The following is a 144,179-nucleotide window of genomic DNA, read 5'->3' as shown; positions in this document are numbered from 1 at the left end:
ATCACAGATGTGCCCAAGATGCCCAAAAGCGCTGGAAACGGTGAGATAAGCCTATTTTTGCAACTTTGGTTAAAATCTTCATTTTTTCATCACAGATATGCCCAAGGTGCACAAAAGTGCTGGAAACGGTGAGATAAGCCTAATTTTGCAACAATGTTTAAGGTTTGGAGGTTTCATAGACTAAAGTTGAAAATCAGTGGTTTGACTGCCATAATGAAATAGGGTCACTAATCAACGTGTTTTCTCAAAAGGCCTTCAGTCAAATTCCTTGATACTTAAAATGCATACAGTGGATTATAATAATGAAAAAGGATAATTTGAAATCTTGGTTTCAACTCTAAAGGAACTCTTTAAAAAAAAGATTTTAAGTTTTGGAAACCCCAATGAAAAAGTAGCAACTGCACGGTTTCTACTGTCAGATTGGCTCTAAGTGCCAAAAAGTGCTGGAAACGGGGAGATAAGCCTATTTTTGCAACAATGGTTAAAATCTTCAATTTTTCATCACAGATGTGTCCAAGATGCACAAAAGCGCTGGAAACGGTGAGATAAGCCTATTTTTGCAACTTTGGTTAAAATCTTCAATTTTTCATCACAGATGTGCCCAAGATGCCCAAAAGCGCTGGAAACGGTGAGATAAGCCTATTTTTGCAACTTTTGTTAAAATCTTAAATTTTTCATCACAGATGTGCCCAAGATGCCCAAAAGCGCTGGAAACGGTGAGATAAGCCTATTTTTGCAACTTTGGTTAAAATCTTCATTTTTTCATCACAGATATGCCCAAGGTGCACAAAAGTGCTGGAAACGGTGAGATAAGCCTAATTTTGCAACAATGTTTAAGGTTTGGAGGTTTCATAGACTAAAGTTGAAAATCAGTGATTTGACTGCCATAATGAAATAGGGTCACTAATCAACGTGTTTTCTCAAAAGGCCTTCAGTCAAATTCCTTGATACTTAAAATGCATACAGTGGATTATAATAATGAAAAAGGATAATTTGAAATCTTGGTTTCAACTCTAAAGGAACTCTTTAAAAAAAAGATTTTAAGTTTTGGAAACCCCAATGAAAAAGTAGCAACTGCACGGTTTCTACTGTCAGATTGGCTCTAAGTGCCAAAAAGTGCTGGAAACGGTGAGATAAGCCTATTTTTTGCAACTTTGGTTAAAATCTTCAATTTTTCATCACAGATGTGCCCAAGATGCGCAAAAGCGCTGGAAACGGTGAGATAAGCCTATTTTTGCAACTTTGGTTAAAATCTTCAATTTTTCATCACAGATGTGCCCAAGATGCCCAAAAGCGCAGGGAAACGGTGAGATAAGCCTATTTTTGCAACCTTGGTTAAAATCTTCATTTTTTCATCACAGATATGCCCAAGGTGCACAAAAGTGCTGGAAACGGTGAGATAAGCCTAATTTTGCAACAATGTTTAAGGTTTGGAGGTTTCATAGACTAAAGTTGAAAATCAGTGGTTTGACTGCCATAATGAAATAGGGTCACTAATCAACGTGTTTTCTCAAAAGGCCTTCAGTCAAATTCCTTGATACTTAAAATGCATACAGTGGATTATAATAATGAAAAAGGATAATTTGAAATCTTGGTCTCAACTCTAAAGGAAGTCTTTAAAAAAAAGATTTTAAGTTTTGGAAACCCCAATGAAAAAGTAGCAACTGCACGGTTTCTACTGTCAGATTGGCTCTAAGTGCCAAAAAGTGCTGGAAACGGGGAGATAAGCCTATTTTTGCAACAATGGTTAAAATCTTCAATTTTTCATCACAGATGTGTCCAAGATGCACAAAAGCGCTGGAAACGGTGAGATAAGCTTATTTTTGCAACTTTGGTTAAAATCTTCAATTTTTCATCACAGATGTGCCCAAGATGCCCAAAAGCGCTGGAAACGGTGAGATAAGCCTATTTTTGCAACTTTTGTTAAAATCTTCAATTTTTCATCACAGATGTGCCCAAGATGCCCAAAAGCGCTGGAAACGGTGAGATAAGCCTATTTTTGCAACTTTGGTTAAAATCTTCAATTTTTCATCACAGATGTGCCCAAGATGCCCAAAAGCTCTGGAAACGGTGAGATAAGCCTATTTTTGCAACTTTGGTTAAAATCTTCATTTTTTCATCACAGATATGCCCAAGGTGCACAAAAGTGCTGGAAACGGTGAGATAAGCCTAATTTTGCAACAATGTTTAAGGTTTGGAGGTTTCATAGACTAAAGTTGAAAATCAGTGGTTTGACTGCCATAATGAAATAGGGTCACTAATCAACGTGTTTTCTCAAAAGGCCTTCAGTCAAATTCCTTGATACTTAAAATGCATACAGTGGATTATAATAATGAAAAAGGATAATTTGAAATCTTGGTTTCAACTCTAAAGGAACTCTTTAAAAAACAGATTTTAAGTTTTCGAAACCCCAATGAAAAAGTAGCAACTGCACGGTTTCTACTGTCAGATTGGCTCTAAGTGCCAAAAAGTGCTGGAAACGGGGAGATAAGCCTATTTTTGCAACAATGGTTAAAATCTTCAATTTTTCATCACAGATGTGTCCAAGATGCACAAAAGCGCTGGAAATGGTGAGATAAGCCTATTTTTGCAACTTTGGTTAAAATCTTCAATTTTTCATCACAGATGTGCCCAAGATGCACAAAAGCGCTGGAAACGGTGAGATAAGCCTATTTTTGCAACTTTGGTTAAAATCTTCAATTTTTCATCACAGATGTGCCCAAGATGCCCAAAAGCGCTGGAAACGGTGAGATAAGCCTATTTTTGCAACTTTTGTTAAAATCTTAAATTTTTCATCACAGATGTGCCCAAGATGCCCAAAAGCGCTGGAAACGGTGAGATAAGCCTATTTTTGCAACTTTGGTTAAAATCTTCATTTTTTCATCACAGATATGCCCAAGGTGCACAAAAGTGCTGGAAACGGTGAGATAAGCCTAATTTTGCAACAATGTTTAAGGTTTGGAGGTTTCATAGACTAAAGTTGAAAATCAGTGGTTTGACTGCCATAATGAAATAGGGTCACTAATCAACGTGTTTTCTCAAAAGGCCTTCAGTCAAATTCCTTGATACTTAAAATGCATACAGTGGATTATAATAATGAAAAAGGATAATTTGAAATCTTGGTTTCAACTCTAAAGGAACTCTTTAAAAAACAGATTTTAAGTTTTGGAAACCCCAATGAAAAAGTAGCAACTGCACGGTTTCTACTGTCAGATTGGCTCTAAGTGCCAAAAAGTGCTGGAAACGGGGAGATAAGCCTATTTTTGCAACTTTTGTTAAAATCTTCAATTTTTCATCACAGATGTGCCCAAGATGCCCAAAAGCGCTGGAAACGGTGAGATAAGCCTATTTTTGCAACTTTTGTTAAAATCTTCAATTTTTCATCACAGATGTGCCCAAGATGCCCAAAAGCGCTGGAAACGGTGAGATAAGCCTATTTTTGCAACTTTGGTTAAAATCTTCATTTTTTCATCACAGATATGCCCAAGGTGCACAAAAGTGCTGGAAACGGTGAGATAAGCCTAATTTTGCAACAATGTTTAAGGTTTGGAGGTTTCATAGACTAAAGTTGAAAATCAGTGGTTTGACTGCCATAATGAAATAGGGTCACTAATCAACGTGTTTTCTCAAAAGGCCTTCAGTCAAATTCCTTGATACTTAAAATGCATACAGTGGATTATAATAATGAAAAAGGATAATTTGAAATCTTGGTTTCAACTCTAAAGGAACTCTTTAAAAAACAGATTTTAAGTTTTGTTAACCCCAATGAAAAAGTAGCAACTGCACGGTTTCTACTGTCAGATTGGCTCTAAGTGCCAAAAAGTGCTGGAAACGGGGAGATAAGCCTATTTTTGCAACAATGGTTAAAATCTTCAATTTTTCATCACAGATGTGTCCAAGATGCACAAAAGCGCTGGAAACGGTGAGATAAGCCTATTTTTGCAACTTTTGTTAAAATCTTAAATTTTTCATCACAGATGTGCCCAAGATGCCCAAAAGCTCTGGAAACGGTGAGATAAGCCTATTTTTGCAACTTTGGTTAAAATCTTCATTTTTTCATCACAGATATGCCCAAGGTGCACAAAAGTGCTGGAAACGGTGAGATAAGCCTAATTTTGCAACAATGTTTAAGGTTTGGAGGTTTCATAGACTAAAGTTGAAAATCAGTGGTTTGACTGCCATAATGAAATAGGGTCACTAATCAACGTGTTTTCTCAAAAGGCCTTCAGTCAAATTCCTTGATACTTAAAATGCATACAGTGGATTATAATAATGAAAAAGGATAATTTGAAATCTTGGTTTCAACTCTAAAGGAACTCTTTAAAAAACAGATTTTAAGTTTTGGAAACCCCAATGAAAAAGTAGCAACTGCACGGTTTCTACTGTCAGATTGGCTCTAAGTGCCAAAAAGTGCTGGAAACGGGGAGATAAGCCTATTTTTGCAACAATGGTTAAAATCTTCAATTTTTCATCACAGATGTGTCCAAGATGCACAAAAGCGCTGGAAATGGTGAGATAAGCCTATTTTTGCAACTTTGGTTAAAATCTTCAATTTTTCATCACAGATGTGCCCAAGATGCCCAAAAGCGCTGGAAACGGTGAGATAAGCCTATTTTTGCAACTTTGGTTAAAATCTTCAATTTTTCATCACAGATGTGCCCAAGATGCCCAAAAGCGCTGGAAACGGTGAGATAAGCCTATTTTTGCAACTTTGGTTAAGGTTTGGAGGTTTCATAGACTAAAGTTGAAAATCAGTGGTTTGACTGCCATAATGAAATAGGGTCACTAATCAACGTGTTTTCTCAAAAGGCCTTCAGTCAAATTCCTTGATACTTAAAATGCATACAGTGGATTATAATAATGAAAAAGGATAATTTGAAATCTTGGTTTCAACTCTAAAGGAACTCTTTAAAAAACAGATTTTAAGTTTTGGAAACCCCAATGAAAAAGTAGCAACTGCACGGTTTCTACTGTCAGATTGGCTCTAAGTGCCAAAAAGTGCTGGAAACGGGGAGATAAGCCTATTTTTGCAACAATGGTTAAAATCTTCAATTTTTCATCACAGATGTGCCCAAGATGCACAAAAGCGCTGGAAACGGTGAGATAAGCCTATTTTTGCAAGTTTGGTTAAAATCTTCAATTTTTCATCACAGATGTGCCCAAGATGCCCAAAAGCGCTGGAAACGGTGAGATAAGCCTATTTTTGCAACTTTTGTTAAAATCTTAAATTTTTCATCACAGATGTGCCCAAGATGCCCAAAAGCGCTGGAAACGGTGAGATAAGCCTATTTTTGCAACTTTGGTTAAAATCTTCATTTTTTCATCACAGATATGCCCAAGGTGCACAAAAGTGCTGGAAACGGTGAGATAAGCCTAATTTTGCAACAATGTTTAAGGTTTGGAGGTTTCATAGACTAAAGTTGAAAATCAGTGGTTTGACTGCCATAATGAAATAGGGTCACTAATCAACGTGTTTTCTCAAAAGGCCTTCAGTCAAATTCCTTGATACTTAAAATGCATACAGTGGATTATAATAATGAAAAAGGATAATTTGAAATCTTGGTTTCAACTCTAAAGGAAGTCTTTAAAAAAAAGATTTTAAGTTTTGGAAACCCCAATGAAAAAGTAGCAACTGCACGGTTTCTACTGTCAGATTGGCTCTAAGTGCCAAAAAGTGCTGGAAACGGGGAGATAAGCCTATTTTTGCAACAATGGTTAAAATCTTCAATTTTTCATTACAGATGTGCCCAAGATGCACAAAAGCGCTGGAAACGGTGAGATAAGCCTATTTTTGCAACTTTGGTTAAAATCTTCAATTTTTCATCACAGATGTGCCCAAGATGCCCAAAAGCGCTGGAAACGGTGAGATAAGCCTTTTTTTGCAACTTTGGTTAAAATCTTCAATTTTTCATCACAGATGTGCCCAAGGTGCACAAAAGTGCTGGAAACGGTGAGATAAGCCTAATTTTGCAACTTTGGTTAAAATCTTCAATTTTTCATCACAGATGTGCCCAAGATGCGCAAAAGCGCTGGAAACGGTGAGATAAGCCTATTTTTGCAACTTTGGTTAAAATCTTAAATTTTTCATCACAGATGTGCCCAAGGTGCGCAAAAGTGCTGGAAACGGTGAGATAAGCCTAATTTTGCAACAATGTTTAAGGTTTGGAGGTTTCATAGACTAAAGTTGAAAATCAGTGGTTTGACTGCCATAATGAAATAGGGTCACTAATCAACGTGTTTTCTCAAAAGGCCTTCACTCAATTTCCTTGATACTTAAAATGCATACAGTGGATTATAATAATGAAAAAGGATAATTTGAAATCTTGGTTTCAAATCTAAAGGAACTCTTTAAAAAAAAGATTTTAAGTTTTGGAAACCCCAATGAAAAAGTAGCAACTGCACGGATTCTACTGTCAGATTCGCTCTAAGTGCCAAAAAGTGCTGGAAACGGGGAGATAAGCCTATTTTTGCAACAATGGTTAAAATCTTCAATTTTTCATCACAGATGTGCCCAAGATGCACAAAAGCGCTGGAAACGGTGAGATAAGCCTATTTTTGCAACTTTGGTTAAAATCTTCAATTTTTCATCACAGATGTGCCCAAGATGCCCAAAAGCGCTGGAAACGGTGAGATAAGCCTATTTTTGCAACAATGGTTAAACTCTTCAATTTTTCATCACAGATGTGCCCAAGATGCACAAAAGCGCTGGAAACGGTGAGATAAGCCTATTTTTGCAACTTTGGTTAAAATCTTCAATTTTTCATCACAGATGTGCCCAAGATGCCCAAAAGCGCTGGAAACGGTGAGATAAGCCTATTTTTGCAACTTTGGTTAAAATCTTAAATTTTTCATCACAGATGTGCCCAAGATGCCCAAAAGCGCTGGAAACGGTGAGATAAGCCTATTTTTGCAACTTTGGTTAAAATCTTCATTTTTTCATCACAGATATGCCCAAGGTGCACAAAAGTGCTGGAAACGGTGAGATAAGCCTAATTTTGCAACAATGTTTAAGGTTTGGAGGTTTCATAGACTAAAGTTGAAAATCAGTGGTTTGACTGCCATAATGAAATAGGGTCACTAATCAACGTGTTTTCTCAAAAGGCCTTCAGTCAAATTCCTTGATACTTAAAATGCATACAGTGGATTATAATAATGAAAAAGGATAATTTGAAATCTTGGTTTCAACTCTAAAGGAACTCTTTAAAAAAAAGATTTTAAGTTTTGGAAACCCCAATGAAAAAGTAGCAACTGCACGGTTTCTACTGTCAGATTGGCTCTAAGTGCCAAAAAGTGCTGGAAACGGGGAGATAAGCCTATTTTTGCAACAATGGTTAAAATCTTCAATTTTTCATCACAGATGTGTCCAAGATGCACAAAAGCGCTGGAAACGGTGAGATAAGCCTATTTTTGCAACTTTGGTTAAAATCTTCAATTTTTCATCACAGATGTGCCCAAGATGCACAAAAGCGCTGGAAACGGTGAGATAAGCCTATTTTTGCAACTTTGGTTAAAATCTTCAATTTTTCATCACAGATGTGCCCAAGATGCGCAAAAGCTCTGGAAACGGTGAGATAAGCCTATTTTTGCAACTTTGGTTAAAATCTTAAATTTTTCATCACAGATGTGCCCAAGATGCACAAAAGCGCTGGAAACGGTGAGATAAGCCTATTTTTGCAACTTTGGTTAAAATCTTCAATTTTTCATCACAGATGTGCCCAAGATGCGCAAAAGCGCTGGAAACGGTGAGATAAGCCTATTTTTGCAACTTTGGTTAAAATCTTAAATTTTTCATCACAGATGTGCCCAAGGTGCGCAAAAGTGCTGGAAACGGTGAGATAAGCCTAATTTTGCAACAATGTTTAAGGTTTGGAGGTTTCATAGACTAAAGTTGAAAATCAGTGGTTTGACTGCCATAATGAAATAGGGTCACTAATCAACGTGTTTTCTCAAAAGGCCTTCACTCAATTTCCTTGATACTTAAAATGCATACAGTGGATTATAATAATGAAAAAGGATAATTTGAAATCTTGGTTTCAACTCTAAAGGAACTCTTTAAAAAAAGATTTTAAGTTTTGGAAACCCCAATGAAAAAGTAGCAACTGCACGGTTTCTACTGTCAGATTCGCTCTAAGTGCCAAAAAGTGCTGGAAACGGGGAGATAAGCCTATTTTTGCAACAATGGTTAAAATCTTCAATTTTTCATCACAGATGTGTCCAAGATGCACAAAAGCGCTGGAAACAGTGAGATAAGCCTATTTTTGCAACTTTGGTTAAAATCTTCAATTTTTCATCACAGATATGCCCAAGGTGCACAAAAGTGCTGGAAACGGTGAGATAAGCCTAATTTTGCAACAATGTTTAAGGTTTGGAGGTTTCATAGACCAAAGTTGAAAATCAGTGGTTTGACTGCCATAATGAAATAGGGTCACTAATCAACGTGTTTTCTCAAAAGGCCTTCAGTCAAATTCCTTGATACTTAAAATGCATACAGTGGATTATAATAATGAAAAAGGATAATTTGAAATCTTGGTTTCAACTCTAAAGGAACTCTTTAAAAAAAAGATTTTAAGTTTTGGAAACCCCAATGAAAAAGTAGCAACTGCACGGTTTCTACTATCAGATTGGCTCTAAGTGCCAAAAAGTGCTGGAAACGGGGAGATAAGCCTATTTTTGCAACAATGGTTAAAATCTTCAATTTTTCATCACAGATGTGTCCAAGATGCACAAAAGCGCTGGAAACGGTGAGATAAGCCTATTTTTGCAACTTTGGTTAAAATCTTCAATTTTTCATCACAGATGTGCCCAAGATGCGCAAAAGCGCTGGAAACGGTGAGATAAGCCTATTTTTGCAACTTTGGTTAAAATCTTAAATTTTTCATCACAGATGTGCCCAAGGTGCGCAAAAGTGCTGGAAACGGTGAGATAAGCCTAATTTTGCAACAATGTTTAAGGTTTGGAGGTTTCATAGACTAAAGTTGTAAATCAGTGGTTTGACTGCCATAATGAAATAGGGTCACTAATCAACGTGTTTTCTCAAAAGGCCTTCACTCAATTTCCTTGATACTTAAAATGCATACAGTGGATTATAATAATGAAAAAGGATAATTTGAAATCTTGGTTTCAAATCTAAAGGAACTCTTTAAAAAAAAGATTTTAAGTTTTGGAAACCCCAATGAAAAAGTAGCAACTGCACGGATTCTACTGTCAGATTCGCTCTAAGTGCCAAAAAGTGCTGGAAACGGGGAGATAAGCCTATTTTTGCAACAATGGTTAAAATCTTCAATTTTTCATCACAGATGTGCCCAAGATGCACAAAAGCGCTGGAAACGGTGAGATAAGCCTATTTTTGCAACTTTGGTTAAAATCTTCAATTTTTCATCACAGATGTGCCCAAGATGCCCAAAAGCGCTGGAAACGGTGAGATAAGCCTATTTTTGCAACAATGGTTAAAATCTTCAATTTTTCATCACAGATGTGCCCAAGATGCACAAAAGCGCTGGAAACGGTGAGATAAGCCTATTTTTGCAACTTTGGTTAAAATCTTAAATTTTTCATCACAGATGTGCCCAAGATGCCCAAAAGCGCTGGAAACGGTGAGATAAGCCTATTTTTGCAACTTTGGTTAAAATCTTAAATTTTTCATCACAGATGTGCCCAAGATGCCCAAAAGCGCTGGAAACGGTGAGATAAGCCTATTTTTGCAACTTTGGTTAAAATCTTCATTTTTTCATCACAGATATGCCCAAGGTGCACAAAAGTGCTGGAAACGGTGAGATAAGCCTAATTTTGCAACAATGTTTAAGGTTTGGAGGTTTCATAGACTAAAGTTGAAAATCAGTGGTTTGACTGCCATAATGAAATAGGGTCACTAATCAACGTGTTTTCTCAAAAGGCCTTCAGTCAAATTCCTTGATACTTAAAATGCATACAGTGGATTATAATAATGAAAAAGGATAATTTGAAATCTTGGTTTCAACTCTAAAGGAACTCTTTAAAAAAAAGATTTTAAGTTTTGGAAACCCCAATGAAAAAGTAGCAACTGCACGGTTTCTACTGTCAGATTGGCTCTAAGTGCCAAAAAGTGCTGGAAACGGGGAGATAAGCCTATTTTTGCAACAATGGTTAAAATCTTCAATTTTTCATCACAGATGTGTCCAAGATGCACAAAAGCGCTGGAAACGGTGAGATAAGCCTATTTTTGCAACTTTGGTTAAAATCTTCAATTTTTCATCACAGATGTGCCCAAGATGCACAAAAGCGCTGGAAACGGTGAGATAAGCCTATTTTTGCAACTTTGGTTAAAATCTTCAATTTTTCATCACAGATGTGCCCAAGATGCGCAAAAGCTCTGGAAACGGTGAGATAAGCCTATTTTTGCAACTTTGGTTAAAATCTTAAATTTTTCATCACAGATGTGCCCAAGATGCACAAAAGCGCTGGAAACGGTGAGATAAGCCTATTTTTGCAACTTTGGTTAAAATCTTCAATTTTTCATCACAGATGTGCCCAAGATGCGCAAAAGCGCTGGAAACGGTGAGATAAGCCTATTTTTGCAACTTTGGTTAAAATCTTAAATTTTTCATCACAGATGTGCCCAAGGTGCGCAAAAGTGCTGGAAACGGTGAGATAAGCCTAATTTTGCAACAATGTTTAAGGTTTGGAGGTTTCATAGACTAAAGTTGAAAATCAGTGGTTTGACTGCCATAATGAAATAGGGTCACTAATCAACGTGTTTTCTCAAAAGGCCTTCACTCAATTTCCTTGATACTTAAAATGCATACAGTGGATTATAATAATGAAAAAGGATAATTTGAAATCTTGGTTTCAACTCTAAAGGAACTCTTTAAAAAAAGATTTTAAGTTTTGGAAACCCCAATGAAAAAGTAGCAACTGCACGGTTTCTACTGTCAGATTCGCTCTAAGTGCCAAAAAGTGCTGGAAACGGGGAGATAAGCCTATTTTTGCAACAATGGTTAAAATCTTCAATTTTTCATCACAGATGTGTCCAAGATGCACAAAAGCGCTGGAAACAGTGAGATAAGCCTATTTTTGCAACTTTGGTTAAAATCTTCAATTTTTCATCACAGATATGCCCAAGGTGCACAAAAGTGCTGGAAACGGTGAGATAAGCCTAATTTTGCAACAATGTTTAAGGTTTGGAGGTTTCATAGACCAAAGTTGAAAATCAGTGGTTTGACTGCCATAATGAAATAGGGTCACTAATCAACGTGTTTTCTCAAAAGGCCTTCAGTCAAATTCCTTGATACTTAAAATGCATACAGTGGATTATAATAATGAAAAAGGATAATTTGAAATCTTGGTTTCAACTCTAAAGGAACTCTTTAAAAAAAAGATTTTAAGTTTTGGAAACCCCAATGAAAAAGTAGCAACTGCACGGTTTCTACTATCAGATTGGCTCTAAGTGCCAAAAAGTGCTGGAAACGGGGAGATAAGCCTATTTTTGCAACAATGGTTAAAATCTTCAATTTTTCATCACAGATGTGTCCAAGATGCACAAAAGCGCTGGAAACGGTGAGATAAGCCTATTTTTGCAACTTTGGTTAAAATCTTCAATTTTTCATCACAGATGTGCCCAAGATGCACAAAAGCGCTGGAAACGGTGAGATAAGCCTATTTTTGCAACTTTGGGTAAAATCTTAAATTTTTCATCACAGATGTGCCCAAGATGCACAAAAGCGCTGGAAACGGTGAGATAAGCCTATTTTTGCAACTTTGGTTAAAATCTTAAATTTTTCATCACAGATGTGCCCAAGATGCCCAAAAGCGCTGGAAACGGTGAGATAAGCCTATTTTTGCAACTTTGGTTAAAATCTTCATTTTTTCATCACAGATATGCCCAAGGTGCACAAAAGTGCTGGAAACGGTGAGATAAGCCTAATTTTGCAACAATGTTTAAGGTTTGGAGGTTTCATAGACTAAAGTTGAAAATAGGTGGTTTGACTGCCATAATGAAATAGGGTCACTAATCAACGTGTTTTCTCAAAAGGCCTTCAGTCAAATTCCTTGATACTTAAAATACATACAGTGGATTATTATAATGAAAAAGGATAATTTGAAATCTTGGTTTCAACTCTAAAGGAACTCTTTAAAAAAAAGATTTTAAGTTTTGGAAACCCCAATGAAAAAGTAGCAACTGCACGGTTTCTACTGTCAGATTGGCTCTAAGTGCCAAAAAGTGCTGGAAACGGGGAGATAAGCCTATTTTTGCAACAATGGTTCAAATCTTCAATTTTTCATCACAGATGTGTCCAAGATGCACAAAAGCGCTGGAAACGGTGAGATAAGCCTATTTTTGCAACTTTGGTTAAAATCTTCAATTTTTCATCACAGATGTGCCCAAGATGCACAAAAGCGCTGGAAACGGTGAGATAAGCCTATTTTTGCAACTTTGGTTAAAATCTTCAATTTTTCATCACAGATGTGCCCAAGATGCACAAAAGCGCTGGAAACGGTGAGATAAGCCTATTTTTGCAACTTTGGTTAAAATCTTCAATTTTTCATCACAGATGTGCCCAAGATGCGCAAAAGCGCTGGAAACGGTGAGATAAGCCTATTTTTGCAACTTTGGTTAAAATCTTAAATTTTTCATCACAGATGTGCCCAAGATGCACAAAAGCGCTGGAAATGGTGAGATAAGCCTATTTTTGCAACTTTGGTTAAAATCTTAAATTTTTCATCACAGATGTGCCCAAGATGCACAAAAGCGCTGGAAACGTTGAGATAAGCCTATTTTTGCAACTTTGGTTAAAATCTTCAATTTTTCATCACAGATGTGTCCAAGATGCGCAAAAGCGCTGGAAACGGTGAGATAAGCCTATTTTTGCAACTTTGGTTAAAATCTTCAATTTTTCATCACAGATGTGCCCAAGATGCGCAAAAGCGCTGGAAACGGTGAGATAAGCCTATTTTTGCAACTTTGGTTAAAATTTTAAATTTTTCATCACAGATGTGCCCAAGGTGCGCAAAAGTGCTGGAAACGGTGAGATAAGCCTAATTTTGCAACAATGTTTAAGGTTTGGAGGTTTCATAGACTAAAGTTGAAAATCAGTGGTTTGACTGCCATAATGAAATAGGGTCACTAATCAACGTGTTTTCTCAAAAGGCCTTCAGTCAAATTCCTTGATACTTAAAATGCATACAGTGGATTATAATAATGAAAAAGGATAATTTGAAATCTTGGTTTCAACTCTAAAGGAACTCTTTAAAAAAAAGATTTTAAGTTTTGGAAACCCCAATGAAAAAGTAGCAACTGCACGGTTTCTACTGTCAGATTGGCTCTAAGTGCCAAAAAGTGCTGGAAACGGGGAGATAAGCCTATTTTTGCAACAATGGTTAAAATCTTCAATTTTTCATCACAGATGTGTCCAAGATGCACAAAAGCGCTGGAAACGGTGAGATAAGCCTATTTTTGCAACTTTGGTTAAAATCTTCAATTTTTCATCACAGATGTGCCCAAGATGCACAAAAGCGCTGGAAACGTTGAGATAAGCCTATTTTTGCAACTTTGGTTAAAATCTTCAATTTTTCATCACAGATGTGTCCAAGATGCGCAAAAGCGCTGGAAACGGTGAGATAAGCCTATTTTTGCAACTTTGGTTAAAATCTTCAATTTTTCATCACAGATGTGCCCAAGATGCGCAAAAGCGCTGGAAACGGTGAGATAAGCCTATTTTTGCAACTTTGGTTAAAATTTTAAATTTTTCATCACAGATGTGCCCAAGGTGCGCAAAAGTGCTGGAAACGGTGAGATAAGCCTAATTTTGCAACAATGTTTAAGGTTTGGAGGTTTCATAGACTAAAGTTGAAAATCAGTGGTTTGACTGCCATAATGAAATAGGGTCACTAATCAACGTGTTTTCTCAAAAGGCCTTCAGTCAAAATCCTTGATACTTAAAATGCATACAGTGGATTATAATAATGAAAAAGGATAATTTGAAATCTTGGTTTCAACTCTAAAGGAACTCTTTAAAAAAAAGATTTTAAGTTTTGGAAACCCCAATGAAAAAGTAGCAACTGCACGGTTTCTACTGTCAGATTGGCTCTAAGTGCCAAAAAGTGCTGGAAACGGGGAGATAAGCCTATTTTTGCAACAATGGTTAAAATCTTCAATTTTTCATCACAGATGTGTCCAAGATGCACAAAAGCGCTGGAAACGGTGAGATAAGCCTATTTTTGCAACTTTGGTTAAAATCTTCAATTTTTCATCACAGATGTGCCCAAGATGCACAAAAGCGCTGGAAACGGTGAGATAAGCCTATTTTTGCAACTTTGGTTAAAATCTTCAATTTTTCATCACAGATGTGCCCAAGATGCACAAAAGCGCTGGAAACGGTGAGATAAGCCTATTTTTGCAACTTTGGTTAAAATCTTCAATTTTTCATCACAGATGTGCCCAAGATGCACAAAAGCGCTGGAAACGGTGAGATAAGCCTATTTTTGCAACTTTGGTTAAAATCTTCAATTTTTCATCACAGATGTGCCCAAGATGCGCAAAAGCGCTGGAAACGGTGAGATAAGCCTATTTTTGCAACTTTGGTTAAAATCTTAAATTTTTCATCACAGATGTGCCCAAGATGCACAAAAGCGCTGGAAACGGTGAGATAAGCCTATTTTTGCAACTTTGGTTAAAATCTTAAATTTTTCATCACAGATGTGCCCAAGGTGCGCAAAAGTGCTGGAAACGGTGAGATAAGCCTAATTTTGCAACAATGTTTAAGGTTTGGAGGTTTCATAGACTAAAGTTGAAAATCAGTGGTTTGACTGCCATAATGAAATAGGGTCACTAATCAACGTGTTTTCTCAAAAGGCCTTCAGTCAAATTCCTTGATACTTAAAATACATACAGTGGATTATTATAATGAAAAAGGATAATTTGAAATCTTGGTTTCAACTCTAAAGGAACTCTTTAAAAAAAAGATTTTAAGTTTTGGAAACCCCAATGAAAAAGTAGCAACTGCACGGTTTCTACTGTCAGATTGGCTCTAAGTGCCAAAAAGTGCTGGAAACGGGGAGATAAGCCTATTTTTGCAACAATGGTTCAAATCTTCAATTTTTCATCACAGATGTGTCCAAGATGCACAAAAGCGCTGGAAACGGTGAGATAAGCCTATTTTTGCAACTTTGGATAAAATCTTAAATTTTTCATCACAGATGTGCCCAAGATGCCCAAAAGCGCTGGAAACGTTGAGATAAGCCTATTTTTGCAACTTTGGTTAAAATCTTAAATTTTTCATCACAGATGTGCCCAAGGTGCGCAAAAGTGCTGGAAACGGTGAGATAAGCCTAATTTTGCAACAATGTTTAAGGTTTGGAGGTTTCATAGACTAAAGTTGAAAATCAGTGGTTTGACTGCCATAATGAAATAGGGTCACTAATCAACGTGTTTTCTCAAAAGGCCTTCACTCAATTTCCTTGATACTTAAAATGCATACAGTGGATTATAATAATGAAAAAGGATAATTTGAAATCTTGGTTTCAACTCTAAAGGAACTCTTTAAAAAAAGATTTTAAGTTTTGGAAACCCCAATGAAAAAGTAGCAACTGCACGGTTTCTACTGTCAGATTCGCTCTAAGTGCCAAAAAGTGCTGGAAACGGGGAGATAAGCCTATTTTTGCAACAATGGTTAAAATCTTCAATTTTTCATCACAGATGTGTCCAAGATGCACAAAAGCGCTGGAAACAGTGAGATAAGCCTATTTTTGCAACTTTGGTTAAAATCTTCAATTTTTCATCACAGATATGCCCAAGGTGCACAAAAGTGCTGGAAACGGTGAGATAAGCCTAATTTTGCAACAATGTTTAAGGTTTGGAGGTTTCATAGACCAAAGTTGAAAATCAGTGGTTTGACTGCCATAATGAAATAGGGTCACTAATCAACGTGTTTTCTCAAAAGGCCTTCAGTCAAATTCCTTGATACTTAAAATGCATACAGTGGATTATAATAATGAAAAAGGATAATTTGAAATCTTGGTTTCAACTCTAAAGGAACTCTTTAAAAAAAAGATTTTAAGTTTTGGAAACCCCAATGAAAAAGTAGCAACTGCACGGTTTCTACTATCAGATTGGCTCTAAGTGCCAAAAAGTGCTGGAAACGGGGAGATAAGCCTATTTTTGCAACAATGGTTAAAATCTTCAATTTTTCATCACAGATGTGTCCAAGATGCACAAAAGCGCTGGAAACGGTGAGATAAGCCTATTTTTGCAACTTTGGTTAAAATCTTCAATTTTTCATCACAGATGTGCCCAAGATGCACAAAAGCGCTGGAAACGGTGAGATAAGCCTATTTTTGCAACTTTGGGTAAAATCTTAAATTTTTCATCACAGATGTGCCCAAGATGCACAAAAGCGCTGGAAACGGTGAGATAAGCCTATTTTTGCAACTTTGGTTAAAATCTTAAATTTTTCATCACAGATGTGCCCAAGGTGCGCAAAAGTGCTGGAAACGGTGAGATAAGCCTAATTTTGCAACAATGTTTAAGGTTTGGAGGTTTCATAGACTAAAGTTGAAAATCAGTGGTTTGACTGCCATAATGAAATAGGGTCACTAATCAACGTGTTTTCTCAAAAGGCCTTCAGTCAAATTCCTTGATACTTAAAATGCATACAGTGGATTATAATAATGAAAAAGGATAATTTGAAATCTTGGTTTCAACTCTAAAGGAACTCTTTAAAAAAAAGATTTTAAGTTTTGGAAACCCCAATGAAAAAGTAGCAACTGCACGGTTTCTACTGTCAGATTGGCTCTAAGTGCCAAAAAGTGCTGGAAACGGGGAGATAAGCCTATTTTTGCAACAATGGTTAAAATCTTCAATTTTTCATCACAGATGTGTCCAAGATGCACAAAAGCGCTGGAAACGGTGAGATAAGCCTATTTTTGCAACTTTGGTTAAAATCTTCAATTTTTCATCACAGATGTGCCCAAGATGCACAAAAGCGCTGGAAACGGTGAGATAAGCCTATTTTTGCAACTTTGGTTAAAATCTTCAATTTTTCATCACAGATGTGCCCAAGATGCACAAAAGCGCTGGAAACGGTGAGATAAGCCTATTTTTGCAACTTTGGTTAAAATCTTCAATTTTTCATCACAGATGTGCCCAAGATGCGCAAAAGCGCTGGAAACGGTGAGATAAGCCTATTTTTGCAACTTTGGTTAAAATCTTAAATTTTTCATCACAGATGTGCCCAAGATGCACAAAAGCGCTGGAAACGGTGAGATAAGCCTATTTTTGCAACTTTGGTTAAAATCTTAAATTTTTCATCACAGATGTGCCCAAGGTGCGCAAAAGTGCTGGAAACGGTGAGATAAGCCTAATTTTGCAACAATGTTTAAGGTTTGGAGGTTTCATAGACTAAAGTTGAAAATCAGTGGTTTGACTGCCATAATGAAATAGGGTCACTAATCAACGTGTTTTCTCAAAAGGCCTTCAGTCAAATTCCTTGATACTTAAAATACATACAGTGGATTATTATAATGAAAAAGGATAATTTGAAATCTTGGTTTCAACTCTAAAGGAACTCTTTAAAAAAAAGATTTTAAGTTTTGGAAACCCCAATGAAAAAGTAGCAACTGCACGGTTTCTACTGTCAGATTGGCTCTAAGTGCCAAAAAGTGCTGGAAACGGGGAGATAAGCCTATTTTTGCAACAATGGTTCAAATCTTCAATTTTTCATCACAGATGTGTCCAAGATGCACAAAAGCGCTGGAAACGGTGAGATAAGCCTATTTTTGCAACTTTGGTTAAAATCTTCAATTTTTCATCACAGATGTGCCCAAGATGCACAAAAGCGCTGGAAACGGTGAGATAAGCCTATTTTTGCAACTTTGGTTAAAATCTTCAATTTTTCATCACAGATGTGCCCAAGATGCACAAAAGCGCTGGAAACGGTGAGATAAGCCTATTTTTGCAACTTTGGTTAAAATCTTCAATTTTTCATCACAGATGTGCCCAAGATGCGCAAAAGCGCTGGAAACGGTGAGATAAGCCTATTTTTGCAACTTTGGTTAAAATCTTAAATTTTTCATCACAGATGTGCCCAAGATGCACAAAAGCGCTGGAAATGGTGAGATAAGCCTATTTTTGCAACTTTGGTTAAAATCTTAAATTTTTCATCACAGATGTGCCCAAGATGCACAAAAGCGCTGGAAACGTTGAGATAAGCCTATTTTTGCAACTTTGGTTAAAATCTTCAATTTTTCATCACAGATGTGTCCAAGATGCGCAAAAGCGCTGGAAACGGTGAGATAAGCCTATTTTTGCAACTTTGGTTAAAATCTTCAATTTTTCATCACAGATGTGCCCAAGATGCGCAAAAGCGCTGGAAACGGTGAGATAAGCCTATTTTTGCAACTTTGGTTAAAATTTTAAATTTTTCATCACAGATGTGCCCAAGGTGCGCAAAAGTGCTGGAAACGGTGAGATAAGCCTAATTTTGCAACAATGTTTAAGGTTTGGAGGTTTCATAGACTAAAGTTGAAAATCAGTGGTTTGACTGCCATAATGAAATAGGGTCACTAATCAACGTGTTTTCTCAAAAGGCCTTCAGTCAAATTCCTTGATACTTAAAATGCATACAGTGGATTATAATAATGAAAAAGGATAATTTGAAATCTTGGTTTCAACTCTAAAGGAACTCTTTAAAAAAAAGATTTTAAGTTTTGGAAACCCCAATGAAAAAGTAGCAACTGCACGGTTTCTACTGTCAGATTGGCTCTAAGTGCCAAAAAGTGCTGGAAACGGGGAGATAAGCCTATTTTTGCAACAATGGTTCAAATCTTCAATTTTTCATCACAGATGTGTCCAAGATGCACAAAAGCGCTGGAAACGGTGAGATAAGCCTATTTTTGCAACTTTGGATAAAATCTTAAATTTTTCATCACAGATGTGCCCAAGATGCCCAAAAGCGCTGGAAACGTTGAGATAAGCCTATTTTTGCAACTTTGGTTAAAATCTTAAATTTTTCATCACAGATGTGCCCAAGGTGCGCAAAAGTGCTGGAAACGGTGAGATAAGCCTAATTTTGCAACAATGTTTAAGGTTTGGAGGTTTCATAGACTAAAGTTGAAAATCAGTGGTTTGACTGCCATAATGAAATAGGGTCACTAATCAACGTGTTTTCTCAAAAGGCCTTCACTCAATTTCCTTGATACTTAAAATGCATACAGTGGATTATAATAATGAAAAAGGATAATTTGAAATCTTGGTTTCAACTCTAAAGGAACTCTTTAAAAAAAGATTTTAAGTTTTGGAAACCCCAATGAAAAAGTAGCAACTGCACGGTTTCTACTGTCAGATTCGCTCTAAGTGCCAAAAAGTGCTGGAAACGGGGAGATAAGCCTATTTTTGCAACAATGGTTAAAATCTTCAATTTTTCATCACAGATGTGTCCAAGATGCACAAAAGCGCTGGAAACAGTGAGATAAGCCTATTTTTGCAACTTTGGTTAAAATCTTCAATTTTTCATCACAGATATGCCCAAGGTGCACAAAAGTGCTGGAAACGGTGAGATAAGCCTAATTTTGCAACAATGTTTAAGGTTTGGAGGTTTCATAGACCAAAGTTGAAAATCAGTGGTTTGACTGCCATAATGAAATAGGGTCACTAATCAACGTGTTTTCTCAAAAGGCCTTCAGTCAAATTCCTTGATACTTAAAATGCATACAGTGGATTATAATAATGAAAAAGGATAATTTGAAATCTTGGTTTCAACTCTAAAGGAACTCTTTAAAAAAAAGATTTTAAGTTTTGGAAACCCCAATGAAAAAGTAGCAACTGCACGGTTTCTACTATCAGATTGGCTCTAAGTGCCAAAAAGTGCTGGAAACGGGGAGATAAGCCTATTTTTGCAACAATGGTTAAAATCTTCAATTTTTCATCACAGATGTGTCCAAGATGCACAAAAGCGCTGGAAACGGTGAGATAAGCCTATTTTTGCAACTTTGGTTAAAATCTTCAATTTTTCATCACAGATGTGCCCAAGATGCACAAAAGCGCTGGAAACGGTGAGATAAGCCTATTTTTGCAACTTTGGGTAAAATCTTAAATTTTTCATCACAGATGTGCCCAAGATGCACAAAAGCGCTGGAAACGGTGAGATAAGCCTATTTTTGCAACTTTGGTTAAAATCTTAAATTTTTCATCACAGATGTGCCCAAGATGCCCAAAAGCGCTGGAAACGGTGAGATAAGCCTATTTTTGCAACTTTGGTTAAAATCTTCATTTTTTCATCACAGATATGCCCAAGGTGCACAAAAGTGCTGGAAACGGTGAGATAAGCCTAATTTTGCAACAATGTTTAAGGTTTGGAGGTTTTATAGACTAAAGTTGAAAATCAGTGGTTTGACTGCCATAATGAAATAGGGTCACTAATCAACGTGTTTTCTCAAAAGGCCTTCAGTCAAATTCCTTGATACTTAAAATGCATACAGTGGATTATAATAATGAAAAAGGATAATTTGAAATCTTGGTTTCAACTCTAAAGGAACTCTTTAAAAAAAAGATTTTAAGTTTTGGAAACCCCAATGAAAAAGTAGCAACTGCACGGTTTCTACTGTCAGATTGGCTCTAAGTGCCAAAAAGTGCTGGAAACGGGGAGATAAGCCTATTTTTGCAACAATGGTTAAAATCTTCAATTTTTCATCACAGATGTGTCCAAGATGCACAAAAGCGCTGGAAACGGTGAGATAAGCCTATTTTTGCAACTTTGGTTAAAATCTTCAATTTTTCATCACAGATGTGCCCAAGATGCACAAAAGCGCTGGAAACGTTGAGATAAGCCTATTTTTGCAACTTTGGTTAAAATCTTCAATTTTTCATCACAGATGTGTCCAAGATGCGCAAAAGCGCTGGAAACGGTGAGATAAGCCTATTTTTGCAACTTTGGTTAAAATCTTCAATTTTTCATCACAGATGTGCCCAAGATGCGCAAAAGCGCTGGAAACGGTGAGATAAGCCTATTTTTGCAACTTTGGTTAAAATTTTAAATTTTTCATCACAGATGTGCCCAAGGTGCGCAAAAGTGCTGGAAACGGTGAGATAAGCCTAATTTTGCAACAATGTTTAAGGTTTGGAGGTTTCATAGACAAAAGTTGAAAATCAGTGGTTTGACTGCCATAATGAAATAGGGTCACTAATCAACGTGTTTTCTCAAAAGGCCTTCAGTCAAATTCCTTGATACTTAAAATGCATACAGTGGATTATAATAATGAAAAAGGATAATTTGAAATCTTGGTTTCAACTCTAAAGGAACTCTTTAAAAAAAAGATTTTAAGTTTTGGAAACCCCAATGAAAAAGTAGCAACTGCACGGTTTCTACTGTCAGATTGGCTCTAAGTGCCAAAAAGTGCTGGAAACGGGGAGATAAGCCTATTTTTGCAACAATGGTTAAAATCTTCAATTTTTCATCACAGATGTGTCCAAGATGCACAAAAGCGCTGGAAACGGTGAGATAAGCCTATTTTTGCAACTTTGGTTAAAATCTTCAATTTTTCATCACAGATGTGCCCAAGATGCACAAAAGCGCTGGAAACGGTGAGATAAGCCTATTTTTGCAACTTTGGTTAAAATCTTCAATTTTTCATCACAGATGTGCCCAAGATGCGCAAAAGCGCTGGAAACGGTGAGATAAGCCTATTTTTGCAACTTTGGTTAAAATCTTAAATTTTTCATCACAGATGTGCCCAAGATGCACAAAAGCGCTGGAAACGGTGAGATAAGCCTATTTTTGCAACTTTGGTTAAAATCTTAAATTTTTCATCACAGATGTGCCCAAGGTGCGCAAAAGTGCTGGAAACGGTGAGATAAGCCTAATTTTGCAACAATGTTTAAGGTTTGGAGGTTTCATAGACTAAAGTTGAAAATCAGTGGTTTGACTGCCATAATGAAATAGGGTCACTAATCAACGTGTTTTCTCAAAAGGCCTTCAGTCAAATTCCTTGATACTTAAAATACATACAGTGGATTATTATAATGAAAAAGGATAATTTGAAATCTTGGTTTCAACTCTAAAGGAACTCTTTAAAAAAAAGATTTTAAGTTTTGGAAACCCCAATGAAAAAGTAGCAACTGCACGGTTTCTACTGTCAGATTGGCTCTAAGTGCCAAAAAGTGCTGGAAACGGGGAGATAAGCCTATTTTTGCAACAATGGTTCAAATCTTCAATTTTTCATCACAGATGTGTCCAAGATGCACAAAAGCGCTGGAAACGGTGAGATAAGCCTATTTTTGCAACTTTGGATAAAATCTTAAATTTTTCATCACAGATGTGCCCAAGATGCCCAAAAGCGCTGGAAACGGTGAGATAAGCCTATTTTTGCAACTTTGGTTAAAATCTTAAATTTTTCATCACAGATGTGCCCAAGGTGCGCAAAAGTGCTGGAAACGGTGAGATAAGCCTAATTTTGCAACAATGTTTAAGGTTTGGAGGTTTCATAGACTAAAGTTGAAAATCAGTGGTTTGACTGCCATAATGAAATAGGGTCACTAATCAACGTGTTTTCTCAAAAGGCCTTCACTCAATTTCCTTGATACTTAAAATGCATACAGTGGATTATAATAATGAAAAAGGATAATTTGAAATCTTGGTTTCAACTCTAAAGGAACTCTTTAAAAAAAAGATTTTAAGTTTTGGAAACCCCAATGAAAAAGTAGCAACTGCACGGATTCTACTGTCAGATTCGCTCTAAGTGCCAACAAGTGCTGGAAACGGGGAGATAAGCCTATTTTTGCAACAATGGTTAAAATCTTCAATTTTTCATCACAGATGTGCCCAAGATGCACAAAAGCGCTGGAAACGGTGAGATAAGCCTATTTTTGCAACTTTGGTTAAAATCTTCAATTTTTCATCACAGATGTGCCCAAGATGCCCAAAAGCGCTGGAAACGGTGAGATAAGCCTATTTTTGCAACTTTGGTTAAAATCTTAAATTTTTCATCACAGATGTGCCCAAGGTGCGCAAAAGTGCTGGAAACGGTGAGATAAGCCTAATTTTGCAACAATGTTTAAGGTTTGGAGGTTTCATAGACTAAAGTTGAAAATCAGTGGTTTGACTGCCATAATGAAATAGGGTCACTAATCAACGTGTTTTCTCAAAAGGCCTTCACTCAATTTCCTTGATACTTAAAATGCATACAGTGGATTATAATAATGAAAAAGGATAATTTGAAATCTTGGTTTCAAATCTAAAGGAACTCTTTAAAAAAAAGATTTTAAGTTTTGGAAACCCCAATGAAAAAGTAGCAACTGCACGGATTCTACTGTCAGATTCGCTCTAAGTGCCAAAAAGTGCTGGAAACGGGGAGATAAGCCTATTTTTGCAACAATGGTTAAAATCTTCAATTTTTCATCACAGATGTGCCCAAGATGCACAAAAGCGCTGGAAACGGTGAGATAAGCCTATTTTTGCAACTTTGGTTAAAATCTTCAATTTTTCATCACAGATGTGCCCAAGATGCCCAAAAGCGCTGGAAACGGTGAGATAAGCCTATTTTTGCAACTTTGGTTAAAATCTTAAATTTTTCATCACAGATGTGCCCAAGGTGCGCAAAAGTGCTGGAAACGGTGAGATAAGCCTAATTTTGCAACAATGTTTAAGGTTTGGAGGTTTCATAGACTAAAGTTGAAAATCAGTGGTTTGACTGCCATAATGAAATAGGGTCACTAATCAACGTGTTTTCTCAAAAGGCCTTCACTCAATTTCCTTGATACTTAAAATGCATACAGTGGATTATAATAATGAAAAAGGATAATTTGAAATCTTGGTTTCAAATCTAAAGGAACTCTTTAAAAAAAAGATTTTAAGTTTTGGAAACCCCAATGAAAAAGTAGCAACTGCACGGATTCTACTGTCAGATTCGCTCTAAGTGCCAAAAAGTGCTGGAAACGGGGAGATAAGCCTATTTTTGCAACAATGGTTAAAATCTTCAATTTTTCATCACAGATGTGCCCAAGATGCACAAAAGCGCTGGAAACGGTGAGATAAGCCTATTTTTGCAACTTTGGTTAAAATCTTCAATTTTTCATCACAGATGTGCCCAAGATGCCCAAAAGCGCTGGAAACGGTGAGATAAGCCTATTTTTGCAACAATGGTTAAAATCTTCAATTTTTCATCACAGATGTGCCCAAGATGCACAAAAGCGCTGGAAACGGTGAGATAAGCCTATTTTTGCAACTTTGGTTAAAATCTTCAATTTTTCATCACAGATGTGCCCAAGATGCCCAAAAGCGCTGGAAACGGTGAGATAAGCCTATTTTTGCAACTTTGGTTAAAATCTTAAATTTTTCATCACAGATGTGCCCAAGATGCCCAAAAGCGCTGGAAACGGTGAGATAAGCCTATTTTTGCAACTTTGGTTAAAATCTTCATTTTTTCATCACAGATATGCCCAAGGTGCACAAAAGTGCTGGAAACGGTGAGATAAGCCTAATTTTGCAACAATGTTTAAGGTTTGGAGGTTTCATAGACTAAAGTTGAAAATCAGTGGTTTGACTGCCATAATGAAATAGGGTCACTAATCAACGTGTTTTCTCAAAAGGCCTTCAGTCAAATTCCTTGATACTTAAAATGCATACAGTGGATTATAATAATGAAAAAGGATAATTTGAAATCTTGGTTTCAACTCTAAAGGAACTCTTTAAAAAAAAGATTTTAAGTTTTGGAAACCCCAATGAAAAAGTAGCAACTGCACGGTTTCTACTGTCAGATTGGCTCTAAGTGCCAAAAAGTGCTGGAAACGGGGAGATAAGCCTATTTTTGCAACAATGGTTAAAATCTTCAATTTTTCATCACAGATGTGTCCAAGATGCACAAAAGCGCTGGAAACGGTGAGATAAGCCTATTTTTGCAACTTTGGTTAAAATCTTCAATTTTTCATCACAGATGTGCCCAAGATGCACAAAAGCGCTGGAAACGGTGAGATAAGCCTATTTTTGCAACTTTGGTTAAAATCTTCAATTTTTCATCACAGATGTGCCCAAGATGCGCAAAAGCTCTGGAAACGGTGAGATAAGCCTATTTTTGCAACTTTGGTTAAAATCTTAAATTTTTCATCACAGATGTGCCCAAGATGCACAAAAGCGCTGGAAACGGTGAGATAAGCCTATTTTTGCAACTTTGGTTAAAATCTTCAATTTTTCATCACAGATGTGCCCAAGATGCGCAAAAGCGCTGGAAACGGTGAGATAAGCCTATTTTTGCAACTTTGGTTAAAATCTTCAATTTTTCATCACAGATATGCCCAAGGTGCACAAAAGTGCTGGAAACGGTGAGATAAGCCTAATTTTGCAACAATGTTTAAGGTTTGGAGGTTTCATAGACCAAAGTTGAAAATCAGTGGTTTGACTGCCATAATGAAATAGGGTCACTAATCAACGTGTTTTCTCAAAAGGCCTTCAGTCAAATTCCTTGATACTTAAAATGCATACAGTGGATTATAATAATGAAAAAGGATAATTTGAAATCTTGGTTTCAACTCTAAAGGAACTCTTTAAAAAAAAGATTTTAAGTTTTGGAAACCCCAATGAAAAAGTAGCAACTGCACGGTTTCTACTATCAGATTGGCTCTAAGTGCCAAAAAGTGCTGGAAACGGGGAGATAAGCCTATTTTTGCAACAATGGTTAAAATCTTCAATTTTTCATCACAGATGTGTCCAAGATGCACAAAAGCGCTGGAAACGGTGAGATAAGCCTATTTTTGCAACTTTGGTTAAAATCTTCAATTTTTCATCACAGATGTGCCCAAGATGCACAAAAGCGCTGGAAACGGTGAGATAAGCCTATTTTTGCAACTTTGGGTAAAATCTTAAATTTTTCATCACAGATGTGCCCAAGATGCACAAAAGCGCTGGAAACGGTGAGATAAGCCTATTTTTGCAACTTTGGTTAAAATCTTAAATTTTTCATCACAGATGTGCCCAAGATGCCCAAAAGCGCTGGAAACGGTGAGATAAGCCTATTTTTGCAACTTTGGTTAAAATCTTCATTTTTTCATCACAGATATGCCCAAGGTGCACAAAAGTGCTGGAAACGGTGAGATAAGCCTAATTTTGCAACAATGTTTAAGGTTTGGAGGTTTTATAGACTAAAGTTGAAAATCAGTGGTTTGACTGCCATAATGAAATAGGGTCACTAATCAACGTGTTTTCTCAAAAGGCCTTCAGTCAAATTCCTTGATACTTAAAATGCATACAGTGGATTATAATAATGAAAAAGGATAATTTGAAATCTTGGTTTCAACTCTAAAGGAACTCTTTAAAAAAAAGATTTTAAGTTTTGGAAACCCCAATGAAAAAGTAGCAACTGCACGGTTTCTACTGTCAGATTGGCTCTAAGTGCCAAAAAGTGCTGGAAACGGGGAGATAAGCCTATTTTTGCAACAATGGTTAAAATCTTCAATTTTTCATCACAGATGTGTCCAAGATGCACAAAAGCGCTGGAAACGGTGAGATAAGCCTATTTTTGCAACTTTGGTTAAAATCTTCAATTTTTCATCACAGATGTGCCCAAGATGCACAAAAGCGCTGGAAACGTTGAGATAAGCCTATTTTTGCAACTTTGGTTAAAATCTTAAATTTTTCATCACAGATGTGTCCAAGATGCGCAAAAGCGCTGGAAACGGTGAGATAAGCCTATTTTTGCAACTTTGGTTAAAATCTTCAATTTTTCATCACAGATGTGCCCAAGATGCGCAAAAGCGCTGGAAACGGTGAGATAAGCCTATTTTTGCAACTTTGGTTAAAATTTTAAATTTTTCATCACAGATGTGCCCAAGGTGCGCAAAAGTGCTGGAAACGGTGAGATAAGCCTAATTTTGCAACAATGTTTAAGGTTTGGAGGTTTCATAGACTAAAGTTGAAAATCAGTGGTTTGACTGCCATAATGAAATAGGGTCACTAATCAACGTGTTTTCTCAAAAGGCCTTCACTCAATTTCCTTGATACTTAAAATGCATACAGTGGATTATAATAATGAAAAAGGATAATTTGAAATCTTGGTTTCAACTCTAAAGGAACTCTTTAAAAAAAAGATTTTAAGTTTTGGAAACCCCAATGAAAAAGTAGCAACTGCACGGATTCTACTGTCAGATTCGCTCTAAGTGCCAACAAGTGCTGGAAACGGGGAGATAAGCCTATTTTTGCAACAATGGTTAAAATCTTCAATTTTTCATCACAGATGTGCCCAAGATGCACAAAAGCGCTGGAAACGGTGAGATAAGCCTATTTTTGCAACTTTGGTTAAAATCTTCAATTTTTCATCACAGATGTGCCCAAGATGCCCAAAAGCGCTGGAAACGGTGAGATAAGCCTATTTTTGCAACTTTGGTTAAAATCTTAAATTTTTCATCACAGATGTGCCCAAGGTGCGCAAAAGTGCTGGAAACGGTGAGATAAGCCTAATTTTGCAACAATGTTTAAGGTTTGGAGGTTTCATAGACTAAAGTTGAAAATCAGTGGTTTGACTGCCATAATGAAATAGGGTCACTAATCAACGTGTTTTCTCAAAAGGCCTTCAGTCAAATTCCTTGATACTTAAAATACATACAGTGGATTATTATAATGAAAAAGGATAATTTGAAATCTTGGTTTCAACTCTAAAGGAACTCTTTAAAAAAAAGATTTTAAGTTTTGGAAACCCCAATGAAAAAGTAGCAACTGCACGGTTTCTACTGTCAGATTGGCTCTAAGTGCCAAAAAGTGCTGGAAACGGGGAGATAAGCCTATTTTTGCAACAATGGTTAAAATCTTCAATTTTTCATCACAGATGTGTCCAAGATGCACAAAAGCGCTGGAAACGGTGAGATAAGCCTATTTTTGCAACTTTGGTTAAAATCTTCAATTTTTCATCACAGATGTGCCCAAGATGCGCAAAAGCGCTGGAAACGGTGAGATAAGCCTATTTTTGCAACTTTGGTTAAAATCTTCAATTTTTCATCACAGATGTGCCCAAGATGCGCAAAAGCGCTGGAAACGGTGAGATAAGCCTATTTTTGCAACTTTGGTTAAAATCTTCAATTTTTCATCACAGATGTGCCCAAGATGCGCAAAAGCGCTGGAAACGGTGAGATAAGCCTATTTTTGCAACTTTGGTTAAAATCTTAAATTTTTCATCACAGATGTGCCCAAGGTGCGCAAAAGTGCTGGAAACGGTGAGATAAGCCTAATTTTGCAACAATGTTTAAGGTTTGGAGGTTTCATAGACTAAAGTTGAAAATCAGTGGTTTGACTGCCATAATGAAATAGGGTCACTAATCAACGTGTTTTCTCAAAAGGCCTTCACTCAATTTCCTTGATACTTAAAATGCATACAGTGGATTATAATAATGAAAAAGGATAATTTGAAATCTTGGTTTCAAATCTAAAGGAACTCTTTAAAAAAAAGATTTTAAGTTTTGGAAACCCCAATGAAAAAGTAGCAACTGCACGGATTCTACTGTCAGATTCGCTCTAAGTGCCAAAAAGTGCTGGAAACGGGGAGATAAGCCTATTTTTGCAACAATGGTTAAAATCTTCAATTTTTCATCACAGATGTGCCCAAGATGCACAAAAGCGCTGGAAACGGTGAGATAAGCCTATTTTTGCAACTTTGGTTAAAATCTTCAATTTTTCATCACAGATGTGCCCAAGATGCCCAAAAGCGCTGGAAACGGTGAGATAAGCCTATTTTTGCAACTTTGGTTAAAATCTTAAATTTTTCATCACAGATGTGCCCAAGGTGCGCAAAAGTGCTGGAAACGGTGAGATAAGCCTAATTTTGCAACAATGTTTAAGGTTTGGAGGTTTCATAGACTAAAGTTGAAAATCAGTGGTTTGACTGCCATAATGAAATAGGGTCACTAATCAACGTGTTTTCTCAAAAGGCCTTCAGTCAAATTCCTTGATACTTAAAATACATACAGTGGATTATTATAATGAAAAAGGATAATTTGAAATCTTGGTTTCAACTCTAAAGGAACTCTTTAAAAAAAAGATTTTAAGTTTTGGAAACCCCAATGAAAAAGTAGCAACTGCACGGTTTCTACTGTCAGATTGGCTCTAAGTGCCAAAAAGTGCTGGAAACGGGGAGATAAGCCTATTTTTGCAACAATGGTTAAAATCTTCAATTTTTCATCACAGATGTGTCCAAGATGCACAAAAGCGCTGGAAACGGTGAGATAAGCCTATTTTTGCAACTTTGGTTAAAATCTTCAATTTTTCATCACAGATGTGCCCAAGATGCGCAAAAGCGCTGGAAACGGTGAGATAAGCCTATTTTTGCAACTTTGGTTAAAATCTTCAATTTTTCATCACAGATGTGCCCAAGATGCGCAAAAGCGCTGGAAACGGTGAGATAAGCCTATTTTTGCAACTTTGGTTAAAATCTTCAATTTTTCATCACAGATGTGCCCAAGATGCGCAAAAGCGCTGGAAACGGTGAGATAAGCCTATTTTTGCAACTTTGGTTAAAATCTTCAATTTTTCATCACAGATGTGCCCAAGATGCGCAAAAGCGCTGGAAACGGTGAGATAAGCCTATTTTTGCAACTTTGGTTAAAATCTTAAATTTTTCATCACAGATGTGCCCAAGGTGCGCAAAAGTGCTGGAAACGGTGAGATAAGCCTAATTTTGCAACAATGTTTAAGGTTTGGAGGTTTCATAGACTAAAGTTGAAAATCAGTGGTTTGACTGCCATAATGAAATAGGGTCACTAATCAACGTGTTTTCTCAAAAGGCCTTCACTCAATTTCCTTGATACTTAAAATGCATACAGTGGATTATAATAATGAAAAAGGATAATTTGAAATCTTGGTTTCAAATCTAAAGGAACTCTTTAAAAAAAAGATTTTAAGTTTTGGAAACCCCAATGAAAAAGTAGCAACTGCACGGATTCTACTGTCAGATTCGCTCTAAGTGCCAAAAAGTGCTGGAAACGGGGAGATAAGCCTATTTTTGCAACAATGGTTAAAATCTTCAATTTTTCATCACAGATGTGCCCAAGATGCACAAAAGCGCTGGAAACGGTGAGATAAGCCTATTTTTGCAACTTTGGTTAAAATCTTCAATTTTTCATCACAGATGTGCCCAAGATGCCCAAAAGCGCTGGAAACGGTGAGATAAGCCTATTTTTGCAACAATGGTTAAAATCTTCAATTTTTCATCACAGATGTGCCCAAGATGCACAAAAGCGCTGGAAACGGTGAGATAAGCCTATTTTTGCAACTTTGGTTAAAATCTTCAATTTTTCATCACAGATGTGCCCAAGATGCCCAAAAGCGCTGGAAACGGTGAGATAAGCCTAATTTTGCAACAATGTTTAAGGTTTGGAGGTTTCATAGACTAAAGTTGAAAATCAGTGGTTTGACTGCCATAATGAAATAGGGTCACTAATCAACGTGTTTTCTCAAAAGGCCTTCAGTCAAATTCCTTGATACTTAAAATGCATACAGTGGATTATAATAATGAAAAAGGATAATTTGAAATCTTGGTTTCAACTCTAAAGGAACTCTTTAAAAAAAAGATTTTAAGTTTTGGAAACCCCAATGAAAAAGTAGCAACTGCACGGTTTCTACTGTCAGATTGGCTCTAAGTGCCAAAAAGTGCTGGAAACGGGGAGATAAGCCTATTTTTGCAACAATGGTTAAAATCTTCAATTTTTCATCACAGATGTGTCCAAGATGCACAAAAGCGCTGGAAACGGTGAGATAAGCCTATTTTTGCAACTTTGGTTAAAATCTTCAATTTTTCATCACAGATGTGCCCAAGATGCACAAAAGCGCTGGAAACGGTGAGATAAGCCTATTTTTGCAACTTTGGTTAAAATCTTCAATTTTTCATCACAGATGTGCCCAAGATGCGCAAAAGCTCTGGAAACGGTGAGATAAGCCTATTTTTGCAACTTTGGTTAAAATCTTAAATTTTTCATCACAGATGTGCCCAAGATGCACAAAAGCGCTGGAAACGGTGAGATAAGCCTATTTTTGCAACTTTGGTTAAAATCTTCAATTTTTCATCACAGATGTGCCCAAGATGCGCAAAAGCGCTGGAAACGGTGAGATAAGCCTATTTTTGCAACTTTGGTTAAAATCTTAAATTTTTCATCACAGATGTGCCCAAGGTGCGCAAAAGTGCTGGAAACGGTGAGATAAGCCTAATTTTGCAACAATGTTTAAGGTTTGGAGGTTTCATAGACTAAAGTTGAAAATCAGTGGTTTGACTGCCATAATGAAATAGGGTCACTAATCAACGTGTTTTCTCAAAAGGCCTTCACTCAATTTCTTTGATACTTAAAATGCATACAGTGGATTATAATAATGAAAAAGGATAATTTGAAATCTTGGTTTCAACTCTAAAGGAACTCTTTAAAAAAAGATTTTAAGTTTTGGAAACCCCAATGAAAAAGTAGCAACTGCACGGTTTCTACTGTCAGATTCGCTCTAAGTGCCAAAAAGTGCTGGAAACGGGGAGATAAGCCTATTTTTGCAACAATGGTTAAAATCTTCAATTTTTCATCACAGATGTGTCCAAGATGCACAAAAGCGCTGGAAACGGTGAGATAAGCCTATTTTTGCAACTTTGGTTAAAATCTTCAATTTTTCATCACAGATGTGCCCAAGATGCACAAAAGCGCTGGAAACGTTGAGATAAGCCTATTTTTGCAACTTTGGTTAAAATCTTCAATTTTTCATCACAGATGTGTCCAAGATGCGCAAAAGCGCTGGAAACGGTGAGATAAGCCTATTTTTGCAACTTTGGTTAAAATCTTCAATTTTTCATCACAGATGTGCCCAAGATGCGCAAAAGCGCTGGAAACGGTGAGATAAGCCTATTTTTGCAACTTTGGTTAAAATTTTAAATTTTTCATCACAGATGTGCCCAAGGTGCGCAAAAGTGCTGGAAACGGTGAGATAAGCCTAATTTTGCAACAATGTTTAAGGTTTGGAGGTTTCATAGACTAAAGTTGAAAATCAGTGGTTTGACTGCCATAATGAAATAGGGTCACTAATCAACGTGTTTTCTCAAAAGGCCTTCAGTCAAATTCCTTGATACTTAAAATGCATACAGTGGATTATAATAATGAAAAAGGATAATTTGAAATCTTGGTTTCAACTCTAAAGGAACTCTTTAAAAAAAAGATTTTAAGTTTTGGAAACCCCAATGAAAAAGTAGCAACTGCACGGTTTCTACTGTCAGATTGGCTCTAAGTGCCAAAAAGTGCTGGAAACGGGGAGATAAGCCTATTTTTGCAACAATGGTTAAAATCTTCAATTTTTCATCACAGATGTGTCCAAGATGCACAAAAGCGCTGGAAACGGTGAGATAAGCCTATTTTTGCAACTTTGGTTAAAATCTTCAATTTTTCATCACAGATGTGCCCAAGATGCACAAAAGCGCTGGAAACGGTGAGATAAGCCTATTTTTGCAACTTTGGTTAAAATCTTCAATTTTTCATCACAGATGTGCCCAAGATGCACAAAAGCGCTGGAAACGGTGAGATAAGCCTATTTTTGCAACTTTGGTTAAAATCTTCAATTTTTCATCACAGATGTGCCCAAGATGCACAAAAGCGCTGGAAACGGTGAGATAAGCCTATTTTTGCAACTTTGGTTAAAATCTTCAATTTTTCATCACAGATGTGCCCAAGATGCGCAAAAGCGCTGGAAACGGTGAGATAAGCCTATTTTTGCAACTTTGGTTAAAATCTTAAATTTTTCATCACAGATGTGCCCAAGATGCACAAAAGCGCTGGAAACGGTGAGATAAGCCTATTTTTGCAACTTTGGTTAAAATCTTAAATTTTTCATCACAGATGTGCCCAAGGTGCGCAAAAGTGCTGGAAACGGTGAGATAAGCCTAATTTTGCAACAATGTTTAAGGTTTGGAGGTTTCATAGACTAAAGTTGAAAATCAGTGGTTTGACTGCCATAATGAAATAGGGTCACTAATCAACGTGTTTTCTCAAAAGGCCTTCAGTCAAATTCCTTGATACTTAAAATACATACAGTGGATTATTATAATGAAAAAGGATAATTTGAAATCTTGGTTTCAACTCTAAAGGAACTCTTTAAAAAAAAGATTTTAAGTTTTGGAAACCCCAATGAAAAAGTAGCAACTGCACGGTTTCTACTGTCAGATTCGCTCTAAGTGCCAAAAAGTGCTGGAAACGGGGAGATAAGCCTATTTTTGCAACAATGGTTAAAATCTTCAATTTTTCATCACAGATGTGTCCAAGATGCACAAAAGCGCTGGAAACGGTGAGATAAGCCTATTTTTGCAACTTTGGTTAAAATCTTCAATTTTTCATCACAGATGTGCCCAAGATGCACAAAAGCGCTGGAAACGTTGAGATAAGCCTATTTTTGCAACTTTGGTTAAAATCTTCAATTTTTCATCACAGATGTGCCCAAGATGCACAAAAGCGCTGGAAACGGTGAGATAAGCCTATTTTTGCAACTTTGGTTAAAATCTTAAATTTTTCATCACAGATGTGTCCAAGATGCGCAAAAGCGCTGGAAACGGTGAGATAAGCCTATTTTTGCAACTTTGGTTAAAATCTTCAATTTTTCATCACAGATGTGCCCAAGATGCGCAAAAGCGCTGGAAACGGTGAGATAAGCCTATTTTTGCAACTTTGGTTAAAATTTTAAATTTTTCATCACAGATGTGCCCAAGGTGCGCAAAAGTGCTGGAAACGGTGAGATAAGCCTAATTTTGCAACAATGTTTAAGGTTTGGAGGTTTCATAGACTAAAGTTGAAAATCAGTGGTTTGACTGCCATAATGAAATAGGGTCACTAATCAACGTGTTTTCTCAAAAGGCCTTCAGTCAAATTCCTTGATACTTAAAATGCATACAGTGGATTATAATAATGAAAAAGGATAATTTGAAATCTTGGTTTCAACTCTAAAGGAACTCTTTAAAAAAAAGATTTTAAGTTTTGGAAACCCCAATGAAAAAGTAGCAACTGCACGGTTTCTACTGTCAGATTGGCTCTAAGTGCCAAAAAGTGCTGGAAACGGGGAGATAAGCCTATTTTTGCAACAATGGTTAAAATCTTCAATTTTTCATCACAGATGTGTCCAAGATGCACAAAAGCGCTGGAAACGGTGAGATAAGCCTATTTTTGCAACTTTGGTTAAAATCTTCAATTTTTCATCACAGATGTGCCCAAGATGCACAAAAGCGCTGGAAACGTTGAGATAAGCCTATTTTTGCAACTTTGGTTAAAATCTTCAATTTTTCATCACAGATGTGTCCAAGATGCGCAAAAGCGCTGGAAACGGTGAGATAAGCCTATTTTTGCAACTTTGGTTAAAATCTTCAATTTTTCATCACAGATGTGCCCAAGATGCGCAAAAGCGCTGGAAACGGTGAGATAAGCCTATTTTTGCAACTTTGGTTAAAATTTTAAATTTTTCATCACAGATGTGCCCAAGGTGCGCAAAAGTGCTGGAAACGGTGAGATAAGCCTAATTTTGCAACAATGTTTAAGGTTTGGAGGTTTCATAGACTAAAGTTGAAAATCAGTGGTTTGACTGCCATAATGAAATAGGGTCACTAATCAACGTGTTTTCTCAAAAGGCCTTCAGTCAAATTCCTTGATACTTAAAATGCATACAGTGGATTATAATAATGAAAAAGGATAATTTGAAATCTTGGTTTCAACTCTAAAGGAACTCTTTAAAAAAAAGATTTTAAGTTTTGGAAACCCCAATGAAAAAGTAGCAACTGCACGGTTTCTACTGTCAGATTGGCTCTAAGTGCCAAAAAGTGCTGGAAACGGGGAGATAAGCCTATTTTTGCAACAATGGTTAAAATCTTCAATTTTTCATCACAGATGTGTCCAAGATGCACAAAAGCGCTGGAAACGGTGAGATAAGCCTATTTTTGCAACTTTGGTTAAAATCTTCAATTTTTCATCACAGATGTGCCCAAGATGCACAAAAGCGCTGGAAACGGTGAGATAAGCCTATTTTTGCAACTTTGGTTAAAATCTTCAATTTTTCATCACAGATGTGCCCAAGATGCACAAAAGCGCTGGAAACGGTGAGATAAGCCTATTTTTGCAACTTTGGTTAAAATCTTCAATTTTTCATCACAGATGTGCCCAAGATGCACAAAAGCGCTGGAAACGGTGAGATAAGCCTATTTTTGCAACTTTGGTTAAAATCTTCAATTTTTCATCACAGATGTGCCCAAGATGCGCAAAAGCGCTGGAAACGGTGAGATAAGCCTATTTTTGCAACTTTGGTTAAAATCTTAAATTTTTCATCACAGATGTGCCCAAGATGCGTAAAAAAGCGCTGGAAACGGTGAGATAAGCCTATTTTTGCAACTTTGGTTAAAATCTTAAATTTTTCATCACAGATGTGCCCAAGGTGCGCAAAAGTGCTGGAAACGGTGAGATAAGCCTAATTTTGCAACAATGTTTAAGGTTTGGAGGTTTCATAGACTAAAGTTGAAAATCAGTGGTTTGACTGCCATAATGAAATAGGGTCACTAATCAACGTGTTTTCTCAAAAGGCCTTCAGTCAAATTCCTTGATACTTAAAATACATACAGTGGATTATTATAATGAAAAAGGATAATTTGAAATCTTGGTTTCAACTCTAAAGGAACTCTTTAAAAAAAAGATTTTAAGTTTTGGAAACCCCAATGAAAAAGTAGCAACTGCACGGTTTCTACTGTCAGATTCGCTCTAAGTGCCAAAAAGTGCTGGAAACGGGGAGATAAGCCTATTTTTGCAACAATGGTTAAAATCTTCAATTTTTCATCACAGATGTGTCCAAGATGCACAAAAGCGCTGGAAACGGTGAGATAAGCCTATTTTTGCAACTTTGGTTAAAATCTTCAATTTTTCATCACAGATGTGCCCAAGATGCACAAAAGCGCTGGAAACGTTGAGATAAGCCTATTTTTGCAACTTTGGTTAAAATCTTCAATTTTTCATCACAGATGTGCCCAAGATGCACAAAAGCGCTGGAAACGGTGAGATAAGCCTATTTTTGCAACTTTGGTTAAAATCTTAAATTTTTCATCACAGATGTGTCCAAGATGCGCAAAAGCGCTGGAAACGGTGAGATAAGCCTATTTTTGCAACTTTGGTTAAAATTTTAAATTTTTCATCACAGATGTGCCCAAGGTGCGCAAAAGTGCTGGAAACGGTGAGATAAGCCTAATTTTGCAACAATGTTTAAGGTTTGGAGGTTTCATAGACTAAAGTTGAAAATCAGTGGTTTGACTGCCATAATGAAATAGGGTCACTAATCAACGTGTTTTCTCAAAAGGCCTTCAGTCAAATTCCTTGATACTTAAAATGCATACAGTGGATTATAATAATGAAAAAGGATAATTTGAAATCTTGGTTTCAACTCTAAAGGAACTCTTTAAAAAAAAGATTTTAAGTTTTGGAAACCCCAATGAAAAAGTAGCAACTGCACGGTTTCTACTGTCAGATTGGCTCTAAGTGCCAAAAAGTGCTGGAAACGGGGAGATAAGCCTATTTTTGCAACAATGGTTAAAATCTTCAATTTTTCATCACAGATGTGTCCAAGATGCACAAAAGCGCTGGAAACGGTGAGATAAGCCTATTTTTGCAACTTTGGTTAAAATCTTCAATTTTTCATCACAGATGTGCCCAAGATGCACAAAAGCGCTGGAAACGTTGAGATAAGCCTATTTTTGCAACTTTGGTTAAAATCTTCAATTTTTCATCACAGATGTGTCCAAGATGCGCAAAAGCGCTGGAAACGGTGAGATAAGCCTATTTTTGCAACTTTGGTTAAAATCTTCAATTTTTCATCACAGATGTGCCCAAGATGCGCAAAAGCGCTGGAAACGGTGAGATAAGCCTATTTTTGCAACTTTGGTTAAAATTTTAAATTTTTCATCACAGATGTGCCCAAGGTGCGCAAAAGTGCTGGAAACGGTGAGATAAGCCTAATTTTGCAACAATGTTTAAGGTTTGGAGGTTTCATAGACTAAAGTTGAAAATCAGTGGTTTGACTGCCATAATGAAATAGGGTCACTAATCAACGTGTTTTCTCAAAAGGCCTTCAGTCAAATTCCTTGATACTTAAAATGCATACAGTGGATTATAATAATGAAAAAGGATAATTTGAAATCTTGGTTTCAACTCTAAAGGAACTCTTTAAAAAAAAGATTTTAAGTTTTGGAAACCCCAATGAAAAAGTAGCAACTGCACGGTTTCTACTGTCAGATTGGCTCTAAGTGCCAAAAAGTGCTGGAAACGGGGAGATAAGCCTATTTTTGCAACAATGGTTAAAATCTTCAATTTTTCATCACAGATGTGTCCAAGATGCACAAAAGCGCTGGAAACGGTGAGATAAGCCTATTTTTGCAACTTTGGTTAAAATCTTCAATTTTTCATCACAGATGTGCCCAAGATGCACAAAAGCGCTGGAAACGGTGAGATAAGCCTATTTTTGCAACTTTGGTTAAAATCTTCAATTTTTCATCACAGATGTGCCCAAGATGCACAAAAGCGCTGGAAACGGTGAGATAAGCCTATTTTTGCAACTTTGGTTAAAATCTTCAATTTTTCATCACAGATGTGCCCAAGATGCACAAAAGCGCTGGAAACGGTGAGATAAGCCTATTTTTGCAACTTTGGTTAAAATCTTCAATTTTTCATCACAGATGTGCCCAAGATGCGCAAAAGCGCTGGAAACGGTGAGATAAGCCTATTTTTGCAACTTTGGTTAAAATCTTAAATTTTTCATCACAGATGTGCCCAAGATGCACAAAAGCGCTGGAAACGGTGAGATAAGCCTATTTTTGCAACTTTGGTTAAAATCTTAAATTTTTCATCACAGATGTGCCCAAGGTGCGCAAAAGTGCTGGAAACGGTGAGATAAGCCTAATTTTGCAACAATGTTTAAGGTTTGGAGGTTTCATAGACTAAAGTTGAAAATCAGTGGTTTGACTGCCATAATGAAATAGGGTCACTAATCAACGTGTTTTCTCAAAAGGCCTTCAGTCAAATTCCTTGATACTTAAAATACATACAGTGGATTATTATAATGAAAAAGGATAATTTGAAATCTTGGTTTCAACTCTAAAGGAACTCTTTAAAAAAAAGATTTTAAGTTTTGGAAACCCCAATGAAAAAGTAGCAACTGCACGGTTTCTACTGTCAGATTGGCTCTAAGTGCCAAAAAGTGCTGGAAACGGGGAGATAAGCCTATTTTTGCAACAATGGTTCAAATCTTCAATTTTTCATCACAGATGTGTCCAAGATGCACAAAAGCGCTGGAAACGGTGAGATAAGCCTATTTTTGCAACTTTGGATAAAATCTTAAATTTTTCATCACAGATGTGCCCAAGATGCCCAAAAGCGCTGGAAACGTTGAGATAAGCCTATTTTTGCAACTTTGGTTAAAATCTTAAATTTTTCATCACAGATGTGCCCAAGGTGCGCAAAAGTGCTGGAAACGGTGAGATAAGCCTAATTTTGCAACAATGTTTAAGGTTTGGAGGTTTCATAGACTAAAGTTGAAAATCAGTGGTTTGACTGCCATAATGAAATAGGGTCACTAATCAACGTGTTTTCTCAAAAGGCCTTCACTCAATTTCCTTGATACTTAAAATGCATACAGTGGATTATAATAATGAAAAAGGATAATTTGAAATCTTGGTTTCAACTCTAAAGGAACTCTTTAAAAAAAAGATTTTAAGTTTTGGAAACCCCAATGAAAAAGTAGCAACTGCACGGATTCTACTGTCAGATTCGCTCTAAGTGCCAACAAGTGCTGGAAACGGGGAGATAAGCCTATTTTTGCAACAATGGTTAAAATCTTCAATTTTTCATCACAGATGTGCCCAAGATGCACAAAAGCGCTGGAAACGGTGAGATAAGCCTATTTTTGCAACTTTGGTTAAAATCTTCAATTTTTCATCACAGATGTGCCCAAGATGCCCAAAAGCGCTGGAAACGGTGAGATAAGCCTATTTTTGCAACTTTGGTTAAAATCTTAAATTTTTCATCACAGATGTGCCCAAGGTGCGCAAAAGTGCTGGAAACGGTGAGATAAGCCTAATTTTGCAACAATGTTTAAGGTTTGGAGGTTTCATAGACTAAAGTTGAAAATCAGTGGTTTGACTGCCATAATGAAATAGGGTCACTAATCAACGTGTTTTCTCAAAAGGCCTTCAGTCAAATTCCTTGATACTTAAAATACATACAGTGGATTATTATAATGAAAAAGGATAATTTGAAATCTTGGTTTCAACTCTAAAGGAACTCTTTAAAAAAAAGATTTTAAGTTTTGGAAACCCCAATGAAAAAGTAGCAACTGCACGGTTTCTACTGTCAGATTGGCTCTAAGTGCCAAAAAGTGCTGGAAACGGGGAGATAAGCCTATTTTTGCAACAATGGTTAAAATCTTCAATTTTTCATCACAGATGTGTCCAAGATGCACAAAAGCGCTGGAAACGGTGAGATAAGCCTATTTTTGCAACTTTGGTTAAAATCTTCAATTTTTCATCACAGATGTGCCCAAGATGCGCAAAAGCGCTGGAAACGGTGAGATAAGCCTATTTTTGCAACTTTGGTTAAAATCTTCAATTTTTCATCACAGATGTGCCCAAGATGCGCAAAAGCGCTGGAAACGGTGAGATAAGCCTATTTTTGCAACTTTGGTTAAAATCTTCAATTTTTCATCACAGATGTGCCCAAGATGCGCAAAAGCGCTGGAAACGGTGAGATAAGCCTATTTTTGCAACTTTGGTTAAAATCTTAAATTTTTCATCACAGATGTGCCCAAGGTGCGCAAAAGTGCTGGAAACGGTGAGATAAGCCTAATTTTGCAACAATGTTTAAGGTTTGGAGGTTTCATAGACTAAAGTTGAAAATCAGTGGTTTGACTGCCATAATGAAATAGGGTCACTAATCAACGTGTTTTCTCAAAAGGCCTTCACTCAATTTCCTTGATACTTAAAATGCATACAGTGGATTATAATAATGAAAAAGGATAATTTGAAATCTTGGTTTCAAATCTAAAGGAACTCTTTAAAAAAAAGATTTTAAGTTTTGGAAACCCCAATGAAAAAGTAGCAACTGCACGGATTCTACTGTCAGATTCGCTCTAAGTGCCAAAAAGTGCTGGAAACGGGGAGATAAGCCTATTTTTGCAACAATGGTTAAAATCTTCAATTTTTCATCACAGATGTGCCCAAGATGCACAAAAGCGCTGGAAACGGTGAGATAAGCCTATTTTTGCAACTTTGGTTAAAATCTTCAATTTTTCATCACAGATGTGCCCAAGATGCCCAAAAGCGCTGGAAACGGTGAGATAAGCCTATTTTTGCAACTTTGGTTAAAATCTTAAATTTTTCATCACAGATGTGCCCAAGGTGCGCAAAAGTGCTGGAAACGGTGAGATAAGCCTAATTTTGCAACAATGTTTAAGGTTTGGAGGTTTCATAGAATAAAGTTGAAAATCAGTGGTTTGACTGCCATAATGAAATAGGGTCACTAATCAACGTGTTTTCTCAAAAGGCCTTCAGTCAAATTCCTTGATACTTAAAATACATACAGTGGATTATTATAATGAAAAAGGATAATTTGAAATCTTGGTTTCAACTCTAAAGGAACTCTTTAAAAAAAAGATTTTAAGTTTTGGAAACCCCAATGAAAAAGTAGCAACTGCACGGTTTCTACTGTCAGATTGGCTCTAAGTGCCAAAAAGTGCTGGAAACGGGGAGATAAGCCTATTTTTGCAACAATGGTTAAAATCTTCAATTTTTCATCACAGATGTGTCCAAGATGCACAAAAGCGCTGGAAACGGTGAGATAAGCCTATTTTTGCAACTTTGGTTAAAATCTTCAATTTTTCATCACAGATGTGCCCAAGATGCGCAAAAGCGCTGGAAACGGTGAGATAAGCCTATTTTTGCAACTTTGGTTAAAATCTTCAATTTTTCATCACAGATGTGCCCAAGATGCGCAAAAGCGCTGGAAACGGTGAGATAAGCCTATTTTTGCAACTTTGGTTAAAATCTTCAATTTTTCATCACAGATGTGCCCAAGATGCGCAAAAGCGCTGGAAACGGTGAGATAAGCCTATTTTTGCAACTTTGGTTAAAATCTTCAATTTTTCATCACAGATGTGCCCAAGATGCGCAAAAGCGCTGGAAACGGTGAGATAAGCCTATTTTTGCAACTTTGGTTAAAATCTTCAATTTTTCATCACAGATGTGCCCAAGATGCCCAAAAGCGCTGGAAACGGTGAGATAAGCCTAATTTTGCAACAATGTTTAAGGTTTGGAGGTTTCATAGACTAAAGTTGAAAATCAGTGGTTTGACTGCCATAATGAAATAGGGTCACTAATCAACGTGTTTTCTCAAAAGGCCTTCAGTCAAATTCCTTGATACTTAAAATGCATACAGTGGATTATAATAATGAAAAAGGATAATTTGAAATCTTGGTTTCAACTCTAAAGGAACTCTTTAAAAAAAAGATTTTAAGTTTTGGAAACCCCAATGAAAAAGTAGCAACTGCACGGTTTCTACTGTCAGATTGGCTCTAAGTGCCAAAAAGTGCTGGAAACGGGGAGATAAGCCTATTTTTGCAACAATGGTTAAAATCTTCAATTTTTCATCACAGATGTGTCCAAGATGCACAAAAGCGCTGGAAACGGTGAGATAAGCCTATTTTTGCAACTTTGGTTAAAATCTTCAATTTTTCATCACAGATGTGCCCAAGATGCGCAAAAGCGCTGGAAACGGTGAGATAAGCCTATTTTTGCAACTTTGGTTAAAATTTTAAATTTTTCATCACAGATGTGCCCAAGGTGCGCAAAAGTGCTGGAAACGGTGAGATAAGCCTAATTTTGCAACAATGTTTAAGGTTTGGAGGTTTCATAGACTAAAGTTGAAAATCAGTGGTTTGACTGCCATAATGAAATAGGGTCACTAATCAACGTGTTTTCTCAAAAGGCCTTCAGTCAAATTCCTTGATACTTAAAATGCATACAGTGGATTATAATAATGAAAAAGGATAATTTGAAATCTTGGTTTCAACTCTAAAGGAACTCTTTAAAAAAAAGATTTTAAGTTTTGGAAACCCCAATGAAAAAGTAGCAACTGCACGGTTTCTACTGTCAGATTGGCTCTAAGTGCCAAAAAGTGCTGGAAACGGGGAGATAAGCCTATTTTTGCAACAATGGTTAAAATCTTCAATTTTTCATCACAGATGTGTCCAAGATGCACAAAAGCGCTGGAAACGGTGAGATAAGCCTATTTTTGCAACTTTGGTTAAAATCTTCAATTTTTCATCACAGATGTGCCCAAGATGCACAAAAGCGCTGGAAACGTTGAGATAAGCCTATTTTTGCAACTTTGGTTAAAATCTTCAATTTTTCATCACAGATGTGTCCAAGATGCGCAAAAGCGCTGGAAACGGTGAGATAAGCCTATTTTTGCAACTTTGGTTAAAATCTTCAATTTTTCATCACAGATGTGCCCAAGATGCGCAAAAGCGCTGGAAACGGTGAGATAAGCCTATTTTTGCAACTTTGGTTAAAATTTTAAATTTTTCATCACAGATGTGCCCAAGGTGCGCAAAAGTGCTGGAAACGGTGAGATAAGCCTAATTTTGCAACAATGTTTAAGGTTTGGAGGTTTCATAGACTAAAGTTGAAAATCAGTGGTTTGACTGCCATAATGAAATAGGGTCACTAATCAACGTGTTTTCTCAAAAGGCCTTCAGTCAAATTCCTTGATACTTAAAATGCATACAGTGGATTATAATAATGAAAAAGGATAATTTGAAATCTTGGTTTCAACTCTAAAGGAACTCTTTAAAAAAAAGATTTTAAGTTTTGGAAACCCCAATGAAAAAGTAGCAACTGCACGGTTTCTACTGTCAGATTGGCTCTAAGTGCCAAAAAGTGCTGGAAACGGGGAGATAAGCCTATTTTTGCAACAATGGTTAAAATCTTCAATTTTTCATCACAGATGTGTCCAAGATGCACAAAAGCGCTGGAAACGGTGAGATAAGCCTATTTTTGCAACTTTGGTTAAAATCTTCAATTTTTCATCACAGATGTGCCCAAGATGCACAAAAGCGCTGGAAACGGTGAGATAAGCCTATTTTTGCAACTTTGGTTAAAATCTTCAATTTTTCATCACAGATGTGCCCAAGATGCACAAAAGCGCTGGAAACGGTGAGATAAGCCTATTTTTGCAACTTTGGTTAAAATCTTCAATTTTTCATCACAGATGTGCCCAAGATGCACAAAAGCGCTGGAAACGGTGAGATAAGCCTATTTTTGCAACTTTGGTTAAAATCTTCAATTTTTCATCACAGATGTGCCCAAGATGCGCAAAAGCGCTGGAAACGGTGAGATAAGCCTATTTTTGCAACTTTGGTTAAAATCTTAAATTTTTCATCACAGATGTGCCCAAGATGCGCAAAAGCGCTGGAAACGGTGAGATAAGCCTATTTTTGCAACTTTGGTTAAAATCTTAAATTTTTCATCACAGATGTGCCCAAGGTGCGCAAAAGTGCTGGAAACGGTGAGATAAGCCTAATTTTGCAACAATGTTTAAGGTTTGGAGGTTTCATAGACTAAAGTTGAAAATCAGTGGTTTGACTGCCATAATGAAATAGGGTCACTAATCAACGTGTTTTCTCAAAAGGCCTTCAGTCAAATTCCTTGATACTTAAAATACATACAGTGGATTATTATAATGAAAAAGGATAATTTGAAATCTTGGTTTCAACTCTAAAGGAACTCTTTAAAAAAAAGATTTTAAGTTTTGGAAACCCCAATGAAAAAGTAGCAACTGCACGGTTTCTACTGTCAGATTGGCTCTAAGTGCCAAAAAGTGCTGGAAACGGGGAGATAAGCCTATTTTTGCAACAATGGTTCAAATCTTCAATTTTTCATCACAGATGTGTCCAAGATGCACAAAAGCGCTGGAAACGGTGAGATAAGCCTATTTTTGCAACTTTGGATAAAATCTTAAATTTTTCATCACAGATGTGCCCAAGATGCCCAAAAGCGCTGGAAACGTTGAGATAAGCCTATTTTTGCAACTTTGGTTAAAATCTTAAATTTTTCATCACAGATGTGCCCAAGGTGCGCAAAAGTGCTGGAAACGGTGAGATAAGCCTAATTTTGCAACAATGTTTAAGGTTTGGAGGTTTCATAGACTAAAGTTGAAAATCAGTGGTTTGACTGCCATAATGAAATAGGGTCACTAATCAACGTGTTTTCTCAAAAGGCCTTCACTCAATTTCCTTGATACTTAAAATGCATACAGTGGATTATAATAATGAAAAAGGATAATTTGAAATCTTGGTTTCAACTCTAAAGGAACTCTTTAAAAAAAAGATTTTAAGTTTTGGAAACCCCAATGAAAAAGTAGCAACTGCACGGATTCTACTGTCAGATTCGCTCTAAGTGCCAACAAGTGCTGGAAACGGGGAGATAAGCCTATTTTTGCAACAATGGTTAAAATCTTCAATTTTTCATCACAGATGTGCCCAAGATGCACAAAAGCGCTGGAAACGGTGAGATAAGCCTATTTTTGCAACTTTGGTTAAAATCTTCAATTTTTCATCACAGATGTGCCCAAGATGCCCAAAAGCGCTGGAAACGGTGAGATAAGCCTATTTTTGCAACTTTGGTTAAAATCTTAAATTTTTCATCACAGATGTGCCCAAGGTGCGCAAAAGTGCTGGAAACGGTGAGATAAGCCTAATTTTGCAACAATGTTTAAGGTTTGGAGGTTTCATAGACTAAAGTTGAAAATCAGTGGTTTGACTGCCATAATGAAATAGGGTCACTAATCAACGTGTTTTCTCAAAAGGCCTTCAGTCAAATTCCTTGATACTTAAAATACATACAGTGGATTATTATAATGAAAAAGGATAATTTGAAATCTTGGTTTCAACTCTAAAGGAACTCTTTAAAAAAAAGATTTTAAGTTTTGGAAACCCCAATGAAAAAGTAGCAACTGCACGGTTTCTACTGTCAGATTGGCTCTAAGTGCCAAAAAGTGCTGGAAACGGGGAGATAAGCCTATTTTTGCAACAATGGTTAAAATCTTCAATTTTTCATCACAGATGTGTCCAAGATGCACAAAAGCGCTGGAAACGGTGAGATAAGCCTATTTTTGCAACTTTGGTTAAAATCTTCAATTTTTCATCACAGATGTGCCCAAGATGCGCAAAAGCGCTGGAAACGGTGAGATAAGCCTATTTTTGCAACTTTGGTTAAAATCTTCAATTTTTCATCACAGATGTGCCCAAGATGCGCAAAAGCGCTGGAAACGGTGAGATAAGCCTATTTTTGCAACTTTGGTTAAAATCTTCAATTTTTCATCACAGATGTGCCCAAGATGCGCAAAAGCGCTGGAAACGGTGAGATAAGCCTATTTTTGCAACTTTGGTTAAAATCTTAAATTTTTCATCACAGATGTGCCCAAGGTGCGCAAAAGTGCTGGAAACGGTGAGATAAGCCTAATTTTGCAACAATGTTTAAGGTTTGGAGGTTTCATAGACTAAAGTTGAAAATCAGTGGTTTGACTGCCATAATGAAATAGGGTCACTAATCAACGTGTTTTCTCAAAAGGCCTTCACTCAATTTCCTTGATACTTAAAATGCATACAGTGGATTATAATAATGAAAAAGGATAATTTGAAATCTTGGTTTCAAATCTAAAGGAACTCTTTAAAAAAAAGATTTTAAGTTTTGGAAACCCCAATGAAAAAGTAGCAACTGCACGGATTCTACTGTCAGATTCGCTCTAAGTGCCAAAAAGTGCTGGAAACGGGGAGATAAGCCTATTTTTGCAACAATGGTTAAAATCTTCAATTTTTCATCACAGATGTGTCCAAGATGCACAAAAGCGCTGGAAACGGTGAGATAAGCTTATTTTTGCAACTTTGGTTAAAATCTTCAATTTTTCATCACAGATGTGCCCAAGATGCCCAAAAGCGCTGGAAACGGTGAGATAAGCCTATTTTTGCAACTTTTGTTAAAATCTTCAATTTTTCATCACAGATGTGCCCAAGATGCCCAAAAGCGCTGGAAACGGTGAGATAAGCCTATTTTTGCAACTTTGGTTAAAATCTTCAATTTTTCATCACAGATGTGCCCAAGATGCCCAAAAGCTCTGGAAACGGTGAGATAAGCCTATTTTTGCAACTTTGGTTAAAATCTTCATTTTTTCATCACAGATATGCCCAAGGTGCACAAAAGTGCTGGAAACGGTGAGATAAGCCTAATTTTGCAACAATGTTTAAGGTTTGGAGGTTTCATAGACTAAAGTTGAAAATCAGTGGTTTGACTGCCATAATGAAATAGGGTCACTAATCAACGTGTTTTCTCAAAAGGCCTTCAGTCAAATTCCTTGATACTTAAAATGCATACAGTGGATTATAATAATGAAAAAGGATAATTTGAAATCTTGGTCTCAACTCTAAAGGAAGTCTTTAAAAAAAAGATTTTAAGTTTTGGAAACCCCAATGAAAAAGTAGCAACTGCACGGTTTCTACTGTCAGATTGGCTCTAAGTGCCAAAAAGTGCTGGAAACGGGGAGATAAGCCTATTTTTGCAACAATGGTTAAAATCTTCAATTTTTCATCACAGATGTGTCCAAGATGCACAAAAGCGCTGGAAACGGTGAGATAAGCCTATTTTTGCAACTTTGGTTAAAATCTTCAATTTTTCATCACAGATGTGCCCAAGATGCCCAAAAGCGCTGGAAACGGTGAGATAAGCCTATTTTTGCAACTTTTGTTAAAATCTTAAATTTTTCATCACAGATGTGCCCAAGATGCCCAAAAGCGCTGGAAACGGTGAGATAAGCCTATTTTTGCAACTTTGGTTAAAATCTTCATTTTTTCATCACAGATATGCCCAAGGTGCACAAAAGTGCTGGAAACGGTGAGATAAGCCTAATTTTGCAACAATGTTTAAGGTTTGGAGGTTTCATAGACTTAAGTTGAAAATCAGTGGTTTGACTGCCATAATGAAATAGGGTCACTAATCAACGTGTTTTCTCAAAAGGCCTTCAGTCAAATTCCTTGATACTTAAAATGCATACAGTGGATTATAATAATGAAAAAGGATAATTTGAAATCTTGGTCTCAACTCTAAAGGAAGTCTTTAAAAAAAAGATTTTAAGTTTTGGAAACCCCAATGAAAAAGTAGCAACTGCACGGTTTCTACTGTCAGATTGGCTCTAAGTGCCAAAAAGTGCTGGAAACGGGGAGATAAGCCTATTTTTGCAACAATGGTTAAAATCTTCAATTTTTCATCACAGATGTGTCCAAGATGCACAAAAGCGCTGGAAACGGTGAGATAAGCCTATTTTTGCAACTTTGGTTAAAATCTTCAATTTTTCATCACAGATGTGCCCAAGATGCCCAAAAGCGCTGGAAACGGTGAGATAAGCCTATTTTTGCAACTTTTGTTAAAATCTTAAATTTTTCATCACAGATGTGCCCAAGATGCCCAAAAGCGCTGGAAACGGTGAGATAAGCCTATTTTTGCAACTTTGGTTAAAATCTTCATTTTTTCATCACAGATATGCCCAAGGTGCACAAAAGTGCTGGAAACGGTGAGATAAGCCTAATTTTGCAACAATGTTTAAGGTTTGGAGGTTTCATAGACTAAAGTTGAAAATCAGTGATTTGACTGCCATAATGAAATAGGGTCACTAATCAACGTGTTTTCTCAAAAGGCCTTCAGTCAAATTCCTTGATACTTAAAATGCATACAGTGGATTATAATAATGAAAAAGGATAATTTGAAATCTTGGTTTCAACTCTAAAGGAACTCTTTAAAAAAAAGATTTTAAGTTTTGGAAACCCCAATGAAAAAGTAGCAACTGCACGGTTTCTACTGTCAGATTGGCTCTAAGTGCCAAAAAGTGCTGGAAACGGTGAGATAAGCCTATTTTTTGCAACTTTGGTTAAAATCTTCAATTTTTCATCACAGATGTGCCCAAGATGCGCAAAAGCGCTGGAAACGGTGAGATAAGCCTATTTTTGCAACTTTGGTTAAAATCTTCAATTTTTCATCACAGATGTGCCCAAGATGCCCAAAAGCGCAGGGAAACGGTGAGATAAGCCTATTTTTGCAACCTTGGTTAAAATCTTCATTTTTTCATCACAGATATGCCCAAGGTGCACAAAAGTGCTGGAAACGGTGAGATAAGCCTAATTTTGCAACAATGTTTAAGGTTTGGAGGTTTCATAGACTAAAGTTGAAAATCAGTGGTTTGACTGCCATAATGAAATAGGGTCACTAATCAACGTGTTTTCTCAAAAGGCCTTCAGTCAAATTCCTTGATACTTAAAATGCATACAGTGGATTATAATAATGAAAAAGGATAATTTGAAATCTTGGTCTCAACTCTAAAGGAAGTCTTTAAAAAAAAGATTTTAAGTTTTGGAAACCCCAATGAAAAAGTAGCAACTGCACGGTTTCTACTGTCAGATTGGCTCTAAGTGCCAAAAAGTGCTGGAAACGGGGAGATAAGCCTATTTTTGCAACAATGGTTAAAATCTTCAATTTTTCATCACAGATGTGTCCAAGATGCACAAAAGCGCTGGAAACGGTGAGATAAGCTTATTTTTGCAACTTTGGTTAAAATCTTCAATTTTTCATCACAGATGTGCCCAAGATGCCCAAAAGCGCTGGAAACGGTGAGATAAGCCTATTTTTGCAACTTTTGTTAAAATCTTCAATTTTTCATCACAGATGTGCCCAAGATGCCCAAAAGCGCTGGAAACGGTGAGATAAGCCTATTTTTGCAACTTTGGTTAAAATCTTCAATTTTTCATCACAGATGTGCCCAAGATGCCCAAAAGCTCTGGAAACGGTGAGATAAGCCTATTTTTGCAACTTTGGTTAAAATCTTCATTTTTTCATCACAGATATGCCCAAGGTGCACAAAAGTGCTGGAAACGGTGAGATAAGCCTAATTTTGCAACAATGTTTAAGGTTTGGAGGTTTCATAGACTAAAGTTGAAAATCAGTGGTTTGACTGCCATAATGAAATAGGGTCACTAATCAACGTGTTTTCTCAAAAGGCCTTCAGTCAAATTCCTTGATACTTAAAATGCATACAGTGGATTATAATAATGAAAAAGGATAATTTGAAATCTTGGTTTCAACTCTAAAGGAACTCTTTAAAAAACAGATTTTAAGTTTTCGAAACCCCAATGAAAAAGTAGCAACTGCACGGTTTCTACTGTCAGATTGGCTCTAAGTGCCAAAAAGTGCTGGAAACGGGGAGATAAGCCTATTTTTGCAACAATGGTTAAAATCTTCAATTTTTCATCACAGATGTGTCCAAGATGCACAAAAGCGCTGGAAATGGTGAGATAAGCCTATTTTTGCAACTTTGGTTAAAATCTTCAATTTTTCATCACAGATGTGCCCAAGATGCACAAAAGCGCTGGAAACGGTGAGATAAGCCTATTTTTGCAACTTTGGTTAAAATCTTCAATTTTTCATCACAGATGTGCCCAAGATGCCCAAAAGCGCTGGAAACGGTGAGATAAGCCTATTTTTGCAACTTTTGTTAAAATCTTAAATTTTTCATCACAGATGTGCCCAAGATGCCCAAAAGCGCTGGAAACGGTGAGATAAGCCTATTTTTGCAACTTTGGTTAAAATCTTCATTTTTTCATCACAGATATGCCCAAGGTGCACAAAAGTGCTGGAAACGGTGAGATAAGCCTAATTTTGCAACAATGTTTAAGGTTTGGAGGTTTCATAGACTAAAGTTGAAAATCAGTGGTTTGACTGCCATAATGAAATAGGGTCACTAATCAACGTGTTTTCTCAAAAGGCCTTCAGTCAAATTCCTTGATACTTAAAATGCATACAGTGGATTATAATAATGAAAAAGGATAATTTGAAATCTTGGTTTCAACTCTAAAGGAACTCTTTAAAAAACAGATTTTAAGTTTTGGAAACCCCAATGAAAAAGTAGCAACTGCACGGTTTCTACTGTCAGATTGGCTCTAAGTGCCAAAAAGTGCTGGAAACGGGGAGATAAGCCTATTTTTGCAACTTTTGTTAAAATCTTCAATTTTTCATCACAGATGTGCCCAAGATGCCCAAAAGCGCTGGAAACGGTGAGATAAGCCTATTTTTGCAACTTTTGTTAAAATCTTCAATTTTTCATCACAGATGTGCCCAAGATGCCCAAAAGCGCTGGAAACGGTGAGATAAGCCTATTTTTGCAACTTTGGTTAAAATCTTCATTTTTTCATCACAGATATGCCCAAGGTGCACAAAAGTGCTGGAAACGGTGAGATAAGCCTAATTTTGCAACAATGTTTAAGGTTTGGAGGTTTCATAGACTAAAGTTGAAAATCAGTGGTTTGACTGCCATAATGAAATAGGGTCACTAATCAACGTGTTTTCTCAAAAGGCCTTCAGTCAAATTCCTTGATACTTAAAATGCATACAGTGGATTATAATAATGAAAAAGGATAATTTGAAATCTTGGTTTCAACTCTAAAGGAACTCTTTAAAAAACAGATTTTAAGTTTTGTTAACCCCAATGAAAAAGTAGCAACTGCACGGTTTCTACTGTCAGATTGGCTCTAAGTGCCAAAAAGTGCTGGAAACGGGGAGATAAGCCTATTTTTGCAACAATGGTTAAAATCTTCAATTTTTCATCACAGATGTGTCCAAGATGCACAAAAGCGCTGGAAACGGTGAGATAAGCCTATTTTTGCAACTTTTGTTAAAATCTTAAATTTTTCATCACAGATGTGCCCAAGATGCCCAAAAGCTCTGGAAACGGTGAGATAAGCCTATTTTTGCAACTTTGGTTAAAATCTTCATTTTTTCATCACAGATATGCCCAAGGTGCACAAAAGTGCTGGAAACGGTGAGATAAGCCTAATTTTGCAACAATGTTTAAGGTTTGGAGGTTTCATAGACTAAAGTTGAAAATCAGTGGTTTGACTGCCATAATGAAATAGGGTCACTAATCAACGTGTTTTCTCAAAAGGCCTTCAGTCAAATTCCTTGATACTTAAAATGCATACAGTGGATTATAATAATGAAAAAGGATAATTTGAAATCTTGGTTTCAACTCTAAAGGAACTCTTTAAAAAACAGATTTTAAGTTTTGGAAACCCCAATGAAAAAGTAGCAACTGCACGGTTTCTACTGTCAGATTGGCTCTAAGTGCCAAAAAGTGCTGGAAACGGGGAGATAAGCCTATTTTTGCAACAATGGTTAAAATCTTCAATTTTTCATCACAGATGTGTCCAAGATGCACAAAAGCGCTGGAAATGGTGAGATAAGCCTATTTTTGCAACTTTGGTTAAAATCTTCAATTTTTCATCACAGATGTGCCCAAGATGCCCAAAAGCGCTGGAAACGGTGAGATAAGCCTATTTTTGCAACTTTGGTTAAAATCTTCAATTTTTCATCACAGATGTGCCCAAGATGCCCAAAAGCGCTGGAAACGGTGAGATAAGCCTATTTTTGCAACTTTGGTTAAGGTTTGGAGGTTTCATAGACTAAAGTTGAAAATCAGTGGTTTGACTGCCATAATGAAATAGGGTCACTAATCAACGTGTTTTCTCAAAAGGCCTTCAGTCAAATTCCTTGATACTTAAAATGCATACAGTGGATTATAATAATGAAAAAGGATAATTTGAAATCTTGGTTTCAACTCTAAAGGAACTCTTTAAAAAACAGATTTTAAGTTTTGGAAACCCCAATGAAAAAGTAGCAACTGCACGGTTTCTACTGTCAGATTGGCTCTAAGTGCCAAAAAGTGCTGGAAACGGGGAGATAAGCCTATTTTTGCAACAATGGTTAAAATCTTCAATTTTTCATCACAGATGTGCCCAAGATGCACAAAAGCGCTGGAAACGGTGAGATAAGCCTATTTTTGCAAGTTTGGTTAAAATCTTCAATTTTTCATCACAGATGTGCCCAAGATGCCCAAAAGCGCTGGAAACGGTGAGATAAGCCTATTTTTGCAACTTTTGTTAAAATCTTAAATTTTTCATCACAGATGTGCCCAAGATGCCCAAAAGCGCTGGAAACGGTGAGATAAGCCTATTTTTGCAACTTTGGTTAAAATCTTCATTTTTTCATCACAGATATGCCCAAGGTGCACAAAAGTGCTGGAAACGGTGAGATAAGCCTAATTTTGCAACAATGTTTAAGGTTTGGAGGTTTCATAGACTAAAGTTGAAAATCAGTGGTTTGACTGCCATAATGAAATAGGGTCACTAATCAACGTGTTTTCTCAAAAGGCCTTCAGTCAAATTCCTTGATACTTAAAATGCATACAGTGGATTATAATAATGAAAAAGGATAATTTGAAATCTTGGTTTCAACTCTAAAGGAAGTCTTTAAAAAAAAGATTTTAAGTTTTGGAAACCCCAATGAAAAAGTAGCAACTGCACGGTTTCTACTGTCAGATTGGCTCTAAGTGCCAAAAAGTGCTGGAAACGGGGAGATAAGCCTATTTTTGCAACAATGGTTAAAATCTTCAATTTTTCATTACAGATGTGCCCAAGATGCACAAAAGCGCTGGAAACGGTGAGATAAGCCTATTTTTGCAACTTTGGTTAAAATCTTCAATTTTTCATCACAGATGTGCCCAAGATGCCCAAAAGCGCTGGAAACGGTGAGATAAGCCTTTTTTTGCAACTTTGGTTAAAATCTTCAATTTTTCATCACAGATGTGCCCAAGGTGCACAAAAGTGCTGGAAACGGTGAGATAAGCCTAATTTTGCAACAATGTTTAAGGTTTGGAGGTTTCATAGACTAAAGTTGAAAATCAGTGGTTTGACTGCCATAATGAAATAGGGTCACTAATCAACGTGTTTTCTCAAAAGGCCTTCAGTCAAATTCCTTGATACTTAAAATGCATACAGTGGATTATAATAATGAAAAAGGATAATTTGAAATCTTGGTTTCAACTCTAAAGGAACTCTTTAAAAAACAGATTTTAAGTTTTGGAAACCCCAATGAAAAAGTAGCAACTGCACGGTTTCTACTGTCAGATTGGCTCTAAGTGCCAAAAAGTGCTGGAAACGGGGAGATAAGCCTATTTTTGCAACAATGGTTAAAATCTTCAATTTTTCATCACAGATGTGTCCAAGATGCACAAAAGCGCTGGAAATGGTGAGATAAGCCTATTTTTGCAACTTTGGTTAAAATCTTCAATTTTTCATCACAGATGTGCCCAAGATGCCCAAAAGCGCTGGAAACGGTGAGATAAGCCTATTTTTGCAACTTTGGTTAAAATCTTCAATTTTTCATCACAGATGTGCCCAAGATGCCCAAAAGCGCTGGAAACGGTGAGATAAGCCTATTTTTGCAACTTTTGTTAAAATCTTAAATTTTTCATCACAGATGTGCCCAAGATGCCCAAAAGCGCTGGAAACGGTGAGATAAGCCTATTTTTGCAACAATGGTTAAAATCTTCAATTTTTCATCACAGATGTGCCCAAGATGCACAAAAGCGCTGGAAACGGTGAGATAAGCCTATTTTTGCAACTTTGGTTAAAATCTTCAATTTTTCATCACAGATGTGCCCAAGATGCCCAAAAGCGCTGGAAACGGTGAGATAAGCCTATTTTTGCAACTTTTGTTAAAATCTTAAATTTTTCATCACAGATGTGCCCAAGATGCCCAAAAGCGCTGGAAACGGTGAGATAAGCCTATTTTTGCAACTTTGGTTAAAATCTTCATTTTTTCATCACAGATATGCCCAAGGTGCACAAAAGTGCTGGAAACGGTGAGATAAGCCTAATTTTGCAACAATGTTTAAGGTTTGGAGGTTTCATAGACTAAAGTTGAAAATCAGTGGTTTGACTGCCATAATGAAATAGGGTCACTAATCAACGTGTTTTCTCAAAAGACCTTCAGTCAAATTCCTTGATACTTAAAATGCATACAGTGGATTATAATAATGAAAAAGGATAATTTGAAATCTTGGTTTCAACTCTAAAGGAAGTCTTTAAAAAAAAGATTTTAAGTTTTGGAAACCCCAATGAAAAAGTAGCAACTGCACGGTTTCTACTGTCAGATTGGCTCTAAGTGCCAAAAAGTGCTGGAAACGGGGAGATAAGCCTATTTTTGCAACAATGGTTAAAATCTTCAATTTTTCATTACAGATGTGCCCAAGATGCACAAAAGCGCTGGAAACGGTGAGATAAGCCTATTTTTGCAACTTTGGTTAAAATCTTCAATTTTTCATCACAGATGTGCCCAAGATGCCCAAAAGCGCTGGAAACGGTGAGATAAGCCTTTTTTTGCAACTTTGGTTAAAATCTTCAATTTTTCATCACAGATGTGCCCAAGGTGCACAAAAGTGCTGGAAACGGTGAGATAAGCCTAATTTTGCAACAATGTTTAAGGTTTGGAGGTTTCATAGACTAAAGTTGAAAATCAGTGGTTTGACTGCCATAATGAAATAGGGTCACTAATCAACGTGTTTTCTCAAAAGGCCTTCAGTCAAATTCCTTGATACTTAAAATGCATACAGTGGATTATAATAATGAAAAAGGATAATTTGAAATCTTGGTTTCAACTCTAAAGGAACTCTTTAAAAAACAGATTTTAAGTTTTGGAAACCCCAATGAAAAAGTAGCAACTGCACGGTTTCTACTGTCAGATTGGCTCTAAGTGCCAAAAAGTGCTGGAAACGGGGAGATAAGCCTATTTTTGCAACAATGGTTAAAATCTTCAATTTTTCATCACAGATGTGTCCAAGATGCACAAAAGCGCTGGAAACGGTGAGATAAGCCTATTTTTGCAACTTTGGTTAAAATCTTCAATTTTTCATCACAGATGTGCCCAAGATGCCCAAAAGCGCTGGAAACGGTGAGATAAGCCTATTTTTGCAACTTTTGTTAAAATCTTCAATTTTTCATCACAGATGTGCCCAAGATGCCCAAAAGCGCTGGAAACGGTGAGATAAGCCTATTTTTGCAACTTTTGTTAAAATCTTAAATTTTTCATCACAGATGTGCCCAAGATGCCCAAAAGCTCTGGAAACGGTGAGATAAGCCTATTTTTGCAACTTTGGTTAAGGTTTGGAGGTTTCATAGACTAAAGTTGAAAATCAGTGGTTTGACTGCCATAATGAAATAGGGTCACTAATCAACGTGTTTTCTCAAAAGGCCTTCAGTCAAATTCCTTGATACTTAAAATGCATACAGTGGATTATAATAATGAAAAAGGATAATTTGAAATCTTGGTTTCAACTCTAAAGGAACTCTTTAAAAAACAGATTTTAAGTTTTGGAAACCCCAATGAAAAAGTAGCAACTGCACGGTTTCTACTGTCAGATTGGCTCTAAGTGCCAAAAAGTGCTGGAAACGGGGAGATAAGCCTATTTTTGCAACAATGGTTAAAATCTTCAATTTTTCATCACAGATGTGCCCAAGATGCACAAAAGCGCTGGAAACGGTGAGATAAGCCTATTTTTGCAAGTTTGGTTAAAATCTTCAATTTTTCATCACAGATGTGCCCAAGATGCCCAAAAGCGCTGGAAACGGTGAGATAAGCCTATTTTTGCAACTTTTGTTAAAATCTTAAATTTTTCATCACAGATGTGCCCAAGATGCCCAAAAGCGCTGGAAACGGTGAGATAAGCCTATTTTTGCAACTTTGGTTAAAATCTTCATTTTTTCATCACAGATATGCCCAAGGTGCACAAAAGTGCTGGAAACGGTGAGATAAGCCTAATTTTGCAACAATGTTTAAGGTTTGGAGGTTTCATAGACTAAAGTTGAAAATCAGTGGTTTGACTGCCATAATGAAATAGGGTCACTAATCAACGTGTTTTCTCAAAAGGCCTTCAGTCAAATTCCTTGATACTTAAAATGCATACAGTGGATTATAATAATGAAAAAGGATAATTTGAAATCTTGGTTTCAACTCTAAAGGAACTCTTTAAAAAACAGATTTTAAGTTTTGGAAACCCCAATGAAAAAGTAGCAACTGCACGGTTTCTACTGTCAGATTGGCTCTAAGTGCCAAAAAGTGCTGGAAACGGGGAGATAAGCCTATTTTTGCAACAATGGTTAAAATCTTCAATTTTTCATCACAGATGTGTCCAAGATGCACAAAAGCGCTGGAAACGGTGAGATAAGCCTATTTTTGCAACTTTGGTTAAAATCTTCAATTTTTCATCACAGATGTGCCCAAGATGCCCAAAAGCGCTGGAAACGGTGAGATAAGCCTATTTTTGCAACTTTTGTTAAAATCTTCAATTTTTCATCACAGATGTGCCCAAGATGCCCAAAAGCGCTGGAAACGGTGAGATAAGCCTATTTTTGCAACTTTTGTTAAAATCTTAAATTTTTCATCACAGATGTGCCCAAGATGCCCAAAAGCTCTGGAAACGGTGAGATAAGCCTATTTTTGCAACTTTGGTTAAGGTTTGGAGGTTTCATAGACTAAAGTTGAAAATCAGTGGTTTGACTGCCATAATGAAATAGGGTCACTAATCAACGTGTTTTCTCAAAAGGCCTTCAGTCAAATTCCTTGATACTTAAAATGCATACAGTGGATTATAATAATGAAAAAGGATAATTTGAAATCTTGGTTTCAACTCTAAAGGAACTCTTTAAAAAACAGATTTTAAGTTTTGGAAACCCCAATGAAAAAGTAGCAACTGCACGGTTTCTACTGTCAGATTGGCTCTAAGTGCCAAAAAGTGCTGGAAACGGGGAGATAAGCCTATTTTTGCAACAATGGTTAAAATCTTCAATTTTTCATCACAGATGTGCCCAAGATGCACAAAAGCGCTGGAAACGGTGAGATAAGCCTATTTTTGCAAGTTTGGTTAAAATCTTCAATTTTTCATCACAGATGTGCCCAAGATGCCCAAAAGCGCTGGAAACGGTGAGATAAGCCTATTTTTGCAACTTTTGTTAAAATCTTAAATTTTTCATCACAGATGTGCCCAAGATGCCCAAAAGCGCTGGAAACGGTGAGATAAGCCTATTTTTGCAACTTTGGTTAAAATCTTCATTTTTTCATCACAGATATGCCCAAGGTGCACAAAAGTGCTGGAAACGGTGAGATAAGCCTAATTTTGCAACAATGTTTAAGGTTTGGAGGTTTCATAGACTAAAGTTGAAAATCAGTGGTTTGACTGCCATAATGAAATAGGGTCACTAATCAACGTGTTTTCTCAAAAGGCCTTCAGTCAAATTCCTTGATACTTAAAATGCATACAGTGGATTATAATAATGAAAAAGGATAATTTGAAATCTTGGTTTCAACTCTAAAGGAACTCTTTAAAAAACAGATTTTAAGTTTTGGAAACCCCAATGAAAAAGTAGCAACTGCACGGTTTCTACTGTCAGATTGGCTCTAAGTGCCAAAAAGTGCTGGAAACGGGGAGATAAGCCTATTTTTGCAACAATGGTTAAAATCTTCAATTTTTCATCACAGATGTGTCCAAGATGCACAAAAGCGCTGGAAATGGTGAGATAAGCCTATTTTTGCAACTTTGGTTAAAATCTTCAATTTTTCATCACAGATGTGCCCAAGATGCCCAAAAGCGCTGGAAACGGTGAGATAAGCCTATTTTTGCAACTTTGGTTAAAATCTTCAATTTTTCATCACAGATGTGCCCAAGATGCCCAAAAGCGCTGGAAACGGTGAGATAAGCCTATTTTTGCAACTTTTGTTAAAATCTTAAATTTTTCATCACAGATGTGCCCAAGATGCCCAAAAGCGCTGGAAACGGTGAGATAAGCCTATTTTTGCAACAATGGTTAAAATCTTCAATTTTTCATTACAGATGTGCCCAAGATGCACAAAAGCGCTGGAAACGGTGAGATAAGCCTATTTTTGCAACTTTGGTTAAAATCTTCAATTTTTCATCACAGATGTGCCCAAGATGCCCAAAAGCGCTGGAAACGGTGAGATAAGCCTTTTTTTGCAACTTTGGTTAAAATCTTCAATTTTTCATCACAGATGTGCCCAAGGTGCACAAAAGTGCTGGAAACGGTGAGATAAGCCTATTTTTGCAACAATGGTTAAAATCTTCAATTTTTCATCACAGATGTGTCCAAGATGCACAAAAGCGCTGGAAACGGTGAGATAAGCCTATTTTTGCAACTTTGGTTAAAATCTTCAATTTTTCATCACAGATGTGCCCAAGATGCCCAAAAGCGCTGGAAACGGTGAGATAAGCCTATTTTTGCAACTTCTGTTAAAATCTTCAATTTTTCATCACAGATGTGCCCAAGATGCCCAAAAGCGCTGGAAACGGTGAGATAAGCCTATTTTTGCAACTTTTGTTAAAATCTTAAATTTTTCATCACAGATGTGCCCAAGATGCCCAAAAGCTCTGGAAACGGTAGGATAAGCCTATTTTTGCAACTTTGGTTAAAATCTTCATTTTTTCATCACAGATATGCCCAAGGTGCACAAAAGTGCTGGAAACGGTGAGATAAGCCTAATTTTGCAACAATGTTTAAGGTTTGGAGGTTTCATAGACTAAAGTTGAAAATCAGTGGTTTGACTGCCATAATGAAATAGGGTCACTAATCAACGTGTTTTCTCAAAAGGCCTTCAGTCAAATTCCTTGATACTTAAAATGCATACAGTGGATTATAATAATGAAAAAGGATAATTTGAAATCTTGGTTTCAACTCTAAAGGAAGTCTTTAAAAAAAAGATTTTAAGTTTTGGAAACCCCAATGAAAAAGTAGCAACTGCACGGTTTCTACTGTCAGATTGGCTCTAAGTGCCAAAAAGTGCTGGAAACGGGGAGATAAGCCTATTTTTGCAACAATGGTTAAAATCTTCAATTTTTCATCACAGATGTGTCCAAGATGCACAAAAGCGCTGGAAACGGTGAGATAAGCCTATTTTTGCAACTTTGGTTAAAATCTTCAATTTTTCATCACAGATGTGCCCAAGATGCCCAAAAGCGCTGGAAACGGTGAGATAAGCCTATTTTTGCAACTTTTGTTAAAATCTTAAATTTTTCATCACAGATGTGCCCAAGATGCCCAAAAGCTCTGGAAACGGTGAGATAAGCCTATTTTTGCAACTTTGGTTAAAATCTTCATTTTTTCATCACAGATATGCCCAAGGTGCACAAAAGTGCTGGAAACGGTGAGATAAGCCTAATTTTGCAACAATGTTTAAGGTTTGGAGGTTTCATAGACTAAAGTTGAAAATCAGTGGTTTGACTGCCATAATGAAATAGGGTCACTAATCAACGTGTTTTCTCAAAAGGCCTTCAGTCAAATTCCTTGATACTTAAAATGCATACAGTGGATTATAATAATGAAAAAGGATAATTTGAAATCTTGGTTTCAACTCTAAAGGAACTCTTTAAAAAAAAGATTTTAATTTTTGGAAACCCCAATGAAAAAGTAGCAACTGCACGGTTTCTACTGTCAGATTGGCTCTAAGTGCCAAAAAGTGCTGGAAACGGTGAGATAAGCCTATTTTTGCAACTTTGGTTAAAATCTTCAATTTTTCATCACAGATATGCCCAAGGTGCACAAAAGTGCTGGAAACGGTGAGATAAGCCTAATTTTGCAACAATGTTTAAGGTTTGGAGGTTTCAGAGACTTAAGTTGAAAATCAGTGGTTTGACTGCCATAATGAAATAGGGTCACTAATCAACGTGTTTTCTCAAAAGGCCTTCAGTCAAATTCCTTGATACTTAAAATGCATACAGTGGATTATAATAATGAAAAAGGATAATTTGAAATCTTGGTTTCAACTCTAAAGGAACTCTTTAAAAAAAAGATTTTAAGTTTTGGAAACCCCAATGAAAAAGTAGCAACTGCACGGTTTCTACTGTCAGATTGGCTCTAAGTGCCAAAAAGTGCTGGAAACGGGGAGATAAGCCTATTTTTGCAACTTTGGTTAAAATCTTAAATTTTTCATCACAGATGTGCCCAAGATGCGCAAAAGCGCTGGAAACGGTGAGATAAGCCTAATTTTGCAACAATGTTTAAGGTTTGGAGGTTTCAGAGACTAAAGTTGAAAATCAGTGGTTTGACTTCCATAATGAAATAGGGTCACTAATCAACGTGTTTTCTCAAAAGGCCTTCAGTCAAATTCCTTGATACTTAAAATGCATACAGTGGATTATAATAATGAAAAAGGATAATTTGAAATCTTGGTTTCAACTCTAAAGGAACTCTTTAAAAAAAGATTTTAAGTTTTGGAAACCCCAATGAAAAAGTAGCAACTGCACGGTTTCTACTGTCAGATTGGCTCTAAGTGCCAAAAAGTGCTGGAAACGGGGAGATAAGCCTATTTTTGCAACTTTGGTTAAAATCTTCAATTTTTCATCACAGATGTGCCCAAGATGCACAAAAGCGCTGGAAACGGTGAGATAAGCCTATTTTTGCAACTTTGGTTAAAATCTTCAATTTTTCATCACAGATGTGCCCAAGATGCCCAAAAGCGCTGGAAACGGTGAGATAAGCCTATTTTTGCAACTTTGGTTAAAATCTTCAATTTTTCATCACAGATGTGCCCAAGATGCGCAAAAGCGCTGGAAACGGTGAGATAAGCCTATTTTTGCAACTTTGGTTAAAATCTTAAATTTTTCATCACAGATGTGCCCAAGATGCCCAAAAGCGCTGGAAACGGTGAGATAAGCCTATTTTTGCAACTTTGGTTAAAATCTTAAATTTTTCATCACAGATGTGCCCAAGATGCGCAAAAGCGCTGGAAACGGTGAGATAAGCCTATTTTTGCAACTTTGGTTAAAATCTTAAATTTTTCATCACAGATGTGCCCAAGATGCCCAAAAGCGCTGGAAACGGTGAGATAAGCCTATTTTTGCAACTTTGGTTAAAATCTTAAATTTTTCATCACAGATGTGCCCAAGATGCCCAAAAGCGCTGGAAACGGTGAGATAAGCCTATTTTTGCAACTTTTGTTAAAATCTTAAATTTTTCATCACAGATGTGCCCAAGATGCCCAAAAGCTCTGGAAACGGTGAGATAAGCCTATTTTTGCAACTTTGGTTAAGGTTTGGAGGTTTCATAGACTAAAGTTGAAAATCAGTGGTTTGACTGCCATAATGAAATAGGGTCACTAATCAACGTGTTTTCTCAAAAGGCCTTCAGTCAAATTCCTTGATACTTAAAATGCATACAGTGGATTATAATAATGAAAAAGGATAATTTGAAATCTTGGTTTCAACTCTAAAGGAACTCTTTAAAAAACAGATTTTAAGTTTTGGAAACCCCAATGAAAAAGTAGCAACTGCACGGTTTCTACTGTCAGATTGGCTCTAAGTGCCAAAAAGTGCTGGAAACGGGGAGATAAGCCTATTTTTGCAACTTTGGTTAAAATCTTAAATTTTTCATCACAGATGTGCCCAAGATGCGCAAAAGCGCTGGAAACGGTGAGATAAGCCTAATTTTGCAACAATGTTTAAGGTTTGGAGGTTTCAGAGACTAAAGTTGAAAATCAGTGGTTTGACTTCCATAATGAAATAGGGTCACTAATCAACGTGTTTTCTCAAAAGGCCTTCAGTCAAATTCCTTGATACTTAAAATGCATACAGTGGATTATAATAATGAAAAAGGATAATTTGAAATCTTGGTTTCAACTCTAAAGGAACTCTTTAAAAAAAGATTTTAAGTTTTGGAAACCCCAATGAAAAAGTAGCAACTGCACGGTTTCTACTGTCAGATTGGCTCTAAGTGCCAAAAAGTGCTGGAAACGGGGAGATAAGCCTATTTTTGCAACAATGGTTAAAATCTTCAATTTTTCATCACAGATGTGTCCAAGATGCACAAAAGCGCTGGAAACGGTGAGATAAGCCTATTTTTGCAACTTTGGTTAAAATCTTCAATTTTTCATCACAGATGTGCCCAAGATGCACAAAAGCGCTGGAAACGGTGAGATAAGCCTATTTTTGCAACTTTGGTTAAAATCTTCAATTTTTCATCACAGATGTGCCCAAGATGCCCAAAAGCGCTGGAAACGGTGAGATAAGCCTATTTTTGCAACTTTTGTTAAAATCTTAAATTTTTCATCACAGATGTGCCCAAGATGCCCAAAAGCGCTGGAAACGGTGAGATATGCCTATTTTTGCAACTTTGGTTAAAATCTTCATTTTTTCATCACAGATATGCCCAAGGTGCACAAAAGTGCTGGAAACGGTGAGATAAGCCTAATTTTGCAACAATGTTTAAGGTTTGGAGGTTTCATAGACTAAAGTTGAAAATCAGTGGTTTGACTGCCATAATGAAATAGGGTCACTAATCAACGTGTTTTCTCAAAAGGCCTTCAGTCAAATTCCTTGATACTTACAATGCATACAGTGGATTATAATAATGAAAAAGGATAATTTGAAATCTTGGTTTCAACTCTAAAGGAACTCTTTAAAAAAAAGATTTTAATTTTGGAAACCCCAATGAAAAAGTAGCAACTGCACGGTTTCTACTGTCAGATTGGCTCTAAGTGCCAAAAAGTGCTGGAAACGGGGAGATAAGCCTATTTTTGCAACTTTGGTTAAAATCTTCAATTTTTCATCACAGATGTGCCCAAGATGCGCAAAAGCGCTGGAAACGGTGAGATAAGCCTATTTTTGCAACTTTGGTTAAAATCTTAAATTTTTCATCACAGATGTGCCCAAGATGCCCAAAAGCGCTGGAAACGGTGAGATAAGCCTATTTTTGCAACTTTTGTTAAAATCTTAAATTTTTCATCACAGATGTGCCCAAGATGCCCAAAAGCGCTGGAAACGGTGAGATAAGCCTATTTTTGCAACTTTGGTTAAAATCTTCATTTTTTCATCACAGATATGCCCAAGGTGCACAAAAGTGCTGGAAACGGTGAGATAAGCCTAATTTTGCAACAATGTTTAAGGTTTGGAGGTTTCATAGACCAAAGTTGAAAATCAGTGGTTTGACTGCCATAATGAAATAGGGTCACTAATCAACGTGTTTTCTCAAAAGGCCTTCAGTCAAATTCCTTGATACTTAAAATGCATACAGTGGATTATAATAATGAAAAAGGATAATTTGAAATCTTGGTTTCAACTCTAAAGTAACTCTTTAAAAAAAAGATTTTAAGTTTTGGAAACCCCAATGAAAAAGTAGCAACTGCACGGTTTCTACTGTCAGATTGGCTCTAAGTGCCAAAAAGTGCTGGAAACGGGGAGATAAGCCTATTTTTGCAACTTTGGTTAAAATCTTCAATTTTTCATCACAGATGTGCCCAAGATGCACAAAAGCGCTGGAAACGGTGAGATAAGCCTATTTTTGCAACTTTGGTTAAAATCTTCAATTTTTCATCACAGATGTGCCCAAGATGCCCAAAAGCGCTGGAAACGGTGAGATAAGCCTATTTTTGCAACTTTGGTTAAAATCTTCAATTTTTCATCACAGATGTGCCCAAGATGCGCAAAAGCGCTGGAAACGGTGAGATAAGCCTATTTTTGCAACTTTGGTTAAAATCTTAAATTTTTCATCACAGATGTGCCCAAGATGCCCAAAAGCGCTGGAAACGGTGAGATAAGCCTATTTTTGCAACTTTGGTTAAAATCTTAAATTTTTCATCACAGATGTGCCCAAGATGCGCAAAAGCGCTGGAAACGGTGAGATAAGCCTATTTTTGCAACTTTGGTTAAAATCTTAAATTTTTCATCACAGATGTGCCCAAGATGCCCAAAAGCGCTGGAAACGGTGAGATAAGCCTATTTTTGCAACTTTGGTTAAAATCTTCAATTTTTCATCACAGATGTGCCCAAGATGCCCAAAAGCGCTGGAAACGGTGAGATAAGCCTATTTTTGCAACTTTGGTTAAAATCTTAAATTTTTCATCACAGATGTGCCCAAGATGCCCAAAAGCGCTGGAAACGGTGAGATAAGCCTATTTTTGCAACTTTTGTTAAAATCTTAAATTTTTCATCACAGATGTGCCCAAGATGCCCAAAAGCTCTGGAAACGGTGAGATAAGCCTATTTTTGCAACTTTGGTTAAGGTTTGGAGGTTTCATAGACTAAAGTTGAAAATCAGTGGTTTGACTGCCATAATGAAATAGGGTCACTAATCAACGTGTTTTCTCAAAAGGCCTTCAGTCAAATTCCTTGATACTTAAAATGCATACAGTGGATTATAATAATGAAAAAGGATAATTTGAAATCTTGGTTTCAACTCTAAAGGAACTCTTTAAAAAACAGATTTTAAGTTTTGGAAACCCCAATGAAAAAGTAGCAACTGCACGGTTTCTACTGTCAGATTGGCTCTAAGTGCCAAAAAGTGCTGGAAACGGGGAGATAAGCCTATTTTTGCAACAATGGTTAAAATCTTCAATTTTTCATCACAGATGTGCCCAAGATGCACAAAAGCGCTGGAAACGGTGAGATAAGCCTATTTTTGCAAGTTTGGTTAAAATCTTCAATTTTTCATCACAGATGTGCCCAAGATGCCCAAAAGCGCTGGAAACGGTGAGATAAGCCTATTTTTGCAACTTTTGTTAAAATCTTAAATTTTTCATCACAGATGTGCCCAAGATGCCCAAAAGCGCTGGAAACGGTGAGATAAGCCTATTTTTGCAACTTTGGTTAAAATCTTCATTTTTTCATCACAGATATGCCCAAGGTGCACAAAAGTGCTGGAAACGGTGAGATAAGCCTAATTTTGCAACAATGTTTAAGGTTTGGAGGTTTCATAGACTAAAGTTGAAAATCAGTGGTTTGACTGCCATAATGAAATAGGGTCACTAATCAACGTGTTTTCTCAAAAGGCCTTCAGTCAAATTCCTTGATACTTAAAATGCATACAGTGGATTATAATAATGAAAAAGGATAATTTGAAATCTTGGTTTCAACTCTAAAGGAACTCTTTAAAAAACAGATTTTAAGTTTTGGAAACCCCAATGAAAAAGTAGCAACTGCACGGTTTCTACTGTCAGATTGGCTCTAAGTGCCAAAAAGTGCTGGAAACGGGGAGATAAGCCTATTTTTGCAACAATGGTTAAAATCTTCAATTTTTCATCACAGATGTGTCCAAGATGCACAAAAGCGCTGGAAACGGTGAGATAAGCCTATTTTTGCAACTTTGGTTAAAATCTTCAATTTTTCATCACAGATGTGCCCAAGATGCCCAAAAGCGCTGGAAACGGTGAGATAAGCCTATTTTTGCAACTTTTGTTAAAATCTTAAATTTTTCATCACAGATGTGCCCAAGATGCCCAAAAGCTCTGGAAACGGTGAGATAAGCCTATTTTTGCAACTTTGGTTAAAATCTTCATTTTTTCATCACAGATATGCCCAAGGTGCACAAAAGTGCTGGAAACGGTGAGATAAGCCTAATTTTGCAACAATGTTTAAGGTTTGGAGGTTTCATAGACTAAAGTTGAAAATCAGTGGTTTGACTGCCATAATGAAATAGGGTCACTAATCAACGTGTTTTCTCAAAAGGCCTTCAGTCAAATTCCTTGATACTTAAAATGCATACAGTGGATTATAATAATGAAAAAGGATAATTTGAAATCTTGGTTTCAACTCTAAAGGAACTCTTTAAAAAAAAGATTTTAATTTTTGGAAACCCCAATGAAAAAGTAGCAACTGCACGGTTTCTACTGTCAGATTGGCTCTAAGTGCCAAAAAGTGCTGGAAACGGTGAGATAAGCCTATTTTTGCAACTTTGGTTAAAATCTTCAATTTTTCATCACAGATATGCCCAAGGTGCACAAAAGTGCTGGAAACGGTGAGATAAGCCTAATTTTGCAACAATGTTTAAGGTTTGGAGGTTTCAGAGACTTAAGTTGAAAATCAGTGGTTTGACTGCCATAATGAAATAGGGTCACTAATCAACGTGTTTTCTCAAAAGGCCTTCAGTCAAATTCCTTGATACTTAAAATGCATACAGTGGATTATAATAATGAAAAAGGATAATTTGAAATCTTGGTTTCAACTCTAAAGGAACTCTTTAAAAAAAAGATTTTAAGTTTTGGAAACCCCAATGAAAAAGTAGCAACTGCACGGTTTCTACTGTCAGATTGGCTCTAAGTGCCAAAAAGTGCTGGAAACGGGGAGATAAGCCTATTTTTGCAACTTTGGTTAAAATCTTAAATTTTTCATCACAGATGTGCCCAAGATGCGCAAAAGCGCTGGAAACGGTGAGATAAGCCTAATTTTGCAACAATGTTTAAGGTTTGGAGGTTTCAGAGACTAAAGTTGAAAATCAGTGGTTTGACTTCCATAATGAAATAGGGTCACTAATCAACGTGTTTTCTCAAAAGGCCTTCAGTCAAATTCCTTGATACTTAAAATGCATACAGTGGATTATAATAATGAAAAAGGATAATTTGAAATCTTGGTTTCAACTCTAAAGGAACTCTTTAAAAAAAGATTTTAAGTTTTGGAAACCCCAATGAAAAAGTAGCAACTGCACGGTTTCTACTGTCAGATTGGCTCTAAGTGCCAAAAAGTGCTGGAAACGGGGAGATAAGCCTATTTTTGCAACAATGGTTAAAATCTTCAATTTTTCATCACAGATGTGTCCAAGATGCACAAAAGCGCTGGAAACGGTGAGATAAGCCTATTTTTGCAACTTTGGTTAAAATCTTCAATTTTTCATCACAGATGTGCCCAAGATGCACAAAAGCGCTGGAAACGGTGAGATAAGCCTATTTTTGCAACTTTGGTTAAAATCTTCAATTTTTCATCACAGATGTGCCCAAGATGCCCAAAAGCGCTGGAAACGGTGAGATAAGCCTATTTTTGCAACTTTTGTTAAAATCTTAAATTTTTCATCACAGATGTGCCCAAGATGCCCAAAAGCGCTGGAAACGGTGAGATATGCCTATTTTTGCAACTTTGGTTAAAATCTTCATTTTTTCATCACAGATATGCCCAAGGTGCACAAAAGTGCTGGAAACGGTGAGATAAGCCTAATTTTGCAACAATGTTTAAGGTTTGGAGGTTTCATAGACTAAAGTTGAAAATCAGTGGTTTGACTGCCATAATGAAATAGGGTCACTAATCAACGTGTTTTCTCAAAAGGCCTTCAGTCAAATTCCTTGATACTTACAATGCATACAGTGGATTATAATAATGAAAAAGGATAATTTGAAATCTTGGTTTCAACTCTAAAGGAACTCTTTAAAAAAAAGATTTTAATTTTGGAAACCCCAATGAAAAAGTAGCAACTGCACGGTTTCTACTGTCAGATTGGCTCTAAGTGCCAAAAAGTGCTGGAAACGGGGAGATAAGCCTATTTTTGCAACTTTGGTTAAAATCTTCAATTTTTCATCACAGATGTGCCCAAGATGCGCAAAAGCGCTGGAAACGGTGAGATAAGCCTATTTTTGCAACTTTGGTTAAAATCTTAAATTTTTCATCACAGATGTGCCCAAGATGCCCAAAAGCGCTGGAAACGGTGAGATAAGCCTATTTTTGCAACTTTTGTTAAAATCTTAAATTTTTCATCACAGATGTGCCCAAGATGCCCAAAAGCGCTGGAAACGGTGAGATAAGCCTATTTTTGCAACTTTGGTTAAAATCTTCATTTTTTCATCACAGATATGCCCAAGGTGCACAAAAGTGCTGGAAACGGTGAGATAAGCCTAATTTTGCAACAATGTTTAAGGTTTGGAGGTTTCATAGACCAAAGTTGAAAATCAGTGGTTTGACTGCCATAATGAAATAGGGTCACTAATCAACGTGTTTTCTCAAAAGGCCTTCAGTCAAATTCCTTGATACTTAAAATGCATACAGTGGATTATAATAATGAAAAAGGATAATTTGAAATCTTGGTTTCAACTCTAAAGTAACTCTTTAAAAAAAAGATTTTAAGTTTTGGAAACCCCAATGAAAAAGTAGCAACTGCACGGTTTCTACTGTCAGATTGGCTCTAAGTGCCAAAAAGTGCTGGAAACGGGGAGATAAGCCTATTTTTGCAACTTTGGTTAAAATCTTCAATTTTTCATCACAGATGTGCCCAAGATGCACAAAAGCGCTGGAAACGGTGAGATAAGCCTATTTTTGCAACTTTGGTTAAAATCTTCAATTTTTCATCACAGATGTGCCCAAGATGCCCAAAAGCGCTGGAAACGGTGAGATAAGCCTATTTTTGCAACTTTGGTTAAAATCTTCAATTTTTCATCACAGATGTGCCCAAGATGCGCAAAAGCGCTGGAAACGGTGAGATAAGCCTATTTTTGCAACTTTGGTTAAAATCTTAAATTTTTCATCACAGATGTGCCCAAGATGCCCAAAAGCGCTGGAAACGGTGAGATAAGCCTATTTTTGCAACTTTGGTTAAAATCTTAAATTTTTCATCACAGATGTGCCCAAGATGCGCAAAAGCGCTGGAAACGGTGAGATAAGCCTATTTTTGCAACTTTGGTTAAAATCTTAAATTTTTCATCACAGATGTGCCCAAGATGCCCAAAAGCGCTGGAAACGGTGAGATAAGCCTATTTTTGCAACTTTGGTTAAAATCTTCAATTTTTCATCACAGATGTGCCCAAGATGCCCAAAAGCGCTGGAAACGGTGAGATAAGCCTATTTTTGCAACTTTGGTTAAAATCTTAAATTTTTCATCACAGATGTGCCCAAGATGCCCAAAAGCGCTGGAAACGGTGAGATAAGCCTATTTTTGCAACTTTTGTTAAAATCTTAAATTTTTCATCACAGATGTGCCCAAGATGCCCAAAAGCTCTGGAAACGGTGAGATAAGCCTATTTTTGCAACTTTGGTTAAGGTTTGGAGGTTTCATAGACTAAAGTTGAAAATCAGTGGTTTGACTGCCATAATGAAATAGGGTCACTAATCAACGTGTTTTCTCAAAAGGCCTTCAGTCAAATTCCTTGATACTTAAAATGCATACAGTGGATTATAATAATGAAAAAGGATAATTTGAAATCTTGGTTTCAACTCTAAAGGAACTCTTTAAAAAACAGATTTTAAGTTTTGGAAACCCCAATGAAAAAGTAGCAACTGCACGGTTTCTACTGTCAGATTGGCTCTAAGTGCCAAAAAGTGCTGGAAACGGGGAGATAAGCCTATTTTTGCAACAATGGTTAAAATCTTCAATTTTTCATCACAGATGTGCCCAAGATGCACAAAAGCGCTGGAAACGGTGAGATAAGCCTATTTTTGCAAGTTTGGTTAAAATCTTCAATTTTTCATCACAGATGTGCCCAAGATGCCCAAAAGCGCTGGAAACGGTGAGATAAGCCTATTTTTGCAACTTTTGTTAAAATCTTAAATTTTTCATCACAGATGTGCCCAAGATGCCCAAAAGCGCTGGAAACGGTGAGATAAGCCTATTTTTGCAACTTTGGTTAAAATCTTCATTTTTTCATCACAGATATGCCCAAGGTGCACAAAAGTGCTGGAAACGGTGAGATAAGCCTAATTTTGCAACAATGTTTAAGGTTTGGAGGTTTCATAGACTAAAGTTGAAAATCAGTGGTTTGACTGCCATAATGAAATAGGGTCACTAATCAACGTGTTTTCTCAAAAGGCCTTCAGTCAAATTCCTTGATACTTAAAATGCATACAGTGGATTATAATAATGAAAAAGGATAATTTGAAATCTTGGTTTCAACTCTAAAGGAACTCTTTAAAAAACAGATTTTAAGTTTTGGAAACCCCAATGAAAAAGTAGCAACTGCACGGTTTCTACTGTCAGATTGGCTCTAAGTGCCAAAAAGTGCTGGAAACGGGGAGATAAGCCTATTTTTGCAACAATGGTTAAAATCTTCAATTTTTCATCACAGATGTGTCCAAGATGCACAAAAGCGCTGGAAACGGTGAGATAAGCCTATTTTTGCAACTTTGGTTAAAATCTTCAATTTTTCATCACAGATGTGCCCAAGATGCCCAAAAGCGCTGGAAACGGTGAGATAAGCCTATTTTTGCAACTTTTGTTAAAATCTTCAATTTTTCATCACAGATGTGCCCAAGATGCCCAAAAGCGCTGGAAACGGTGAGATAAGCCTATTTTTGCAACTTTTGTTAAAATCTTAAATTTTTCATCACAGATGTGCCCAAGATGCCCAAAAGCTCTGGAAACGGTGAGATAAGCCTATTTTTGCAACTTTGGTTAAGGTTTGGAGGTTTCATAGACTAAAGTTGAAAATCAGTGGTTTGACTGCCATAATGAAATAGGGTCACTAATCAACGTGTTTTCTCAAAAGGCCTTCAGTCAAATTCCTTGATACTTAAAATGCATACAGTGGATTATAATAATGAAAAAGGATAATTTGAAATCTTGGTTTCAACTCTAAAGGAACTCTTTAAAAAACAGATTTTAAGTTTTGGAAACCCCAATGAAAAAGTAGCAACTGCACGGTTTCTACTGTCAGATTGGCTCTAAGTGCCAAAAAGTGCTGGAAACGGGGAGATAAGCCTATTTTTGCAACAATGGTTAAAATCTTCAATTTTTCATCACAGATGTGCCCAAGATGCACAAAAGCGCTGGAAACGGTGAGATAAGCCTATTTTTGCAAGTTTGGTTAAAATCTTCAATTTTTCATCACAGATGTGCCCAAGATGCCCAAAAGCGCTGGAAACGGTGAGATAAGCCTATTTTTGCAACTTTTGTTAAAATCTTAAATTTTTCATCACAGATGTGCCCAAGATGCCCAAAAGCGCTGGAAACGGTGAGATAAGCCTATTTTTGCAACTTTGGTTAAAATCTTCATTTTTTCATCACAGATATGCCCAAGGTGCACAAAAGTGCTGGAAACGGTGAGATAAGCCTAATTTTGCAACAATGTTTAAGGTTTGGAGGTTTCATAGACTAAAGTTGAAAATCAGTGGTTTGACTGCCATAATGAAATAGGGTCACTAATCAACGTGTTTTCTCAAAAGGCCTTCAGTCAAATTCCTTGATACTTAAAATGCATACAGTGGATTATAATAATGAAAAAGGATAATTTGAAATCTTGGTTTCAACTCTAAAGGAACTCTTTAAAAAACAGATTTTAAGTTTTGGAAACCCCAATGAAAAAGTAGCAACTGCACGGTTTCTACTGTCAGATTGGCTCTAAGTGCCAAAAAGTGCTGGAAACGGGGAGATAAGCCTATTTTTGCAACAATGGTTAAAATCTTCAATTTTTCATCACAGATGTGTCCAAGATGCACAAAAGCGCTGGAAATGGTGAGATAAGCCTATTTTTGCAACTTTGGTTAAAATCTTCAATTTTTCATCACAGATGTGCCCAAGATGCCCAAAAGCGCTGGAAACGGTGAGATAAGCCTATTTTTGCAACTTTGGTTAAAATCTTCAATTTTTCATCACAGATGTGCCCAAGATGCCCAAAAGCGCTGGAAACGGTGAGATAAGCCTATTTTTGCAACTTTTGTTAAAATCTTAAATTTTTCATCACAGATGTGCCCAAGATGCCCAAAAGCGCTGGAAACGGTGAGATAAGCCTATTTTTGCAACAATGGTTAAAATCTTCAATTTTTCATTACAGATGTGCCCAAGATGCACAAAAGCGCTGGAAACGGTGAGATAAGCCTATTTTTGCAACTTTGGTTAAAATCTTCAATTTTTCATCACAGATGTGCCCAAGATGCCCAAAAGCGCTGGAAACGGTGAGATAAGCCTTTTTTTGCAACTTTGGTTAAAATCTTCAATTTTTCATCACAGATGTGCCCAAGGTGCACAAAAGTGCTGGAAACGGTGAGATAAGCCTATTTTTGCAACAATGGTTAAAATCTTCAATTTTTCATCACAGATGTGTCCAAGATGCACAAAAGCGCTGGAAACGGTGAGATAAGCCTATTTTTGCAACTTTGGTTAAAATCTTCAATTTTTCATCACAGATGTGCCCAAGATGCCCAAAAGCGCTGGAAACGGTGAGATAAGCCTATTTTTGCAACTTCTGTTAAAATCTTCAATTTTTCATCACAGATGTGCCCAAGATGCCCAAAAGCGCTGGAAACGGTGAGATAAGCCTATTTTTGCAACTTTTGTTAAAATCTTAAATTTTTCATCACAGATGTGCCCAAGATGCCCAAAAGCTCTGGAAACGGTGAGATAAGCCTATTTTTGCAACTTTGGTTAAAATCTTCATTTTTTCATCACAGATATGCCCAAGGTGCACAAAAGTGCTGGAAACGGTGAGATAAGCCTAATTTTGCAACAATGTTTAAGGTTTGGAGGTTTCATAGACTAAAGTTGAAAATCAGTGGTTTGACTGCCATAATGAAATAGGGTCACTAATCAACGTGTTTTCTCAAAAGACCTTCAGTCAAATTCCTTGATACTTAAAATGCATACAGTGGATTATAATAATGAAAAAGGATAATTTGAAATCTTGGTTTCAACTCTAAAGGAACTCTTTAAAAAACAGATTTTAAGTTTTGGAAACCCCAATGAAAAAGTAGCAACTGCACGGTTTCTACTGTCAGATTGGCTCTAAGTGCCAAAAAGTGCTGGAAACGGGGAGATAAGCCTATTTTTGCAACACTGGTTAAAATCTTCAATTTTTCATCACAGATGTGTCCAAGATGCACAAAAGCGCTGGAAACGGTGAGATAAGCCTATTTTTGCAACTTTGGTTAAAATCTTCAATTTTTCATCACAGATGTGCCCAAGATGCCCAAAAGCGCTGGAAACGGTGAGATAAGCCTATTTTTGCAACTTTTGTTAAAATCTTAAATTTTTCATCACAGATGTGCCCAAGATGCCCAAAAGCGCTGGAAACGGTGAGATAAGCCTATTTTTGCAACAATGGTTAAAATCTTCAATTTTTCATCACAGATGTGCCCAAGATGCACAAAAGCGCTGGAAACGGTGAGATAAGCCTATTTTTGCAACTTTGGTTAAAATCTTCAATTTTTCATCACAGATGTGCCCAAGATGCACAAAAGCGCTGGAAACGGTGAGATAAGCCTATTTTTGCAACTTTGGTTAAAATCTTCAATTTTTCATCACAGATGTGCCCAAGATGCCCAAAAGCGCTGGAAACGGTTAGATAAGCCTATTTTTTCAACTTTTGTTAAAATCTTAAATTTTTCATCACAGATGTGCCCAAGATGCCCAAAAGCGCTGGAAACGGTGAGATAAGCCTATTTTTGCAACTTTGGTTAAAATCTTCATTTTTTCATCACAGATATGCCCAAGGTGCACAAAAGTGCTGGAAACGGTGAGATAAGCCTAATTTTGCAACAATGTTTAAGGTTTGGAGGTTTCATAGACTAAAGTTGAAAATCAGTGGTTTGACTGCCATAATGAAATAGGGTCACTAATCAACGTGTTTTCTCAAAAGGCCTTCAGTCAAATTCCTTGATACTTAAAATGCATACAGTGGATTATAATAATGAAAAAGGATAATTTGAAATCTTGGTTTCAACTCTAAAGGAAGTCTTTAAAAAAAAGATTTTAAGTTTTGGAAACCCCAATGAAAAAGTAGCAACTGCACGGTTTCTACTGTCAGATTGGCTCTAAGTGCCAAAAAGTGCTGGAAACGGGGAGATAAGCCTATTTTTGCAACAATGGTTAAAATCTTCAATTTTTCATCACAGATGTGTCCAAGATGCACAAAAGCGCTGGAAACGGTGAGATAAGCCTATTTTTGCAACTTTGGTTAAAATCTTCAATTTTTCATCACAGATGTGCCCAAGATGCCCAAAAGCGCTGGAAACGGTGAGATAAGCCTATTTTTGCAACTTTTGTTAAAATCTTAAATTTTTCATCACAGATGTGCCCAAGATGCCCAAAAGCTCTGGAAACGGTGAGATAAGCCTATTTTTGCAACTTTGGTTAAAATCTTCATTTTTTCATCACAGATATGCCCAAGGTGCACAAAAGTGCTGGAAACGGTGAGATAAGCCTAATTTTGCAACAATGTTTAAGGTTTGGAGGTTTCATAGACTAAAGTTGAAAATCAGTGGTTTGACTGCCATAATGAAATAGGGTCACTAATCAACGTGTTTTCTCAAAAGGCCTTCAGTCAAATTCCTTGATACTTAAAATGCATACAGTGGATTATAATAATGAAAAAGGATAATTTGAAATCTTGGTTTCAACTCTAAAGGAACTCTTTAAAAAAAAGATTTTAATTTTTGGAAACCCCAATGAAAAAGTAGCAACTGCACGGTTTCTACTGTCAGATTGGCTCTAAGTGCCAAAAAGTGCTGGAAACGGTGAGATAAGCCTATTTTTGCAACTTTGGTTAAAATCTTCAATTTTTCATCACAGATATGCCCAAGGTGCACAAAAGTGCTGGAAACGGTGAGATAAGCCTAATTTTGCAACAATGTTTAAGGTTTGGAGGTTTCAGAGACTTAAGTTGAAAATCAGTGGTTTGACTGCCATAATGAAATAGGGTCACTAATCAACGTGTTTTCTCAAAAGGCCTTCAGTCAAATTCCTTGATACTTAAAATGCATACAGTGGATTATAATAATGAAAAAGGATAATTTGAAATCTTGGTTTCAACTCTAAAGGAACTCTTTAAAAAAAAGATTTTAAGTTTTGGAAACCCCAATGAAAAAGTAGCAACTGCACGGTTTCTACTGTCAGATTGGCTCTAAGTGCCAAAAAGTGCTGGAAACGGGGAGATAAGCCTATTTTTGCAACTTTGGTTAAAATCTTAAATTTTTCATCACAGATGTGCCCAAGATGCGCAAAAGCGCTGGAAACGGTGAGATAAGCCTAATTTTGCAACAATGTTTAAGGTTTGGAGGTTTCAGAGACTAAAGTTGAAAATCAGTGGTTTGACTTCCATAATGAAATAGGGTCACTAATCAACGTGTTTTCTCAAAAGGCCTTCAGTCAAATTCCTTGATACTTAAAATGCATACAGTGGATTATAATAATGAAAAAGGATAATTTGAAATCTTGGTTTCAACTCTAAAGGAACTCTTTAAAAAAAGATTTTAAGTTTTGGAAACCCCAATGAAAAAGTAGCAACTGCACGGTTTCTACTGTCAGATTGGCTCTAAGTGCCAAAAAGTGCTGGAAACGGGGAGATAAGCCTATTTTTGCAACAATGGTTAAAATCTTCAATTTTTCATCACAGATGTGTCCAAGATGCACAAAAGCGCTGGAAACGGTGAGATAAGCCTATTTTTGCAACTTTGGTTAAAATCTTCAATTTTTCATCACAGATGTGCCCAAGATGCACAAAAGCGCTGGAAACGGTGAGATAAGCCTATTTTTGCAACTTTGGTTAAAATCTTCAATTTTTCATCACAGATGTGCCCAAGATGCCCAAAAGCGCTGGAAACGGTGAGATAAGCCTATTTTTGCAACTTTTGTTAAAATCTTAAATTTTTCATCACAGATGTGCCCAAGATGCCCAAAAGCGCTGGAAACGGTGAGATATGCCTATTTTTGCAACTTTGGTTAAAATCTTCATTTTTTCATCACAGATATGCCCAAGGTGCACAAAAGTGCTGGAAACGGTGAGATAAGCCTAATTTTGCAACAATGTTTAAGGTTTGGAGGTTTCATAGACTAAAGTTGAAAATCAGTGGTTTGACTGCCATAATGAAATAGGGTCACTAATCAACGTGTTTTCTCAAAAGGCCTTCAGTCAAATTCCTTGATACTTACAATGCATACAGTGGATTATAATAATGAAAAAGGATAATTTGAAATCTTGGTTTCAACTCTAAAGGAACTCTTTAAAAAAAAGATTTTAATTTTGGAAACCCCAATGAAAAAGTAGCAACTGCACGGTTTCTACTGTCAGATTGGCTCTAAGTGCCAAAAAGTGCTGGAAACGGGGAGATAAGCCTATTTTTGCAACTTTGGTTAAAATCTTCAATTTTTCATCACAGATGTGCCCAAGATGCGCAAAAGCGCTGGAAACGGTGAGATAAGCCTATTTTTGCAACTTTGGTTAAAATCTTAAATTTTTCATCACAGATGTGCCCAAGATGCCCAAAAGCGCTGGAAACGGTGAGATAAGCCTATTTTTGCAACTTTTGTTAAAATCTTAAATTTTTCATCACAGATGTGCCCAAGATGCCCAAAAGCGCTGGAAACGGTGAGATAAGCCTATTTTTGCAACTTTGGTTAAAATCTTCATTTTTTCATCACAGATATGCCCAAGGTGCACAAAAGTGCTGGAAACGGTGAGATAAGCCTAATTTTGCAACAATGTTTAAGGTTTGGAGGTTTCATAGACCAAAGTTGAAAATCAGTGGTTTGACTGCCATAATGAAATAGGGTCACTAATCAACGTGTTTTCTCAAAAGGCCTTCAGTCAAATTCCTTGATACTTAAAATGCATACAGTGGATTATAATAATGAAAAAGGATAATTTGAAATCTTGGTTTCAACTCTAAAGTAACTCTTTAAAAAAAAGATTTTAAGTTTTGGAAACCCCAATGAAAAAGTAGCAACTGCACGGTTTCTACTGTCAGATTGGCTCTAAGTGCCAAAAAGTGCTGGAAACGGGGAGATAAGCCTATTTTTGCAACTTTGGTTAAAATCTTCAATTTTTCATCACAGATGTGCCCAAGATGCACAAAAGCGCTGGAAACGGTGAGATAAGCCTATTTTTGCAACTTTGGTTAAAATCTTAAATTTTTCATCACAGATGTGCCCAAGATGCGCAAAAGCGCTGGAAACGGTGAGATAAGCCTATTTTTGCAACTTTGGTTAAAATCTTAAATTTTTCATCACAGATGTGCCCAAGATGCCCAAAAGCGCTGGAAACGGTGAGATAAGCCTATTTTTGCAACTTTGGTTAAAATCTTCAATTTTTCATCACAGATGTGCCCAAGATGCCCAAAAGCGCTGGAAACGGTGAGATAAGCCTATTTTTGCAACTTTGGTTAAAATCTTAAATTTTTCATCACAGATGTGCCCAAGATGCCCAAAAGCGCTGGAAACGGTGAGATAAGCCTATTTTTGCAACTTTTGTTAAAATCTTAAATTTTTCATCACAGATGTGCCCAAGATGCCCAAAAGCGCTGGAAACGGTGAGATAAGCCTATTTTTGCAACTTTGGTTAAAATCTTCATTTTTTCATCACAGATATGCCCAAGGTGCACAAAAGTGCTGGAAACGGTGAGATAAGCCTAATTTTGCAACAATGTTTAAGGTTTGGAGGTTTCATAGACCAAAGTTGAAAATCAGTGGTTTGACTGCCATAATGAAATAGGGTCACTAATCAACGTGTTTTCTCAAAAGGCCTTCAGTCAAATTCCTTGATACTTAAAATGCATACAGTGGATTATAATAATGAAAAAGGATAATTTGAAATCTTGGTTTCAACTCTGAAGTAACTCTTTAAAAAAAAGATTTTAAGTTTTGGAAACCCCAATGAAAAAGTAGCAACTGCACGGTTTCTACTGTCAGATTGGCTCTAAGTGCCAAAAAGTGCTGGAAACGGGGAGATAAGCCTATTTTTGCAACAATGGTTAAAATCTTCAATTTTTCATCACAGATGTGTCCAAGATGCACAAAAGCGCTGGAAACGGTGAGATAAGCCTATTTTTGCAACTTTGGTTAAAATCTTCAATTTTTCATCACAGATGTGCCCAAGATGCACAAAAGCGCTGGAAACGGTGAGATAAGCCTATTTTTGCAACTTTGGTTAAAATCTTCAATTTTTCATCACAGATGTGCCCAAGATGCCCAAAAGCGCTGGAAACGGTGAGATAAGCCTATTTTTGCAACTTTGGTTAAAATCTTCATTTTTTCATCACAGATGTGCCCAAGGTGCGCAAAAGTGCTGGAAACGGTGAGATAAGCCTAATTTTGCAACAATGTTTAAGGTTTGGAGGTTTCATAGACTAAAGTTGAAAATCAGTGGTTTGACTGCCATAATGAAATAGGGTCACTAATCAACGTGTTTTCTCAAAAGGCCTTCAGTCAAATTCCTTGATACTTAAAATGCATACAGTGGATTATAATAATGAAAAAGGATCATTTGAAATCTTGGTTTCAACTCTAAAGGAACTCTTTAAAAAAAAGATTTTAAGTTTTGGAAACCCCAATGAAAAAGTAGCAACTGCACGGTTTCTACTGTCAGATTGAATCTAAGTGCCAAAAAGTGCTGGAAACGGGGAGATAAGCCTATTTTTGCAACTTTGGTTAAAATCTTCAATTTTTCATCACAGATGTGCCCAAGATGCGCAAAAGCGCTGGAAACGGTGAGATAAGCCTATTTTTGCAACTTTGGTTAAAATCTTAAATTTTTCATCACAGATGTGCCCAAGATGCCCAAAAGCGCTGGAAACGGTGAGATAAGCCTATTTTTGCAACTTTTGTTAAAATCTTCAATTTTTCATCACAGATGTGCCCAAGATGCCCAAAAGCGCTGGAAACGGTGAGATAAGCCTATTTTTGCAACTTTGGTTAAAATCTTCATTTTTTCATCACAGATGTGCCCAAGGTGCGCAAAAGTGCTGGAAACGGTGAGATAAGCCTAATTTTGCAACAATGTTTAAGGTTTGGAGGTTTCATAGACTAAAGTTGAAAATCAGTGGTTTGACTGCCATAATGAAATAGGGTCACTAATCAACGTGTTTTCTCAAAAGGCCTTCAGTCAAATTCCTTGATACTTAAAATGCATACAGTGGATTATAATAATGAAAAAGGATAATTTGAAATCTTGGTTTCAACTCTAAAGGAACTCTTTAAAAAAAAGATTTTAAGTTTGGGAAACCCCAATGAAAAAGTAGCAACTGCACGGTTTCTACTGTCAGATTGGCTCTAAGTGCCAAAAAGTGCTGGAAACGGGGAGATAAGCCTATTTTTGCAACAATGGTTAAAATCTTCAATTTTTCATCACAGATGTGTCCAAGATGCACAAAAGCGCTGGAAACGGTGAGATAAGCCTATTTTTGCAACTTTGGTTAAAATCTTCAATTTTTCATCACAGATGTGCCCAAGATGCGCAAAAGCGCTGGAAACGGTGAGATAAGCCTATTTTTGCAACTTTGGTTAAAATCTTAAATTTTTCATCACAGATGTGCCCAAGATGCCCAAAAGCGCTGGAAACGGTGAGATAAGCCTATTTTTGCAACTTTGGTTAAAATCTTCATTTTTTCATCACAGATATGCCCAAGGTGCACAAAAGTGCTGGAAACGGTGAGATAAGCCTAATTTTGCAACAATGTTTAAGGTTTGGAGGTTTCATAGACTAAAGTTGAAAATCAGTGGTTTGACTGCCATAATGAAATAGGGTCACTAATCAATGTGTTTTCTCAAAAGGCCTTCAGTCAAATTCCTTGATACTTAAAATGCATACAGTGGATTATAATAATGAAAAAGGATCATTTGAAATCTTGGTTTCAACTCTAAAGGAACTCTTTAAAAAAAAGATTTTAAGTTTTGGAAACCCCAATGAAAAAGTAGCAACTGCACGGTTTCTACTGTCAGATTGGCTCTAAGTGCCAAAAAGTGCTGGAAACGGGGAGATAAGCCTATTTTTGCAACTTTGGTTAAAATCTACAATTTTTCATCACAGATGTGCCCAAGATGCACAAAAGCGCTGGAAACGGTGAGATAAGCCTATTTTTGCAACTTTGGTTAAAATCTTAAATTTTTCATCACAGATGTGGCCAAGATGCACAAAAGCGCTGGAAACGGTGAGATAAGCCTATTTTTGCAACAATGGTTAAAATCTTCAATTTTTCATCACAGATGTGTCCAAGATGCACAAAAGCGCTGGAAACGGTGAGATAAGCCTATTTTTGCAACTTTGGTTAAAATCTTCAATTTTTCATCACAGATGTGCCCAAGATGCACAAAAGCGCTGGAAACGGTGAGATAAGCCTATTTTTGCAACTTTGGTTAAAATCTTAAATTTTTCATCACAGATGTGCCCAAGATGCCCAAAAGCGCTGGAAACGGTGAGATAAGCCTATTTTTGCAACTTTGGTTAAAATCTTCAATTTTTCATCACAGATGTGCCCAAGATGCACAAAAGCGCTGGAAACGGTGAGATAAGCCTAATTTTGCAACAATGTTTAAGGTTTGGAGGTTTCATAGACTAAAGTTGAAAATCAGTGGTTTGACTGCCATAATGAAATAGGGTCACTAATCAACGTGTGTTCTCAAAAGGCCTTCAGTCAAATTCCTTGATACTTAAAATGCATACAGTGGATTATAATAATGAAAAAGGATAATTTGAAATCTTGGTTTCAACTCTAAAGGAACTCTTTAAAAAAAAGATTTTAAGTTTGGGAAACCCCAATGAAAAAGTAGCAACTGCACGGTTTCTACTGTCAGATTGGCTCTAAGTGCCAAAAAGTGCTGGAAACGGGGAGATAAGCCTATTTTTGCAACAATGGTTAAAATCTTCAATTTTTCATCACAGATGTGTCCAAGATGCACAAAAGCGCTGGAAACGGTGAGATAAGCCTATTTTTGCAACTTTGGTTAAAATCTTCAATTTTTCATCACAGATGTGCCCAAGATGCGCAAAAGCGCTGGAAACGGTGAGATAAGCCTATTTTTGCAACTTTGGTTAAAATCTTAAATTTTTCATCACAGATGTGCCCAAGATGCCCAAAAGCGCTGGAAACGGTGAGATAAGCCTATTTTTGCAACTTTGGTTAAAATCTTCATTTTTTCATCACAGATATGCCCAAGGTGCACAAAAGTGCTGGAAACGGTGAGATAAGCCTAATTTTGCAACAATGTTTAAGGTTTGGAGGTTTCATAGACTAAAGTTGAAAATCAGTGGTTTGACTGCCATAATGAAATAGGGTCACTAATCAATGTGTTTTCTCAAAAGGCCTTCAGTCAAATTCCTTGATACTTAAAATGCATACAGTGGATTATAATAATGAAAAAGGATCATTTGAAATCTTGGTTTCAACTCTAAAGGAACTCTTTAAAAAAAAGATTTTAAGTTTTGGAAACCCCAATGAAAAAGTAGCAACTGCACGGTTTCTACTGTCAGATTGGCTCTAAGTGCCAAAAAGTGCTGGAAACGGGGAGATAAGCCTATTTTTGCAACAATGGTTAAAATCTTCAATTTTTCATCACAGATGTGTCCAAGATGCACAAAAGCGCTGGAAACGGTGAGATAAGCCTATTTTTGCAACTTTGGTTAAAATCTTCATTTTTTCATCACAGATATGCCCAAGGTGCACAAAAGTGCTGGAAACGGTGAGATAAGCCTAATTTTGCAACAATGTTTAAGGTTTGGAGGTTTCATAGACTAAAGTAGAAAATCAGTGGTTTGACTGCCATAATGAAATAGGGTCACTAATCAACGTGTTTTCTCAAAAGGCCTTCACTCAATTTCCTTGATACTTAAAATGCATACAGTGGATTATAATAATGAAAAAGGATAATTTGAAATCTTGGTTTCAACTCTAAAGGAACTCTTTAAAAAAAAGATTTTAAGTTTTGGAAACCCCAATGAAAAAGTAGCAACTGCACGGTTTGTACTGTCAGATTCGCTCTAAGTGCCAAAAAGTGCTGGAAACGGGGAGATAAGCCTATTTTTGCAACAATGGTTAAAATCTTCAATTTTTCATCACAGATGTGCCCAAGATGCGCAAAAGCGCTGGAAACGGTGAGATAAGCCTATTTTTGCAACTTTGGTTAAAATCTTAAATTTTTCATCACAGATGTGCCCACGATGCCCAAAAGCGCATGAAACGGTGAGATAAGCCTATTTTTGCAACTTTTGTTAAAATCTTAAATTTTTCATCACAGATGTGCCCAAGATGCCCAAAAGCGCTGGAAACGGTGAGATAAGCCTATTTTTGCAACTTTGGTTAAAATCTTCATTTTTTCATCACAGATATGCCCAAGGTGCGCAAAAGTGCTGGAAACGGTGAGATAAGCCTAATTTTGCAACAATGTTTAAGGTTTGGAGGTTTCATAGACTAAAGTTGAAAATCAGTGGTTTGACTGCCATAATGAAATAGGGTCACTAATCAACGTGTTTTCTCAAAAGGCCTTCAGTCAAATTCCTTGATACTTAAAATGCATACAGTGGAATATAATAATGAAAAAGGATAATTTGAAATCTTGGTTTCAACTCTAAAGGAACTCTTTAAAAAAAAGATTTTAAGTTTTGGAAACCCCAATGAAAAAGTAGCAACTGCACGGTTTCTACTGTCAGATTGGCTCTAAGTGCCAAAAAGTGCTGGAAACGGGGAGATAAGCCTATTTTTGCAACAATGGTTAAAATCTTCAATTTTTCATCACAGATGTGTCCAAGATGCACAAAAGCGCTGGAAAAGGTGAGATAAGCCTATTTTTGCAACTTTGGTTAAAATCTTCAATTTTTCATCACAGATGTGCCCAAGATGCACAAAAGCGCTGGAAACGGTGAGATAAGCCTATTTTTGCAACAATGGTTAAAATCTTCAATTTTTCATCACAGATGTGCCCAAGATGCACAAAAGCGCTGGAAACGGTGAGATAAGCCTATTTTTGCAACTTTGGTTAAAATCTTAAATTTTTCATCACAGATGTGCCCAAGATGCACAAAAGCGCTGGAAACGGTGAGATAAGCCTATTTTTGCAACAATGGTTAAAATCTTCAATTTTTCATCACAGATGTGTCCAAGATGCACAAAAGCGCTGGAAACGGTGTGATAAGCCTATTTTTGCAACTTTGGTTAAAATCTTCAATTTTTCATCACAGATGTGCCCAAGATGCACAAAAGCGCTGGAAACGGTGAGATAAGCCTATTTTTGCAACTTTGGTTAAAATCTTAAATTTTTCATCACAGATGTGCCCAAGATGCCCAAAAGCGCTGGAAACGGTGAGATAAGCCTATTTTTGCAACTTTGGTTAAAATCTTCAATTTTTCATCACAGATGTGCCCAAGATGCACAAAAGCGCTGGAAACGGTGAGATAAGCCTATTTTTGCAACTTTGGTTAAAATCTTCAATTTTTCATCACAGATGTGCCCAAGATGCGCAAAAGCGCTGGAAACGGTGAGATAAGCCTATTTTTGCAACTTTGGTTAAAATCTTAAATTTTTCCATCACAGATGTGCCCAAGGTGCGCAAAAGTGCTGGAAACGGTGAGATAAGCCTAATTTTGCAACAATGTTTAAGGTTTGGAGGTTTCATAGACTAAAGTTGAAAATCAGTGGTTTGACTGCCATAATGAAATAGGGTCACTAATCAACGTGTTTTCTCAAAAGGCCTTCAGTCAAATTCCTTGATACTTAAAATGCATACAGTGGATTATAATAATGAAAAAGGATAATTTGAAATCTTGGTTTCAACTCTAAAGGAACTCTTTAAAAAAAAGATTTTAAGTTTTGGAAACCCCAATGAAAAAGTAGCAACTGCACGGTTTCTACTGTCAGATTGGCTCTTAGTGCCAAAAAGTGCTGGAAACGGGGAGATAAGCCTATTTTTGCAACAATGGTTAAAATCTTCAATTTTTCATCACAGATGTGTCCAAGATGCACAAAAGCGCTGGAAACGGTGAGATAAGCCTATTTTTGCAACTTTGGTTAAAATCTTAAATTTTTCATCACAGATGTGCCCAAGATGCCCAAAAGCGCTGGAAACGGTGAGATAAGCCTATTTTTGCAACTTTGGTTAAAATCTTCATTTTTTCATCACAGATATGCCCAAGGTGCGCAAAAGTGCTGGAAACGGTGAGATAAGCCTAATTTTGCAACAATGTTTAAGGTTTGGAGGTTTCATAGACTAAAGTTGAAAATCAGTGGTTTGACTGCCATAATGAAATAGGGTCACTAATCAACGTGTTTTCTCAAAAGGCCTTCAGTCAAATTCCTTGATACTTAAAATGCATACAGTGGATTATAATAATGAAAAAGGATAATTTGAAATCTTGGTTTCAACTCTAAAGGAACTCTTTAAAAAAAAGATTTTAAGTTTTGGAAACCCCAATGAAAAAGTAGCAACTGCACGGTTTCTACTGTCAGATTGGCTCTAAGTGCCAAAAAGTGCTGGAAACGGGGAGATAAGCCTATTTTTGCAACAATGGTTAAAATCTTCAATTTTTCATCACAGATGTGTCCAAGATGCACAAAAGCGCTGGAAACGGTGAGATAAGCCTATTTTTGCAACTTTGGTTAAAATCTTCATTTTTTCATCACAGATATGCCCAAGGTGCACAAAAGTGCTGGAAACGGTGAGATAAGCCTAATTTTGCAACAATGTTTAAGGTTTGGAGGTTTCATAGACTAAAGTTGAAAATCAGTGGTTTGACTGCCATAATGAAATAGGGTCACTAATCAACGTGTTTTCTCAAAAGGCCTTCAGTCAAATTCCTTGATACTTAAAATGCATACAGTGGATTATAATAATTGTCGTGGGAATTTTGTATGTAATTACCTGGTGAGGAAATAAACCATCAGACTCAGTGATCAATTCAATGATCTCGAAGTATTTAATTAATGGTCAACAAACAATTTACAGAGAATAGATTTGAACACAGACAGAGTTACTGAGCAAACACTTGGCCAAGCGGGACAGAATCTCCAACACCACTGCAGGTATCAAGATTCTGACAACGGGTGACAGGAGATGTGCCAGCTTTATGCACAGCTCAAGGGTTCACGTCATCCTTCGATATCATGTAGGCAGGACGTGTCCAGTGGTCAGACTTTGTAAGCCAAGGGGTAGATGCCCCCCTATCTCCTGAGTGTATAGACATTCAGCAAAACATCAAATAGTCACAAGGGCATTTAGGCTCAAGGTAACTAACATTTCCTGATATCAGGCAGATGCAAACATTAAGTGGAATTTATATAATGATGTTTCATCAGGTCAATCCAACTGAACTTTGAGCATAGCTGTCAGCACAGGAGGATCTGTTACATTTCCGGGATCACAGTTAGATTCAATAATTTCCATGACATTTCCTCCCTTTTTGTCATTTAAGACAAATAATAACACTAACAACTACTAACTAAGCAAGCAGATCGTATTAAACAATCAAGGTTTAAACTCGGAGCATGACATCGGTGATGTTAATTCATAACGATTTAAAACAACACTTCATTAGCTCGTCATCATGGGAACCGTTCATACATTTGCAACATAAGGAACACATGCAATTTTGCTGATATAACAAATTTCTGCAGTTTTTATGCAATCTTCAAGCTCATCATCATCTTCATCGTCGTATGGAGCAATCCAAGGTGGTGTAGGATATAGATCTGGAAAGTCTGTGCTCTTAATGGACACAAAAGTGGTTATTACCTTCCTAATGCAAACTTTGAAGACCGTTACAATCAGAATTATGATAATCACTATTAGTATCATGCTTCCTATTATCCAAACTAGTCCCTTGAGAAAAGGAGCTCCCCAAAAACCGGTTATTGATTTCATTCCTCCAAAAGGATTCCAGCCATGGTCTTCGTGCAGCTCCTTAACCCCTATTTCAGTATCTGCTACAACATCGTGTACTGCAGAGGAAGCATTGCGAATTGCACCACCTCCCCCTTGTCTCCAACATAGTTGGGCGTAGTCTGCGTGGATGAGTCAGCATGCGACGGGGGAGTGTAACATCCCTCACTGCTGGCTGCAAACTGTTGAGATAAGGCAGGCCATCCCATAACGCTCCACTCTGCTTCTGTAAAGGGTACCCTGTCGGTGTGTAGGAGCTTGGCACGCTACTGTTGGAGGAAGGCGCTATTTCACCCTTACCCCTCAGTTAGCTCCCTCCTGTGGACCCGGAATCTGTTTGCAGTGGCTGGCGTGGATCCAAGGTACTCTCTCAGCCACCTTCACTGCGGTCTCTGTTGTCAGGAGGATCTGGAAAGGGCCTATGTAGCGTCTTTGCTTCCAGTGCTTCCGTCTGTGATCTTTTATGAGCACCCAGTCCCCTGGTCTCAACCGATGCTGAATGGCAGTAGCTGGAGTTGGAAGTGCTACTTTTACCTGTGCGTGAAGAGTGGAGAGTGAAGCTGAAAGGTTAGCACAATATTCCAACATACTATCCTCAAAGTTGCCGGTTGTCAAGGCTGATTTCACTGGACCCATACCAGTGCATGGAGGTCTTCCGAAAACAATCTCAAAAGGACTGAGACCATGTTTATTTCTAATTCGCATGGGCATGTGGAAAAGCACTAGCCTTCACCCAGGATAACCCGGTGTCTTCACAGCATTTAGTTAGCTTGGCTTTTATGGTGCCATTCTCTCGTTCGACTGCACCCGCTGATTGGGGATGATAAGAACAATGATGTTTCATGTCAAAGCCTAAGTATTGTGATATTTCTTCAAGGGCTTTGTTCGTGAAACCAGGGCCATTGTCACTACTGATAAGTCTGGGTAATCCCCAGCGTGGAATGATTTCCCTCAGGAGAATCTTTGCCACTGTTCCTGCATCCTGCTTACAAGTAGGGAACACTTCAACCCATTTGCTGAACATGCACACTATTACCAGGCAGTATTTCTTTCCTTCTGACGGAGTTAATTCAATAAAATCCATCATTAGATGCTCAAAAGGTCTATCAGAAGGGGGGTGCCCTTGTTTTGGCACTTTTATTGCCCCCGAAGCATTATTTGCTGCACAAATAACACATCTTTTACAGAAATCTGCCGCAAATGTTGAAAATCCTTTAGTATACCAATTTGCACTGATAGCGGCCCACATCCCTCCTTTGCCCACGTGGTCTCTTGAGTGAGATAGCTTAGCATAGACCTGGAAAAGAGCACGTGGCAAGCAAGGCTTACTGTCAGGGCCTATCCAGACACCGCCTTGGAAAGTGGCACCGGAGCGTGCCCAAAGGGAGCGCTCGCGGGCGTCGGTGAGAGACTGGAGTGTGGATAGATCAGCACATGGGTCGAGGTCAACCGGTGTCGAAAGCAGGTGGGTGAGGGGGAAGAATGGACCTGATGACGCTGCCATTTTCGCTGCTGCATCTGCAGCTGCATTTCCAAATCAGGCCTTGGGGTGCACGTTTGTTGCAGGACTTCGACACAGTTGTGGGGTTCCCCATCATCTGCAGTAGGGAGAAGTGTTGCTGGGTTAAGGACATTACAACGTTTAACGGTGACATTGGGCATTTCTAATAATGTTGTGTGGTATCTCAGCCATCTCTGAGCAGAGAGATGCGAAGTCTTCTGGGCATGCAAGATATGAGAAACAGCATGTGGAACCATAAGAATTATGTCAGAATAGCCCACAATGTCACGTGATGCTAACACAGCTTTTTCAGCTGCAGCCACTGCTCGCAAACAGTGGGGCAGACCGGAGGAAACAGGGTCAAGTTTTGAGGAGAAATAGGCGACAGGCCTAAGTTTTCCTCCATGTGGTTGACATAAAACTGAAGTCATGTAGCCATCTCTCTGGTCTACAAACTGAGTGAACGGCAAGTCAGGTCTTGGCAGGCCCAAAGTCGGGGCCTGGGTTAAAGAAGTCTTCAAGTCGTCAAAAGCTTTGTCTGCTTCCGGAGTCCAAGTCAGTCTGTCATGTGCACTTAGATGTTTACCATGGACCATGGAAGAGAGGGGTACCTCTCTTTCTGCATAATTTGGGATCCACTGCCTGCAGTATGATGTCATTCCTAGGAAACTCATCATCTGCCTCTTTGTAATAGGCTTTGGTACTGATTGGATTGCTGCAACGCGCTTTGGAGAGAGAGACTTACTCCCTCCTGTGATCACATGTCCTAAATAAGTAACTTGTTTTTTTACAAATTGAAGTTTTTGTTGGCTGACCTTGTGGCCATTATCTGCTAGGTGTTTGAGTAGTACTACTGTATCAATTTCGCACGCCTCTTCTGAGGGGCTGCAGACCAATAGATCGTCGACATACTGCACAAGTGCAGATCCCCTGGGGAGATGTAAGCTTTTCAAATTGTCACTGAGCGCTCTGTGAAATACACCTGGGCTTTCATGGTATCCGATAGGGCATCTTGTCCACGTGTACCCACGCCCTTTGAAGGAGAAGCCAAACCAGTACTGACTGTCAGGATGTACTGGAACAGAGAAAAATGCATTAGCCAGATCAGCAACCGAAAAATGGGTGGTGTCTGGTGGAATGAGTGACAAGATCGTATGTGGGTTAGAGACTTCTGGTGCTCGCTGATAAACAGCAGCATTCACAGCTTTTAAATCCTGTACGAACCTCCACTCAGTGGGTTGGCCTTCTTCTCTGATTTTTTTAACTGGAAAAATGGGCGTGCGTACAGGTGAATCATTGCAGGGTACAATTATGCCTGCTTTTAACAGCGCTTCAAATACTGGTGTTATTCCATCGATGGCTTCTTGCTTAAGCGGATATTGTTTGAGGCACGGCCTATATTCAGATTTAGGATGCACTACCAAGGGTGTCGCCCCCGTTATAAGCCCAACATCATATTTATGAGCGGCCCACAATGAAGGCGGCACCTGAGCCAGCACAGAGATCTGGCCCGCTCCTGTGAGTGGGAACAAATCTGTGTGCTGTGCATGCTCCTCTACGAGCTCCATTGACCTTTGAACCAACACGTTGCTTGTTACTGTGGTCCTATGTACATTACCCCCAGCGCTATATTCTTTTGTGGGATCCCCCGCAACCGGTTCGAAATCCAGAAGGCCGAGGCAATGCTGCAGCCACGGGCCCAGGTCCTGCCACTGCCGGTGTAATGGCTTAGCCAATGATACGTGAGGGGTAGAGCCAAGAAACAGATTTTTCTGAGAGGAGGAGAGAAGTACAGACACAGCAGCAGCCTCCTCCGACCAATACACATGCTTTAGAATCAATTTTTCTGATTCTTTCTGCTTATCATACCAAACTTCCTCGTACCTTCTATCTGGCCCTATACTTACATGAGATGTGCAATGTAATAAATCAGTTGACATGAAATCTGTAGTGTGTAAGACATGAGCTCGTGTGAAATCAGTGAGATGTTGGGCTGTGGACGTGACATCACTGTTGATGAAAATCCATTCATATGCATATAACAGTGCACTGGGACTGTATTTAAACATTTGAAAACCTGGGACTTCAGTTCTTTTCAATACCTTGATACCCTCTGGTGTTGAGCTCAGCATAATGCCAAAGTGACACATCAAATCTCTCCCCAGCAAATTCACAGGACAGTTTTGTGAAACTAGGAAGGAGTGTTTTATCATCTGATCATCCAATTCACATTTCAGTGGAACTGAGCAGCTCTCTGAAACAGGGACACCGCTTGATCCCATTGTGAAAACTGTTTTACCACTTTCTTTTGGAGGTTGGGACAAAGCATCTTTTCTTAAAACTGAGCTCGTAGCACCAGAGTCTATCAAGAAAGTCACAGGATGATTAGAAATCATCAGAGTTAATTGTGGAAATTTCTTATATCCTTCAGTGTTAGTATACATCGTGAATTGTAAAATAGGTGTTTTAATGGGTATTGTAGCTAGAGATTGTGTTTGAGTGGGTGTAGAGTGCATTACCCGTGTCTCTGAGGAGGGGTTGTCCATCTCTGGGATCCGGCCCTCCCCGCTCTCCCCTCAGTCAGACTTTGAGAAGATTGGTCCCTGTCCCTGTTGCCTCGGACATTCTGCTTGCCAGTGCCCCCGCCTTCCGCAGTGGAAACACACATCTGGATCATGGCTGGCGTGGGTCGAGTTGAATCTGCCACCACCACGATTTCTACCGCGACCTCTGCCTCTTCTGGGTTGGCCTTGGAAGGGTCCTGGGGACATGTTTGCACATACGTTGATCATGGACAATTGTGCGTCTTCCAACTTTCTTTGTCTGCCTTGTTTTCTTTGCTCATCTGTGCTGAGCAGCTCATCCTCAGCGTGTTCAGCATGCTGCAGGATTTCAGCGAGCGGGCATGTTTTCCAAGTTACACAGAATTTCTTTATCGTCTGTGCTAGTTCAGGCTTCATTCTGCTCAGGAAATGTTCTTTAAGATGAACTTCATAAGGCTCCAAAGGTTGTCTTCCCATTAGGTCGGGTCTGATGAGGCCACTGTGTGTGTGTGTCGAAAGCTGACGTCAGGCGTGCCAGGAATGAACTGCATGACTCTGATGGCTTCTGTGTCATGCTGGTAATGTTTGACAGGTTCATTCTCAGGGGGAATTTCTCCCTCACTATAACAACAAGGGCCTCAATAGCATTTCTAAAATCAGCGTTATCTCTGTGTCCAAAGTCTGGGTTCTCCAAACGAGCAGTCATTCTCCCAGCGTTAAACACATTCTGGATGCTGTGATAGTCATTTGTGAGCGTTTTGTTCATTAGGCGTCGTATCTCAAACATTGTTGGTCGAAATTCTCTGACAAACTGCAGCAGATCATTTTCCCACTTATTGAGATTGTCTTTGGGGTTGCAGATGTAATTCATTGCTTCTGCCACGTCGGCCTCTGACCAGGGTCGGAACACCAGAATTGGCCCTTCGGCTCCTGCCACTTCCACCATGGGCATGGTTGGTATAGCTGCAGGACTTTTCCTCTCGTCTCGGATTTCAGATAACCTCTGCTGGGCTTGCTGGCGGGTCACAACAGGCGTGTAGGGACCTTTCTGCTGAGTGACGTATGGTGGAGGAGCAGGGGGGGTGGAGTCCAGATCAGGATTCCTCAAAGACTCAGAAAGACAGTGTTGTGCAATAGTAGGGGGACTCGACGTTGGCTAATTATCAATAATCATGGAATATGATTATTGAAACAATAAAGATTATTTATTAAACAAAATAATTAGATTATTAATTGAAGATGATCAGTAATCAAATAACAATAAAACCATTAATGAGTAAATAAGGAAGTTCAACAATTAAGAATTATTAAATCACTAATTTGAGAATGATAAAGTTTATTGATTAAGAATAATTAAATAATTAATGTAAACTTTAAGAATAATCAATCAATGAATAACAACTACTAATGAAAAACAAGTAATTATCAATTTAGAAAGTACAAGCTATCAATTAATAATGATAAGGTTATCAACCAAGAATAATGAAATAATTAGTCACAACAATAAAATCGTCAATTTAAGAATGCTACTATCTATATTAATACTCGAGAAGGGGCACCACCCTGGTTACTGGGACCAACGAGTCAGTCTATAAGTATCAGTCTCATCTGATAAAGTTAAATTAATAATCTCAATAGTTAATATTAGGGATTATATAATAAACGATGAAGGGTTTGAGTTCAAGAACTGGCTATCGTTATCCAACTGTGTTCACATAAACATGTACCAATAATCACAAGATTCAAATACTTTAAGTATAAAAGGGGTTTATTAAAAAGATATAAAAGTCAAAGTTGTTCCAAATGATTCTTCATTTAACACAATCCGCTATATCCAATACAGTCGCAGCACATTTAGCACAATTGATCACACTGCAATCCTTCTGATAGGGCTGTGTGTGTGTTCGTGTGTGTGTGTGTGAGTGGGGGGAAGTGTATGTGTGTGTGATAGAGAGAGGAAAAAGGGGGGTCGATGGCTCACGAAGTTTAAGAGGGCCGGCTTAACCCTGGGGGTTTGACTACAAAATTGGTGATGTAATATACACCAGGACTACAACTCAAAATGGCGGAGTCGCCTAAGGAATTTAGAGTCCGAATGGAGGGCGGGCCTCGATGTGTATTGCAATCAATGGTCGAAGGACCACGTAACTTAGAGTCAAGATGGTCAAAGATGGCCGACTTAAACACACGTGGGACAAAGGTCGAGGGAGGACAAAGGGATTCTTTGTCTTAGCTTAGCTTAGCTTTAGCGCCGAATGGCGTCGAGGTGCGTTCAGGCCCTCCTTGATATCAGAATGACTATATGTAATGCGACTATGTGTGTGTGCGTGGGCGAGGATGTGTATGTCGGCGGATGTGAGAGAATACAATAGAGAGAAAGAGAGAAACATATAGTAACACAGATCGGAGATGATCTTAAAAACGCCGTCAGAGGCGATCACACAGTGAGGCCGGCAATCCAGCTACGTAAGAGGTGTCTTTTAACAGATGCACGTCTTCTGTGAGATCGGCCTGACGGAAACACGAATCAAACAGGAAGCGCCGGATCGTCACCGCGCGCTTTTCACAATAAGATCGACACGGCGGTCTTTCTATAAAAGTACAATCATATAAAAACACGCTAAGTATTAAACTAGACTCTGCCCAGACAAATGTCTCTTACTTCGTGTTGCTTCGCGGGGTTTCGTGCACGACCGGAGTAGCGCGAATCCCGGAAGGAGGAAGTGGATGATGTCCTGGCCTCGGGCCGCTGATCGCGGAGCCGCTGGGGGTGACGGCGAGATTGCGCTGGGCCGAATCGGAGAGGATTCTTCTCGTTCTCCTTGGCAAGGTCTTTGCCCGTCTCGGAGAGAATGCTTCTCGTTCTCCTTGGCAAGGTCTTTGCCCGTCTGCAGGAAGGAACAACCGTCGCCGGATTGTCCGTGGATGGCGGGGAAAGTGTCTCTGTTCTCGGCCAGCGAGTGAGGGGGAGCTTCTGCCGCGCGCTATTCAGATTAAAAGCTTTAAGTAAAAATAGGAAAGAATAAGCTTACGATGTACTAAAAAAGGATAAGTTAAGCTTAAACTGGATTAGAAAAAGTAGCTTTAAACTAAAAGTGAAACTACGAAAAGATAAGTTTAAAATAAACTTATGAAAAATCAAACAGCTGTTAAGTTTGTTTCCTTTGTGTCCTGTGGATCACTGAGAACTAAACTGGAGATGCTAGCTCTAATGTGAGTGGAACTGGAAAGAACTACTTTCGGTGTGTTTGCCCTTAAATAGCACCTTAGAGGTGACTCCCGCCTTCTAGCAGGACTAAGGGTCTTAGGCCAATAGGAAGGTCAGAGTTCAAAATCTGAGGCGCGGCTAGAGACACAGCAGGGGTCATTGACAGTTTCAACTGTAGCCTGCTCCCCCCCCGTACTTTAGGCTGGAGTGGAATATTCCACCAGTCCTCATTTTATGGTTCTCTGTGGCTGTAGGTCCCAACAACAGGGATAAAGTGTTTGAGAATTAGTAGGTTGCGTACGTTTTTCTGTTTTAACAGGTTCTGTAATTTTCAGTGCATTAAATGCTCTTGATTTCTGACTTTCCCTTTTCTCTGCCTCACGTTTCCACATGTTAAATTCCTGCCAGTCTGCTTTAAAAATCACATTCTTTTTCTGTCTCCATTTGGGGAGAGCTGCGTGCTGGAATGAACTACTCACCTCCAACCTTTTCAGCTGTGTCTTTAGTTGCTTCAGCTGGTTCTCACTCAGGCTTCCTTTAGCAGGAAACCCCAATTTGGTCCATACCTGTATCTGATCTAAACTGCCAGGATATTGTTCTGACATGAGTTTACACAGTGGTGACAAGTCCCCCGCGGCTGCATTTGTCGCTCCTTTACTGTGACCGTTACCCATCTCTAGCTATCTGTTTACTTGTATTAACCAAAGAGTACAATAGCACGCACAATGACTGCCACAATCATCCGATGCGCACAGACTCTGATAATACTACAGCATAACTATGACACGTCTGTCAATCAACCCAGGATTGTCCTCTGTGTTATCTGTCCTCGTGCGACACTACTCAAATAGTGCTGCATGCAACAGTCCCAGACAACACGACAAAAAATGTTCCTGTTTGTGAGGTATTTCTTACAAATTAGATCTTTACCATAAATCTGTCTGTGCCAAAATCAACTCAAGTTTCCTCACCGTTTGTTTTTCGCAATGCAGTTCTTGGGGCCGGATCGGTAATCTGGGCTCCGCTGGACGACAGCTTCTCACCCTCGGGGAGGAATCTCTTTTAAATTGTGGCCTTCCGTCCGTCCGCTGGAGCCCATACTACACGTCCAGCGCCGTTGGGCGCCATTTTGTCGTGGGAATTTTGTATGTAATTACCTGGTGAGGAAATAAACCATCAGACTCAGTGATCAATTCAATGATCTCGAAGTATTTAATTAATGGTCAACAAACAATTTACAGAGAATAGATTTGAACACAGACAGAGTTACTGAGCAAACACTTGGCCAAGCGGAACAGAATCTCCAACACCACTGCAGGTATCAAGATTCTGACAACGGGTGACAGGAGATGTGCCAGCTTTATGTACAGCTCAAGGGTTCACGTCATCCTTCGATATCATGTAGGCAGGACGTGTCCAGTGGTCAGACTTTGTAAGCCAAGGGGTAGATGCCCCCCTATCTCCTGAGTGTATAGACATTCAGCAAAACATCAAATAGTCACAAGGGCATTTAGGCTCAAGGTAACTAACATTTCCTGATATCAGGCAGATGCAAACATTAAGTGGAATTTATATAATGATGTTTCATCAGGTCAATCCAACTGAACTTTGAGCATAGCTGTCAGCACAGGAGGATCTGTTACATTTCCGGGATCACAGTTAGATTCAATAATTTCCATGACAATAATGAAAAAGGATCATTTGAAATCTTGGTTTCAACTCTAAAGGAACTCTTTAAAAAAAAGATTTTAAGTTTTGGAAACCCCAACGAAAAAGTAGCAACTGCACGGTTTCTACTGTCAGATTGGCTCTAAGTGCCAAAAAGTGCTGGAAACGGGGAGATAAGCCTATTTTTGCAACTTTGGTTAAAATCTTCATTTTTTCATCACAGAAAAAATTTGTTTAAGTTTTGGAAACCCCAATGAAAAAGTAGCAACTGAACAGTTTTTTTGGGAAAAATACAATACATGGGAGACACTTGTAGGCACTTTACATTATTGCAAGAAATATAGAAATATCCCAAATGTTTTGTTAGGGAAAAATACATTACATGGTAGAAAAAATTCTCCAGCACCAGCCAAGCCCAGGGATCCAATCTAAAGCCCAACCCTGAGTGCTGAAGTTTGCTTAGAAATGTCTCACTCTTTGTGTTATGTAAAAAAATACATGGGACACTTGTAGGCACTTTAAATTATAGCAAGAATGCTTAGAAATGTCCCAAATGTTTTGTTAGGGAAAAAAGAAATACATGGGAGAAAAAATTCTCCAGCACTAGCCAAGCCTGGGGAGTCACTCTAAAGCTCTTTTCTTTTCCCGGTGAGTTACACCTGCTGAATTAGCCGCCACACGTGGCACAGTAGCGAAATGCTATATGACTTAGCATAGCCTCGTGGTGTTTGTGCCATTGAGTGCTGAAAAATGCCTAGAAATGTCTCACTCTTTGTGTTATGTAACAAAATGACATGGGACACTTGTAGCCACTTCACATTATAGCAAGAATGCCTAGAAATGTCCCAAATGTTTTTTTAGGAAAAAATACAATACATGCGAGAAAAAATTCTCCAGCACCAGCCAAACCCAGGGACCCACTCTAAAGCCCCACCCTGACTGCTGAACAATGTCTAGAAATGTCTCACTATTTGTGTTAGGTAAAAAAAAAAAAATGATAATACATGGGACACTTGTAGGCACTTTACATTATAGCAAGAAATGCTAGAAATGTCCCAAATGTATTGTTGGGGAAAAATACAATACATGGTAGAAACAATTCTCCAGCACCAGCCAATCCTCGGGAGCCACTCTAAAGCCCAACCCTGAGTGCTGAAAAATAACTAGAAATGTCTCACTCTTTGTGATAGGTCAAAAAAAAAGTTAATAATACATGGGACACTCGTAGGCACTTTACATTATAGCAAGAATGCCTTGAAATGATCCAAATGTTTTGTTAGGAAAAAATACAATACTTGGTAGAAAAAAATCCTCCAGCACCAGCCAAGCCTTGGGACCCAATCTAAAGCCCAACCCTGAGTGCTGAAAATTGCCTGGAAATGTCTCACTTTTATTTTTTTACATAACACAAAGGTGTTATGTAAAAAAATACATGGGACATTTGTAGGCACTTTACATTATAGCAAGAATGCCTAGAAATGTCCCAAATTATTTATATTTCCTCCTTACTGAGAATTCCTTTTATTTCATTAACAATTCTGTTTTATTTCTTCTGTATTTAATTTATTATTATTAAGTCATTTCCTTTTTGCTCAGGAAGTGTTCTACCGGTCAAAAAACTTAACAAGTGAGCCTATTGGTTCAAGGTGAAATAACTGCATGTTATTGGTGTGAAACGGTCTAAGTCCCGCCTCCTCACTCGAGTCAGAGAGGTGCAGTTCAGTGTGGAGACAGACGGAGCCTGATGAGAAGTGGAGAAGTTGAAATTATGGAGCGATATTACTGCTACTGGTACTCAATATAATACTGAACAAAGAGAAGTTAGAGTATGTTTGAGCCCATAACAAGTTTATCAACTACTGAGAGGACCTGGAGAGCAGCTTAGAGCACCGTTTATTCTTTTCTTTTCCCGGTGAGTTACACCTGCTGAATTAGCTGCCACACGTGGCACAGTAGCGAAATGCTATATGACTTAGCATAGCCTCGTGGTGTTTGTGCCATTGAGTGTACTGTAAGATGTTTCATATTTCTTTAGTTATAGAGACAAAAGTGGACACTTGTATGTGTAATATGAGTATGTATGTTAGTTACATTTAGTACAGAGCTAAGGATTATGTAGCTGAATTTGAGCTTTGAGATTAGCTTTCTGTTCATCATTGTGCTGCTTGCATTCACAAATGCAAGGTGTCAGTGTTGTGACAAGAAAATGATTCGCATTGCTTTACTTACGATATTCACATATAGTGAGTAATTGATGTTAAGCTGTAGGTTGTTTGCATAATAGTCTAACATTCATATGGTTTCACTGCCATTAAAATTGTAATTTAATAGCATTGTTTATACTTTAATATTAAGAGTTAATGTTATGATACAACAGTAATCCTTTATTCATGGGTTAAGTACTGAAATGTATTATATGTTGACATTGATCAAATTGAACGGTACAGTTAAGAGAATAAGAATATTTGCATATGTTGCTATATAAGCCATGTTATGTTACACAGGCTGGGTTTTCTGGATACCCTTGAACTTTGAGTTGGATTGGAATCTCTCCCTGACGAGGGAGATGGGTTAGGGTTAGGGTTAGGGTTAGGATTAGGGATGAAAGCACATTGGAGAAGGAGATATTCTTGAATAACTTTTTTTCTGAAGGTCGTAGAGACTTGGAAAGTGGTTTCTATTGAACTAATGTGGGTCCTGCGGATCGATTGGTGCCATCCCCGAGCTCCTACGACCTTCGGAAGGGGTCGAAGTAGCAAATGGCCGAAAAGCCGAGGAGATATTCTTGAATAACTTTTTTTGTGAAGGTCGTAGAGAGTGGGAGAGGGCATTTGTTTCCGGCAAGTGGGGTATTGCGCATCGATTGGTACCATTTTCGAGCTTCTACGACCTTCGGAAGGGGTCGAACGCCCAAATCCCCAAAAGTGGGAGGGGCTAGTTCGGAATTTCTGATTTCTGGTGGAATTTGTGTCGATCTTACCTGCATTCTTACCTTTCAGGTTGAACGAAGAGGGGCCTGATGTTTGTCCAGACCACTGCCTCCTTGGCCCCCCATGATTGGGCCCCCAGAAGAGCTCCTGTGCCCCATACACCGCACGGCCCAAGGAGATGCTTCACTGTCATTCTTCCAAGCGACTGATTTTGGATTTCTCCAAGATTTGTCTAATGAGCTGTTTGATCTGTGGGGCACTTGTCTTGTGTGTGAGTTCACCTTGGTCATGGTTTTTCCTGAATTTAGGGTTTTGAATTTGATGTGATAAAATGACATTTCTGAGGAGAATTCTCTGTTGGGATGGTGAATATCCTGTAATTTTGAGTTTTGGTGTCTTCTATGCCGAGATATTTGAGAGAAACGGGATTGTAATTAGGCAGCCTCATTAGCATAGCCTGCTGAGGAGATATTCTAGAATAACTTTTGCTGTGAAGGTCGTAGAGACTTGGAAAGGGCGTCTGTCTCTACTAAATGGGGTACTGCGGATCGATTGGTACCATCGCCGAGCTTCTAGGACCTTGGGAAGGGGTCGAACGAGCGAATCTGAAAAGTGGGCGGGGTTAGGTTTAGGCAAGGGGTGGTGTGGTTAGGGTAAGGGTCTAAGGAACCTGACTAGGCATAGAATCGAAGTCCAGAACCTCTGAATAAGAAAGTCGCTAAAACAGCTAGGGTTAAGGTAAGGATTAGGGATGAAAGCACATTGGAGAAGGAGATATTCTTGAATAACTTTTTTTCTGAAGGTCGTAGAGACTTGGAAAGTGGTTTCTATTGAACTAATGTGGGTCCTGCGGATCGATTGGTGCCATCCCCGAGCTAGGGTTAGGGTTAGGGTTAGGTTTTTGAAGTTATCTCGATGACTCCCCCCGCTTCATCCAACGACTGGGCGGTTTGGAATAGGGAGCCAAAGGCAATGCACTGGCCCACGCACGTCATCAATACTCCCCCTTCTTCACATATCCCCTTTACCGAATTGGTTTTAAACCGTAGTTTTAGTGTACTTGCTTTTGTATTGGTTTTTAAAGTAAGTTAGGTTTGGTCTTTAGATGAAAGTGAGTTTTTTATTTGATAGGTTTTGGTTTTCTTTTTTGTTTTTTGTCCTGTATTAAAATTTATTAAGGAGTTGTTTTGACTTAATGTCTTTGTATTGTTTTGTAAAGAGCAATTTGGACTATTTTTGGCTATTTTTTGTTTTTCTAAATCTATATATTAGGTGACACATCATCACCCTCTCCCAAGGAAGGCCCCGCCGGGGTTGATCAAACCCCAGGGTGTGTCCCACTAAGTTTATAGTAATCTAAGTGTAAGGTATTTTAGAATTCTGGTTTGTCGTTTTTAGGGATCAACTGATTTCGGGTTAGAGTTTCTAACTAATGTTTTTTTAAGATAATTTTTTTAGGTCTAGAGTTTGATGGTTTAGGGTGTAACGGTTAGTTTAAGTGGTTAGGGTTTTTAGGCGTAGGATTGAACGGTTAGGTTTAGAATTAAGGTCACGTATAGGCTAGAGTGGTTAGATTTAGGGTTAGGGTTAGTTTTTAGGGTTAGGGACAAATGGTTAGGGTTAGGGTTAGGTAAGAACGGTAATATCCGTGGACCGACCCCGTCGGTCCAACGTTATGCACTGGCCCTCCTGGAACATAGGGTGCCCCTCACTTGGTAAAATAACCTTGCACAAACACTATTAAATATTCTCAAGTGAGTATAATAATCTCAAGTTAGAGTTTATAGGTGGTTCCAAAAATTCTGCTACAATGCAGTTTGTAGAATAGACCATTTGCCATCAGTTCAGTTTAATTATAAAGGTAAGTATCAGTTAGTACTGTAATAACACATCCATAGTTGCAAACTTTAAGCCCGCCGCGACGTTTCGATTGAAATAAATCTTCTTCAGGCTTGGGCTTAAGATGTGTGATAAGTGGTAATAAACACAAGTCATTTTGCTTTGTTTGTGATGAGTGCATGGAGCATTTTGTCCTATGCTGGCTGAGGTCAGAGTGAGCAGTGAGCTGTTTGCTGCTCTGCCTTATATACTCTCTGCCTCTGTTAGGCTCCTCCCCTTTCTTTTACAAAACTCTTTTCGAGACAATGTGAAGGGTGGATCCAATTGAGATGTGAAGTGGGTAATTCCTTCTCTTAAGGTAATTACCAGGTAAGTATTTGTCATAAAATTGTGTTAATGTTTTTTTCTTGTTTGAAATAAAACATGTAGTAAATCCAGTGGTGTTGTCTGTAATTCCTTCTTTATTCCTTTATACAGGTAAGGTAATTACACAGGTAGGTGGTCTGCATTGCAGTTATGAAAACAAATTATAAGAAATAGAACATTTGGTGTTTGTTCGTAGTGGGGCAGGTAATTCCTCCTTATTCAGGTTGGGTAATTACATAAATATTAAGTATTTTAAAGAATTGTTTTATATGAATGACTGAGTTGTCCTTATATTTGTAATAAGGTCCCTCAAATTGAACGTTGAGTCGCAGGCAGGGGTGAGTATATATAATGATGAGAAAGTAGATCTCCACTGATGGGACTGTGATACTGGCCTTCCGCAGAGCTTTCCAAAGGTTCCGGAGGCAAAATTCTGTTCTTCGTGGCTTCATACACACGGAATTCTCAAAGTGGGAGTCTTACTTTATGCTCCATGAATCGTTCATCTGGAGTCTTACTTTCATCTATGCTCCAGGAATGGCTCGCCTGGAGATCTTAAGTTCTACAATCAAGACATGGCCTCTATGCAGCTGACACTGCTCACTCAGGGTTTTATGAGGACCAGTAGAGTGTCCTGAAGGACATTAAAAAAGGAGACAACATTGGTCATGTCATGAATAATAAATAAACCAATTGGTGTTGGGTGTCGTAGGGTGAGTAATTCCTTAATTTAAGGTAATTACAAGGTAAGTATTGAATATACAGTTATTTTGATGTTTCTTCGGATTGAAATAAACATGTAATAAACCAATTGGTGTTTGTTTGTGAATAATTCCTACCCTTTTCCCACTAAAATTTAAGGAGGGAAAAAAGGTGAATACTACGTAGTGTTTAAATCTCAGTCATTCCACCTTCCACTAACCAGCCAAAACCATGTCTTTCTTCATATTTACACTGTCCAACAGCATCGTCCCTGAACCAGATGGGATGGGGGTTAGGATGAGGGCAAGGGGTCCTGTGGTTAGGGTTAGGGTAAAGGGTCCTGGGGTTAGGGTTAGGGTAAGAGGATTTGGGGTAGGGGTAGTAGAAAGCAGGGTCCGTCAGGAGCCGTTAATTCCTTGGCCTCTTTCTCGCCAGTTACTTGTGGGAAACGATTCCTAAAAATTGGACAGCATCGGTCCAACATGGAGAAGACTAAAGCAGTGTTTTAGAAGGGCACCCCAATGCTGTTCCAGGCGGCACTGGCCAGGGTTAGGTAAGAACGGTAATATCCGTGGACCGACCCCGTCGGTCCAACGTTATGCACTGGCCCTCCTGGAACATAGGGTGCCCCTCACTTGGTAAAATAACCTTGCACAAACACTATTAAATATTCTCAAGTGAGTATAATAATCTCAAGTTAGAGTTTATAGGTGGTTCCAAAAATTCTGCTACAATGCAGTTTGTAGAATAGACCATTTGCCATCAGTTCAGTTTAATTATAAAGGTAAGTATCAGTTAGTACTGTAATAACACATCCATAGTTGCAAACTTTAAGCCCGCCGCGACGTTTCGATTGAAATAAATCTTCTTCAGGCTTGGGCTTAAGATGTGTGATAAGTGGTAATAAACACAAGTCATTTTGCTTTGTTTGTGATGAGTGCATGGAGCATTTTGTCCTATGCTGGCTGAGGTCAGAGTGAGCAGTGAGCTGTTTGCTGCTCTGCCTTATATACTCTCTGCCTCTGTTAGGCTCCTCCCCTTTCTTTTACAAAACTCTTTTCGAGACAATGTGAAGGGTGGATCCAATTGAGATGTGAAGTGGGTAATTCCTTCTCTTAAGGTAATTACCAGGTAAGTATTTGTCATAAAATTGTGTTAATGTTTTTTTCTTGTTTGAAATAAAACATGTAGTAAATCCAGTGGTGTTGTCTGTAATTCCTTCTTTATTCCTTTATACAGGTAAGGTAATTACACAGGTAGGTGGTCTGCATTGCAGTTATGAAAACAAATTATAAGAAATAGAACATTTGGTGTTTGTTCGTAGTGGGGCAGGTAATTCCTCCTTATTCAGGTTGGGTAATTACATAAATATTAAGTATTTTAAAGAATTGTTTTATATGAATGACTGAGTTGTCCTTATATTTGTAATAAGGTCCCTCAAATTGAACGTTGAGTCGCAGGCAGGGGTGAGTATATATAATGATGAGAAAGTAGATCTCCACTGATGGGACTGTGATACTGGCCTTCCGCAGAGCTTTCCAAAGGTTCCGGAGGCAAAATTCTGTTCTTCGTGGCTTCATACACACGGAATTCTCAAAGTGGGAGTCTTACTTTATGCTCCATGAATCGTTCATCTGGAGTCTTACTTTCATCTATGCTCCAGGAATGGCTCGCCTGGAGATCTTAAGTTCTACAATCAAGACATGGCCTCTATGCAGCTGACACTGCTCACTCAGGGTTTTATGAGGACCAGTAGAGTGTCCTGAAGGACATTAAAAAAGGAGACAACATTGGTCATGTCATGAATAATAAATAAACCAATTGGTGTTGGGTGTCGTAGGGTGAGTAATTCCTTAATTTAAGGTAATTACAAGGTAAGTATTGAATATACAGTTATTTTGATGTTTCTTCGGATTGAAATAAACATGTAATAAACCAATTGGTGTTTGTTTGTGAATAATTCCTACCCTTTTCCCACTAAAATTTAAGGAGGGAAAAAAGGTGAATACTACGTAGTGTTTAAATCTCAGTCATTCCACCTTCCACTAACCAGCCAAAACCATGTCTTTCTTCATATTTACACTGTCCAACAGCATCGTCCCTGAACCAGATGGGATGGGGGTTAGGATGAGGGCAAGGGGTCCTGTGGTTAGGGTTAGGGTAAAGGGTCCTGGGGTTAGGGTTAGGGTAAGAGGATTTGGGGTAGGGGTAGTAGAAAGCAGGGTCCGTCAGGAGCCGTTAATTCCTTGGCCTCTTTCTCGCCAGTTACTTGTGGGAAACGATTCCTAAAAATTGGACAGCATCGGTCCAACATGGAGAAGACTAAAGCAGTGTTTTAGAAGGGCACCCCAATGCTGTTCCAGGCGGCACTGGCCAGGGTTAGGTAAGAACGGTAATATCCGTGGACCGACCCCGTCGGTCCAACGTTATGCACTGGCCCTCCTGGAACATAGGGTGCCCCTCACTTGGTAAAATAACCTTGCACAAACACTATTAAATATTCTCAAGTGAGTATAATAATCTCAAGTTAGAGTTTATAGGTGGTTCCAAAAATTCTGCTACAATGCAGTTTGTAGAATAGACCATTTGCCATCAGTTCAGTTTAATTATAAAGGTAAGTATCAGTTAGTACTGTAATAACACATCCATAGTTGCAAACTTTAAGCCCGCCGCGACGTTTCGATTGAAATAAATCTTCTTCAGGCTTGGGCTTAAGATGTGTGATAAGTGGTAATAAACACAAGTCATTTTGCTTTGTTTGTGATGAGTGCATGGAGCATTTTGTCCTATGCTGGCTGAGGTCAGAGTGAGCAGTGAGCTGTTTGCTGCTCTGCCTTATATACTCTCTGCCTCTGTTAGGCTCCTCCCCTTTCTTTTACAAAACTCTTTTCGAGACAATGTGAAGGGTGGATCCAATTGAGATGTGAAGTGGGTAATTCCTTCTCTTAAGGTAATTACCAGGTAAGTATTTGTCATAAAATTGTGTTAATGTTTTTTTCTTGTTTGAAATAAAACATGTAGTAAATCCAGTGGTGTTGTCTGTAATTCCTTCTTTATTCCTTTATACAGGTAAGGTAATTACACAGGTAAGTGGTCTGCATTGCAGTTATGAAAACAAATTATAAGAAATAGAACATTTGGTTTTTGTTCGTAGTGGGGCAGGTAATTCCTCCTTATTCAGGTTGGGTAATTACATAAATATTAAGTATTTTAAAGAATTGTTTTAAATGAATGACTGAGTTGTCCTTATATTTGTAATAAGGTACCTCAAATTGAACGTAGAGTCGCAGGCAGGGGTGAGTATATATAATGATGAGAAAGTAGATCTCCACTGATGGGACTGTGATACTGGCCTTCCGCAGAGCTTTCCAAAGGTTCCGGAGGCAAAATTCTGTTCTTCGTGGCTTCATACACACGGAATTCTCAAAGTGGGAGTCTTACTTTATGCTCCATAAATCGTTCATCTGGAGTCTTACTTTCATCTATGCTCCAGGAATAGCTCGCCTGGAGATCTTAAGTTCTACAATCAAGACATGGCCTCTAATCAGCTGTCACTGCTCACTCAAGTTTTTATGAGGACCAGTGGAGTGTCCTATAGGACATTGAAAAGAGACAACATTGGTCATGTCATGAATAATAAATAAACCAATTGGTGTTGGGTGTCGTAGGGTGAGTAATTCCTTAATTTAAGGTAATTACAAGGTAAGTATTGAATATACAGTTATTTTGATGTTTCTTCGGATTGAAATAAACATGTAATAAACCAATTGGTGTTTGTTTGTGAATAATTCCTACCCTTTTCCCACTAAAATTTAAGGAAGGAAAAAAGGTGAATACTACGTAGTGTTTAAATCTCAGTCATTCCACCTTCCACTAACCAGCCAAAACCATGTCTTTCTTCATATTTACACTGTCCAACAGCATCGTCCCTGAACCAGATGGGATGGGGGTTAGGATGAGGGCAAGGGGTCCTGTGGTTAGGGTTAGGGTAAAGGGTCCTGGGGTTAGGGTTAGGGTAAGAGGATTTGGGGTAGGGGTAGTAGAAAGCAGGGTCCGTCAGGAGCCGTTAATTCCTTGGCCTCTTTCTCGCCAGTTACTTGTGGGAAACGATTCCTAAAAATTGGACAGCATCGGTCCAACATGGAGAAGACTAAAGCAGTGTTTTAGAAGGGCACCCCAATGCTGTTCCAGGCGGCACTGGCCAGGGTTAGGTAAGAACGGTAATATCCGTGGACCGACCCCGTCGGTCCAACGTTATGCACTGGCCCTCCTGGAACATAGGGTGCCCCTCACTTGGTAAAATAACCTTGCACAAACACTATTAAATATTCTCAAGTGAGTATAATAATCTCAAGTTAGAGTTTATAGGTGGTTCCAAAAATTCTGCTACAATGCAGTTTGTAAAATAGACCATTTGCCATCAGTTCAGTTTAATTATAAAGGTAAGTATCAGTTAGTACTGTAATAACACATCCATAGTTGCAAACTTTAAGCCCGCCGCGACGTTTCGATTGAAATAAATCTTCTTCAGGCTTGGGCTTAAGATGTGTGATAAGTGGTAATAAACACAAGTCATTTTGCTTTGTTTGTGATGAGTGCATGGAGCATTTTGTCCTATGCTGGCTGAGGTCAGAGTGAGCAGTGAGCTGTTTGCTGCTCTGCCTTATATACTCTCTGCCTCTGTTAGGCTCCTCCCCTTTCTTTTACAAAACTCTTTTCGAGACAATGTGAAGGGTGGATCCAATTGAGATGTGAAGTGGGTAATTCCTTCTCTTAAGGTAATTACCAGGTAAGTATTTGTCATAAAATTGTGTTAATGTTTTTTTCTTGTTTGAAATAAAACATGTAGTAAATCCAGTGGTGTTGTCTGGGTTAGGGTTAGGGTTAGGGTTAGGGTTAGGTTTAGAAAATCTATCTCGATGACTCCCCCTGCTTCGTCCGTCGACTGGGCAGTTTGGTCTAGGGAGCCAAAGGCAATGCACGGGCCGACGCGCGCCATCAATACTCTCCAGTCTCACATATCTCTTTCTTGTCGAATTTGTTTTGTTTGATGTTGTTTTATCAAAGCTGTAAAACATCAAAGTAAAAGATTGTTTCTGTTTTCGATATTAAGTAACTTTATTTTTCTGTATACTTTTCTATTGTATCGGTTTATTTGGATTTTTTTGCTTTTATAATGGTTTTATTTATTATTGTCTTATTAAAACAGATTTTAGTGTTCATTTGGCATGCCTTAGTTTTCTATTTAGTCTTATCCTGTATTGAAGTTGAGGATTATTATTTATTTTGTATTAAAAAGGTTTTATTTAAAATTGTTTGTTTTTGACCAGTGATTTGGACTATTATTTTTTAAAACTATTTTGTTTGCCTAGTCCTATATAAGGTGACACATCATCAGTAGTGTACCTCAGGGTCATTGGGTGTTTCGGCCATTACCACCAGACACCCTCTCCCAAGGAAGGCCCCGCCGGGGTTGATCAAACCCCAGGGTGTGTCCCACTAAGTTTAGAGTAATCTAAATCTAAGGTATTTTTAGAAAGGATTCTTGTTTGTCGCTTTTTAGGGATTAAGGTCATATAAAGTGGTTAGGTTTAGGGTTAGGTTTAGGATTGGGGACAAGTGGTTAGGTTTAGGCGTAGGGTTGAGTGGTTAGGGTTAGGGTTTAGGATCCTGTCCAGGTCTAGAGTTTAAGTGGTTTAGGGTTAGGTTTAGGGCTAGGGTTAGAGATTTAGGTTTAGGTCTGGGTTAAAATGGTTAGGGTTAGTATTTAAGGTCATGTCTAGGTCTAAATGAAAGCTGTTTAAGGTTGGGTTAAGGTTAGTGGTTAATGTTTTAGGGATAGGTTTAATTTGTAACAATAAGAGTTCTGTGTAAGTATAAAGTTAAATAGGTAAGGTTTTTTTTGTTGTTCGGTATTGGTTAAATATTTAAATTGTTTAGGGCTAGGATTGAATCTAGTAATAAGGTGAATTGGTTAGATATAAGTATTTAATTTGGTGTAGAATTATAATTTCTAGGATAAATAGTTGAGGTAGGATTTTTCAAAGGAAAAATTTAAAAATTAAATATGATATTTAAATAAATACAAGTTTTCGTTCTAGTTTTTTCCAAAGGAATTTATATTTTTGTGTCCATGTTAATACTAATCAGAGTCAGATGAAAAAAATAATTTTATCTTCTTTACGGAGGTGGTGAGAGGAGCTCCTAGGTCCCGATGCATCCACGGGCTGGTCACTAAGTTGGACCAGGGGATGGAAATTTGGAGGAAAGTGACAATTTGAAGGAGTCCAATTTGTCTGGTTAGGGTTAGGGTTAGGGTTAGGGTTAGGGTTAGGTTTAGAAAATCTATCTCGATGACTCCCCCTGCTTCGTCCGTCGACTGGGCAGTTTGGTCTAGGGAGCCAAAGGCAATGCACGGGCCGACGCGCGCCATCAATACTCTCCAGTCTCACATATCTCTTTTTTGTCGAATTGCTTTGTTTGATGTTGTTTTATCAAAGCTGTAAAACATCAAAGTAAAAGATTGTTTCTGTTTTCGATATTAAGTAACTTTATTTTTCTGTATACTTGTCTATTGTATCGGTTTATTTGGATTTTTTTGCTTTTATAATGGTTTTATTTATTATTGTCTTATTAAAACAGATTTTAGTGTTCATTTGGCATGCCTTAGTTTTCTATTTAGTCTTATCCTGTATTGAAGTTGAGGATTATTATTTATTTTGTATTAAAAAGGTTTTATTTAAAATTGTTTGTTTTTGACCAGTGATTTAGACTATTATTTTTTAAAAATATTTTGTTTGCCTAGTCCTATATAAGGTGACACATCATCAGTAGTGTACCTCAGGGTCATTGGGTGTTTCGGCCATTACCACCAGACACCCTCTCCCAAGGAAGGCCCCGCCGGGGTTGATCAAACCCCAGGGTGTGTCCCACTAAGTTTATAGTAATCTAATTCTAAAGTAATTTTGAAAAGGATTCACGGTTCAGTTTAAGGAACAATCGGCTTAGGTTTAGGCATTGGGTTTTAAATGGTTAGGTTAAGGGTTCAGGTTATGGTTAAGGCTAAGGTTAAGTTTTTAAGGTTAGGGTTAGGTTTAGGCCTCGGGTTTAAAGCCTTAGGTTTAGAAATCGGATTTACTGGTTAGGTTTAGAGTTAAGGTATTGGTTGAGATTAGAATTCGGATTAAGGTTGAGGTCTCTGGCTCTGAGTTTCAGTCCCAGTGGAGACTCAGGAGTTAACATCCTTTAAGGTTTAATCCTCTTCACTAGCTCGACTTTGAAAGGACAGCTTGGTAAAACTCAGCTTGGTAAAACTCAGCGGGCTCTGGCCTTGAGTTCCAGTCCTGGTAGAGACTCAGGAGTTAACATCCTTTAAGGTTTAAGCCTCTACAGTAGCTTGACTTTGGTAGGATAGCTTGGTTAAACTCATAGGGCGTTGGCCTTGAGTTTCAGTCCTAGTGGAGACTCAGGAGTTAACCTCCTTTAAGGTTTAAGCCTCTTCAGTTGTTCAACTTTAATAGGACAGCTGGGTGATACTCACGCTCTGCTCAGGGGTCAGCTGGGGTCATCCTTCTGTCGGTTTTGGAAAAAGAGCTCAATGCTATGAAGCTAAGCGCTAGGTAGCTAAGCGCTAGGTAGCTGAGCGCTAAAAGCTAGTTAAGTTTTTAAATTATAAGCACTGCTCTGTGTCACAATACACCGCAAGACCCCAGAACATGCTTTTCTCTTATTAAAACAGCAGACTGATCTCGGATTTCCTCCATGATAGTCTTAGAGTGCTGTCTGCATGTTGGTCTGGTATAGTCTGTGTGTGTTCAACTCTTGTCACGGTTTTTTCTGAGTTTTAAATTTTATACTCTTACATGATCTTTCTTAAGAGAACTCCCTCTTGGGATGGTAAATATCCTCTCATTTTAATTTTAGGTGGCTTATATCCAGAGATATTTGCAAAAAAAATCCGGACAGTTCCAGGAAGTGCTCCCATCATGCATTGCGGAAGGGGCGTGGCCATTTTCTAAAATGGCGTCTGAGAATTCCATCTAATCTGTTTAAAATTGAATAATTCTGGGTTTTATTTGTCCGAAAAAGTAATATAATTCTTAATTAATCATTCAACTAATATATAGATGTATAATTCATTATTTTAAAACAATATATATATAATTAATTCATTTAATAATATTAAAGTTGTAAAATCTTATCTATTCTTAATCTCTCTTTTCTGTGTTTAAACAATGAGGGAAACAGAGTCAGGGGGAGAAGCCTGTTCGGGCGAGAGCTCCCCCCCGCCTGTTCGGGCTGACACTCTGTCTCCCCCCTTACTCTCTCACTTACTGAAGTGAGAGAAAGAGGTGAGAAGAGGGATCAAAAATTGCTTTTAAATACTTGAGTATATCAAGGTTATTCTTAGTGTATTATTTTCCAGAGACTGATTTCTCATCCTTTTTCAGGTTTGAAGGCAGAACGCCGATCTGAATAAATTTGGTAGGGATATGTGAATCGGTTTTCAAAGAGAGCAAGCTCATCCGATGGCTCTGGCAGGGTTAGGTTTAGAAAATCTATCTCGATGACTCCCCCTGCTTCGTCCGTCGACTGGGCAGTTTGGTCTAGGGAGCCAAAGGCAATGCACGGGCCGACGCGCGCCATCAATACTCTCCAGTCTCACATATCTCTTTTTTGTCGAATTGCTTTGTTTGATGTTGTTTTATCAAAGCTGTAAAACATCAAAGTAAAAGATTGTTTCTGTTTTCGATATTAAGTAACTTTATTTTTCTGTATACTTGTCTATTGTATCGGTTTATTTGGATTTTTTTGCTTTTATAATGGTTTTATTTATTATTGTCTTATTAAAACAGATTTTAGTGTTCATTTGGCATGCCTTAGTTTTCTATTTAGTCTTATCCTGTATTGAAGTTGAGGATTATTATTTATTTTGTATTAAAAAGGTTTTATTTAAAATTGTTTGTTTTTGACCAGTGATTTAGACTATTATTTTTTAAAAATATTTTGTTTGCCTAGTCCTATATAAGGTGACACATCATCAGTAGTGTACCTCAGGGTCATTGGGTGTTTCGGCCATTACCACCAGACACCCTCTCCCAAGGAAGGCCCCGCCGGGGTTGATCAAACCCCAGGGTGTGTCCCACTAAGTTTATAGTAATCTAATTCTAAAGTAATTTTGAAAAGGATTCACGGTTCAGTTTAAGGAACAATCGGCTTAGGTTTAGGCATTGGGTTTTAAATGGTTAGGTTAAGGGTTCAGGTTATGGTTAAGGCTAAGGTTAAGTTTTTAAGGTTAGGGTTAGGTTTAGGCCTCGGGTTTAAAGCCTTAGGTTTAGAAATCGGATTTACTGGTTAGGTTTAGAGTTAAGGTATTGGTTGAGATTAGAATTCGGATTAAGGTTGAGGTCTCTGGCTCTGAGTTTCAGTCCCAGTGGAGACTCAGGAGTTAACATCCTTTAAGGTTTAATCCTCTTCACTAGCTCGACTTTGAAAGGACAGCTTGGTAAAACTCAGCTTGGTAAAACTCAGCGGGCTCTGGCCTTGAGTTCCAGTCCTGGTAGAGACTCAGGAGTTAACATCCTTTAAGGTTTAAGCCTCTACAGTAGCTTGACTTTGGTAGGATAGCTTGGTTAAACTCATAGGGCGTTGGGTTAGGGTTAGGGTTAGGGTTAGGGTTAGGGTTAGGGTTAGGATTAGGGATGAAAGCACATTGGAGAAGGAGATATTCTTGAATAACTTTTTTTCTGAAGGTCGTAGAGACTTGGAAAGTGGTTTCTATTGAACTAATGTGGGTCCTGCGGATCGATTGGTGCCATCCCCGAGCTCCTACGACCTTCGGAAGGGGTCGAAGTAGCGAATGGCCGAAAACCCGAGGAGATATTCTTGAATAACTTTTTTTGTGAAGGTCGTAGAGAGTGGGAGAGGGCATTTGTTTCTGGCAAGTGGGGTATTGCGCATCGATTGGTACCATTTTCGAGCTTCTACGACCTTCGGAAGGGGTCGAACGCCCAAATCCCCAAAAGTGGGCGGGGCTAGTTCGGAATTTCTGATTTCTGGTGGAATTTCTGTGGATCTTACCTGCATTCTTACCTTTCAGGCTGAATGAAGAGGGGCCTGATGTGTGTCCAGACCACTGGCTCCTTGGCCCCCCATGATTGGGCCCCCAGAAGAGATGATTGGGCCCCCAGAAGAGCTCCTGTGCCCCATACACCGCACGGCCCAAGGAGATGCTTCACTGTCATTCTTCCAAGCGACTGATTTTGGATTTCTCCAAGATTTGTCTAATGAGCTGTTTGATCTGTGGGGCACTTGTCTTGTGTGTGAGTTCACCTTGGTCATGGTTTTTCCTGAATTTAGGGTTTTGAATTTGATGTGATAAAATGACATTTCTGAGGAGAATTCTCTGTTGGGATGGTGAATATCCTGTAATTTTGAGTTTTGGTGTCTTCTATGCCGAGATATTTGAGAGAAACGGGATTGTAATTAGGCCGCCTCATTAGCATAGCCTGCTGAGGAGATATTCTTGAATAACTTTTGTTGTGAAGGTCGTAGAGACTTGGAAAGGGCGTCTGTCTCTACCAAACGGGGTACTGCGGATCGATTGGTACCATCCCCGAGCTTCTAGGACCTTGGGAAGGGGTCGAACGAGCGAATCTGAAAAGTGGGCGGGGTTAGGTTTAGGCAAGGGGTGGTGTGGTTAGGGTAAGGGTCTAAGGAACCTGACTAGGCATAGAATCGAAGTCCAGAACCTCTGAATAAGAAAGTCGCTAAAACAGCTAGGGTTAAGGTAAGGATTAGGGATGAAAGCACATTGGAGAAGGAGATATTCTTGAATAACTTTTTTTCTGAAGGTCGTAGAGACTTGGAAAGTGGTTTCTATTGAACTAATGTGGGTCCTGCGGATCGATTGGTGCCATCCCCGAGCTCCTACGACCTTCGGAAGGGGTCGAAGTAGCGAATGGCCGAAAACCCGAGGAGATATTCTTGAATAACTTTTTTTGTGAAGGTCGTAGAGAGTGGGAGAGGGCATTTGTTTCTGGCAAGTGGGGTATTGCGCATCGATTGGTACCATTTTCGAGCTTCTACGACCTTCGGAAGGGGTCGAACGCCCAAATCCCCAAAAGTGGGCGGGGCTAGTTCGGAATTTCTGATTTCTGGTGGAATTTCTGTGGATCTTACCTGCATTCTTACCTTTCAGGCTGAATGAAGAGGGGCCTGATGTGTGTCCAGACCACTGGCTCCTTGGCCCCCCATGATTGGGCCCCCAGAAGAGATGATTGGGCCCCCAGAAGAGCTCCTGTGCCCCATACACCGCACGGCCCAAGGAGATGCTTCACTGTCATTCTTCCAAGCGACTGATTTTGGATTTCTCCAAGATTTGTCTAATGAGCTGTTTGATCTGTGGGGCACTTGTCTTGTGTGTGAGTTCACCTTGGTCATGGTTTTTCCTGAATTTAGGGTTTTGAATTTGATGTGATAAAATGACATTTCTGAGGAGAATTCTCTGTTGGGATGGTGAATATCCTGTAATTTTGAGTTTTGGTGTCTTCTATGCCGAGATATTTGAGAGAAACGGGATTGTAATTAGGCAGCCTCATTAGCATAGCCTGCTGAGGAGATATTCTAGAATAACTTTTGCTGTGAAGGTCGTAGAGACTTGGAAAGGGCGTCTGTCTCTACTAAATGGGGTACTGCGGATCGATTGGTACCATCGCCGAGCTTCTAGGACCTTGGGAAGGGGTCGAACGAGCGAATCTGAAAAGTGGGCGGGGTTAGGTTTAGGCAAGGGGTGGTGTGGTTAGGGTAAGGGTCTAAGGAACCTGACTAGGCATAGAATCGAAGTCCAGAACCTCTGAATAAGAAAGTCGCTAAAACAGCTAGGGTTAAGGTAAGGATTAGGGATGAAAGCACATTGGAGAAGGAGATATTCTTGAATAACTTTTTTTCTGAAGGTCGTAGAGACTTGGAAAGTGGTTTCTATTGAACTAATGTGGGTCCTGCGGATCGATTGGTGCCATCCCCGAGCTAGGGTTAGGGTTAGGGTTAGGTTTTTGAAGTTATCTCGATGACTCCCCCCGCTTCATCCAACGACTGGGCGGTTTGGAATAGGGAGCCAAAGGCAATGCACTGGCCCACGCACGTCATCAATACTCCCCCTTCTTCACATATCCCCTTTACCGAATTGGTTTTAAACCGTAGTTTTAGTGTACTTGCTTTTGTATTGGTTTTTAAAGTAAGTTAGGTTTGGTCTTTAGATGAAAGTGAGTTTTTTATTTGATAGGTTTTGGTTTTCTTTTTTGTTTTTTGTCCTGTATTAAAATTTATTAAGGAGTTGTTTTGACTTAATGTCTTTGTATTGTTTTGTAAAGAGCAATTTGGACTATTTTTGGCTATTTTTTGTTTTTCTAAATCTATATATTAGGTGACACATCATCACCCTCTCCCAAGGAAGGCCCCGCCGGGGTTGATCAAACCCCAGGGTGTGTCCCACTAAGTTTATAGTAATCTAAGTGTAAGGTATTTTAGAATTCTGGTTTGTCGTTTTTAGGGATCAACTGATTTCGGGTTAGAGTTTCTAACTAATGTTTTTTTAAGATAATTTTTTTAGGTCTAGAGTTTGATGGTTTAGGGTGTAACGGTTAGTTTAAGTGGTTAGGGTTTTTAGGCGTAGGATTGAACGGTTAGGTTTAGAATTAAGGTCACGTATAGGCTAGAGTGGTTAGATTTAGGGTTAGGGTTAGTTTTTAGGGTTAGGGACAAATGGTTAGGGTTAGGGTTAGGTAAGAACGGTAATATCCGTGGACCGACCCCGTCGGTCCAACGTTATGCACTGGCCCTCCTGGAACATAGGGTGCCCCTCACTTGGTAAAATAACCTTGCACAAACACTATTAAATATTCTCAAGTGAGTATAATAATCTCAAGTTAGAGTTTATAGGTGGTTCCAAAAATTCTGCTACAATGCAGTTTGTAGAATAGACCATTTGCCATCAGTTCAGTTTAATTATAAAGGTAAGTATCAGTTAGTACTGTAATAACACATCCATAGTTGCAAACTTTAAGCCCGCCGCGACGTTTCGATTGAAATAAATCTTCTTCAGGCTTGGGCTTAAGATGTGTGATAAGTGGTAATAAACACAAGTCATTTTGCTTTGTTTGTGATGAGTGCATGGAGCATTTTGTCCTATGCTGGCTGAGGTCAGAGTGAGCAGTGAGCTGTTTGCTGCTCTGCCTTATATACTCTCTGCCTCTGTTAGGCTCCTCCCCTTTCTTTTACAAAACTCTTTTCGAGACAATGTGAAGGGTGGATCCAATTGAGATGTGAAGTGGGTAATTCCTTCTCTTAAGGTAATTACCAGGTAAGTATTTGTCATAAAATTGTGTTAATGTTTTTTTCTTGTTTGAAATAAAACATGTAGTAAATCCAGTGGTGTTGTCTGTAATTCCTTCTTTATTCCTTTATACAGGTAAGGTAATTACACAGGTAGGTGGTCTGCATTGCAGTTATGAAAACAAATTATAAGAAATAGAACATTTGGTGTTTGTTCGTAGTGGGGCAGGTAATTCCTCCTTATTCAGGTTGGGTAATTACATAAATATTAAGTATTTTAAAGAATTGTTTTATATGAATGACTGAGTTGTCCTTATATTTGTAATAAGGTCCCTCAAATTGAACGTTGAGTCGCAGGCAGGGGTGAGTATATATAATGATGAGAAAGTAGATCTCCACTGATGGGACTGTGATACTGGCCTTCCGCAGAGCTTTCCAAAGGTTCCGGAGGCAAAATTCTGTTCTTCGTGGCTTCATACACACGGAATTCTCAAAGTGGGAGTCTTACTTTATGCTCCATGAATCGTTCATCTGGAGTCTTACTTTCATCTATGCTCCAGGAATGGCTCGCCTGGAGATCTTAAGTTCTACAATCAAGACATGGCCTCTATGCAGCTGACACTGCTCACTCAGGGTTTTATGAGGACCAGTAGAGTGTCCTGAAGGACATTAAAAAAGGAGACAACATTGGTCATGTCATGAATAATAAATAAACCAATTGGTGTTGGGTGTCGTAGGGTGAGTAATTCCTTAATTTAAGGTAATTACAAGGTAAGTATTGAATATACAGTTATTTTGATGTTTCTTCGGATTGAAATAAACATGTAATAAACCAATTGGTGTTTGTTTGTGAATAATTCCTACCCTTTTCCCACTAAAATTTAAGGAGGGAAAAAAGGTGAATACTACGTAGTGTTTAAATCTCAGTCATTCCACCTTCCACTAACCAGCCAAAACCATGTCTTTCTTCATATTTACACTGTCCAACAGCATCGTCCCTGAACCAGATGGGATGGGGGTTAGGATGAGGGCAAGGGGTCCTGTGGTTAGGGTTAGGGTAAAGGGTCCTGGGGTTAGGGTTAGGGTAAGAGGATTTGGGGTAGGGGTAGTAGAAAGCAGGGTCCGTCAGGAGCCGTTAATTCCTTGGCCTCTTTCTCGCCAGTTACTTGTGGGAAACGATTCCTAAAAATTGGACAGCATCGGTCCAACATGGAGAAGACTAAAGCAGTGTTTTAGAAGGGCACCCCAATGCTGTTCCAGGCGGCACTGGCCAGGGTTAGGTAAGAACGGTAATATCCGTGGACCGACCCCGTCGGTCCAACGTTATGCACTGGCCCTCCTGGAACATAGGGTGCCCCTCACTTGGTAAAATAACCTTGCACAAACACTATTAAATATTCTCAAGTGAGTATAATAATCTCAAGTTAGAGTTTATAGGTGGTTCCAAAAATTCTGCTACAATGCAGTTTGTAGAATAGACCATTTGCCATCAGTTCAGTTTAATTATAAAGGTAAGTATCAGTTAGTACTGTAATAACACATCCATAGTTGCAAACTTTAAGCCCGCCGCGACGTTTCGATTGAAATAAATCTTCTTCAGGCTTGGGCTTAAGATGTGTGATAAGTGGTAATAAACACAAGTCATTTTGCTTTGTTTGTGATGAGTGCATGGAGCATTTTGTCCTATGCTGGCTGAGGTCAGAGTGAGCAGTGAGCTGTTTGCTGCTCTGCCTTATATACTCTCTGCCTCTGTTAGGCTCCTCCCCTTTCTTTTACAAAACTCTTTTCGAGACAATGTGAAGGGTGGATCCAATTGAGATGTGAAGTGGGTAATTCCTTCTCTTAAGGTAATTACCAGGTAAGTATTTGTCATAAAATTGTGTTAATGTTTTTTTCTTGTTTGAAATAAAACATGTAGTAAATCCAGTGGTGTTGTCTGTAATTCCTTCTTTATTCCTTTATACAGGTAAGGTAATTACACAGGTAGGTGGTCTGCATTGCAGTTATGAAAACAAATTATAAGAAATAGAACATTTGGTGTTTGTTCGTAGTGGGGCAGGTAATTCCTCCTTATTCAGGTTGGGTAATTACATAAATATTAAGTATTTTAAAGAATTGTTTTATATGAATGACTGAGTTGTCCTTATATTTGTAATAAGGTCCCTCAAATTGAACGTTGAGTCGCAGGCAGGGGTGAGTATATATAATGATGAGAAAGTAGATCTCCACTGATGGGACTGTGATACTGGCCTTCCGCAGAGCTTTCCAAAGGTTCCGGAGGCAAAATTCTGTTCTTCGTGGCTTCATACACACGGAATTCTCAAAGTGGGAGTCTTACTTTATGCTCCATGAATCGTTCATCTGGAGTCTTACTTTCATCTATGCTCCAGGAATGGCTCGCCTGGAGATCTTAAGTTCTACAATCAAGACATGGCCTCTATGCAGCTGACACTGCTCACTCAGGGTTTTATGAGGACCAGTAGAGTGTCCTGAAGGACATTAAAAAAGGAGACAACATTGGTCATGTCATGAATAATAAATAAACCAATTGGTGTTGGGTGTCGTAGGGTGAGTAATTCCTTAATTTAAGGTAATTACAAGGTAAGTATTGAATATACAGTTATTTTGATGTTTCTTCGGATTGAAATAAACATGTAATAAACCAATTGGTGTTTGTTTGTGAATAATTCCTACCCTTTTCCCACTAAAATTTAAGGAGGGAAAAAAGGTGAATACTACGTAGTGTTTAAATCTCAGTCATTCCACCTTCCACTAACCAGCCAAAACCATGTCTTTCTTCATATTTACACTGTCCAACAGCATCGTCCCTGAACCAGATGGGATGGGGGTTAGGATGAGGGCAAGGGGTCCTGTGGTTAGGGTTAGGGTAAAGGGTCCTGGGGTTAGGGTTAGGGTAAGAGGATTTGGGGTAGGGGTAGTAGAAAGCAGGGTCCGTCAGGAGCCGTTAATTCCTTGGCCTCTTTCTCGCCAGTTACTTGTGGGAAACGATTCCTAAAAATTGGACAGCATCGGTCCAACATGGAGAAGACTAAAGCAGTGTTTTAGAAGGGCACCCCAATGCTGTTCCAGGCGGCACTGGCCAGGGTTAGGTAAGAACGGTAATATCCGTGGACCGACCCCGTCGGTCCAACGTTATGCACTGGCCCTCCTGGAACATAGGGTGCCCCTCACTTGGTAAAATAACCTTGCACAAACACTATTAAATATTCTCAAGTGAGTATAATAATCTCAAGTTAGAGTTTATAGGTGGTTCCAAAAATTCTGCTACAATGCAGTTTGTAGAATAGACCATTTGCCATCAGTTCAGTTTAATTATAAGGGTTAGGGTTAGGGTTAGGGTTAGGGTTAGGGTTAGGGTTAGGGTTAGGATTAGGGATGAAAGCACATTGGAGAAGGAGATATTCTTGAATAACTTTTTTTCTGAAGGTCGTAGAGACTTGGAAAGTGGTTTCTATTGAACTAATGTGGGTCCTGCGGATCGATTGGTGCCATCCCCGAGCTCCTACGACCTTCGGAAGGGGTCGAAGTAGCAAATGGCCGAAAAGCCGAGGAGATATTCTTGAATAACTTTTTTTGTGAAGGTCGTAGAGAGTGGGAGAGGGCATTTGTTTCTGGCAAGTGGGGTATTGCGCATCGATTGGTACCATTTTCGAGCTTCTACGACCTTCGGAAGGGGTTAGGGTTAGGGTTAGGGTTAGGGTTAGGGTTAGGATTAGGGATGAAAGCACATTGGAGAAGGAGATATTCTTGAATAACTTTTTTTCTGAAGGTCGTAGAGACTTGGAAAGTGGTTTCTATTGAACTAATGTGGGTCCTGCGGATCGATTGGTGCCATCCCCGAGCTCCTACGACCTTCGGAAGGGGTCGAAGTAGCAAATGGCCGAAAAGCCGAGGAGATATTCTTGAATAACTTTTTTTGTGAAGGTCGTAGAGAGTGGGAGAGGGCATTTGTTTCTGGCAAGTGGGGTATTGCGCATCGATTGGTACCATTTTCGAGCTTCTACGACCTTCGGAAGGGGTCGAACGCCCAAATCCCCAAAAGTGGGCGGGGCTAGTTCGGAATTTCTGATTTCTGGTGGAATTTCTGTGGATCTTACCTGCATTCTTACCTTTCAGGCTGAATGAAGAGGGGCCTGATGTGTGTCCAGACCACTGGCTCCTTGGCCCCCCATGATTGGGCCCCCAGAAGAGATGATTGGGCCCCCAGAAGAGCTCCTGTGCCCCATACACCGCACGGCCCAAGGAGATGCTTCACTGTCATTCTTCCAAGCGACTGATTTTGGATTTCTCCAAGATTTGTCTAATGAGCTGTTTGATCTGTGGGGCACTTGTCTTGTGTGTGAGTTCACCTTGGTCATGGTTTTTCCTGAATTTAGGGTTTTGAATTTGATGTGATCAAATGATATTTCTGAGGAGAATTCTCTGTTGGGATGGTGAATATCCTCTAATTTTGAGTTTTGGTGTCTTCTATGCCGAGATATTTGAGAGAAACGGGATTGTAATTAGGCAGCCTCATTAGCATAGCCTGCTGAGGAGATATTCTTGAATAACTTTTGCTGTGAAGGTCGTAGAGACTTGGAAAGGGCGTCTGTCTCTACCAAACGGGGTACTGCGGATCGATTGGTACCATCGCCGAGCTTCTAGGACCTTGGGAAGGGGTCGAACGAGCGAATCTGAAAAGTGGGCGGGGTTAGGTTTAGGCAAGGGGTGGTGTGGTTAGGGTAAGGGTCTAAGGAACCTGACTAGGCATAGAATCGAAGTCCAGAACCTCTGAATAAGAAAGTCGCTAAAACAGCTAGGGTTAAGGTAAGGATTAGGGATGAAAGCACATTGGAGAAGGAGATATTCTTGAATAACTTTTTTTCTGAAGGTCGTAGAGACTTGGAAAGTGGTTTCTATTGAACTAATGTGGGTCCTGCGGATCGATTGGTGCCATCCCCGAGCTCCTACGACCTTCGGAAGGGGTCGAAGTAGCAAATGGCCGAAAAGCCGAGGAGATATTCTTGAATAACTTTTTTTGTGAAGGTCGTAGAGAGTGGGAGAGGGCATTTGTTTCCGGCAAGTGGGGTATTGCGCATCGATTGGTACCATTTTCGAGCTTCTACGACCTTCGGAAGGGGTTAGGGTTAGGGTTAGGGTTAGGGTTAGGGTTAGGGTTAGGATTAGGGATGAAAGCACATTGGAGAAGGAGATATTCTTGAATAACTTTTTTTCTGAAGGTCGTAGAGACTTGGAAAGTGGTTTCTATTGAACTAATGTGGGTCCTGCGGATCGATTGGTGCCATCCCCGAGCTCCTCCGACCTTCGGAAGGGGTCGAAGTAGCAAATGGCCGAAAAGCCGAGGAGATATTCTTGAATAACTTTTTTTGTGAAGGTCGTAGAGAGTGGGAGAGGGCATTTGTTTCTGGCAAGTGGGGTATTGCGCATCGATTGGTACCATTTTCGAGCTTCTACGACCTTCGGAAGGGGTCGAACGCCCAAATCCCCAAAAGTGGGCGGGGCTAGTTCGGAATTTCTGATTTCTGGTGGAATTTCTGTGGATCTTACCTGCATTCTTACCTTTCAGGCTGAATGAAGAGGGGCCTGATGTGTGTCCAGACCACTGCATCTCCTTGGCCCCCCATGATTGGGCCCCCAGAAGAGATGATTGGGCCCCCAGAAGAGCTCCTGTGCCCCATACACCGCACGGCCCAAGGAGATGCTTCACTCTCATTCTTCCAAGCGACTGATTTTGGATTTCTCCAAGATTTGTCTAATGAGCTGTTTGATCTGTGGGGCACTTGTCTTGTGTGTGAGTTCACCTTGGTCATGGTTTTTCCTGAATTTAGGGTTTTGAATTTGATGTGATCAAATGATATTTCTGAGGAGAATTCTCTGTTGGGATGGGTTAGGGTTAGGGTTAGGGTTAGGGTTAGGGTTAGGGTTAGGATTAGGGATGAAAGCACATTGGAGAAGGAGATATTCTTGAATAACTTTTTTTCTGAAGGTCGTAGAGACTTGGAAAGTGGTTTCTATTGAACTAATGTGGGTCCTGCGGATCGATTGGTGCCATCCCCGAGCTCCTACGACCTTCGGAAGGGGTCGAAGTAGCAAATGGCCGAAAAGCCGAGGAGATATTCTTGAATAACTTTTTTTCTGAAGGTCGTAGAGAGTGGGAGAGGGCATTTGTTTCTGGCAAGTGGGGTATTGCGCATCGATTGGTACCATTTTCGAGCTTCTACGACCTTCGGAAGGGGTCGAACGCCCAAATCCCCAAAAGTGGGAGGGGCTAGTTCGGAATTTGTGATTTCTGGTGGAATTTGTGTCGATCTTACCTGCATTCTTACCTTTCAGGTTGAACGAAGAGGGGCCTGATGTGTGTCCAGACCACTGCCTCCTTGGCCCCCCATGATTGGGCCCCCAGAAGAGATGATTGGGCCCCCAGAAGAGCTCCTGTGCCCCATACACCGCACGGCCCAAGGAGATGCTTCACTGTCATTCTTCCAAGCGACTGATTTTGGATTTCTCCATGATTTGTCTAATGAGCTGTTTGATCTGTGGGGAACTTGTCTTGTGTGTGAGTTCACCTTGGTCATGGTTTTTCCTGAATTTAGGGTTTTGAATTTGATGTGATAAAATGACATTTCTGAGGAGAATTCTCTGTTGGGATGGTGAATATCCTCTAATTTTGAGTTTTGGTGTCTTCTATGCCGAGATATTTGAGAGAAACGGGATTGTAATTAGGCAGCCTCATTAGCATAGCCTGCTGAGGAGATATTCTAGAATAACTTTTGCTGTGAAGGTCGTAGAGACTTGGAAAGGGCGTCTGTCTCCACTAAATGGGGTACTGCGGATCGATTGGTACCATCGCCGAGCTTCTAGGACCTTGGGAAGGGGTCGAACGAGCGAATCTGAAAAGTGGGCGGGGTTAGGTTTAGGCAAGGGGTGGTGTGGTTAGGGTAAGGGTCTAAGGAACCTGACTAGGCATAGAATCGAAGTCCAGAACCTCTGAATAAGAAAGTCGCTAAAACAGCTAGGGTTAAGGTAAGGATTAGGGATGAAAGCACATTGGAGAAGGAGATATTCTTGAATAACTTTTTTTCTGAAGGTCGTAGAGACTTGGAAAGTGGTTTCTATTGAACTAATGTGGGTCCTGCGGATCGATTGGTGCCATCCCCGAGCTCCTACGACCTTCGGAAGGGGTCGAAGTAGCAAATGGCCGAAAAGCCGAGGAGATATTCTTGAATAACTTTTTTTCTGAAGGTCGTAGAGAGTGGGAGAGGGCATTTGTTTCTGGCAAGTGGGGTATTGCGCATGGATTGGTACCATTTTCGAGCTTCTACGACCTTCGGAAGGGGTCGAACGCCCAAATCCCCAAAAGTGGGAGGGGCTAGTTCGGAATTTGTGATTTCTGGTGGAATTTGTGTCGATCTTACCTGCATTCTTACCTTTCAGGTTGAACGAAGAGGGGCCTGATGTGTGTCCAGACCACTGCCTCCTTGGCCCCCCATGATTGGGCCCCCAGAAGAGATGATTGGGCCCCCAGAAGAGCTCCTGTGCCCCATACACCGCACGGCCCAAGGAGATGCTTCACTGTCATTCTTCCAAGCGACTGATTTTGGATTTCTCCATGATTTGTCTAATGAGCTGTTTGATCTGTGGGGAACTTGTCTTGTGTGTGAGTTCACCTTGGTCATGGTTTTTCCTGAATTTAGGGTTTTGAATTTGATGTGATAAAATGACATTTCTGAGGAGAATTCTCTGTTGGGATGGTGAATATCCTCTAATTTTGAGTTTTGGTGTCTTCTATGCCGAGATATTTGAGAGAAACGGGATTGTAATTAGGCAGCCTCATTAGCATAGCCTGCTGAGGAGATATTCTAGAATAACTTTTGCTGTGAAGGTCGTAGAGACTTGGAAAGGGCGTCTGTCTCCACTAAATGGGGTACTGCGGATCGATTGGTACCATCGCCGAGCTTCTAGGACCTTGGGAAGGGGTCGAACGAGCGAATCTGAAAAGTGGGCGGGGTTAGGTTTAGGCAAGGGGTGGTGTGGTTAGGGTAAGGGTCTAAGGAACCTGACTAGGCATAGAATCGAAGTCCAGAACCTCTGAATAAGAAAGTCGCTAAAACAGCTAGGGTTAAGGTAAGGATTAGGGATGAAAGCACATTGGAGAAGGAGATATTCTTGAATAACTTTTTTTCTGAAGGTCGTAGAGACTTGGAAAGTGGTTTCTATTGAACTAATGTGGGTCCTGCGGATCGATTGGTGCCATCCCCGAGCTCCTACGACCTTCGGAAGGGGTCGAAGTAGCAAATGGCCGAAAAGCCGAGGAGATATTCTTGAATAACTTTTTTTCTGAAGGTCGTAGAGAGTGGGAGAGGGCATTTGTTTCTGGCAAGTGGGGTATTGCGCATGGATTGGTACCATTTTCGAGCTTCTACGACCTTCGGAAGGGGTCGAACGCCCAAATCCCCAAAAGTGGGAGGGGCTAGTTCGGAATTTGTGATTTCTGGTGGAATTTGTGTCGATCTTACCTGCATTCTTACCTTTCAGGTTGAACGAAGAGGGGCCTGATGTGTGTCCAGACCACTGCCTCCTTGGCCCCCCATGATTGGGCCCCCAGAAGAGATGATTGGGCCCCCAGAAGAGCTCCTGTGCCCCATACACCGCACGGCCCAAGGAGATGCTTCACTGTCATTCTTCCAAGCGACTGATTTTGGATTTCTCCATGATTTGTCTAATGAGCTGTTTGATCTGTGGGGAACTTGTCTTGTGTGTGAGTTCACCTTGGTCATGGTTTTTCCTGAATTTAGGGTTTTGAATTTGATGTGATAAAATGACATTTCTGGGTTAGGGTTAGGGTTAGGGTTAGGGTTAGGGTTAGGGTTAGGGTTAGGATTAGGGATGAAAGCACATTGGAGAAGGAGATATTCTTGAATAACTTTTTTTCTGAAGGTCGTAGAGACTTGGAAAGTGGTTTCTATTGAACTAATGTGGGTCCTGCGGATCGATTGGTGCCATCCCCGAGCTCCTACGACCTTCGGAAGGGGTCGAAGTAGCAAATGGCCGAAAAGCCGAGGAGATATTCTTGAATAACTTTTTTTGTGAAGGTCGTAGAGAGTGGGAGAGGGCATTTGTTTCTGGCAAGTGGGGTATTGCGCATCGATTGGTACCATTTTCGAGCTTCTACGACCTTCGGAAGGGGTTAGGGTTAGGGTTAGGGTTAGGGTTAGGGTTAGGATTAGGGATGAAAGCACATTGGAGAAGGAGATATTCTTGAATAACTTTTTTTCTGAAGGTCGTAGAGACTTGGAAAGTGGTTTCTATTGAACTAATGTGGGTCCTGCGGATCGATTGGTGCCATCCCCGAGCTCCTACGACCTTCGGAAGGGGTCGAAGTAGCAAATGGCCGAAAAGCCGAGGAGATATTCTTGAATAACTTTTTTTGTGAAGGTCGTAGAGAGTGGGAGAGGGCATTTGTTTCTGGCAAGTGGGGTATTGCGCATCGATTGGTACCATTTTCGAGCTTCTACGACCTTCGGAAGGGGTCGAACGCCCAAATCCCCAAAAGTGGGCGGGGCTAGTTCGGAATTTCTGATTTCTGGTGGAATTTCTGTGGATCTTACCTGCATTCTTACCTTTCAGGCTGAATGAAGAGGGGCCTGATGTGTGTCCAGACCACTGGCTCCTTGGCCCCCCATGATTGGGCCCCCAGAAGAGATGATTGGGCCCCCAGAAGAGCTCCTGTGCCCCATACACCGCACGGCCCAAGGAGATGCTTCACTGTCATTCTTCCAAGCGACTGATTTTGGATTTCTCCAAGATTTGTCTAATGAGCTGTTTGATCTGTGGGGCACTTGTCTTGTGTGTGAGTTCACCTTGGTCATGGTTTTTCCTGAATTTAGGGTTTTGAATTTGATGTGATCAAATGATATTTCTGAGGAGAATTCTCTGTTGGGATGGTGAATATCCTCTAATTTTGAGTTTTGGTGTCTTCTATGCCGAGATATTTGAGAGAAACGGGATTGTAATTAGGCAGCCTCATTAGCATAGCCTGCTGAGGAGATATTCTTGAATAACTTTTGCTGTGAAGGTCGTAGAGACTTGGAAAGGGCGTCTGTCTCTACCAAACGGGGTACTGCGGATCGATTGGTACCATCGCCGAGCTTCTAGGACCTTGGGAAGGGGTCGAACGAGCGAATCTGAAAAGTGGGCGGGGTTAGGTTTAGGCAAGGGGTGGTGTGGTTAGGGTAAGGGTCTAAGGAACCTGACTAGGCATAGAATCGAAGTCCAGAACCTCTGAATAAGAAAGTCGCTAAAACAGCTAGGGTTAAGGTAAGGATTAGGGATGAAAGCACATTGGAGAAGGAGATATTCTTGAATAACTTTTTTTCTGAAGGTCGTAGAGACTTGGAAAGTGGTTTCTATTGAACTAATGTGGGTCCTGCGGATCGATTGGTGCCATCCCCGAGCTCCTACGACCTTCGGAAGGGGTCGAAGTAGCAAATGGCCGAAAAGCCGAGGAGATATTCTTGAATAACTTTTTTTGTGAAGGTCGTAGAGAGTGGGAGAGGGCATTTGTTTCTGGCAAGTGGGGTATTGCGCATCGATTGGTACCATTTTCGAGCTTCTACGACCTTCGGAAGGGGTTAGGGTTAGGGTTAGGGTTAGGGTTAGGGTTAGGGTTAGGATTAGGGATGAAAGCACATTGGAGAAGGAGATATTCTTGAATAACTTTTTTTCTGAAGGTCGTAGAGACTTGGAAAGTGGTTTCTATTGAACTAATGTGGGTCCTGCGGATCGATTGGTGCCATCCCCGAGCTCCTCCGACCTTCGGAAGGGGTCGAAGTAGCAAATGGCCGAAAAGCCGAGGAGATATTCTTGAATAACTTTTTTTGTGAAGGTCGTAGAGAGTGGGAGAGGGCATTTGTTTCTGGCAAGTGGGGTATTGCGCATCGATTGGTACCATTTTCGAGCTTCTACGACCTTCGGAAGGGGTCGAACGCCCAAATCCCCAAAAGTGGGCGGGGCTAGTTCGGAATTTCTGATTTCTGGTGGAATTTCTGTGGATCTTACCTGCATTCTTACCTTTCAGGCTGAATGAAGAGGGGCCTGATGTGTGTCCAGACCACTGCATCTCCTTGGCCCCCCATGATTGGGCCCCCAGAAGAGATGATTGGGCCCCCAGAAGAGCTCCTGTGCCCCATACACCGCACGGCCCAAGGAGATGCTTCACTCTCATTCTTCCAAGCGACTGATTTTGGATTTCTCCAAGATTTGTCTAATGAGCTGTTTGATCTGTGGGGCACTTGTCTTGTGTGTGAGTTCACCTTGGTCATGGTTTTTCCTGAATTTAGGGTTTTGAATTTGATGTGATCAAATGATATTTCTGAGGAGAATTCTCTGTTGGGATGGGTTAGGGTTAGGGTTAGGGTTAGGGTTAGGGTTAGGATTAGGGATGAAAGCACATTGGAGAAGGAGATATTCTTGAATAACTTTTTTTCTGAAGGTCGTAGAGACTTGGAAAGTGGTTTCTATTGAACTAATGTGGGTCCTGCGGATCGATTGGTGCCATCCCCGAGCTCCTACGACCTTCGGAAGGGGTCGAAGTAGCAAATGGCCGAAAAGCCGAGGAGATATTCTTGAATAACTTTTTTTCTGAAGGTCGTAGAGAGTGGGAGAGGGCATTTGTTTCTGGCAAGTGGGGTATTGCGCATCGATTGGTACCATTTTCGAGCTTCTACGACCTTCGGAAGGGGTCGAACGCCCAAATCCCCAAAAGTGGGAGGGGCTAGTTCGGAATTTGTGATTTCTGGTGGAATTTGTGTCGATCTTACCTGCATTCTTACCTTTCAGGTTGAACGAAGAGGGGCCTGATGTGTGTCCAGACCACTGCCTCCTTGGCCCCCCATGATTGGGCCCCCAGAAGAGATGATTGGGCCCCCAGAAGAGCTCCTGTGCCCCATACACCGCACGGCCCAAGGAGATGCTTCACTGTCATTCTTCCAAGCGACTGATTTTGGATTTCTCCATGATTTGTCTAATGAGCTGTTTGATCTGTGGGGAACTTGTCTTGTGTGTGAGTTCACCTTGGTCATGGTTTTTCCTGAATTTAGGGTTTAGGGTTAGGGTTAGGGTTAGGGTTAGGGTTAGGGTTAGGGTTAGGGTTAGGGTTAGGGTTAGGGTTAGGGTTAGGGTTAGGGTTAGGGTTAGGGTTAGGGTTAGGGTTAGGGTTAGGATTAGGGATGAAAGCACATTGGAGAAGGAGATATTCTTGAATAACTTTTTTTCTGAAGGTCGTAGAGACTTGGAAAGTGGTTTCTATTGAACTAATGTGGGTCCTGCGGATCGATTGGTGCCATCCCCGAGCTCCTACGACCTTCGGAAGGGGTCGAAGTAGCAAATGGCCGAAAAGCCGAGGAGATATTCTTGAATAACTTTTTTTGTGAAGGTCGTAGAGAGTGGGAGAGGGCATTTGTTTCCGGCAAGTGGGGTATTGCGCATCGATTGGTACCATTTTCGAGCTTCTACGACCTTCGGAAGGGGTTAGGGTTAGGGTTAGGGTTAGGGTTAGGGTTAGGATTAGGGATGAAAGCACATTGGAGAAGGAGATATTCTTGAATAACTTTTTTTCTGAAGGTCGTAGAGACTTGGAAAGTGGTTTCTATTGAACTAATGTGGGTCCTGCGGATCGATTGGTGCCATCCCCGAGCTCCTCCGACCTTCGGAAGGGGTCGAAGTAGCAAATGGCCGAAAAGCCGAGGAGATATTCTTGAATAACTTTTTTTGTGAAGGTCGTAGAGAGTGGGAGAGGGCATTTGTTTCTGGCAAGTGGGGTATTGCGCATCGATTGGTACCATTTTCGAGCTTCTACGACCTTCGGAAGGGGTCGAACGCCCAAATCCCCAAAAGTGGGCGGGGCTAGTTCGGAATTTCTGATTTCTGGTGGAATTTCTGTGGATCTTACCTGCATTCTTACCTTTCAGGCTGAATGAAGAGGGGCCTGATGTGTGTCCAGACCACTGCATCTCCTTGGCCCCCCATGATTGGGCCCCCAGAAGAGATGATTGGGCCCCCAGAAGAGCTCCTGTGCCCCATACACCGCACGGCCCAAGGAGATGCTTCACTCTCATTCTTCCAAGCGACTGATTTTGGATTTCTCCAAGATTTGTCTAATGAGCTGTTTGATCTGTGGGGCACTTGTCTTGTGTGTGAGTTCACCTTGGTCATGGTTTTTCCTGAATTTAGGGTTTTGAATTTGATGTGATCAAATGATATTTCTGAGGAGAATTCTCTGTTGGGATGGGTTAGGGTTAGGGTTAGGGTTAGGGTTAGGGTTAGGGTTAGGATTAGGGATGAAAGCACATTGGAGAAGGAGATATTCTTGAATAACTTTTTTTCTGAAGGTCGTAGAGACTTGGAAAGTGGTTTCTATTGAACTAATGTGGGTCCTGCGGATCGATTGGTGCCATCCCCGAGCTCCTACGACCTTCGGAAGGGGTCGAAGTAGCAAATGGCCGAAAAGCCGAGGAGATATTCTTGAATAACTTTTTTTCTGAAGGTCGTAGAGAGTGGGAGAGGGCATTTGTTTCTGGCAAGTGGGGTATTGCGCATCGATTGGTACCATTTTCGAGCTTCTACGACCTTCGGAAGGGGTCGAACGCCCAAATCCCCAAAAGTGGGAGGGGCTAGTTCGGAATTTGTGATTTCTGGTGGAATTTGTGTCGATCTTACCTGCATTCTTACCTTTCAGGTTGAACGAAGAGGGGCCTGATGTGTGTCCAGACCACTGCCTCCTTGGCCCCCCATGATTGGGCCCCCAGAAGAGATGATTGGGCCCCCAGAAGAGCTCCTGTGCCCCATACACCGCACGGCCCAAGGGTTAGGGTTAGGGTTAGGGTTAGGGTTAGGGTTAGGGTTAGGGTTAGGGTTAGGGTTAGGGTTAGGGTTAGGGTTAGGGTTAGGGTTAGGGTTAGGGTTAGGGTTAGGGTTAGGGTTAGGGTTAGGGTTAGGTGAAAACGGTAATATCCGTTGACCCGACAAGTCAGGTCAAACGTTATGCACGGGCCCTCCTGGGACATGGGATGCCCCTCACTTGGTAAAATAACCATAAATATCCAATAAAAGTGTTGTAACAACACCCTGATTTTTTACAGGTATGTGAAACACACTGTGGTAAAATAACCGTAAGTAAATCCTAATGATGTCGTAATAACACACTGATTTTTACAGTTGTGTTAAACATGTTGTAATTACAGCTAAATAAACATCCAATGAACTATATACAAATTTACAAATATGTCTTGAGTCTCTCCGCTCAGCCGAGGGAGGGTAAATGGCTTAGTCAGGTAAGTACAATTTGTCATTTTTGCTTAAAGTCCGTAGGCCCTGTCGCGACGTTTCGAAATTTGTTTATCTTCATCAGGCTAGGGCAGGTAAGTAGGTCAGGTCGAATTAAGAGGTAAGTCATCCCCATGGTGGGTCTCTGGGAGAGCTTGTCCCTGATCTTGCTCCATGAGGCATTTTGTCTTGTCTGAGACTGGCCAAGGAGTTGCAATCATTTATATAGCCCATCTAGCTCCTCCCCCTGGTGAAGTTTCCTTGTCCCTCCGAAACACAGCACTCCAACAAGCACTCATTCCCATACTCCTTTTCCATCAATTCCATTAAAATAGGCTCCAATCACACACCTATAGGGATCTCTTGTCCTCTAAATATTAAACACAGTTGGGTGGGGTATACCAGGGAATTAATTGCCTTCTCCATGAGGTCTTACTGCCTATTTAGGTCTTTCTTCCTGTACTGTACTTGCCCAAAATTAAAGAGTTGCAAACCAACTGGTTGTGGAATCTATGTTTTTGGTCAATAATCTCAAAGGAGTTAGGTGAGATGTCTCAGGTCACTCGTTCTGTCCAGGGGTCAAAGGTTAGGTTTAGGTAGGGGGTCCCTATGGTTAGGGTTAGGGTAGTGGGACCCTGATTAGGGATATTGATGACTATGTGGTCATAACTACTGACTAAGGGAATCCAAATTGGTGTGGTTTGTATAGGTTCAAATTAAATTTTGTGTGGTCCTGAGTTAAATTACTCTCTATATCAACTACAAACAGCATTTATTATTTTCCAATGGCATCGTGCCCTGAACCAAAATGGGATGGGGGTAAGGGTGAAGGTAAGAGGTAAGTATGGGGTGTAAGAAACCGGGTCCTGGGTCCGTTAATTCCTTTCATTCCAGGTTTCTTTAACATTTTGGCTGCTTTTATGGGAGTCGATTCCCCACTATTGGAAGTAATAGGTAAGTAGTGATTTTTAGAGGGGCATCCCATTAATTGTCCCAGGCGGCACTGGCCAGGGTTAGGTGAAAACGGTAATATCCGTTGACCCGACAAGTCAGGTCAAACGTTATGCACGGGCCCTCCTGGGACATGGGATGCCCCTCACTTGGTAAAATAACCATAAATATCCAATAAAAGTGTTGTAACAACACCCTGATTTTTTACAGGTATGTGAAACACACTGTGGTAAAATAACCGTAAGTAAATCCTAATGATGTCGTAATAACACACTGATTTTTACAGTTGTGTTAAACATGTTGTAATTACAGCTAAATAAACATCCAATGAACTATATACAAATTTACAAATATGTCTTGAGTCTCTCCGCTCAGCCGAGGGAGGGTAAATGGCTTAGTCAGGTAAGTACAATTTGTCATTTTTGCTTAAAGTCCGTAGGCCCTGTCGCGACGTTTCGAAATTTGTTTATCTTCATCAGGCTAGGGCAGGTAAGTAGGTCAGGTCGAATTAAGAGGTAAGTCATCCCCATGGTGGGTCTCTGGGAGAGCTTGTCCCTGATCTTGCTCCATGAGGCATTTTGTCTTGTCTGAGACTGGCCAAGGAGTTGCAATCATTTATATAGCCCATCTAGCTCCTCCCCCTGGTGAAGTTTCCTTGTCCCTCCGAAACACAGCACTCCAACAAGCACTCATTCCCATACTCCTTTTCCATCAATTCCATTAAAATAGGCTCCAATCACACACCTATAGGGATCTCTTGTCCTCTAAATATTAAACACAGTTGGGTGGGGTATACCAGGGAATTAATTGCCTTCTCCATGAGGTCTTACTGCCTATTTAGGTCTTTCTTCCTGTACTGTACTTGCCCAAAATTAAAGAGTTGCAAACCAACTGGTTGTGGAATCTATGTTTTTGGTCAATAATCTCAAAGGAGTTAGGTGAGATGTCTCAGGTCACTCGTTCTGTCCAGGGGTCAAAGGTTAGGTTTAGGTAGGGGGTCCCTATGGTTAGGGTTAGGGTAGTGGGACCCTGATTAGGGATATTGATGACTATGTGGTCATAACTACTGACTAAGGGAATCCAAATTGGTGTGGTTTGTATAGGTTCAAATTAAATTTTGTGTGGTCCTGAGTTAAATTACTCTCTATATCAACTACAAACAGCATTTATTATTTTCCAATGGCATCGTGCCCTGAACCAAAATGGGATGGGGGTAAGGGTGAAGGTAAGAGGTAAGTATGGGGTGTAAGAAACCGGGTCCTGGGTCCGTTAATTCCTTTCATTCCAGGTTTCTTTAACATTTTGGCTGCTTTTATGGGAGTCGATTCCCCACTATTGGAAGTAATAGGTAAGTAGTGATTTTTAGAGGGGCATCCCATTAATTGTCCCAGGCGGCACTGGCCAGGGTTAGGTGAAAACGGTAATATCCGTTGACCCGACAAGTCAGGTCAAACGTTATGCACGGGCCCTCCTGGGACATGGGATGCCCCTCACTTGGTAAAATAACCATAAATATCCAATAAAAGTGTTGTAACAACACCCTGATTTTTTACAGGTATGTGAAACACACTGTGGTAAAATAACCGTAAGTAAATCCTAATGATGTCGTAATAACACACTGATTTTTACAGTTGTGTTAAACATGTTGTAATTACAGCTAAATAAACATCCAATGAACTATATACAAATTTACAAATATGTCTTGAGTCTCTCCGCTCAGCCGAGGGAGGGTAAATGGCTTAGTCAGGTAAGTACAATTTGTCATTTTTGCTTAAAGTCCGTAGGCCCTGTCGCGACGTTTCGAAATTTGTTTATCTTCATCAGGCTAGGGCAGGTAAGTAGGTCAGGTCGAATTAAGAGGTAAGTCATCCCCATGGTGGGTCTCTGGGAGAGCTTGTCCCTGATCTTGCTCCATGAGGCATTTTGTCTTGTCTGAGACTGGCCAAGGAGTTGCAATCATTTATATAGCCCATCTAGCTCCTCCCCCTGGTGAAGTTTCCTTGTCCCTCCGAAACACAGCACTCCAACAAGCACTCATTCCCATACTCCTTTTCCATCAATTCCATTAAAATAGGCTCCAATCACACACCTATAGGGATCTCTTGTCCTCTAAATATTAAACACAGTTGGGTGGGGTATACCAGGGAATTAATTGCCTTCTCCATGAGGTCTTACTGCCTATTTAGGTCTTTCTTCCTGTACTGTACTTGCCCAAAATTAAAGAGTTGCAAACCAACTGGTTGTGGAATCTATGTTTTTGGTCAATAATCTCAAAGGAGTTAGGTGAGATGTCTCAGGTCACTCGTTCTGTCCAGGGGTCAAAGGTTAGGTTTAGGTAGGGGGTCCCTATGGTTAGGGTTAGGGTAGTGGGACCCTGATTAGGGATATTGATGACTATGTGGTCATAACTACTGACTAAGGGAATCCAAATTGGTGTGGTTTGTATAGGTTCAAATTAAATTTTGTGTGGTCCTGAGTTAAATTACTCTCTATATCAACTACAAACAGCATTTATTATTTTCCAATGGCATCGTGCCCTGAACCAAAATGGGATGGGGGTAAGGGTGAAGGTAAGAGGTAAGTATGGGGTGTAAGAAACCGGGTCCTGGGTCCGTTAATTCCTTTCATTCCAGGTTTCTTTAACATTTTGGCTGCTTTTATGGGAGTCGATTCCCCACTATTGGAAGTAATAGGTAAGTAGTGATTTTTAGAGGGGCATCCCATTAATTGTCCCAGGCGGCACTGGCCAGGGTTAGGTGAAAACGGTAATATCCGTTGACCCGACAAGTCAGGTCAAACGTTATGCACGGGCCCTCCTGGGACATGGGATGCCCCTCACTTGGTAAAATAACCATAAATATCCAATAAAAGTGTTGTAACAACACCCTGATTTTTTACAGGTATGTGAAACACACTGTGGTAAAATAACCGTAAGTAAATCCTAATGATGTCGTAATAACACACTGATTTTTACAGTTGTGTTAAACATGTTGTAATTACAGCTAAATAAACATCCAATGAACTATATACAAATTTACAAATATGTCTTGAGTCTCTCCGCTCAGCCGAGGGAGGGTAAATGGCTTAGTCAGGTAAGTACAATTTGTCATTTTTGCTTAAAGTCCGTAGGCCCTGTCGCGACGTTTCGAAATTTGTTTATCTTCATCAGGCTAGGGCAGGTAAGTAGGTCAGGTCGAATTAAGAGGTAAGTCATCCCCATGGTGGGTCTCTGGGAGAGCTTGTCCCTGATCTTGCTCCATGAGGCATTTTGTCTTGTCTGAGACTGGCCAAGGAGTTGCAATCATTTATATAGCCCATCTAGCTCCTCCCCCTGGTGAAGTTTCCTTGTCCCTCCGAAACACAGCACTCCAACAAGCACTCATTCCCATACTCCTTTTCCATCAATTCCATTAAAATAGGCTCCAATCACACACCTATAGGGATCTCTTGTCCTCTAAATATTAAACACAGTTGGGTGGGGTATACCAGGGAATTAATTGCCTTCTCCATGAGGTCTTACTGCCTATTTAGGTCTTTCTTCCTGTACTGTACTTGCCCAAAATTAAAGAGTTGCAAACCAACTGGTTGTGGAATCTATGTTTTTGGTCAATAATCTCAAAGGAGTTAGGTGAGATGTCTCAGGTCACTCGTTCTGTCCAGGGGTCAAAGGTTAGGTTTAGGTAGGGGGTCCCTATGGTTAGGGTTAGGGTAGTGGGACCCTGATTAGGGATATTGATGACTATGTGGTCATAACTACTGACTAAGGGAATCCAAATTGGTGTGGTTTGTATAGGTTCAAATTAAATTTTGTGTGGTCCTGAGTTAAATTACTCTCTATATCAACTACAAACAGCATTTATTATTTTCCAATGGCATCGTGCCCTGAACCAAAATGGGATGGGGGTAAGGGTGAAGGTAAGAGGTAAGTATGGGGTGTAAGAAACCGGGTCCTGGGTCCGTTAATTCCTTTCATTCCAGGTTTCTTTAACATTTTGGCTGCTTTTATGGGAGTCGATTCCCCACTATTGGAAGTAATAGGTAAGTAGTGATTTTTAGAGGGGCATCCCATTAATTGTCCCAGGCGGCACTGGCCAGGGTTAGGTGAAAACGGTAATATCCGTTGACCCGACAAGTCAGGTCAAACGTTATGCACGGGCCCTCCTGGGACATGGGATGCCCCTCACTTGGTAAAATAACCATAAATATCCAATAAAAGTGTTGTAACAACACCCTGATTTTTTACAGGTATGTGAAACACACTGTGGTAAAATAACCGTAAGTAAATCCTAATGATGTCGTAATAACACACTGATTTTTACAGTTGTGTTAAACATGTTGTAATTACAGCTAAATAAACATCCAATGAACTATATACAAATTTACAAATATGTCTTGAGTCTCTCCGCTCAGCCGAGGGAGGGTAAATGGCTTAGTCAGGTAAGTACAATTTGTCATTTTTGCTTAAAGTCCGTAGGCCCTGTCGCGACGTTTCGAAATTTGTTTATCTTCATCAGGCTAGGGCAGGTAAGTAGGTCAGGTCGAATTAAGAGGTAAGTCATCCCCATGGTGGGTCTCTGGGAGAGCTTGTCCCTGATCTTGCTCCATGAGGCATTTTGTCTTGTCTGAGACTGGCCAAGGAGTTGCAATCATTTATATAGCCCATCTAGCTCCTCCCCCTGGTGAAGTTTCCTTGTCCCTCCGAAACACAGCACTCCAACAAGCACTCATTCCCATACTCCTTTTCCATCAATTCCATTAAAATAGGCTCCAATCACACACCTATAGGGATCTCTTGTCCTCTAAATATTAAACACAGTTGGGTGGGGTATACCAGGGAATTAATTGCCTTCTCCATGAGGTCTTACTGCCTATTTAGGTCTTTCTTCCTGTACTGTACTTGCCCAAAATTAAAGAGTTGCAAACCAACTGGTTGTGGAATCTATGTTTTTGGTCAATAATCTCAAAGGAGTTAGGTGAGATGTCTCAGGTCACTCGTTCTGTCCAGGGGTCAAAGGTTAGGTTTAGGTAGGGGGTCCCTATGGTTAGGGTTAGGGTAGTGGGACCCTGATTAGGGATATTGATGACTATGTGGTCATAACTACTGACTAAGGGAATCCAAATTGGTGTGGTTTGTATAGGTTCAAATTAAATTTTGTGTGGTCCTGAGTTAAATTACTCTCTATATCAACTACAAACAGCATTTATTATTTTCCAATGGCATCGTGCCCTGAACCAAAATGGGATGGGGGTAAGGGTGAAGGTAAGAGGTAAGTATGGGGTGTAAGAAACCGGGTCCTGGGTCCGTTAATTCCTTTCATTCCAGGTTTCTTTAACATTTTGGCTGCTTTTATGGGAGTCGATTCCCCACTATTGGAAGTAATAGGTAAGTAGTGATTTTTAGAGGGGCATCCCATTAATTGTCCCAGGCGGCACTGGCCAGGGTTAGGTGAAAACGGTAATATCCGTTGACCCGACAAGTCAGGTCAAACGTTATGCACGGGCCCTCCTGGGACATGGGATGCCCCTCACTTGGTAAAATAACCATAAATATCCAATAAAAGTGTTGTAACAACACCCTGATTTTTTACAGGTATGTGAAACACACTGTGGTAAAATAACCGTAAGTAAATCCTAATGATGTCGTAATAACACACTGATTTTTACAGTTGTGTTAAACATGTTGTAATTACAGCTAAATAAACATCCAATGAACTATATACAAATTTACAAATATGTCTTGAGTCTCTCCGCTCAGCCGAGGGAGGGTAAATGGCTTAGTCAGGTAAGTACAATTTGTCATTTTTGCTTAAAGTCCGTAGGCCCTGTCGCGACGTTTCGAAATTTGTTTATCTTCATCAGGCTAGGGCAGGTAAGTAGGTCAGGTCGAATTAAGAGGTAAGTCATCCCCATGGTGGGTCTCTGGGAGAGCTTGTCCCTGATCTTGCTCCATGAGGCATTTTGTCTTGTCTGAGACTGGCCAAGGAGTTGCAATCATTTATATAGCCCATCTAGCTCCTCCCCCTGGTGAAGTTTCCTTGTCCCTCCGAAACACAGCACTCCAACAAGCACTCATTCCCATACTCCTTTTCCATCAATTCCATTAAAATAGGCTCCAATCACACACCTATAGGGATCTCTTGTCCTCTAAATATTAAACACAGTTGGGTGGGGTATACCAGGGAATTAATTGCCTTCTCCATGAGGTCTTACTGCCTATTTAGGTCTTTCTTCCTGTACTGTACTTGCCCAAAATTAAAGAGTTGCAAACCAACTGGTTGTGGAATCTATGTTTTTGGTCAATAATCTCAAAGGAGTTAGGTGAGATGTCTCAGGTCACTCGTTCTGTCCAGGGGTCAAAGGTTAGGTTTAGGTAGGGGGTCCCTATGGTTAGGGTTAGGGTAGTGGGACCCTGATTAGGGATATTGATGACTATGTGGTCATAACTACTGACTAAGGGAATCCAAATTGGTGTGGTTTGTATAGGTTCAAATTAAATTTTGTGTGGTCCTGAGTTAAATTACTCTCTATATCAACTACAAACAGCATTTATTATTTTCCAATGGCATCGTGCCCTGAACCAAAATGGGATGGGGGTAAGGGTGAAGGTAAGAGGTAAGTATGGGGTGTAAGAAACCGGGTCCTGGGTCCGTTAATTCCTTTCATTCCAGGTTTCTTTAACATTTTGGCTGCTTTTATGGGAGTCGATTCCCCACTATTGGAAGTAATAGGTAAGTAGTGATTTTTAGAGGGGCATCCCATTAATTGTCCCAGGCGGCACTGGCCAGGGTTAGGTGAAAACGGTAATATCCGTTGACCCGACAAGTCAGGTCAAACGTTATGCACGGGCCCTCCTGGGACATGGGATGCCCCTCACTTGGTAAAATAACCATAAATATCCAATAAAAGTGTTGTAACAACACCCTGATTTTTTACAGGTATGTGAAACACACTGTGGTAAAATAACCGTAAGTAAATCCTAATGATGTCGTAATAACACACTGATTTTTACAGTTGTGTTAAACATGTTGTAATTACAGCTAAATAAACATCCAATGAACTATATACAAATTTACAAATATGTCTTGAGTCTCTCCGCTCAGCCGAGGGAGGGTAAATGGCTTAGTCAGGTAAGTACAATTTGTCATTTTTGCTTAAAGTCCGTAGGCCCTGTCGCGACGTTTCGAAATTTGTTTATCTTCATCAGGCTAGGGCAGGTAAGTAGGTCAGGTCGAATTAAGAGGTAAGTCATCCCCATGGTGGGTCTCTGGGAGAGCTTGTCCCTGATCTTGCTCCATGAGGCATTTTGTCTTGTCTGAGACTGGCCAAGGAGTTGCAATCATTTATATAGCCCATCTAGCTCCTCCCCCTGGTGAAGTTTCCTTGTCCCTCCGAAACACAGCACTCCAACAAGCACTCATTCCCATACTCCTTTTCCATCAATTCCATTAAAATAGGCTCCAATCACACACCTATAGGGATCTCTTGTCCTCTAAATATTAAACACAGTTGGGTGGGGTATACCAGGGAATTAATTGCCTTCTCCATGAGGTCTTACTGCCTATTTAGGTCTTTCTTCCTGTACTGTACTTGCCCAAAATTAAAGAGTTGCAAACCAACTGGTTGTGGAATCTATGTTTTTGGTCAATAATCTCAAAGGAGTTAGGTGAGATGTCTCAGGTCACTCGTTCTGTCCAGGGGTCAAAGGTTAGGTTTAGGTAGGGGGTCCCTATGGTTAGGGTTAGGGTAGTGGGACCCTGATTAGGGATATTGATGACTATGTGGTCATAACTACTGACTAAGGGAATCCAAATTGGTGTGGTTTGTATAGGTTCAAATTAAATTTTGTGTGGTCCTGAGTTAAATTACTCTCTATATCAACTACAAACAGCATTTATTATTTTCCAATGGCATCGTGCCCTGAACCAAAATGGGATGGGGGTAAGGGTGAAGGTAAGAGGTAAGTATGGGGTGTAAGAAACCGGGTCCTGGGTCCGTTAATTCCTTTCATTCCAGGTTTCTTTAACATTTTGGCTGCTTTTATGGGAGTCGATTCCCCACTATTGGAAGTAATAGGTAAGTAGTGATTTTTAGAGGGGCATCCCATTAATTGTCCCAGGCGGCACTGGCCAGGGTTAGGTGAAAACGGTAATATCCGTTGACCCGACAAGTCAGGTCAAACGTTATGCACGGGCCCTCCTGGGACATGGGATGCCCCTCACTTGGTAAAATAACCATAAATATCCAATAAAAGTGTTGTAACAACACCCTGATTTTTTACAGGTATGTGAAACACACTGTGGTAAAATAACCGTAAGTAAATCCTAATGATGTCGTAATAACACACTGATTTTTACAGTTGTGTTAAACATGTTGTAATTACAGCTAAATAAACATCCAATGAACTATATACAAATTTACAAATATGTCTTGAGTCTCTCCGCTCAGCCGAGGGAGGGTAAATGGCTTAGTCAGGTAAGTACAATTTGTCATTTTTGCTTAAAGTCCGTAGGCCCTGTCGCGACGTTTCGAAATTTGTTTATCTTCATCAGGCTAGGGCAGGTAAGTAGGTCAGGTCGAATTAAGAGGTAAGTCATCCCCATGGTGGGTCTCTGGGAGAGCTTGTCCCTGATCTTGCTCCATGAGGCATTTTGTCTTGTCTGAGACTGGCCAAGGAGTTGCAATCATTTATATAGCCCATCTAGCTCCTCCCCCTGGTGAAGTTTCCTTGTCCCTCCGAAACACAGCACTCCAACAAGCACTCATTCCCATACTCCTTTTCCATCAATTCCATTAAAATAGGCTCCAATCACACACCTATAGGGATCTCTTGTCCTCTAAATATTAAACACAGTTGGGTGGGGTATACCAGGGAATTAATTGCCTTCTCCATGAGGTCTTACTGCCTATTTAGGTCTTTCTTCCTGTACTGTACTTGCCCAAAATTAAAGAGTTGCAAACCAACTGGTTGTGGAATCTATGTTTTTGGTCAATAATCTCAAAGGAGTTAGGTGAGATGTCTCAGGTCACTCGTTCTGTCCAGGGGTCAAAGGTTAGGTTTAGGTAGGGGGTCCCTATGGTTAGGGTTAGGGTAGTGGGACCCTGATTAGGGATATTGATGACTATGTGGTCATAACTACTGACTAAGGGAATCCAAATTGGTGTGGTTTGTATAGGTTCAAATTAAATTTTGTGTGGTCCTGAGTTAAATTACTCTCTATATCAACTACAAACAGCATTTATTATTTTCCAATGGCATCGTGCCCTGAACCAAAATGGGATGGGGGTAAGGGTGAAGGTAAGAGGTAAGTATGGGGTGTAAGAAACCGGGTCCTGGGTCCGTTAATTCCTTTCATTCCAGGTTTCTTTAACATTTTGGCTGCTTTTATGGGAGTCGATTCCCCACTATTGGAAGTAATAGGTAAGTAGTGATTTTTAGAGGGGCATCCCATTAATTGTCCCAGGCGGCACTGGCCAGGGTTAGGTGAAAACGGTAATATCCGTTGACCCGACAAGTCAGGTCAAACGTTATGCACGGGCCCTCCTGGGACATGGGATGCCCCTCACTTGGTAAAATAACCATAAATATCCAATAAAAGTGTTGTAACAACACCCTGATTTTTTACAGGTATGTGAAACACACTGTGGTAAAATAACCGTAAGTAAATCCTAATGATGTCGTAATAACACACTGATTTTTACAGTTGTGTTAAACATGTTGTAATTACAGCTAAATAAACATCCAATGAACTATATACAAATTTACAAATATGTCTTGAGTCTCTCCGCTCAGCCGAGGGAGGGTAAATGGCTTAGTCAGGTAAGTACAATTTGTCATTTTTGCTTAAAGTCCGTAGGCCCTGTCGCGACGTTTCGAAATTTGTTTATCTTCATCAGGCTAGGGCAGGTAAGTAGGTCAGGTCGAATTAAGAGGTAAGTCATCCCCATGGTGGGTCTCTGGGAGAGCTTGTCCCTGATCTTGCTCCATGAGGCATTTTGTCTTGTCTGAGACTGGCCAAGGAGTTGCAATCATTTATATAGCCCATCTAGCTCCTCCCCCTGGTGAAGTTTCCTTGTCCCTCCGAAACACAGCACTCCAACAAGCACTCATTCCCATACTCCTTTTCCATCAATTCCATTAAAATAGGCTCCAATCACACACCTATAGGGATCTCTTGTCCTCTAAATATTAAACACAGTTGGGTGGGGTATACCAGGGAATTAATTGCCTTCTCCATGAGGTCTTACTGCCTATTTAGGTCTTTCTTCCTGTACTGTACTTGCCCAAAATTAAAGAGTTGCAAACCAACTGGTTGTGGAATCTATGTTTTTGGTCAATAATCTCAAAGGAGTTAGGTGAGATGTCTCAGGTCACTCGTTCTGTCCAGGGGTCAAAGGTTAGGTTTAGGTAGGGGGTCCCTATGGTTAGGGTTAGGGTAGTGGGACCCTGATTAGGGATATTGATGACTATGTGGTCATAACTACTGACTAAGGGAATCCAAATTGGTGTGGTTTGTATAGGTTCAAATTAAATTTTGTGTGGTCCTGAGTTAAATTACTCTCTATATCAACTACAAACAGCATTTATTATTTTCCAATGGCATCGTGCCCTGAACCAAAATGGGATGGGGGTAAGGGTGAAGGTAAGAGGTAAGTATGGGGTGTAAGAAACCGGGTCCTGGGTCCGTTAATTCCTTTCATTCCAGGTTTCTTTAACATTTTGGCTGCTTTTATGGGAGTCGATTCCCCACTATTGGAAGTAATAGGTAAGTAGTGATTTTTAGAGGGGCATCCCATTAATTGTCCCAGGCGGCACTGGCCAGGGTTAGGTGAAAACGGTAATATCCGTTGACCCGACAAGTCAGGTCAAACGTTATGCACGGGCCCTCCTGGGACATGGGATGCCCCTCACTTGGTAAAATAACCATAAATATCCAATAAAAGTGTTGTAACAACACCCTGATTTTTTACAGGTATGTGAAACACACTGTGGTAAAATAACCGTAAGTAAATCCTAATGATGTCGTAATAACACACTGATTTTTACAGTTGTGTTAAACATGTTGTAATTACAGCTAAATAAACATCCAATGAACTATATACAAATTTACAAATATGTCTTGAGTCTCTCCGCTCAGCCGAGGGAGGGTAAATGGCTTAGTCAGGTAAGTACAATTTGTCATTTTTGCTTAAAGTCCGTAGGCCCTGTCGCGACGTTTCGAAATTTGTTTATCTTCATCAGGCTAGGGCAGGTAAGTAGGTCAGGTCGAATTAAGAGGTAAGTCATCCCCATGGTGGGTCTCTGGGAGAGCTTGTCCCTGATCTTGCTCCATGAGGCATTTTGTCTTGTCTGAGACTGGCCAAGGAGTTGCAATCATTTATATAGCCCATCTAGCTCCTCCCCCTGGTGAAGTTTCCTTGTCCCTCCGAAACACAGCACTCCAACAAGCACTCATTCCCATACTCCTTTTCCATCAATTCCATTAAAATAGGCTCCAATCACACACCTATAGGGATCTCTTGTCCTCTAAATATTAAACACAGTTGGGTGGGGTATACCAGGGAATTAATTGCCTTCTCCATGAGGTCTTACTGCCTATTTAGGTCTTTCTTCCTGTACTGTACTTGCCCAAAATTAAAGAGTTGCAAACCAACTGGTTGTGGAATCTATGTTTTTGGTCAATAATCTCAAAGGAGTTAGGTGAGATGTCTCAGGTCACTCGTTCTGTCCAGGGGTCAAAGGTTAGGTTTAGGTAGGGGGTCCCTATGGTTAGGGTTAGGGTAGTGGGACCCTGATTAGGGATATTGATGACTATGTGGTCATAACTACTGACTAAGGGAATCCAAATTGGTGTGGTTTGTATAGGTTCAAATTAAATTTTGTGTGGTCCTGAGTTAAATTACTCTCTATATCAACTACAAACAGCATTTATTATTTTCCAATGGCATCGTGCCCTGAACCAAAATGGGATGGGGGTAAGGGTGAAGGTAAGAGGTAAGTATGGGGTGTAAGAAACCGGGTCCTGGGTCCGTTAATTCCTTTCATTCCAGGTTTCTTTAACATTTTGGCTGCTTTTATGGGAGTCGATTCCCCACTATTGGAAGTAATAGGTAAGTAGTGATTTTTAGAGGGGCATCCCATTAATTGTCCCAGGCGGCACTGGCCAGGGTTAGGTGAAAACGGTAATATCCGTTGACCCGACAAGTCAGGTCAAACGTTATGCACGGGCCCTCCTGGGACATGGGATGCCCCTCACTTGGTAAAATAACCATAAATATCCAATAAAAGTGTTGTAACAACACCCTGATTTTTTACAGGTATGTGAAACACACTGTGGTAAAATAACCGTAAGTAAATCCTAATGATGTCGTAATAACACACTGATTTTTACAGTTGTGTTAAACATGTTGTAATTACAGCTAAATAAACATCCAATGAACTATATACAAATTTACAAATATGTCTTGAGTCTCTCCGCTCAGCCGAGGGAGGGTAAATGGCTTAGTCAGGTAAGTACAATTTGTCATTTTTGCTTAAAGTCCGTAGGCCCTGTCGCGACGTTTCGAAATTTGTTTATCTTCATCAGGCTAGGGCAGGTAAGTAGGTCAGGTCGAATTAAGAGGTAAGTCATCCCCATGGTGGGTCTCTGGGAGAGCTTGTCCCTGATCTTGCTCCATGAGGCATTTTGTCTTGTCTGAGACTGGCCAAGGAGTTGCAATCATTTATATAGCCCATCTAGCTCCTCCCCCTGGTGAAGTTTCCTTGTCCCTCCGAAACACAGCACTCCAACAAGCACTCATTCCCATACTCCTTTTCCATCAATTCCATTAAAATAGGCTCCAATCACACACCTATAGGGATCTCTTGTCCTCTAAATATTAAACACAGTTGGGTGGGGTATACCAGGGAATTAATTGCCTTCTCCATGAGGTCTTACTGCCTATTTAGGTCTTTCTTCCTGTACTGTACTTGCCCAAAATTAAAGAGTTGCAAACCAACTGGTTGTGGAATCTATGTTTTTGGTCAATAATCTCAAAGGAGTTAGGTGAGATGTCTCAGGTCACTCGTTCTGTCCAGGGGTCAAAGGTTAGGTTTAGGTAGGGGGTCCCTATGGTTAGGGTTAGGGTAGTGGGACCCTGATTAGGGATATTGATGACTATGTGGTCATAACTACTGACTAAGGGAATCCAAATTGGTGTGGTTTGTATAGGTTCAAATTAAATTTTGTGTGGTCCTGAGTTAAATTACTCTCTATATCAACTACAAACAGCATTTATTATTTTCCAATGGCATCGTGCCCTGAACCAAAATGGGATGGGGGTAAGGGTGAAGGTAAGAGGTAAGTATGGGGTGTAAGAAACCGGGTCCTGGGTCCGTTAATTCCTTTCATTCCAGGTTTCTTTAACATTTTGGCTGCTTTTATGGGAGTCGATTCCCCACTATTGGAAGTAATAGGTAAGTAGTGATTTTTAGAGGGGCATCCCATTAATTGTCCCAGGCGGCACTGGCCAGGGTTAGGTGAAAACGGTAATATCCGTTGACCCGACAAGTCAGGTCAAACGTTATGCACGGGCCCTCCTGGGACATGGGATGCCCCTCACTTGGTAAAATAACCATAAATATCCAATAAAAGTGTTGTAACAACACCCTGATTTTTTACAGGTATGTGAAACACACTGTGGTAAAATAACCGTAAGTAAATCCTAATGATGTCGTAATAACACACTGATTTTTACAGTTGTGTTAAACATGTTGTAATTACAGCTAAATAAACATCCAATGAACTATATACAAATTTACAAATATGTCTTGAGTCTCTCCGCTCAGCCGAGGGAGGGTAAATGGCTTAGTCAGGTAAGTACAATTTGTCATTTTTGCTTAAAGTCCGTAGGCCCTGTCGCGACGTTTCGAAATTTGTTTATCTTCATCAGGCTAGGGCAGGTAAGTAGGTCAGGTCGAATTAAGAGGTAAGTCATCCCCATGGTGGGTCTCTGGGAGAGCTTGTCCCTGATCTTGCTCCATGAGGCATTTTGTCTTGTCTGAGACTGGCCAAGGAGTTGCAATCATTTATATAGCCCATCTAGCTCCTCCCCCTGGTGAAGTTTCCTTGTCCCTCCGAAACACAGCACTCCAACAAGCACTCATTCCCATACTCCTTTTCCATCAATTCCATTAAAATAGGCTCCAATCACACACCTATAGGGATCTCTTGTCCTCTAAATATTAAACACAGTTGGGTGGGGTATACCAGGGAATTAATTGCCTTCTCCATGAGGTCTTACTGCCTATTTAGGTCTTTCTTCCTGTACTGTACTTGCCCAAAATTAAAGAGTTGCAAACCAACTGGTTGTGGAATCTATGTTTTTGGTCAATAATCTCAAAGGAGTTAGGTGAGATGTCTCAGGTCACTCGTTCTGTCCAGGGGTCAAAGGTTAGGTTTAGGTAGGGGGTCCCTATGGTTAGGGTTAGGGTAGTGGGACCCTGATTAGGGATATTGATGACTATGTGGTCATAACTACTGACTAAGGGAATCCAAATTGGTGTGGTTTGTATAGGTTCAAATTAAATTTTGTGTGGTCCTGAGTTAAATTACTCTCTATATCAACTACAAACAGCATTTATTATTTTCCAATGGCATCGTGCCCTGAACCAAAATGGGATGGGGGTAAGGGTGAAGGTAAGAGGTAAGTATGGGGTGTAAGAAACCGGGTCCTGGGTCCGTTAATTCCTTTCATTCCAGGTTTCTTTAACATTTTGGCTGCTTTTATGGGAGTCGATTCCCCACTATTGGAAGTAATAGGTAAGTAGTGATTTTTAGAGGGGCATCCCATTAATTGTCCCAGGCGGCACTGGCCAGGGTTAGGTGAAAACGGTAATATCCGTTGACCCGACAAGTCAGGTCAAACGTTATGCACGGGCCCTCCTGGGACATGGGATGCCCCTCACTTGGTAAAATAACCATAAATATCCAATAAAAGTGTTGTAACAACACCCTGATTTTTTACAGGTATGTGAAACACACTGTGGTAAAATAACCGTAAGTAAATCCTAATGATGTCGTAATAACACACTGATTTTTACAGTTGTGTTAAACATGTTGTAATTACAGCTAAATAAACATCCAATGAACTATATACAAATTTACAAATATGTCTTGAGTCTCTCCGCTCAGCCGAGGGAGGGTAAATGGCTTAGTCAGGTAAGTACAATTTGTCATTTTTGCTTAAAGTCCGTAGGCCCTGTCGCGACGTTTCGAAATTTGTTTATCTTCATCAGGCTAGGGCAGGTAAGTAGGTCAGGTCGAATTAAGAGGTAAGTCATCCCCATGGTGGGTCTCTGGGAGAGCTTGTCCCTGATCTTGCTCCATGAGGCATTTTGTCTTGTCTGAGACTGGCCAAGGAGTTGCAATCATTTATATAGCCCATCTAGCTCCTCCCCCTGGTGAAGTTTCCTTGTCCCTCCGAAACACAGCACTCCAACAAGCACTCATTCCCATACTCCTTTTCCATCAATTCCATTAAAATAGGCTCCAATCACACACCTATAGGGATCTCTTGTCCTCTAAATATTAAACACAGTTGGG

Source organism: Pleuronectes platessa, unplaced genomic scaffold (assembly GCF_947347685.1).
Source record: "Pleuronectes platessa unplaced genomic scaffold, fPlePla1.1 scaffold_27, whole genome shotgun sequence".
NCBI classification, from domain to species: Eukaryota; Metazoa; Chordata; class Actinopteri; order Pleuronectiformes; family Pleuronectidae; genus Pleuronectes; species Pleuronectes platessa.
This window is presented reverse-complemented; position numbering follows the sequence as displayed.